Raw genomic sequence first — 133,217 nt, 5'->3', positions numbered from 1 at the left:
GGAGACAGGCACGTCTTGGGAAAGGACGTCAGATGACTGGACGTTGACATTGGTTGCTCGGTATCAATGTACACTCTTACATATAAAACACTCAGGAGAAACAAAAACAAAGCCAACAGACAACTTGCCTGTAATTAATGTAACCATCAATCCTACAGAAGAAACTATGATCATCTAATGAAAAGGAGGCAGTCCAAAGTTTTACCAATCAACAGCATCTGTCTTCAAAGTCTCAGGGTGAGGGCTGTCATGCTCTGGCTCAGTCATGACCCCATCTCAATAACTACCAGACTAGATTGATTACATTGCAAATGTAATCCCAGTATGCCCTCACTGGGAGAAGAGACCGGGAAAGAAGAGACATCTTGGGCTGGGGGTGGGGAGGGAAGGTGTAGCTCTCTATCTCTCTGTCTCTATCTATCTATCTATCTATCTATCTATCTATCTATCTATCTATCTATCTATCATCTATCCATCCATCCATCTGTATATCTATGATATGGCAAAAGGAAAATGTAAGTGGATACAGTGGTCTTCATTTTTACAGCTGGTTAAAGGCTATATAGTTGCTGTTTATGATTTCCCTCTTCCACTTTCCCTTCTATGTTCCTTTTGCTTATCGCCAGTTCCTGGGCGGATAGGAATTATTTACTCAATAGCGTGACCTGAACCTTCATTCCCAAAGTGTGTGGGCCTCGGTCATCTTGACCATCCAGGGCATTTGTACCATTAGACGTGGCGATCCTAGTGGAACTCCAGGTGACCCCTGGTTTCCAGACCACTTCTCCATGACCCTTGATTTCCACTGGGCAGTGATGATTCCTCGACTCGAGCTACAACTCTCTTTTTTCCAATTGCTCCAGATGCATGAGGATCCCCGCAGGGCTAGGTGGTAGTCGCAGTTTGCATTCCATGGAACTGTTATTATTTTTTTACTGATAGAAGCCGTAACCCCTTGGGTGCCAGCATTTAAATTACCAGAGCCCAGTCACAAGACTAAGAAGCAACGATTTTGCAAGTTCTCTTCCCACTGCCACCTTTGACTCTCAGATCTGTGTTCTGACTGTGGGAGAAAGCCGTTTTGGTTGTTGGGGCAGAGGAGATACAGCTTCTTGAAGAAGCCCAACCTGGAAAGGTCTCGGATCGTCTCCCACTGAAGCATGAGATGGTCCTCGTCAGGCTTTCTGATACTTTGAGGTAATGATCAAGGCAGAGTGAACTCGAGTGTCTACCCATTGCTTTTTATTTGTTGTAAAATACATTTCTTTTCTTCTTATTTTTTTAAATGAGTTTCTTGATGAGAACTTATGTTGAGTGGAATCTCCTGTTGGTGTGGCAAGTGTTCAGTAAATGTGTGACTGTTGAATTTAATAAGCAGAAATATAATAAGCCGAGAAAGCCCATCTGAATCTAGAATTTGATGCTGTCCCAGTAATTCCCTGCCTCTTTGTCAAAAGTGGAAGAAGCTCTGTGGCATTTGACTCGCTCCCTCACTCAACACCCATTCTAAACCCTCCAGCCTGCTTTCTGCCCATAGAGGCTGGAAGACCAAAGCCACATTTGCCCAACTTCCTTGATGTTTCAACTCAGCAAATGTGACAAGATGAGATGTGGAAATCCCACGGGACGCCAAAGGGAGAGCTGCTGCTTTTGTCACCACTGGAGGTGGCATCCAGTTACGACAGCTGGGCCACGGTTCTGGCTGTCAGGTGCTGGGCAGCAGGGGCTGTTGGCAGTGGTGGCTGGGAGAGAAGCCGTGTTTTGCCCTGGCCCCGTTGTGTTCCTGGCTTTGCTACAATCACAAACCTAACGCATAGCAGGAGCTCAAGTTCAGTTCAAGTGCCAGATCAGGTTTCTGGAGGTAAAATCCAAGGCGCTGACCCCACGCACAGAGCCTGTGTTCCTACCATCATGAGCACTGTACTCACGCCCCACTGGAGTGCTAAGCTGTCAACAACTGCCTACTGATGGGTGATATTGGAATCCCAGACTATTTCTCCTTTCAGACAAAGAGGTCAGCAACATAGATTGCTTAAAATTCTGGAAAAGCCCTCCAATCCCATGAAGAGTTACAGTCTTTTAAACCCAAAGGGGCAGTTCTACTCTGTTCTATAGGGTCGCCATGAGTCAGGACTGAGTCGATGGCAGTGAGTTTTTAAAAGTTGTTCTTCAGTCCTTGTAAAGTTGTAGCCACTACATCGCTGGTGCCAATGTATTGTGCAGGCCATCTGTCAGTTAGGCAGTCGTCACCTGAACCTAGCAACCTCCCCATGAGGTCAGAAGTGTAGGTCAAAGAAGAGATGAGAGTACAGTAGGAATAAGTTCCCAATGGAATCACCGTCTTCAATTTCTTCTTAAGCCTACGCCTACAGAGAAAACTTCAAGTCGATCAGTAGAGATGATGTAACTGGGGGATTTAATGTGTGGATCTTGGAGTCAGAAGACCTGCGTTCGAAGCACACTCTGTCCATTATTAGCTATACGGTGGTGGACTTTGCTTCTCATCTAAATGGGAATCATAGTGAGAGTAAGCGTATCCCAGGAATGTGATGAGGATTAAAGGAAGGATTACAGGTGCTTAGAATTGAGCTTGGCACGGCATTCCTGCCCAGTAAATGTTAGCTACTATGATTCTATGACTTAATGGCCTGGCGGATCAGATAACACCCCCACATCCCCTAGTTTATAATGGGCATCGGTTGCTTAGTTACCTAGTGCCCATTCTCAGGTTGTAATCATTAGTAACCAATCACAAACCAGGATCTGTTTCCCAAAGGAGAAGCGTTTGCTGCAGAGTTCAGGCTTGGCAGCAGAGCCCTGGAGGCCGTGCTATGCTCCGTCTTTGGGGAGCAGGCCAGAGCTCCAGCCAGCCCCAGACGACCACAGGGGCTTCCAGCCCGCGGAGCCACTGGATCAGAAGGCAGGTGTCTCTGATCGTGAGAAAACCGCCACTTGCTTCAGGCTGCATTCAAAGCTCCAACCTCTCAAACAACTACGGGAATGAGCTGAAACAGCACATCTAAATACGGCCTCCAGGCTCCAAAGGGAAATCCAAGCAGCACATCATCAGCTTGTATTGCCACCAATCCAGAGCTAAAATTCATTGCCATCAAGTGGACTCTCGCCCATCGTGACCCGAGGGGGTTCCCAAGGCTTTGTGGAAGCAGACCACTGGGACGGAAGTCAAACCGGGCGTAGTGAAGTGCTGGAGGCCTGTGCATTTTGCTCGCTTCTACAGTTTAACTGGGGGTTAATCCATTTGCTTTTGCAGTTTTCCTTTAGAAGTTAGTAATTGCTGTTGAAATGATTTAAGGACAAAGAAGTTAATTCGAATTGGTGTAAAATAGGTAAGGAATAAATTAAGAAGTTATTATAATTGTGTGCTTTCAATAGGATTTGTTTTTGTTTCCAAAGAATTAAAAATTAGAGTCAATAAATAGATTGTAACTATAAAGTAAATAACTCCTTTCCAAAAGCTTATCTCTGCAAAAGCGTGGCCAGAACATTCCTTCTAGGCAAGGATGGCCAGACTGCATCTCGCATACATTGGATATGTTGCCGGGAGACCAGCCCCTGGCGAAGGACAGCGTGTTTGGGAAACTAGAGGAAGACGTTGCACAAGACAGACTGACACAGTGGCTGATTGATGGGCTCACACATAACCACCGTGAGGCGGGCACAGTGTTTCATTCTGTTGTATGCAGGGTCTGAGCTGACGCGGTGGCACCTAAAAACAGCTGTGGGTCCAAAGCTGGGGTGTGGTTGACGAGTAGCCCGGCTGCAGCGGATGCTCTGGAGCCTGGGAAAGGGCAGGTGAGTTCCTCCACTGTGCTGTCAGCGAATGACAATGAGGACTGCGGACCCTCTTCTGACCCAGGGAGCCTGGGAGGGAGGTCCGTTAGCTGACGCCCTGGGATGAGGATCCTTTTCCCTAATGAACAGAAATTCTTCTTTCCCCCCCCCCTTTGTTTAGGGGGTGTTAACGGAAGCTACATCCTCTCTCCTCTGCTTTGTAGAATAAGCGAATAACACTGTCTTTCTCCTTGTCTCACACACTTGCTCCAGCAGCGAGCAGTCTTGGTGTTGGTGGTAACAGAATTTGTATTTTAGCCACATCACCAGTGCTTTGTCTGGCAAACTGAAGGCTGGGATGCCTTGGTTCATAGTCCATTATGTTCGCGGATCTGTGCAAAGCCCTTCTCGGATTATGATTCATTCCTTTCTCCTTTACTTATTTATATGTCTAATAATTGTCCATATATGCACACGTGACCTTTGGGTGTGCATCACTTCATTTTACATATTATAAATCACACAGTATATAAGTCATACTGTTTGGAGTTTCAGTCAATGTAAGATCAAATTAGGTTGCTGTATGTAAACCTGTTCATCACTCTAATGACTGCATGGGATTTCAGCTGCATCTGCCTGGCTCGGTGGCCTCAAACTTCCCAATACCCTGAACAGCATGTTAGAATCTGTGCAACACTTTCTCTGGGCTATAGTCATATATGTTCAGGAGCCCAGGGGGCACCGTGGTTACACATTGGGCTGCCATGAGTCAGAATCGATTTGATGGCAATGAGTTTTTGGTTGACATGTGTTCAAGAAACGGAATTCATGAGTCATACGGTACATGCATAACTATTTTTGCAAAATTATTCTAGATTGTCCTCTGTGGGCGGCCAGCGTCCACAACCCCATGGGCCCAAGGGGGCAGTTGTGTAATTGAGGGACAAATTCAAAAGTCATCAGACAAGATAAAGCAGGCCAGGGCTCACCTCTGCTGTGGCTTCAGGGATCATGTCCAAGCAGAGAAAGCACAATGTATTCTCATGAGCTAACGGAATCTCAGGCACGCAAGCCATGGTAAGCACGTGTGTAACAGGAAGGGGCTGTGCTAGGGGCACACATGTAACAGGAGGGGGATGAGCTAGGGGGATCAAACGACAGGAAGGAGAGGCTTACATGTGACAGGAAGGTAGACTCAAGATGGGTGGGCTCTAGAGTCAAGATGGCAACCTAACCTTGGTCATCCCTGAGTTGGTTTGACCTTAGGTGTCTTTGAGCTCTTCTCCAGGGGAACAATCTGAGATCCTTATCAGAGGGGAGTGGGTTTTTGATGGCAGACAACCTTTAAGCAGATTGCCTTCAAGCAGTTGACTTTCAAGGGTATAGTGAGAGATCACATGTTTGCAAACAGCACCTTAAATTTGGCATTATTTGGGGGGCACACTGAGGGGAATGAGACTTTTACTTATGAGAATGTGACTGGAAAACATCTCCAACTTATTAACTTGAAGGTCCCCCTCCACGGGAGCCCTGGCCTCCCAGATTCCTTAACGTTTGTCCGCAAACACTCTCTTCCTGGTTTTCAGTTTCCCACCGTTCTCCTCATTGACCCTGTAACACAGAAGAGCCCTCCCAAAGGGCTTCCATAAAATGTCATAGAAGCAGACTGTCTGAGATGTGGTTGGTGGGATGGAACCCCTGGCTAGCAGCCCGACCCTGACCCCACTGCACCCCCGACCTCCTCTGAAAAACGGTGCGATGCCACAGGCTTAATCTGCACGTATCTGATGACCAGTGATTTTTCTACTTTCCTCACCTATTCACTAGCCATTCACTTGTTCAACTAAGAATTGTTACGGGTCCCTGTTCCATGCCAAGCATTGTCCTGGGCACTAAAGGGTGGATCCCTTGTTCATATTTATCTTGACTTCACATCTTCGTGTCTCTTCTCTTCTATTTGTTGCATATCTTGAGATTAATCACTTGTCAGTTTCAGATAATGGAAATGTGTTCTCCCACTTGGGTCAATGGCTAACGTGGTGGCATTTTTCACTGACCGATACCTATAGTTTATTTTGTGTTTTTAGCTTTCTGTTGCGAATTGATTTAAAATTTACAGAGCAAATCAAATTTTCCATTGACCAAAACATATATTTCATTGCGTCTCATTGACTGGGACCTCCCCCCAATGCAAAATCCCTATTCCACTTCTTCCTTGCGGTCCCCGTTTCTGTTCCCTCTTCTTTCCTAAGCCGTCTGAGCTTTGTTCTTGGGCAAGCACTGCCCTTTTGAGGTTCGAGTGTTGATTATTCTAAGACGTACGCTGCTCACCTGTGTTACTGTGCTTCTTGCAGACTCGTCGGTCTATGGTTTGGCTGAAAAACTGATCCATGGAGTTGAGTTTAGTTTTAGACCAGAAAGATGACTAAGAGCCAGTGTCTATCTGACCAGTAAGCTTGTTTTGTTATTTTTGTCTTAATGATTTTGAGTTTTGTTCCACATTTTTCTCCCACTCTATCCTGAACCTTTTAATGTGATCCCTTTCAGAGCAGTTGGTCGTAGTAGGTGGGCACTGTGGTGGAGTGAAATGCCTTAATATGGCTTTTCCACCTAAGTCTCTGTATCTCCCACCAAGTGACTGCAAACAGGGTAAGTATAACACTGATGAGGGAATTGGCTGTTTTTCTTAGCCTTCCCTCCCCTCAGGCTATAAAGATGAGCCAGTTTTGAAGAGCAGGCGAGAATCGAGACAGCCGAGGACCGTGGAAGAGCAGGGTCAGGATCTTGGGGGCCTCACAGACTGTGGCATGGCGACCGAGGGGCAGCGCCGTGACTTTGGGGCCTTCTCCTGATCCGGCCCAAGATGATGGAACGGTTACATAGCGAGCATAGAGACTGGGCCTCCATTGCTCATGCTCAGAAGTTCGAGTTTCTGGCCAGGAAGGGGTGATATACCTAGGTGGGCATTACACCTGGATTGGCCCATCTGGGCCAGGTGAATTCATTTCAGCCAATGGGGTCAACCAGAATCGTCAGCCACGCCTCCCAGCAGAGGACCTGAAAAGCCAGAATCCAGAGCCTTGCGCGTCTTCTGCTTCTCAAGCTGATCCTCGGAGGCCGTGCAGTGGCGGGATCTCCTCTGGCCTCCGGACTCCACGTGAAAGGTAAAGTGCCCCGAGGTGCCTGTGTAAACCTGAGGCTCCTTTTATCTTTCATAAAACTCACTGGGATCACGAACCAGGCTTTGGTGAGCACTGAGGTATATGTCTCCCCCGGGATATCTAACAGCACTGTGGGACAGAGTGACAGGCAGACTGGCTTCCTGGTTCTTGGAAGCAAAAGCCAAGGGACTAGGTGGCTGAGAGGCTGAGAACTGAAGAGAGAGACTTGGCTGGCTGGAGGTGCATCCTCACTGGTTGCTGATCCTCTGGCAACCTATGGATATCCTTCATAAAACCCCTTCGTTTTGAAAATGCACAGAGGACATGCAAAGATATTTGTTGTCTGTAGGTTCTGTGTGGCCACTGCAACAAAGTATTGAACCCAGCATGGACGTCGAGTGGCATGGGAGGAATGGTAGGTGTCAGACTAGGTAAAGAAGGATGAGTGTGGAGGTCAGCCTGACACCTGCCTTGTGGCACCTGGGAAGCCAGAGGAGGTGAGCTGTGGCCCTGCCCGGTCCTTCAGCATTGGCACAGCCCAGTTCTAGGCTCAGGATCAGGGAGGCTGAGGGGTCCTTGGTCCATAAGTCTAATTGCTTCAAGACATCTTCACTTTTCTTCGCTCTTCTTTGCTCCAAATTAGGTGAGACCAATGGTTATCCCTTAGACGACCCCTCATGAGCTCTGAAGACCGCAGTCACTCCTCACTGTCTTTGAGAACTAGGTCATAGCAACTGACTTGGTCTTTTCTGATACCTGGGTTCTGGGCCCCTGAGCCCAGTGAGTCACTCCCTCAAGGTGTTGGTTATGGCTAAAAAGTTTTTGTAACTTTTCCCTTGTATACTTCACCCCATTCTTGGATATATTTGTAGCATAGGAGTAGCAGTAGCATTTTATGTCAACTTGCACTTGGGTAGGGGTAGTCTAACCTGCCAACCAGGTCACAGTCTGATGATGTCTCCTGGGAGGTGTGGCCTTTCTATAAGAGAGATGCTGGGGGTCCCTCCTTTCTCTTTCTGGTCGTTTCCCTTCCTGCTTGCTGGGACTCTGTGCCTGCCTCCCGGGGAAGCCCCATGTGGGCCTCCTGAGCCTGGGAGCTGTCAGCACCCTGACAGGTTTCCATGGACCATGGATCCACGCAACTCCACATCCACCGGCCTGGGAGCTCCCTGCATCCGGCCTCGTTCTTCTGCATCATTGGCCTGCAACTGCTTGAGTCTGCAGGGGGTCCTGACTTGCATCAGACTTGTGGACTTGAGTTGGACTGGGCTGAGATGCTTTCTCGATACAAATTACTTCTTGATATAAAGTTCCTTCTTATACATGTGTGAGTGTCACTGATTTTATTTCTCTAGACAAACCAGCCTATGACAATAGGGAAATACATGTGCTGACATATTCTCTGTCAAACCGATATATGTGGTTATAGTCCCATTCTTTCTCCCAGGATGCTCCAGGCATCCACGTGGTCAGTTATTGCAGAATCATGTGTATCACAGTATTTAGCTCGGTTGCCTGTAATTCTTGCATTCCTCCCAGCGTCTGTCCCTTCCCCCATCACTTTTTGCTGACCTCTTATTGTATTTGCCTTCCCCTTTACCCAAGTTGACAGATGTCTACACTCTAGCCAGCAACCTCCCCTGGTAACCATCAAGCAATGTTTATTTTAGTGTGGCATTTTCTGACTTTTAATAACAGTGGCCTCATAATATTACAAAGGGCTTCCAAAGGTTTATGGAAAAATCCAATGATCTTTTCATTCCATCTTCCACAGACATTGTGAAGCCCCATTTGGTTGATGGACTTCACAGTTAGGAGGTAAGTCATCATTGTTCTTTAGCATGGTGTAGTACATTGATGGTCATTTAGATTGTTTCTAGCTTTTTGCTGTTGTGAATAGTTCTATCATGAATATGGGTGGGAGTTACAGGGCTGTGGATAGAAGACTCATGCTCTGCCCACCCCCTGCCATGACCCCACTATTGTGACCCCAATTCTACCTTACAAATCGAGCTAGACCAGAGGATGTACACTGGTACAGAGAGGAACTGGAAACACAGGGAATCCAGGACAGATGATCCCATCAGGACCAGTGCTGAGAGCGGTGATACCGGGAGGGTGGTTAGAAAGGGGAGATCAATTACAAGGATCTACATATAACCTCCTCCCTGAGGGATGTACAACAGAAAAGTGGGTGAAGGGAGATGTCGGATAGTATAAGACATGACAACATAATAATAATTTATAAATTATCATGAGTTCATGAGGGAGTGGGGAGCCGGGAGGGAGGGGGAAATGAGGAGCTGATACCAAGGGCTGAAGTAGAAAGCAAATGTTTTGAGAATGATGATGCAACAAATGTGCTTGACACAATGGATGTATGTGTGGATTGTGATAAGAGTTGTCTGAGCCTCTAATAAAATGATTAAAAAAGAAAGAAATGTCGCTTCACCACGGCTATTGATGCTGGGGTGAGATGAGCTCTCTCTGTTTTGATTCATGTCTAATTGCTATTGATTACCTGAGTATCTTCTTTGGTGAAATATCTGTGCATGTCCTCTGTCCATTTTCAGTTGGGTTATTTGTCTTTTTGTGTTTGGGATTGTGACATTTTCTACAAATTTTTAGAGATTTGTCATTGGGGAAAAAAGTTCCTCGTCTGTGAGTTATCTTTTCCCCTCTTTTGGTGAGCCGTCTCTGTGCAGGAAAGTCTACTCTGGAGGAGGTTGCAGCATCTGGTGTGGCTTCTGCTGCTGCTGTGCTTGGATAGTGTCTTTATGCCATGCATCAGGGCCCCTATGTTTGTCCCTATTTTTGATGATCTCTGTAGTCTGACTCTCACTGCCATCAAGTCAATGCTAACTCCTAGCGACCCCTGTGGGTGTCGGAGACTGTACCTGTTTATGGGAGTGAAAGCCCACTTCTCCCTTGGAGCTGCTGCTGGTTTTGAACTGCCAATCGCTCAGATCACAGTCCACCACGTAATCATCACACCCACATGGCTCCATCTAGTTTGACTAGAGAGCCTTATTTTGATAACATCTTTTTTGGCCTGTAGTGTAAGCGATATCACCATGGCATCTTCTGGATTTTATTTTAGTTATTTAGAGAGCCCTAGAGGTGGAGTGGTTATGCATTGGGCCATGATCCAAAAGGTCCAAAGTTCAAAATGACAGGCCCTCCATGAGAGAAAGACTGAGCTCTTTATTCCCGTACACAGTTACAGTCTCGGAAACACACAGGGTCGGTTCTAACCCTGTCCTATAGGGTCACTATGAATTGGCATCAACTTGATCGATGGCAGGGAGTTTGAGTTTTTGAGAGCTTTCCCGTTCATCTTTCTAGCTTTGTTCCAACTAGAGTGGACAGTTTCAGATGGCGTAGAGCAGTCACCCGGCTTTATGTGTTCTCCAAGTGTGAGCTCCTGTCCCAGCACAGACTTTCCTTTTCCAAAGGTTGGCCATATGAGCCCTCAGCCTGTGTCTATTCTCGAACGGAGATGAGTCAGAGGTCTGCAGGGAGCTGCAGTCAGGAGTGGGCTGTGTGAAATCTGATGCTGGGCAGCTACCCATGTGACGGCTTTGCAGAAAGGTCCCCTTTGGGGCAGAGGTTGTGTGCAAGGACCAGAGCCAGGGGCTTGACAGCAGCAGACAGGTGCTTGTCCATAGCCAGAGTCCATTTCCCTACAGAGGCGAGGGCTTGCGGGGAGAGGATGACAGACCAACAGGTCCGAAATCCCCACCGGGCTGCAATACTCCCAGCAGGGCTCTCTGCTCTCCCACCTCCAAACTTGGACCCTCACTTCTAAAGATGTGTTTGGAAATGTGGATGAGGCTTAGCAGCCCTTAGAATCCAGGGCCACTCCAAGGAGACGGGGAGAGGCAATCTCCCTTGTAAAGGGGAGGCCGTGAGGAGCAGGGAGCCTACAGGAAAGAGAGGGGTAGCCGACCACTCACAAAGTATAAGGAAGTCAGACTTCCAGGAATCTATCTCCACAGAGCCCTCCCCAGTCTGAAAGTTTGAAACCACCAGCAAGGTCTGCAAAATCGCTCTAAGGGAAAAAGATGGGTTTCCTGCTCCTCTAAAGAGTTAGTTCTGGAAACCCACAGGGGCAGTTCTACCCTGTCCGGGAGGGCTGCCATGCGAGGAGTTGGCATCGACTCGACGACAGTGACCTGAGTAAAGTTGAGACTGTTTTTACTGCAAAAGCTTTTAACAGAGAGCTCGGCAGCATTTCCTGTGTACCAGAAAGGCGCGTCAGAAAGGACCAAACCACCACCAACGCGGCATGTAACAACACACAGGTGCGGAGTGGCTTCAAACTCGTCACTGCCCTCTATGGAGAACAGAAGTCAATCCTGCCCAGTTTTGTGCCATCCTCACCATTCTTAGTTTCTTTGAGCCCATTATTGCAGCCACGGGGTCAGTTCATCTCCTGGAGGGTCTCCCCCTCCCCCTGCCGTGCACTTTACCAAGCAGGATGCCCGCCCTCCTCCAGGGACTGCTCTCGCTTGATAGCAAGTCCAAAGAGTTGCAACTGCTCGGATGTGCCCAGGGACTCTTGGTCTCAGCACACACGAACAGCAGGCAGGAGGCAGGGTGTATCTGGAAAGAAAAGACCAGCACCTGGTGCAGCACATGGGGACGCACATGAACGACCTGTGTCCAGGGGCTTTTATCAGGTGTGGGGGACTTGGCAGTCTGAATCTCTGGGTTATGAAAGGACCAATCCCAGGGGCGGTCTTATTTCTCAGGTTTAATCATAAACCCGTTCCAGCTTCCCCCTTGGCTGGGTCTTGACTGGGCATGGACAGGGAAGTAGGCAAGCTCCGTTGGTCTTTGGCAAAAAGAGTCTTTGGTGTGATGTCCTAGAAGAGGTCACCCTTCCAGATGTCCTGGCACTCCCACTACTTCTGCCTCTGGGCCCCTTTCCCTCGCCCTGTCTGCGGGCTCTCTAGCTCCCCTCTCTCACGAGAACGTGAAGTGAAGTCTCCCTTTGAAGGAGCATTCTGGATGTGCTTCTTCCAAGACAAGTCTCTTTGTTCCCGGGCAGTGGGCAGTCCACGGCACTGTGAGGATATAAATCGCTAATCTTGGATTGTTTGTCAGACTTGGCCAGGCATAGCTTTGATAGGTTCATTGTCTATCTCACCTATGTCTACCGCGTATGCCAACTAAAACTTGGTTTTACAAAAGAAAAAAAAAAGAATTCAGTGTCTATAGATGTTCCAAGCATGTGCCTTGGGCCAGAATACACCACCAGGTACAAATCCTAGCTCTGTGCAATAGTATCTATAGGATCTTAAACAAGTTACTTATTTTCTCTCCTGAGATAATCCTTGTAAAGCATATTAGTAAGTATTCCCTAAACAAGGGCACCACAGAAAAACAAGGTGCCTGGCTGCTGGACCTGGCTGCCATTACAAGCCAGGCGAAAAGAAAACGCTCTGGCCTTCAGGGGATGTAGGATCGCCTGTGGGTACAGCATGAGCAATAAAAAGAGCAAACTTCCTATTTTACCCAAAGAACGTTGTGCAAACAGTATGCTTGCAAAGCTCAATGAAAAGAGGGATCATGTCCATGTAAGCAATGGAGTGGTGGGACTTAGGGCTAGGGGTAATTTTAATGGAAACACTCCCTGCCATTAAGTCAATGTGTTTGAATGATGGTTCTGGCAGAGAATCTTGAAAGTACCACAGACTGCCCAAAGGACAGATGGGTTTGTCTTGGAAGAGTACAGCCACAGTGTTCCTGAGAGGCAAGGGTGGCGAGATTTTGCCTTACATGCTTTGGACGTGTTGTCAGGAGAAGGACGTTATGTTTTGTAAAGTAGACGTGGCCCCACAGAGGAAGGCCCTCAAGGAGATGATGGATGGACATGGTGGCTGCAACAATGGGCTCAAGCCTAGGAACCACTGTGAGGATGGCGCAGGCCCTTCAGTTGTGTGTAGGGTCGCTATGGGTCTGGACTGGCTTGAAGGCACCTAACAAGAACAAAAGCATCTAATCAAAACTGCCCCTGATTATTCTGAGACTATCTCTTTACAGAAGTAGAAAGCCTCATCTTTTTCCAGCGGAGTGGCTGGTGGATTCGAACTGCTGATCTTGTGGTAAGCAGCCCAGCACATACCTCAGTGTACCACCACAGCTCCTCTTTAATGGAAAGAATGGGACATTTTAGTAATATTTTGACCCATGGGTCTAGCTTGGCTGAAGTGCAGGCACGCGGAGGGGGAAGGGCTTGGATAAGTGGTTGGGGCCGGGTTACAGGAGACCGTGGAGGCTGGCAGGAAGCTTGAATTCAATCCGGTAGCAGAGGAAATGCAATGCGGAGGGACAGGGCTGCATTTTACAAGGACTAAATTAGTAGTGGTTGTCAGAGCTCAGAGAGCAAGGAGGTATAGAGAGCACTTAGGAAGCAACTGCAGTTTTCTGAGCAGTGGTGGGCGAATGAGGGGAGGGCATTCTGCATGACAAGGGAGAGTTGTGACTATAATCAGCACAATTCAGTGAAGAAGAGGTCTAATGGCAGCCTCTTTTTCTACCTCCTTGGAGTCTTGGTGGCACAGTGGGTTATATTATGGTTTGCTAAGTGAAAGGCTGGCAGTTCAAAGCCATCAGATGTTCCTCGGGAGAAAGGTGAGGCTGTTTACTCCCAAAGAGTTACTGTCTCAGAAACCCACAGGGAGCCCTGTCATAGAGGGCCACTATGAGCCTGACGCAATGGTGGCGACTTGCTTTCCTTAGATTCTCTGGGTAGTACAACCTTGGTTGCTAATTGAAATCCTGTTGAGTTGAGTCTACCCAGAGGTGCCTTAGAAGAAATGCCTGGCAATCTACTTCCTCAAACTAACCATGGAAAAACCTTTGGAGCACAGTTCTACCCTGGCATGAATTGAGTAGCCAGGAGGTGGAGTTGACTGGAGAACAACTGGTTTGGGATTTGAAAATCGTCACTCAGGAGGGGCTGCTGAATAGTTAGCTCTCCCATCTCCTTTGTGACCAGCACTGAAGTACCCACTATTTGGGCCGGGCCGGACCATGCAGCCACCTCCCCTAGCTCTTCTGAAAGATAGCCTGCTGGACTGTGCGGCCCCTTCCCCCCACCTTCCAAGGCCAGAGCTCGACTGTGCAGTCCCTGCCTCCAGCATTGCAAGCAGCTTATCTCTCCGGGCCGGGTCTGTACAGCCCCTTCCCTCAGTGTTCTGGGATGATTTACTCACAGACCACACACATCCTGACTCCGCCCCTGCAGCTGCAGCACCAGAAGGCCCTCCTTCCCCTATCAGCACATACGTCCTTGGCTCAAGCCCTATATATGTCCCACCGACCTAACTCATTGGGTCTTGGAACCCGCCCCACTGGGGGCGGGGAGGGCTCAAGATGCTCCCTGTCCTTCTCTGCTCTCCCTTCCCTCCCGGGAGTTCTTTCCCTGCCTCAGTAAAACCTTTCTCAATGTCACATTCCTGGCTAAATTCTATCTCTGTTCCACATCTCCGTCTCCAACTTCTCATCTTGGTGCTGAAAGACCCAGAACCCAGAAGGGGCCTCTGTGCTGCCCGGGCCTTCCTCTGCCCAGTGCGCAGCCCGGTCCTCCGTTTCCAACCTCTCACCCACACACCAAAGTCAAACGTGCAGCCATTGAGTCAATGCTGACACCTGGACAGGGTAGACCTGACCCTGTGGGTTTTTGAGACTGCAACTCTGTACAAGAGTAGAAAGCTTCATTATGCCCCTCCCCAGTGGCTGATGGTTTGGAACGCCTAATCTCGGATAGCAGCCACCATGCCACCAGGGCTCCTAAGGGGACACAAGGAAACAGCACTGCAGTGGCCCAGGCCTGATGCGTCAATGACTGCCCTCCACTCAACAGTGGGCCATTTGTAGTGATTTGTCCTGCCAGAGGGAGTCCTTTGGGCCATTATTTAAAGGCGAGTATTTGCCAGTTGAAAGAAAAAGGCAGGGCTACATAAATAAACAAAGGGCTACAAATTTAAAAACGGCAGGGCTACATAAATAAACACAAATAAATAAAGGAGGGGGGAGCGGATGGAGGGGAAAATGAGGAACTGATACCATGGGCCCAAGTAGAAAGCAAATGTTTTGAGAATGATGAGGGCAACAAATGTACAAATGTGCTTGACACACAGTGGATGGATGGATGGATTGTGATGAGTTGTACGAGCCCCCAATAAAATGATTTTAAAAAATAAAACGAGGAGCTTCCATTGGCGCGAAAACAACTTGCTGGATAACCACGGGAGCTTAGAAAGCAACGTGTGCCATCCCTAGGGAACAGGTTTTTGAGGATTAAATCTACTCCACAGAACACCTGGCAGTTGTTGTCAATTGCTGATGAGCTGATTCTGACTCCGGGGACCCCATGTGTGCAGAGCGCACATGGTTCTCCAATCAGCTCGGAACTAACCTGGTAGGCAGGTGCTTAACAAAGGGTTGCTATTTTTTATTAATAAATTATCTTTAAGAGTCTGTCCCTGGGAAACACCCCGACAGGAGCGCACGTGTTTGGCAGCAATCAATCCCAAACCCAAATCAAACCCACTATCAGGACCGCATGTACTACATATATAGTATACTGTACATTGCCGGGCTGTGAATCTTTACTGGCGCCTGTAGCCCCAACTTAGGGCACGGATGGGCTGAGGGGTTTGAACCACCGACCTTGTGGTTAGCTGCGCAATGCCGACAAGCAACCACAGCCACAGCCACAGCCCCGCGCCCGCGTCTCTGACTCAAACCGGAGTCTCCAGAGTCCAAGTTCCCGGAAGCCCTTGGCCTCGGGGTGGCAATGGGGAGGAGACCGGGCTGGGCCAGGGCCGCGGGGCAGGTTCGGGTGCGCACGGTGCCCGCGCGCACTAGAGCGCCTTCCTGGCGCGGAGCGCACGGGGACCGGGCCACCGAGACCCGCCGGAGGAGTCGGAGCAGGGCGGGCCCGGGGCGGGGCGGGGCGGCCCGGGCGGGGCTGGGGCAGAGCAGTCGGCGGCGCCCGGGGCTGGGCTCCGCGCCGGGGCGCGCGCCCGCGGGGGCCATAAAAGGCTGGAGCGGGCGGGGAGGTGTGGCCGAGTCCGCTTGAGAGGAGCCCCGGCTGGCTCGGTCGCCGGTGTCTCCCGCAGCTGCGGCCTCTCCGCCATGGGCGCCGTCTGGTCCGCCCTGCTCTTCGGAGGCAGCCTGGCCGGGGCACTCCTCGCGTGGCTGCTGCGGGACGGCCCTCCCGGGGGCGAGCTGGGTGGCGGCGCGAGACCGAGCCTGCAACCTGCCCCGCGGGAGCAGGTCCCCAAACCAGGTACCCTCTCCTTCCCGCGTCTCGAGGGCCGCTCGCCCGCGGGGGTTGGGAACGGGGCGGCGGCGGTTCTGGAAGTGCCCCGAGCAGGGGGCTTACGAAGTGCACCTGCGCCTTCGGGAAGCCGGACGCCCGCCGCTTTCCCGGCTGGTGCGCACGTGCCGGGCGCCGGGCGGCCCGGCCGAGCCTTCGGAACCAGCGCCGCGGCCGGCCCCGCTCCTCCTCCGCGGGCGGCTGGCGCACTGCGGTCCGCTGCAGCGGCGCCGCCCCTGCCCGAGCCCGCCCGGAGCCGGCCGCGGCGGATCCTACGGGCCCCTTCCGCCGCGGGCTGGCCAGGGACACCCCCTGGCCCAGGCGCCGGCTCGCCGCGTCTGAAGAGCGGCTGGGAGGCCGGGCTGGGCGCTGTCGGGACGCTGCTTTCAGGAGGGCAAAGTTCAGGCTGGGCTCCGGCCCGGCCCCGCGGAAAGGCCGCCGCTGCAGCCCTGCGCAGCGCTTGGGGTCCCGTCGGGACTACGGATGGGCTCTCGCCGGTCGCCCCCTCCCACCCTCACCTACCCGAGCAGGGCAGCGAATCCCAGGAAAGGGAAGAAGGCGCCCGTTTTGGCACCTAGCGGAACCCTGACTCCCAAGAGCAGAACTAACACGGAGGTGCGAGCCTCGCTGCCGTTAGGCTTGTGTGCCAGGCACGGTGAGGCTCCTTAGCAACCCCCACCCCCGGGCTCTCCTGGCAAGCCACCGGTGCGGGACGCCAGCCTACCCGCCAGCTCGAGTGTTAGTGGGGGTGGCGTGCACCGGTATCGCCAGTGCGGCCGGGTTGGAACCGAGCCCAAAGCTGCAGCTGTTTGTCCTCCCTCAACGCTAGCCTCGGACTTCAGGTTGAAAAACGGGGAATTCATAGTATTCACGTCTCACTTCCAGCCCTACTGGTAAAACGAAACCAGTCTTTTTTAAAGAAAATCATTAGGGGCTCTTACAGCTCTTACCACAATCCATCCATCCATGTGTCAAACACATTTATCTGTACCTATGTTGCCACTATCCTTTTCAAAACATTCTCTTTCTGCTTGAACCTTTGATATCGGCTCGTTTTTCCCACCTTTCCCCTCCTTCCCATGAACCCTTGATAAATTGAAATTAGTTTCATATCTGACCCCCCCACCCCCCCCCAGCTGTCTCCTGTTTGTGTGGTTCTTCACTCGGGGCAGGCAGGGGTGGTGTGTTTATGTTGATCATTAAGATCGGTTTCCCCTCCGTCCCCCCACCTTCCCCTATTCATGTAGTTAGCACTACTTACAGTATTGATCCTTAGGGGTGTCTGTCTGTCCTGGATTCCATGTGTCCAGGCCTTAAAAAGAAACCACTTACCCTCCTAAAATAACACTGCCTGTGCTGCCGCTCAGCTGTGGAGATTTGGGGTTGCCAAGGAGCTATTTGGACTGTCAGAGGTGACCTAGTGTGTGCGCATGTGAGAACATTGGGAGAAAAATAAAAGCACCTACAATTGAGAGATGCTAAGAGCCTTACATTTGATGAAAGGGTTCCCGGGATTGCCAAGTTGAAACCAGCCTTCTTGCCCCACCCCAACTTTTGGCCTGTCCTTGGTGTCCCCCCTCGTAATTACAGCAAAAGAGTCGGAAGACCCTGGACCAGATGGATTGACCACACAGTGGCTGCCATGATGGGCTCAACCATGAGGGTTGGTGCGGATGGTGCAGGGACCGGGCAGCGCTTTGTTCTGTTGTGCACAGGGGTGTTAGTGGGAACCAGCGCTGTGACACCTGGCAACAGCATCATGGCGGCTGCTCATCACCTGCAGGAGTCTCCTCTGCTAGTTTGCAGGGTGGCCATGCAGCCCTTTGACCCACAGGCTGGTCAACACGTTTGAAGATGGGAGCCAAGCCAAGCGACTCTGGCTGTATGTATGCCTGCCAGACTGGCCTGGGCTGCTGGCATTGAGGATCATGGCTGGGTGACTCATCTGCAACTTACCACTTGATTTTTACACCTTTGTGCTGGTCCGCTGGCATGCCTCCGTGTGCCTTGCATTGTTGAGTAGGAGGTAACGGAGTGCTTGGTGTTAATGGATATTTTATGAGCTGCTGGGCGAAGGTCTTCAAAAAGGAAACCTGCTCTCTCAGACTTTCATTTCCTCGGATGACCTGAACTAATGCGATTCTGGCTTTTCTTTTGTCTCTCAGCGCATCTTCAAGGAAACAATGGCTGTTTGCTTTCAGAGACCACAGGCCTGGGTAAGCTGCATCCCCCACAGGAAGCGGCGTGGACGCTGCACAGCCCTCCAGGAGCAGACGGAGACGGTCCCTGTGGCAGTTTGAAAGGGCAGGTTTCTTCCGGACAGTCTCCTGACACAGCTTCTCTAGCTGCTTTGGGAGGTTCCAGCACTTGCTCAGAAGTTCCAAGACACGGAGACCTTGATCGTCCTGTACGAGGCTGGGGATTCCAAAAAGCACAGGAGACACCTTCCAAGGAGGCCCCATGCTTTGCGGAGAGTGCGCCTCCGAGCAACCTCCAGAGGGACAGACCCAAAGAAGTGAGCCCTGCCCACTCGGGCAGCTCAGAGCTGGCTGAGCAGCAGGAGGACTGGGAGATGGTGTCCAGGCATTCATCCTGGGGAGATGCTGGCTTGAACAGCGGCCTTGAGGCTCTGGTGTTAAGCGCAAGTCAGGGAGTGGACTGTGGCCAAAGTGCTCTGGGAGAAGCGAAAGGTCAGGAAGTGAAAACAGTGGCGTTGTTTCCTGAGGCTCAACAAGTTAGTGTCAGGTTCCAGGTCCACTATGTCACAGGCCCTGGGGAGCAGTTCATTGCAGTGACCGGAGACCACGAGCGGCTTGGGGGCTGGAGCACCTACATCCCTCTCCAGGGGAGCAAGGATGGGTTCTGGTCTCGTCCCATTGCCCTGCCGGCCGACACAGTGGTGCAGTGGAAGTTTGTGGTGGTCGAGAAGGGGGAGGTTACCCGCTGGGAAGAATGCAGCAATAGATTGCTAGAGACTGGCCATGAGGATAAAGTCGTTCAGGAGTGGTGGGGGCTTCACTGATCCTAGCTGCATGGTACCAGAGAAGCTGTTGCTGGCTGGGAGAGAGACTAAGGCTGCAGAGCACCCCAGTCACTGAAAATAAAGGAGGTGTGGCCCAGACTTAGTCGTCAGAGTGGTTTCACATTTGCTGGTGCCTTTTACTTATTAATATGCATGAATAAATGTTTATGCAGATCATGCTTCCAGTGAACATGGACGGTTTCCCCACATGGGCACTGATTTGTGCTGATCCACCCTGACTTTAGAGCTGGGTGGCGGGGCTTGGCTAAGCCTCAGGGTGCAGGTTGTGGTCCTGGAGCACAGAAAGGAACAATAGTGGAGAGTTCAAGCTTGAGCCTCTGAGTGAACTTTAAACCAAAGACCCAAAACATGCTTCACCCCAAGATCATCAGGTTCCTTCCTGTTGTACGGTTGGAGAAAACGCTGCCACAGATACTTTTCAAAATCCTCCGAACCTTGGATGGGTTGACAGTGGTGGCCACAGTGGGCTCAAGCACAGCAATGACTGTGGGGGTGGCACAGGACCAGGCAGTGTTTTGTTGTACATAGGGGGTCATGATGTGTCAGAACTGACATACCTAACAACACTATGTGGGACTCATAAGAAAATAGCTGGCTCCCAGTTGTGTGATTAGCACAGATAGGAAATGATGTTCTAGGACTTTAGGGGAGTACATTTTACTTGCCAGCATGGTTTTGAAAGTTGCAAGGGCCCTGTTTTTATGAAGCTAAGTTAGCTATGTACATGTTATTTTTGTAGACATATTATACATGACATGCAGTACATCTTTGTTTTTATGCTCTACAACTGGTGTAGAATCAAGAAACCTAACTAGGGTTAGTTGCTCCGGAGCATGCGATGGGACAAGGGACCGTGAACAGGGTCGGGGTGGGGCTGAGTGAGATGGCCTGAAGATACTTTGTGGAGGACTGGGAGGTAATAGTTACAGCCCCAACTTCAGGGACAGGCCCCCATCATCTTTAGAACAGCAAATAGTAAAGCCGGAACACTAACGGCTTCAGTAAGGGTTTGGCCTGCTTGCCTAACTAAGTACCACCTTCTATGTAAACGAAATATTTTCCTCCACTCATAAGAGGTACAGAGAAAAGTAAACCTTAGGAGGCAAAGAAAAAGATATGTGAAGAGTCTGTTCCTTCTTTTAGAGAAAAAGTTATATATATATTTGAAACTTTACCTTTGCTTGGGGAGAAGTTCAAGTTTGGAAAATGAATTCTTGTATGTCAAAGCAATTAAGTTTTATTGACACCTAACTCACATATTGTATAATTCAATAGTTCAATCATATCCAGAAGAATCAAGCAATCATTAACTGCAATAAATTTTAGAACAGCGTTTAAGAGTAACTCCTACTGGCAAGACCATTTAGTCCTAGAGACAGTCTTTGCCAAGGAAGCATAACCCCAACTGAAAATCGCATTTGTTGCTGTGTAGTTGATTTTAACTCATGACGGGTGCAAAGTGGAATTGTCCCATAGGGTTTCAAGACCGCGACCTTTTGGAAGTAGATTGCCAAGCCTGTCTTGCTGGGAGACTAGATAGGTCCGAACTGCGAACCGCACAGCTGTTGTTAGGTGCCATCGAGTTGTCCCTGACCCACAGCGACCGTATGCAGAAAACACTGCCATCCTCACCATCCCTGTGCCTGAGCCCATCGATGCAGCCACTGTCAATCTACCTCATTGAGGGCCTTCTTTTTCGTCACACTTCCCCTTTAGCAGGGACTGGCCTCTCCTTACAGAGCACTCTTGCCTTACTCCCCGTACAGGTTGGCTTGTCCTTAAAGCAGTCCACGGTGCTTTCACTATTCTTCTCCAGCACCATTCAGATGCGTCAGTTCCTCTTCACTTTGTTATTCAACGTCCCGCTTTCACATGCAGTGGAGGATACCATGGCTTGGGTCAGGTGCACCTTGGTCCTCAAAGTAATACCCTTGCTCTTCAATACTCTAAAGAGGTCTTGTGCACCAGATTTATCTAATGCAGTCCGTCATCATTTGACCTCTTGACTGCTGCTTCCATGAGGATTGATTGTGGATCCAAGCAAGGGAAAATCCTTGGCAATTCCCACCTTTTCTCCACTTAGGCTCCCTTTTGGTCCCATTGTGAGTTTGGTCTTCACATTGAGTTGTAATCCATACTGAAGGTTATAATCCTTGATCTTTCTCAGCAAGTGCAATTCCTCACTTTCAGCAAGCAAAGTTGTGTCATGCATGCTGCAGGTTATTAGTAGACCTGCCTTCAATTCTGATGTCACTCTTCATATAATCCCATTTTTTTCTTTTACATTTTATTAGGGGCTCAAACAACTCTTATCACAATGCATACATATACATACATCAATTGTATAAAGCACATCTGTACATTCGTTGCCTTGATCCTTTTTTTTTTTTTTTTACATTTTATTGGGGGCTCACACAACTCCCATCACAATCCACACATATGCATACATCAACTGTACAGAGCACATCCACACATTCCCTGCCCCGATCACCCCCAAAGCACCTGCTCTCCACTTAAGCCCCTTGCATCAGGTCTAATCCCATTTCTGATGACTGCTCAGCATACAGATTGAACAAGTATGGTGAGAGCATACTACCTGTCCCATGCCCTTCCTGGTTTTCAACCATATAGTATCCAACCTTTGCTGGATGACCTTCAGCACAATTTTACTTGTGTGTGATATCAGTGATATTCTGTAGAGTTGCCTTTCTCTAGAATGGGCAGAAATATGGGTCTCGTCCAGTTGGCCAGGTAGTTGTCTTCCAAAATCCCTGGCATCCACAGTGAGTGCCTCCAGTGCCTCAACTTCCTGAAACGTTCAGTGAGTACCCCGTCAATTCCCGGAGCTAATGGATTGAGTGCAGTTTGAATTTCACTATTGCTCGTATGCTGCCTCTTGAAATGGCGGACTGTCTACTAGTTCTTTTTGGTACCGTGACTCTGTATTCTTTCCATCTTCTCCTGATTCTTCCTATATCATTGAATATTTTGTCTATAGACACTTTCACATTTTCTAACTAGTAGTTGAACATTTAACTGTGTCACTCAAAGGCTTCTGAAATTGGGGTTGGAAAGTGCTTTAGAAACTTAAGAGTTTGGGGCTTATGACATGTTTTCTTCATTATTAAATTCTTATATTCAGCTTACATAGTTAATGCATTTTATGTTTGTTTACAAGGCATTTGCCACACGCACAAAATGTTAGCATAATGTAGCATACATGTGTTCCTAAACAGAATGCTTAAGACTGTATATACTCAAGTATAAGCTGAGGCACCTAATTTTACCACAAAAAACTTGGGGGGTTTTCAGCATAAAAAATGTGCTAAAAAAACTCAGCTTATACTCGAGTATATACAGCAATTCCTGTTACATAAAACTAAAGGTAAAATGATGTATAATAAAAGTATATTTAGGATTCTATTAGCCATTTTATCATTACTTGATGGAATAAAAAAACTGCAGTAATAATTTCAGTAAAGCCAATTAATTTCATATATACATGCAAAATTAAAGTTTATATTACTAAAGCATTGTTATTTAATGAAAACAATTAGTCAGTCCACTAGGTCAATGGACCACTCAAACGTCAACCTCTGTGATCCTAAGACCAAAAGAACTAGATGTTGCCGCTAACAGGGATCATATTAGAAAGTCCTGGGATAGAGTGGGAGAAAAGTGTTGAACAAAACTCGCAGTCATAAAACAAAGACCGGGAGCAACTGGTCACATGGAGACTGGTGGCATCCTTAAGATTATGGCTCTTCAGTCACTGTTCAGGTCTAGAAATGAATTCACCTCCTATGGACCTATTTTTAGCTATATAGTAGTCTATAAAGGAACAATAGACTAGGTTCCATAGCTCAATCATCAACCATACCAGTGAAGTTTCCCCACCCACAAGACTTTTGCGGCACCACATTCTGCTGACACATCTTTTCCTAGGATCTCAACAGCCATGTGTATAGGAAAAGTTATTTATCATGGTAATAGCAATCAAAATTGGGAGTGGTATTACGAATCTCCGGTAAAATAGACCTCAAGGTGAAATCCATCATGAGCCATAAGGGCATTGCATAATGATTAAAGGGGCAATTGGACAAGGAGACATAACCATCATATATATACTTAATGAAAGACCCCCAAAATACATTAAACTCTTACAGCTTAGGAAAGAAGTAGATAAGACCCCTTGTGATGTAGTGGTTACACATTGGGCTGTGATCCACAAGGTGTGCAGTTTGAATCACCAGTCACTCATGAGTAAGACACGGCTTTCTTCTCCCGCAGACTGTTATGGTGTGGGAAACCCACAAGGGCAGTCCTACCCTGTCGCATAGGGTTGCTATGAGTCAGCATCAACTTGGCAGGCAATGGGTACAACAGGAGACTTCAGTAAGGAAGGGCAGAATAATTGGAAAGAAATTCAATGAAAACAGAAGAATTAACGACATGATCAACTTGACCTCTGACGTGTACAGAACACTCCAACAACCATTCAACATACACTTTTTTTCCCCCAGTAAATGGGTTTCTCTCCAGAATGGACCATATATGTTAGGACACAAAGTAAACCTCAATAAACCCTACAGTATTTACAAACCATCTTCTCAGATTACAACCCTATAAAGTTAGAAATAATATAAAGATCAAAGGGGTAAAAATCAAAGACATGAACATTGAACAACATCCTGCTGGGTAATTGAAGAAATAAGTAATAAAAAATTTAAAATATCTGAAACAACAAGATTATAACCAAACATTTGGGACACAGCAAAAGTAGTATTTAGAGGACAATTGATAACCATAAATGCACGTATTAAAAAAGAAATTTTAAAATGAGGTGAAATGTAAATCTCCCCCAACTTAAGCTACGTGAAATGCTTTGAACCCAAATACGTGGGATCCAGCCTCTTTCCATGCCAACCACCATTTGCTTAATTATATCAGAGCCAGGAGATGCCTTAAGCCTGTCTTTGAATGTATAGGAAATATCCTTCTTGAGGTGATCAACATCTAATGACATGTTTCCCTTAAACCCTTGCAAATGTTTTCCTGTCACATCCCAATCATGCAGTGTTACATTATATAGGTAAGGAGTTACACAGAAATCAGGTACATTTCAATCACATTAGCATTGACAAGTCCAAAATATTGATCTTTCAGCAAAGAATTTTGATCTTACAGCAAAGCAACAGTTTGTAGTAATAGTCCAGTCACTACTGTATAAAATGTTCAGTTATGATAGAGTCCCAGCATGTCCCTCAGACAACATCAGCAATGGAAGAAATATCTCAGCAGTCAGCGATGGCCATTCTCAGGAATCTGCGAGGTCTTCTGACCTCTTGGATAACTTCAGTAAGCAGAAGAGAGTCAGGTCATACATCAGCCTTGTTGGCTGAAGAGAAATCCATCTGTCTCCTTTGCCTGTGAAAATATAAACAAATAGCCGCTCTCTTCGGGGTGTCATTAACCTGAAAAAGGAATTATGATGAAGCTTTCGTGGTTCCTTCGTGTCCTTCATGCCATTGTTCTCCAAACGTGGTTGCGTCCTTCTAAGGGGAGTCCATCAGCTTTATTCTTTAAGAACATAAATGGATAGGCCTTTCTCCAGGTGACAGATAAACCCGGATCCCAAACACGGTTTCCATCATCTTGGGATTTCTTACAATTATCCTCCTCTGTAGAAGTGAAAATGTGTTTATCTGCCCTAATTTTATCACAAGCTTTTAGTAAGGAGAGAATTTTTTAGTTAAAATGACCAAATGAATTTTGTCACACATAAGCTTCCTCTTCTCTCCCTTCTGTTTTAACAATGCAGACATTAAAGCATTGCTAGCAATCTCAGTGACCTTGCTAGGTCTTGAACCAGTAAAACTACTAGTTAGATAACCTTCATTGTTATGTAAATATCCGCTCCCAGCTCTCAGAGAATCAAGAGAGCTAACTAACTCATAATGATTTAAAAGACTGAAAAATTCTTCATAAATTTGTTCAGCTGTTCTTGAAGTAACTTAGCAAACAGACATTTTTTTCTCCAAGCTTACCAATAAGATTACAGGACCTTTACACTGGATGTTTTTACCTTCTTGCAATATTCTCTCTTGGCTAACTTCACTCATTCCTTCCAAGTTGGATTTAGGGGAAATTAATGGGCGGGTCTTTAGCCCTCCTGGATGCCCTAAGGCAATAACCCCATATCCAAAGTTTCAAAACCTTTTCCCTTCAATTTCTAATTCCATGTGGGGGTGCTGTTGTTTCCCCAAAACAGCACTACAAACGACCCCTTGATTTAAAGGGTGGTCAGATTTCTCAAGCATTCTTTCCTGATAGACATACATTTTTACTCTAGAAATGCAAGGAAGCAACAATTGGCTTAAGCGATCGTCCTTTTTAATAAACCATGGTATATCAGATTTTATCACTGCATTAATTTCTTCATAATCCTAATCAATAATTCCAGCAACAATCTGAACACCTTGAGAATTTCGGTTGGACTTTCCTAGTAAAGGTCCCATAGTTCTTTTAGGTTCTGGACCCCAATTACTGCTTATTGATTTCTGATTCAATTACAGCTTTTGGCTTTTCCTCACAACTCTGATCAACTCCAGTATCAATTTTCATTCCCTGAGTACTTAGGTTAAATCTTCCTGATAGAAATTGTATTACTCTTTCAATATGAGGTTCCTGCCTTTTAGAATCAGCAAACTGCTGCAAGGGCTTCTGAGCCATCTCTTGGTCAGTCAAGCCAACTGCAGTGAGAACAGAGGCTGGGTTTTTGCCTGTTTGGCTGGGTCTGGTCTCCTGCTGTGAGGCTGGGCGCTACCTGCCATTTCTGCCATTCAGATTCGCTTGCTGGTTGGGCAGAGGCCTTGCCTGCTGAGCTCTGTTAGGCGGGACTTGGATCCAGCTCCTTCCTCTGTTTTCCCATCGTTGGGAAGCCTTTGTTAATGGCAACCCTTCACTGTTGAACTTTGAGCGACACTGACTCACCCAATGAGTTCCCTTCCTACGGAAGGGAGCAAAGTTCAGGGTCTTTTAAACCCGAACTCAGTAGCCCTGGCCCATGCTGACACAGGCTGCAGGCTGCTCTCCCTCCACTGTCTTTGAAGATGACCTGTCTTTTCGCAACTAAAGCGCTTTCTTCTTGGTCTGATGTAATTTGCCAATGCAGCTGCCATGAGGTTGGCCTTGTATCCCTCTGTCTCCACATTCCTGCATATCCTGAGATAATCTAACAGCGTGCCCTTTTCCCTGTAGGGACGCAAGGCAGTTTTACAGTATTTGTTGGAGAAACCATAAGATAGTTACGCACTAAGTCTGTTACTGCCTGGACATTCTTTACACACTTGGAAATAGCATCTTCCAGTCGGGACACAAAGTCAACATAGGATTCATCATTCTGCTGTCTCATAGTCGTGTAACTCGGCTTTTTCTCTTCTGATGGAATTATCTTTTCCCAGGCTCTTAAGCAAACTTCAGGTATCTGTCCTATTGTCTGTTCAGTAAACTGCAGTTCAGACAACTGTGATCTAATTCTTATCCCCTAGCAATTGATAAATCCCTATATCTATGCCCTCTTCTAAATTTGTGCGCACTGGTGCAAGGGCTGCTTCCTTCTACAGCATTTGATATTGTAAGGATTCTGAAGAGTAAAGACAAATTTTCGCTAAAGCTCTCCTGTCTGTAGGGGTCCAGCAACAGACTGCTTGTAACAGAACAAATGAATACCTTATATTGATTTGGGAATTAATTTATAGAAATAAATGCACACACTCATTGCGCGCAAGTCAGTTCCAATTCATCGTGCCCCTGCAGGAAGGAGCTGAGCTGCGACCCTGACCGGAGCAGACCGCCACACCTTTCTCCTCTGAGCTGCAGGTGGGTCCAGTTCACAGCTGGAAGCTTTACCACCTGTGACCAAGGCTCCTTCTTACATATACTTCGACATCTAGCTTTTATTGTTTGTAAATTTACAGGGAGAGCATTCAAGAATAATTTAGTTCAAGAGTTTTCAGGACAGGATATCTTTTATTAACCTTTTACATAAAAAGAAAAAAAATTGTACACAGGGCACTAATTACAAGTAACACCACAATTAATTGGACATCATTCCTTTGGAAAGAACAGGCACGCAATGTATCATTTCAGTAACATTTTTTCTTGGTCTTTCACTTTCTGTATCCTCTTTTCTTGATTTCTGATCATTGAAGACATAGCTGAAAATGTGGATGAAACAAAGTTAGAATAGCACAACCTACCCCAGCTTTAAATTCTATGAAGTGCCTCTTAAAAGACTGGTTAGTTACTACCTGATAGATACATTATGAACTTGTTGACTGTGACACATTTTCGGATGGGTGGTATTGTGGGACAGGTCTAAGGGGAATCTTTACTCACTTGTTCTAAATGAGCACAGTGATGCTGGGTCTAGAACTGTTATTGTTGCGGGTGACACTGACTTCGATTCAGCTCACAGTATTCTCCAATGCCAGAGTGGAATTGCCTCAAAAGTGTTTCTTATCTGTAATCTTTATGGAAGCAGGTTGTCAGAGCTCTCTCTGGAGGAACTGCTGGTGGGTTTGAACCATTGACCTTTTGGTTAACAGCTCAGAGTCGAACTATTGTTCTATTAGGGATCTTTATAGAAGTAATATATAATAATTGCAAATAATACAACTAAGAAGTGTCGGACTTTCTCTTGTTCCATCAGTGGGCTGACCCTCATCAGAGATCCATAGTACAAATCAGTATGTGTGTGTGTTTGTGCTTGACATGAACATACACATGCACACACATATACATACCCTTTTCTACTTCATACAAATGGAAATATGTGGTATGCATGATTCCCCCCCTCCCTCTTAACCAAGTATCAAGATCCATCCAGTTCAACTCATGTTCTGATGTCACACCATTTCATTATATGAATGTATCCAAAATGTTAATGAATATATTTTAACTGCTTGTTTCCTTTGCTCTTCCTTATAAGCACTGTTGCTATCGATTTGTGTGTGTACAGCTATTTCTTATAGAATAAACGATTCAAGAATTTCTGGGTCAAAAGTTGTGTGTGTGTTTTAAATTTTGATAAATGCTTTCCAAATATATTTTAGTTCAGAAAGAAATGTTTCAGAATGTCTATTAAGACAGTCTATTCATGAAATGATATATATTTTTTGAAACAGTATTTTTTATGTTTTAAAATAAATACATGTCTTCCCCTTGGAATTCAATGTCAGTGTGAAGAAAACTGGGGTAATAAGAGACCGACTTGCTTTAAAACGCAAAACAAACCGACAGCACACGCGCTTGATGGTCATGGTCATGGGATCTCATGAGGATACAACAGAGCACTGGGAGATTGTTTAACTACAGTGGTATAATCTTTGTGTATTGAAAAATAGGGGCTTGGGAAGTCTGGAATTGCTTGGATCAAGTCCCAGGCCTGCTACTTATTCTCTGACTTCAAATTTAGGGATCTACTGTGCTGCTACCTTTGTTTCCTCATCTTCAAGTGACAAAGTAACAGTGCCCGCTGCCCAGTGTCGTTGTGAGGATCATATGAAGAAAATGTAAATCAAGCACTGAGCACAGGGCCTGGCACACAGTTGGGAAGCAAATGCCCAATAAATCCTGAAGATCATTATTACTAAGAAAGTGAAATATGTTTTTAATCAGGGTTGTTCTTAGGAAAAATATATCATTCATCCAGAAACTTATGATGTTTAAAGACAGAAATATGAAATCACAATAACATCTGTACTCCAAAATTAACTTCTCTCTGACAAAGTAAAGGTTAAGTCATTTCCTGGGCTCTTGGGTCTATGAAGACGTCCCAGCAGAGAAGCATAAAACACAATGGCCCTTCTCTACCTGTAGTACGTTGAACTTGTGTCCCCAAAGTTGTCTTACACTGGTAGATTGCCATAATTTCTTACTGAATACGGTGTTATATTTTGAAATGAGTTCTTCTTTTATTGCATGATTCAATGGGCAGGATGCTTTCGTACAACACTATGCTAATTTAAATCCTGTGTCAAACTGTGATCACTTTGTCTTCGGGCTATCGCCTGCTATTCTGATCCTGGCTTCCAGCAATGCAAATGCTTGTCAGACCAGACAGAGATGAGAAAAGCAAGCGCAGGTGAAAACCACCCAAAACATGTATTCAACTCAGGGTTGGCCAGCAGTGCTAATGCTTAAAGATGCATTTAGAACAGCAAAAGGTCAATTTTCTCCAATAACTCTATTTTTCTCTTAGAATTTTCTACTGCAGCATGGAGACTTCATAGTATCATCACCCTTATTAAAGGAACGAGGCAGAGGAGACCAGTCCTAGGTCACACAAGTAATGCAAGAGTTCCACAACCTACTGGCATCAGGTTAGTTCTGACTCACTGCCACCCTTTGTAGGGTTTCCGATGCTCTAAGTTAGTGGTTCTCAACCTGTGGGTCGCGACCCCTTTGGGGGTTTGAATGACCCTTTCACAGGGGTCGCCTGATTCATAACAGTGGCAAAATTATAGTTATGAAGTAGCAATAAAAATAATGTTTTGGTTGGGGGGTCACCACAACACGTCGTCGCGCATGAGGAAGGTTGAGAACCAGTGCTGTAAGTCTTTCTGGGGAGCAGACAGCCTCACCTGTCTCCCCTGGAGTGGCTGGTGGGTTGGAACTGCTGATCTGCAGGGGTAGCAGCCCGGTGCTTACTTGACAGTGTGTTTGTCACAATTAAGACTTAAGACCCTCATGTTTTGACTAATGTTTTGGAACTGCCAATTCAAACTCGTTTTCAGTGGACATAGAGAACACAAACCAAATCCCCTGCTGTTGAGGAGATTCCAACTCAGTGATCCATAGGACGGGAAGGCACTGCCCTGGGCTTGACCCCGTAGAACCAGATGGCACTGCCCCTGGGGTTTTCGAGACAGCAAATGTTTACAGGGGAAGAAGGCCTCATCATTTTTCCCTTGGAGTGGCTAGTGATTTTGAACTGCTAACCTTGTGGTTAGCAGCTAAATTGGTAACCACTGTACCACCGGAGCTCCATACAGTAGTTAGAAGGCATCGAGGCAAGGAAGAATGCTCCCAGAATGCACACTTTACCTTGGTTTTTCAGCTGTAAATCTTCTACCAGAGTTTGTAAACTTTCCAATCTGTTCTGGAGTTTTCGGCATGTTTTTCCTGTTGTTTCTATTGGCTGAGGCTGTGAAACTATTAGAAAATTGCTCAGATGTGATATTAGAAGGCTATTCAAAATTTTTTCCTATAAATCTTCTTAATAGAAGCTAAACAGTATTTCCTTTAAAATGAAGAGACGTGATACTATTTCAAAATTGTATCTAGTTGAAATATTGCAATAGCAATGCATCTGGATGTTTCAAACCAATCCAATGCACTTACCCACATAGCAGTGAATGGACGCCTCAGTGCCATCAGGTTGCGCTGGCTCACATAGACCCTCTACAGGGTTCCCAAGCCTACCAACCTGCATGGGAACAGACAGCCTTCGCTTTCTCTCTGGCGGAGGCTGGTGGTTTGAACTGTTGACCCTGTGGTTAGAAGTCTGACTCAGAAGCCACTGGGGCTCCTTACTGAATGGGAAAGTGAGACCAAGATTGCAAAAGTTTAATGAACATTCTGTATAATACCAACCACATGAAGCACCATTAACTTAGGGTTTGGGATGGCATGATTCAATGTGGACATTGGCAACTTTTCTAAATGTGTGGAATGTGTGTGAGACAGTGTCTGTTTGGTGCCGCCTAAATGAAGGAGATGTATGATGGGAGAGGGTATTATGGAAGTTGGCTGGCAGCAGTGAACCTGGAAGAAATGTTGCAGTTTGGATGGAAGAGGGGCTAACACCCAAGACATCAATCTTTGTGCGCTCCATGTTCCCAGTGTTGATGGGTATGTGTAGCCGTTTCATTTCGAGTGGTGCCCACCAGCAAATCAAGGTCTTGGATGCTTTACTCCAGCCCCATCCTTATTGTCAACAGCCCTTCCCCAGTCACATCTGTGTGTCCTCCAGCCTGGGAGGCTCATCTTCTGGTACCACCACCAAGCTATGTATTTAATTTAAAAATTTATAGAACAATCTTATCACCATCACAGTACACTCCATTACATTTAGTCCATTTGCAAATCTGCAATTCCATTCTTGGAAACATTTTTCAAACTCATCTGTTTGGTGGCTGACAGCACCTCCCTTGTTTTTTCTTCACCAATTCTACACCCTCCCATCACTGCCCTTTCAGCTCCCTCTGTATTTCCGGAAACAAAAAAAAGTCACACAGAGCAAGGTCAGATGAATCAGGTGCGTGGGGCAAGAGAGACATGATTTTTTTTGCATATGTTTTTTGACAAAAACTGGCACACTGAGATGGCTGCATGAGCAGGCTCATCGTTCTGCTGGCAAAACCAGTCCCCAGTACCACAAATCAGGCCTTTTTCGTTACACACTATATGCAGTGTTTTCAGAAAGCCTGACTAGCAGTCTGACCTGGCGGAATGGACTCCAAACGCACTATCCCCTTCACATCAAAAACAAAAGAGGAGCATCATCTTGATCTTTGATTTCACTTGATGAGGGTGAGGTGTTTTTTTGAGAGAGGTGATGATGGCATCTTCCACTGGCTTGACTGATGTTTGCTTTTGGGGTTGTCAGAAGAGCGCCATGTCTCATCACCAGTAATGACCTGGAGTAAAATCTGGGTCGCTTCAGAGCTACTCTTTCAAAGCACCGCATGTTTCACTTGACACTCATTCCTGGTCAGTCAGAACCTGAGGCACAAATTTCACAGCGACCCTTCTCATTCCCAAATCTTCTGTTAAAATTTCCTGAACCAAACTCCAAGATAGTCCAGAGAACTTCCCCATCTCTTCATGGTCCCCCGTTGGTCTTCGAGCATAAGTGAATGAACTTTGTTGACATTTTCTTCTGTTTGGGAAGTTGACGGATGTTTAGATGAAGTTTATCATCAATTGACATTTCACCTTTTTTTGAGACAAGAAAACCACTCATATGCTGGAGTTTTTCCAATAGTGTTGTACTTGTAAGCTGTTTTCAACATCACAACAGTTTCTGTGGTATTTTTCCTGAGCAGGAAACAAAATTTTACAGCTGCACACTGTTCTCTTAAATCAACTATCACAAACAATGAAGTTCGAGTGAAACTGCTTTTATGAAAAAATTCACTGTGATCAGAAAGAACCTTCCCAGGTGATGCCACTAGATAGACTAATTCAGAGCGAGTGGCTTAATACTCCCCTAGTGGGAAAAATTCTTATGATGAAAGTTCCACCAGGGGAGCTTTTTCTGTTTTGGTTTTTTTTTTGGGGGGGGGGGTTACCCCCTTGTATCTGACTAGGTACAATCCCCAGAAGCGCATCACCTATTCCTTCTTTGTCATCTGTTCTTAGTCTGGAAGGCCCACCCAAACCTGCTCATCTTGGGTGGCTCTACAGGGGAAATCACACCCAGTACCACAGCAACAGGCAAGCCACCACAGCACGACAAACTGATAGAAAAGTGACGGTAACCTATTCAATTATACTACAGAAACAAAACCATCAATTAGAGCATGCATGTATTAACCCCACCAGATTCATACCCCAATCAGGATTGATAGAGACCTGACTAGGGTTTCCCAGACTGTTAAAATCTTTACAGGAAAAGTCAGCCTCCTCTTTCTCCTGAGGAGTGGTCAGTGGGTTTGAACTCTGGCCTTCTGTTTGGCTGCTCAGTGCCTAACACCACCACCACCATCAGGGCTCCTTGTATATAAGATCCTATTAGCTCTGCGTTCAGAGAACCGGCAATTCTTCAGAGAGGGAAAGCAAAGAACCTATCATCTATAATATCATATGCTCACCTTTAACAGACTCGGGTGAATGAACAGGTTTGGTGGATCTGTACTGTGATGCAGAACCTATTGAATCTTCAACCGAACTAGTCAGGAGCGAGTGCACTGGAGACTTCTTGGGAGAAGAATGATATGATCGAGAAGCTGAGGTTTTCACAGATGGGCTTGCTAAAATTTTGTAAGAACAAAAGATAAGATGTGTAAATAATTTTAAAAGATACTTAAAATTTATATATAACATATATTAAATGGAGCTTTCAAAAATATACAATTTAATGACCAGTGGTCATCATGATATAATGGAAATCAAATCAATACTAGAATTATAACATAACTTAAGATTTAGTTAAAAATCCAAATTGTAACAGTCCCCTGTCTTATAGTATAAATTCCTTTCAAGGAAATTGAGCAAAGAACCAGGAAGCAAAACCAATTATAGAGGTATAAACATACACCTGTGTATATGTAACTATATTAATACATGAAACTAACAGTATGGCAATATATTGCGGTAGTGGGTGGACTTTGGGACTCAACGCAAGAACACTTTATTCTAATAATGTGGCACTGGGTGATGTCCACCTCCCCAACACAATCACTGAAGACAAACTGGGTGCATAAGCAAATGTGGTGAAGAAAGCAGATGGTGCCCAGCTACTAAAAGATATAGCATCTGGAGTCTTAAAAACTAGAAGCCAAACAAGCAGCTATCTAGCAGGGAATCAAGAAAGCCCACATAGAAGAAGCACACCAGCTTGTATGATCATGAGGTGTTCAAGGCAGCAGGCATCAGAAGTTGAAAAATAAACAATCTCATCGAGGTGAAGGAGAGGGGTAAAAGTAGAGACCCAGAGTCTATCCATGAATAATTGGACATTCCCACACAGAGGATTGCATGGGAGAGAAGATACATCCATAGGAGCAGTTTAGCAAATAACACCCCTCTAATTCTTTAATCCTTCCTCCTTGCACAATTAAGATCTCAGTCCTACCTCACAAATCCTGCTAGACCGGTGCACATACACCAGTACAGACGAGAGCTTTCAATATGCAGAATTCAGGATTGACAAACCCCCTCAGAAACAGTAATGGAGTAAGGATTCCAGGAGGGTAGGGAAGGGAAGGGGGAGGAAGGAAAGAAGCGGGGTGGGGGGGGGGGAAGAAGGGGGAATGGATAGCAATGATAGCAGAATAACCCCCTTGGAGGGGGACAAATACCAGGGTAGTAGGTGAAGGGATAGAATGGGCAGTGTGAGATATGTATAAATAATAACAATACCTAATATATAAAAGGTTTGTGAGGTGGTAGGGTGGGGGAGGGATGGAATAAAGAGGAGCTGATAACAAGGACTCAAGTAGAAAGATAAATGTTTTGAAATTGTTGATGCCAACATTTGTACATGTCCGCTTCATATAATGGATGTAAGGATTGTTATAACATATGTAAGGTCCTCCCAATAAAATGATTTATTAATTAAGAAAATATTCCTTTTAAGCTTATTCAGCAGGGATGTTCCAACTTGAGAGGGAGGCTAACAAGGTCAGTAAGATAAGCAGCCAGACATGAACCATCACCCCATTTGGATAGACAAGGACACAGGAAGCTTCAGGGGATGGCGATCTAATGGCCCCTGGAGAAACGCAGGTATAGATCCTTTCTTAATGATCATTGTAGAGCCTGCCTTCTTAGGGTACCAATCGCCTCTTTGGACATTGTAAAAACCAGACTCTCCTCCTGTAATCAGTGTAAAAAACCTGCTTCTTCATCCTGTAGATTAATTTGTGGGGTCAGGATTGAATTATGAAGCAGTTCAGAGGAGAAACCTATAAATGCTTGCAGGAATAAACTGAGGACTTCTCCAATCAGCCTGGTCTCTGATTTTGGCCATGGTGACAGGCTTTTCAACAACCATCACATTAAACTGGTGGGGAAAATGGATTTTTCCTGAGAAACTGTTCCCAGTGATGGGAGAGAGCGCTCTGGTAAATGGCGCAGGCTCTGCGTTGGGACTGAGGAAGGCTATCTTTCTGACAATGGAGCTGCCTTTGAGGTGAGGAACTGGAGCTTCCAATGAGCGCCAGGACCAGGTTGACGAAAGTCACCTGGGAGTGCTGGTGTCCGCAGCTCCCTGCGAGAAGCAGCATGATGCTCAGAACATAGGTGCTCTCGTTGGAAGCCCTCACATGGCTGTGCAATGTGTCACATACAATGACGACCCAACAGCAATAACCAGGCTTATGCAGAGACATGATGACATGTTAGAAAATGAGGAGGAAAAAACGGAGTTTGTAAAGATGCACAGGGCCCAGATCATGTTAGTTGTCAGGGAAGCTTTCTTTCTTCCTTTTTTGTTTTTTAACAAGAGGTGACAGGCACATAATGAATAACCTCAGTAAATATATAGTATATTAGATGATGTTTCGATTTTAAAAAAAGAAAGAAAAAATTAGGGGAGTGGGGGAGGGGAGTGGGAGAAAGGGGGAGCCCATCACAAGGTAGATATACAGCCCTCCCCCTCAGGTCAACAAGTAACAGAAATGTGGGTGAAGGGGGACAGGGACAGTGTAAGACACGAAATAACAATAATAATTTATAATTGATCAAGGATTCACGAGGGTGGGAGGGTAGGGGAGGGAGGGGAGGGGATAAAAAGAGGAGTTGATACTAAGGGCTCAAGTAGAAAGAAATTGTTTGGAAGTGTTGATGGCAACATATGTATAAGTGTGCTTAATACTACTGAATGATGGGTTGTTACAAGATTTGTAAGAGCCCCCTAATAAAATAATTAAGTAAAAAAGAAAATAAAAAATTAGGGGGGTGGGCTGGTAGTATGGGAAGGGGTTAATTTGAAAACAAGGTGGCCAGAGCAGGTCTCACTGAGCAAGTGACAGCTGAGCAGAGACTAACAGGAGGGTGGGGCTAGCAATGCAGATGGAGCAGTGCAGGTAGAGAGCCCGACTTGGAAATGCCGCATGGCAGGCTCCAGGGGAATGAATGAAGGCAGGCAGGGCGGGGCAGAAGGAAATGGAATCAGAGCACTGATGGGATGGACAATGCTCCTTTAAGGACTTTGTCTCTGGCGCTCATGGAAATGAAATGAGGGGCACCAGAGGGTTTCAAGCAGCCCCCATTTCCGTGCTTCCCCTGAGAACTCACCTACTTCTGTAAACGTGAAGCAGCTCGCAGGGTCCTCCATGTCCCCTGCCTGTAAGGTGGCTGGCTCTCTGGAAAGAGACGAGCGCTGAGGTCAGCATGCCGTTTCATTCAGACGCCTGGACAGAATCATGTTAATACAGGCCAAAGCGAGCGCTTAAAACAGAACCTCCAAACAGCAAATACAACTGTAGGCCTAAACTACAGGGGTTGTGTAAAACCTTTTGAGGGGAACCAAAGCTGTACTGCCTCAATGCATTTAGGACCAATGAAATTTGCAGAATGTAAACATCATAATAAGTAATCTTCATAAGAAAATTCATTTCTGACTAATAGCTTTAAGCATCCAGTTGGAATGCAGAATTTACAAAGTATGAATCTAGGAACATTAGGAATTGTCAAAATGGAATGTATAATGATTAATATCCTAGGCATTAGTGACCTGAAATGAGTGGCACTGGCCATATTAAGTTGAACAAAGATATAGTTTATTCTGCGGAGGTATAACAAATTCAATAGGAAAGGCGGGACATTCATTGCCAGAGGAACATTTCAAGATGTACCACAGTTGTCTGTGGAAGAAGAGCATCTATAAGCCTCCAGGGCAGGGCAGTGATACTGTTGTTGTATGGCCCTTGTAGCCAGAATCCCTCTGTGCCTGTGGCTAGAACCCCATTTTGGAGGACTTTCTCTGCTATGCTAATGGGCAGGAGTACGCTACACCTTTGTTTCCTTTGGGGTAAGGTTGGCTAAATGGCAGCCACAGCTCCACTTTTTGTGGCCTCCCCTTCTGTTTGAGCACTGATGGAAGCAAAGACATGCTTTGACTTTGGGGCACTTTTTGGTGTGGCTCCACACTCTGCGTGGCTCGCCTCTGCCTGACCTCTGTTCTTGAGTTGTAGTCTAACACATGTCCACAGCTCACCAGCTCTACAGGATGAGGAGGATCTTCCAGACCAGTGGGTGAACTTTAGGTTTGGGACCTAACAGCACCCCCAACCACGCAAACCATCTCCTCCCAGCTGTGAGTTCTCTTCAAAGCTGCAGCGAATGGCAGAAGCCAGGGGTGCGGGGACTATACCGAGGGGAGTGGTGGTCCGCGTCAGGGGAAGCTTAGCAGTGCAGCATCCTGCAAGAGCTTGACATTGGGGTTACCTGTAATCTCCATATCCTGGGACCAGGCTGGGATCAATTCTCCTAAAAGAAATTACGACCCCAGGTGCCGCCGAGTTCTATCTGACTCAGCGATTCCAGGTACAACAGAACAAACACTGCCTGGTTCTGTGAGTCCTCACACTATTGCTCTGTTTGAGCCCGTTAGTGCAGCCACTGTGGCAATCTGTCTTCTTGACAGTCTTCCTCTTTTTCACGGAGCCTCTGCTTACCAAGCATGAGGTCCTTTACGAGGGATTGGCCCCTCCTGATAACATGTTCAAAGTCTGTGAGATGAAGCCTGGCCGTCCTTGCCTCTAAGGAGCATTCTGGCTGTGCTTCTTCCAAGACGGAGTCATTTACTCTGCCGCCAGTGCACAGCACTTTCAATATTCTTCGGCAGCACCATGATTCAAATCGAGCAGTTCTTCTCTGACCTTCCTTTTTAATTTTACATGTAGATGAAGCAACTGAAAATACCAGGGCTTGGGTCAGGGCTACCAGAGTCCTCAAAGTGACATGTGTGCTTTTCAACACGTCACAGAGCTCTTGCACAGCAGATCTGCCCAGTACAATACTGCATTTGATCTCTTGACTGCTGCTTCCATGACCAGCGATTGTGAATCCAAACAAGATTTAATCTTTGACAAGTCAACAAGTCAGGTTAGTATAACTCTGATTCAAATTTACCCACCAACTGCTAAAGCTAGTGATGGAGAAACTGAAGAATTTTATCAATGCCTTCAGTCTGAAATTGATCAAACATGTAATCAAGATGCATTGGTAATTATTGGAACACAGAAGCTGGAAACAAACATGAAGGACAAGTAGTTGGAAAAGATAGTCTTGGCAAGAGAGATGAAGCTGGAAATTGCAAGACAAAATTTGCAAGACCTATTACTTCCTCAGTGTAAATACCTTTTTATCAATACATAACTACAACTATACATGTAGTCTTTGTCAGATAGAATTCGTAGGGATCGAATGGGCTATATCTGTGGGAAGAGAAGATGGAGAAGCTTGATACCATCAGATAAAACAAGTCCAGAGACTACTGTGACCATCAATTATTCACATGCAAGTTCAAAATGAAGCTGAAGAAATTAGAATAGGCCCGAAGAGCCAAACTAAAACTGTGAGTATGCCCCACTTTAATTTGAGACCATCTCAAGAAGAGATTTGATGCATTAAACACTAATGACAGAAGACCTGGCAAGTTGTGGCATGGTATTAAACACATCATACACGAAGAAGTAAAAGATCACTAAAAAGACAGAAAAGGAAAAAAAGAAGGCTGAAGTGGCTGTCAGAAGAGACGGAAACTTGCTCTTGAACATAGCGTAGCTAAAGCACATGGAAGAAATAATGGAGTTTTTCTAAAGGGTGAGTAGAAAATGTCCAAGGGCCACTGGAAAATTCAAAGTTGGATATTATAAGGAAATGTGCAAAGGCCTGAAGTTGGAAAGCCAAAATTAAAGAACATGCTCAGCATTATCTCAAGCTGAAGTAATTGAAAAACACAAACAAAATTCAAGACCTGAGTTGAAAAATCAAAGAATCCCATTGAACAAAAGAGGAAGAATTTTTAAAAATTAAATAAAAAAAAAGGAAGACAGAGTCATTCTACCAAAAAGAACTGGTCAACATTTTTAAAAACAATTTATTGGGGCTCATACAATTCTTATCACAGTTCATACATATACATACATCAATTGTATAAAGCACATCCATACATTCCCTGCCCCAATCATTCTCAAAGCATTTGCTCTCTACTTAAGCCCCTTGCATCAGGTCCTTGAACTGGTCAACATTTAACATTTCAAGAGGCCGCCCTGTACTGAGAACTAAAGGTGCTGAAGGAAGAAGCCCAGGGCTCACTAATGGCATGAGTGAAAATCATGACGGGAGGAATATCAATTGAGATATTTCCATTGATATTGAAGCACCAGAAGCACTCATTCATCTATGCCAAAAATTTGAATGACAGCTACCTGGTCAACTGACTGGAAGAGATCAGTAATTGTGCCCATTCCAAAAAAGGGAAACCTTTGTGAGATTTTTTAGCAAAGATAATTTTTAAAGTGGTGTTCCAGAGACACAGTGTGGGAATTGCACCTGATCTGATCCTTCCACGCCAAGGCAAAACACTAAGGGGGTGCAACAGAACAGCAAGGGAACGGAGCAGCAAGGTCCCCAGGGAATGCTGAGGCGTGGTGCCCCAACAGACTGGACTGGAAAACACTCCTAAAGGCCAACAAACAGTCCTTGAATTAACTACAAGCTTTTCTTTCTTGTTGTGTTTTATTTTTTGTCATTGGTTTGTTGTTGTTGTTGTTGTTTTGTTGTATATTGTTGCTTGGTTTTGCTCTGTCTTGTTTTTGTGCATGTTATCATCTCTGCAGGTCTGTCTAAATAAGATAGGCTGGATAAATAATCTGGAGGAGAAAACAACAGGACAGACAGTTCCGGGGGGACATGGGAGAGGGGGAGGTGGGGGAAAGGTAGTGATGTTAACAAACCCAGGGACAAGGGCACAACAAGTGACCCAAATTGGTGGTGAGAAGGATGTGGGAGGCCTGGCAGGGCATGATCAAGGGTAATGTAACCAAGAGAAATTGCTGAAACCTTGGTGGGAACTGAGCATGATAGTGGGACAGAAGGAAGGTCAAGAAAAATAGAGGAAAGATCTGGGAGGCAAAGGGCATTTATAGAGGTCTACATAAAGACATATGCATCTGCAAATATATTCATGTATGAGGATGGGGAAATAGATCTATGTGAATATATTTATAGGTTTAGTATTAAGGTACAGAAGGACATTGAACCTCCACTCAAGTACTCCCTCAATGGAAGAATACTTTCTTCTATTAAATTGACATTCTATGATGCTCACCTACTTGACACAATCACTGACAACAAAGCAGATGAATAGGCAAATGTGGTGTGAATGGCGATACTGAGAGGGTAGAGGGAGGGATCTACATGTGACCTCCTCTCTGGGGGACGGACAACAGAAAAGTGGGTGAAGGGAGAGACGTCAGACAGGGCAAGATATGACAAAATAATAATTTATAAATTATCAAGGGTTCATGAGGGAGGGGGCAGTGGGGAAGGAGGGGAAAAATGTGGAGCTGATGCCAGGACTTAAGTGGAGGGCAAATGTTTTGAGAATGATGAGGGCAATGAATGTGCAAATGTGCTTTACACAATTGATGTATGTAGGGATTGTGATAAGAGTTGTATGAGCCCCTAATAAGATGATTAAAAAAGAATTTTTTTAAATGGTTTCAATAGTACAACAGGCAGCTGCCAGAAATTCACGCTTGATTCAGAAGAGAACATGGTGTGAGGGATATTAACTTACATCAGAAGTGTCTTGGCATAAAACTGAAGAGTACCAGAAAGCTGTTTACTGGCATTTTACTGACTATGAAAAGGTACTCATCACAACAAAGTATGGATAACAGTGGGAATAATGGCAATTCTTGAACACGTTACATTTTATTGTGCTCACAGAATGCGTACATGGACCACAGGGCAGTGGTTCAATGATAACAATGGAATAATGCGGATTAAAGTGAGGAGAGGTGTACATTAGGGTTGTTTCATTTCCCTACACTCATTCAATCTGTGTGCTGAGCAAAGAACCTGAGAAACTGGACTATATGAAGAACAACTCGGTGTGAAGATGGGAAGAAGATTTATTGATAACCCGCGATTTGTTTATGACACAATCTTGTTTGCTGACCGTGAGAACTTGAAGCACTAAATGGTGACAATTGGGCTGCAGCCTTCAGTCTGGATTACAACTGAATGTAAACAAAGCCAAATCCTCACAACTGGACCCATGGATACCATGATGGTAAATGGAGAAAAGCACAAGTTAAAATTTTTATTTTGCCAAGGGCTCAAGTGGAAAGCAAATGTTTTGAGAATGATGATGGCAACAAATGTACAAATGTGCTTGACACAATGCATGCATGTATGGGTTGTGATAAGAGTTTTATGAGCCCCCAATAAAATGATTTTTAAAGTTTGTTTCATTTTGCTTGGTACCAGTTAATGTTAATAGAAGCAGTAGTCAAAAAATCGAACAATATATTGCATCAGGTAAAATTGCTGCACAAGGCCTCTTTAAAGTGGTGAAAAGAGTAAGGGTGCGGCTTTGCGGAATAAGAAGCTCCTGGTACAAGTCACGGTGTTTTCTGTGGTCTCATATGCTTGTGAAAGTTCCACAATGAATGAGGAAGACTGAAGAAGAATCGATACTCTTAAATTACGGTTTTGGCAAAGAATGTTTTAAGTACCGTGGACTGCCAAAAGAACACACAAATCTGTTTTGGAAATAGTACAGCAGAATGTTACTTAGAAGCAAAGATGGTGAGACTTTGTCCCACATGCTTTGGAAATGTAATTAGGAGAGACCAGTGCCTGGAAAAGGATATCATACTCGGTAAGGTGCAGGGTCACTGAAAAAGGGGAAGATCCTGAACGAGATGGATTGACAAAATGGGCTCAAACAGAACAGTCTTGAGGATGGTGTGAGTCTGGGTGGTGTTTGAGTCTGGGTGGTGTTCGGCTCCGTTGTACACAGAGTTGTTATGAGTTGAAACTGATTCCAGAAACCTAACAACTCCCGAACCCAAACCAAACTCGCTGCGACCTAGCCACTTATACCCCATCGCGAGCCTGCAGGACGGGTAGAACCGCCTGTGGGCTTCTGAGGCTGCAAGTCTGCAGGAGTAGAAAGCCTTGTCTTTGTCCCACAGAGGGGTTGGATGACTACAAACTGCTGACCTCGTGGGTTTGCGTGTGATGCAGAACCACTATGCCACCAGGGTTTCCTAGCAACTACAGTGGCTACAAAACCAAATCATGTTTTCATGGATTCAAAGAGTTGGACTCTTAATGACTCATTTAAATATGACGAAGTCAAAGGCCAAAAATAAAAGCAAATCTCTTCGTAGTGTCACTCAGCTATGAGATCTCTGTCAACGAGCTAGCAGAGCAAGTGGTTCTGTATGCTAGGTGCTGGTGTATGAGGATTCTATGACAGCACTTAACTGGGTGGCCTTCTAGTTCACAACTACCTTCATTGTAATGCTAAGATGCTATTTGTTCCTTGTTATTATTCAGGTACAATTCACACAACGGAAAATGAACCATTTTGAAAGCATACAATTCAGTGCCTATTTCATGAATGTTAGAGTTGGCTCTTGGTGCAGGGGCACTGGGGAGCCTTTGAAGGTTTGGGGCTGGAGAGTAGACGATAGTCGGAGGTGAGCTTGAAGCAGATTACTTTGAAACTGTGTGTAGGAGTGATTGACACGTGGAGATCATGAGAGTTACCCAAACACAAATACACACTAAACACTGTAGAGACCAAAATGATGATCTGTAGACAAGGAAAAAGATCTAAGGCAGTTCCAAGACATGTACAAAGTAAAAAAAAATGATTTGAGAACTATTCTAGGGTCCGAATTAATATCATTTGATGACTAGAGAAGTGAGACCGAGGAGAAAGAGAATCAAGGGTAATGGTAAAGATTAGGTGTTAGTGCTGGTGAAACGACAACGCCTCTTACCCACATGGGAGAGGTAGAGGGGAAGGTTTTGTGTAAACTCTCGTGGCCATCAAGTCCGTGCTAAAGCATGGTGACCCTCTAAAAGAACTGTCCCTGTGGGTTTCTGAGACTGGAAGCCTTTATGGGAGCAGACAGTTTCATCTTTCTCCCAGAGTGGCTGCTGGTTTCAAACTGCTAATTGGCTGGTTAGCACCCAAACTATGTCACTCTAAAACATGCATATGAGCCATTTAGAGGAGCCCTGGTGTCATACAAGTTGGGCTACCAACCACAAGGTCAGTAGTTTGAAACTCGTAGCCACTCCTCAGAAGAACGATAAGGCTTTCTACTCCTGTGAAGAGTTGTTAGTCTCAGAAACTCCTCTTCTGCCCTGTCCTTCCCAGCATTGACTGGCTGGCAGTGAGTTGTTGCTGTTTGGCTTTGAGACATTTTTTAAGTCTTTATCTGAAACTTTCTCTAGGGCATAATGTTGTTCAGTAAGCTGTAATGACAAAACAGCCTAAGAATAGTCAGTTCTCTACAAAACAGAAATGTGGCTTTCAGGATTTACTAGTAGTTTTTATTTTGCTCTGTGGGCTAAAATGCTATTTGCTCTTCCTCTTTTTTTAACGACGGAAGTAAAATTCACATAACACAGCTGTAGCCATTTTAAAGGGGAACAATTCCGTGGCATTTGTAGTATCCACAGTGCTCTGCAACCATCACCTCCAGTTCTAGTCACAAAGGAAAGACATTGCCTATCAAACAGTAAGAAGCCTTTGAATTAAGGAGGAACAATGGTGCAATGACTAGGGAGATGAGCCAGGGGCTGCTGAGACCCTTTCTTACCTGCTAAGAGCTTCACTTGATTTGCTGCCTTCAATGGAGTCCCTTAAGGAGTTGTTGCTTCTGTTGGCAGAGGGGTGGGAGAAATGAAAGATAACACAGTGGGATTTTCTTATCAATGGGCTGAAGGCTTGTGAAGAAAAGAATTTAATCTTATTGGGCAGAGTACTATCAACTGATAGCAAGTTAACAAGACAGTATTAATGATAAAACAAATGTGTTAGCTTCAACTTCCCTTTCAGACAGACATGGACTTAAGAGCGAGGATGGGGCTCTGGGTCTTCCTGCTGGAGAGAAGCTTGAGGAGAAACAGAAAAGCTGGATGGAGGAGGTCTGACTTAGAAAAGGAGGGGCAGAAAGCCGCACAATGCAAAGAATGTGATCAATGTCACGTAGAAATAGAACTGGAGCATGCTCCTCTGCATATATTCTCAACAACAACATGCTTCTTAGGAATCTGGCAGGGCCATTTCTCTGTGTATAAGCGCCATCTTGGGTGGAGATAAAAAGCCCAGGATGTTCTGACAGAGGCCGAGACCAGACGCACCAGAGATTATGGCACAGAGCGAAGAGAGCAGCCCTGAGACTATGGGACAGTGAGACACAGGAGAGTGACAGGCGAGCTGCCTGGTCCACGGAGGGGAAGGCTATGTGGCTGAGAGGCTGAGGAGCAGAGAGAAATGATCTTTGTTTAGGGTGTTATTTTAGGTTATGAATTTCATTTCTTTATACTCCAGCTGAGGAGAGGAGTTGCTGTGACAATGACTGATCCTGGCTTCTGGTAACCCGTTGACTTCCCTAGTAAATGCCTTCCCTTCTCAGTATTGCCTGCGGGTCCTGTGCGGTCCCTGAATGAATTCTGGAAGCCAGCATAGAGGTAGAACCGCGTGGGAAGCATGGTGGGGGGGGGGGGGAGGAACAGGTACAGAAGAATGGAGCATGGAGGCATGTCTAACTTTGCCTGTGATAACGAGGCCATAGGAGGTCAGACATGGCCTCTGATCCCATTTATTGCAGAAGCCGATATGCTCACCCATTCTCCTGCCACCTGTCCAAACAGAAGTCCCAAATGACCTGACCACATGCAAATTCAGAATCTCTGATTATTCTTACCTAAGGCATATCTCTGTTCTCAGGCTTGATTCGGTAATGCAATCTCTTACTCTATCATTTCTGTATGATACACAAATATGACGCTCAGTTAATGATATGAAGAACAACTTCCAGATTTCAGGTCTATTTAGAATAGCATCACTCATGTGTATTTAAGTATTTGACAAGCTCCAGCAGATTTTAGATCCCCAACCAAATTTTTCAAAGTGCTACGTCTGCATTGGCCTCAGAAACGCTTTCCTTCATGAGCTTAGATGTTGCTGACAAGCTCTCTCTAAAAAAAAGAATTCTTCCCCCAATAGTTTTACTGAGACAGAGTTCACACACCATACACTTCAATAGTTCAGTCATATTTTAAAAACATTGTATATATATCACCACAATTTAGTTCCAGAACATCCTGCCCACTCCTGAATTTGTTATGTGCTCTGCATTTCCCTTCAACCTGCTTATCATCACAATACCCTGATAAGCCATTACACCAGTTCTATACATCTATAATATTTTGGCATAGGGGCTAATATATACTGACTAAACATCTTAAGGAAATGAAGATTGTTTAAATATAAATATTATTTCAGAAAGTATCATTTTTAGATATTTGACATAATCGAAAGAACAGTATAACAGATTATAACACTAAAAATATAACACATATCATGTTAAAATGCTTTCATACATAGTCATCTGAATAATACCCCAAACCAAACTCACTGTCATCGAATCAATTCTAGCTCATGGTGAGCCTATAGGGCAGAGTAGAACTGTCCCTGTAGGTTTCAGAAACCATATCCATTCAAAGAAGACCTTGTAGTTAGCAGTCCAACGGTAATCACTTCCGTACTAGTGCTCCTTAACTGAATACATTTTTTAGCTTCCCACATGCTTGTATGGGAAAAGGCTGGTGAACCAGCCGACTCTTTTTGTGATCTGCTCTTTTATTAATTTTATATCAATGACTACCATGAATATATAGAGAATCAAAGTCTTTTCTATTGGGATATGAAAAAAATAGAAAATTTTGTAGTTTCTAGGGATCTAGATTTAAATTCAGTGTCACATATGGAATGATAAAGGAAACATCAAAAGAAAATAGAAAGAATACATAGGCATTGTACCAAAAAGAACCATTTTAAGAGCTGGCACAGGAGCAAGAACCAATGCTACTGAAGAGAGAAGTCCAAGCTGCACTGAAAGTATTAGCCAATAACAAAGGCCCAGAAATTGATAGAACACGAATGAAGTGTTCTAACATGCTGATTAAATACTAGAAGCACTCACTTGTCCATGCCAGGAACTTTGGAAGAAAACTACTTGACCACTTGACAGGAAGGAATCCATATTTGTACCCATTCCAAAGAAAGTTGACCCAATAGAATTCTCAAGTGATACAACATCAGTGATGTCGCATGCAAGTAAAACTTTGCTGAAGATCAGTCAACAATGTTTGTAGCAGTACATTGACAAGGAGCTGCCAGAGGTTCAGGGCAGATTCAGAAGACGATGTGGAAAAAGGGATATCATTGCTGATGTCAGATGGATCTTGGCTCAAAGCAGAGAATACCAGAAAGATGTTTACTTCTGACATTTTGCCCGACATCATAGCGAGGCTGCCACGGTGGTAGCTGCTCTCGAGCTTCGTGATGCTGCCCAAGGATGACAAGAAGAAGAAGGATTCCGGGAAGTCTGCCAAGAAGGACAAAGACACAGTGAACAAATCTGGGGGCAAGGCCAAGAAGAAGAAGTGGTCCAAAGCAAAGTTCGGGACAAGCTCAGTAACCTGGTCTTGTCTGACAAAGCCACATATGACAAGCTCTGTAAAGAAATTCCCCAATATAAGCTTATCACCCCAGCTGTTGTCTCACAGACTGAAGATCCCAGTTCCCTGGCCAGGGCAGCCCTCCAGGCGCTGCTGAGTAAAGGGCTTATCAGCTGGTTTCAAAGCACAGAGCTCAAGTCATTGACACCAGGAACACCAAGGGTGGAGACGCCCCAGCGGCCAGTGAAGATGCATGAGCAGGTCCAACCAACTGCACATTTTGAACAATATAATTTTATTAGCTAAAAAAAAGATGTTTACTTCTGTTTGACTATGCAAAGGCATTCAACAATGTGGACCATAACAAATTATGGGTAGCCTTGAGAAAAATGGGAATTCCAGAACACTTCCTTTTGCTCATGCGAAACCTGGATCCAGAGGCAGTTGTGTGACCAGAACAAGGGAATACTACATAGTTTAAAATCAGGAAAGGTGTGTGTCAGGGTTATTATATCCTTTCGCTTATTAAATTCATATGTGGACCAAATAATCAGAGAAGTTGGATTATATGAAGAATGCGGCATTAGGATTAGGAAAAAGCTTATTAACAATCTGAAATATGCAGAAGGCACAACCTTGCTTGCTGAAAGTGAGGAGGACTTGAAGTACTTGCTGATGAAGATCAAGGACTGCAGCCTGCAGTATGGATGACAATGCAAAGTAAACAAAATCCTCACAACTGGACCAAAAGCTAACATCATGATAAACAGAGAAAAATTGGAGTTGTCAAGAATTTCATCTTGCTTGAATCCACAATGAACACTCATGAAAGTAGTCAAGAGATCAAAGGTCGCATTGTACTGGGCAAATACGCTGCACAGACCTCCTTAAAGTATTGAAAAGCAAGAATGCTACTTTGAGGGCTAAGGTGCACTTGACACAATACATGTGTGTTAGTCTGGGTAGACTAGAGAAACAAGCCCATAGAAACTCATATGTGTATAAGAGAGAGTTTCATATAAAGGATAACTTTACATTAAGAAAGCATCCCAACCCAGTCCAGTCCAAGCCCATAAGTCTGATATGAGTTCATATGTCCAATATCAGATTTACGAAACACATGCAATGGCACTGAATGCAGGATGATCACAGGCCAGAGGGTATGAAGTCTTTGGATCCAGTGGCGTTGTAAGCATCTCCGTGCTGGCAGGGGTCTCCATGTGGCTTCTCCAGCTTTCAGGGCTGCATCAGGATAGGTCCATGTGGCTTCTCCTCCAAGATGTCTTGCAGGGAGTCAGCCTTGTCAGTAGAGAGTCTCCAAGGGAGTCAGCAGAGTACGAGATCATGTCTCCTGCCTCCAAGAAGGAATACAGGATTTCCCAGAATTCTCAGGAGAAGGCTATGCCCAAGCAGAGGCCTCATTGTCTATGATCCGATTGACAGAACAGACTCCACCCCTTCACTCATAATCCTCTCATATTGACACCAGATTATGTAGCTACCACATCATGTATATTCAATCACCTCATACGCTTGTGAAATTTGGGTATTGAATTAGGAAGAACCAATGCATTTGCATTGCAGTGCTGGCGAAGAATATTGAACCACACCATGGGCAGCCAAAAGAACAAACAAGTCTGTCTTGGAAGAAGTATAGACAGGATGTTCCCGAGAGGCAAGGATGGCAAGACTTGGTCTCAAGTAATTGGACATATTATCAGGAGAGACCAGTCCCTGGAGAAGGGCATCATGTTTGGTAAAGTGGAGGGGCAGCAAAAAAGAGGAAGGGCCTCTCAACAGGATGGATTGACACAGTGCTTGCACAGTGCGCTCAGACGTCAGAAGGACTCTGAGGATGGTGCAGGACCAAGCATTGCTTTTGTTCTGTTGTACACAGGGTTGCTATGAGTTGGAACCGATTAACAACAGATTTAGAACTACAATTATAGCAGCTGCAGGCAAGTAAGTCAGCCTTTGGAAACAACTTATTATTTGTAAAATGGAATAAATAAAAACTAAAAAAATACTGCCTTCCCTGACTTAAAGGGTGTGAGAGTAAAATAAGATAGTTGATATGAAGTTGGTGAGGATTATGATTTACCATATAGATACAACTTGGGGTATCGCCTTGTACGGACTACACATGAATAGAAAGATTACACTCATTCTTTCCATGGTTTATGTTTACTGAGCTCCTCCATTCTCATACTGTTTTCCTTAGCAGCATCAGTACTTTTCAAACTGATTTACACCTTAACCTCCATGAGAGGAACACGTGGAAATCCAAATGGCGGCAGCCCATTCACGAGACCATTCACTGCACATTCTGAAGGACGCGTCAGTATGGCACGCACACAGCTACTTACAGGCCGCCTAGAGATGGCGCTCTCCCGTCCTCCTCGCACTTGCTCAGAGGCACAGCGGGTTCATCGTTGATCACGCTTCTCAACTCTTGCAACAGCTGCTTCAGGTCTCTTGTCGGGTCTTCTTTGAGGGCGTTAGATTTTAGAGAGTGCTAAATTAACATAATTTGGAAAACAAAGACACTTTATTTCCCCAGATTTCATACGCTATTCCTAGTACAAAATGAATCTTTAATCCAAGTAATTAGAAATTGTGGCAGAGCAAAAACAGGAAAACAAAAACTGCCTGTATCTTCCTCACCACAAATAATCTATAGTAACCAATCAATCATCAATATACCCCCTGCAAAGCCACTGCCCTCAAATCCACTCAGACTCAGGGTGACCTACAGCACAGACTAGAATGGTTCCATAGGGTTCTCACAGCATGTGAGTCCTTGCAGGAGACTGCCCAGTTTTTCCCCGTAGAGCAGCTGCTGGATCGAACCACCAATATTTTGCTTAACCAATTGTCCCACAATATAATACTAAATCTAATTTATATATGCTTAAGTGAGTACAGATATCCATGCACATACAGGAGGTCAAAGCATATATATCTCTTTAAACTCTTAAAAAAGTAACAATGCAATATGAATATCCTGGCCATGTCATTACACATTTTCTAATACACACAAGTAAAATGATTTCAGTACTATCTTTAAAGACAAGTGAATTTTACAAAACTCCACAGAGTTTTAGAAGAAACTATAGAGGTTTTCCACATTTCAGTGATGAAGAAAGAGGCATCCAACTTTTTACAACTCTTGTATTTGACACCTGAGAAAAATACAAAAATAGGATTTTCAAACTGATACCAAGTGTTCTCTCAATGAGCAATAAGAAGTAGGTTCTCAACAGGCACAGCCAGGGGGCAGGTCACCTCACAGGCAGAAGTGGGCTTGTGAGCAGGGGCACTCAGATGGAGGACCTTCATGGGACAGTCACTCAGCGTCCTCAGTCAGAGCCTGAGATATCCGTCCCCACTGTGGGCCTACATGGACCACAGACAGGAGATGCCGAGGTGAACACTGCAACACTTTCCCCTTTGGGTTTTCTCTAGAGTCCATGCTGACCAAGAGCTGCTGATAACTGATAATACTTTCTTCCCCTCCCAAGTCTCATCGATAAACCACATATAAAATCCTGCTGAAGATACTAGCAGATGATCCAATTTTGCCAAATACTTTTATTGTTTTTGTTGGTATCCTTGGTTTGATAGCCATAATAGCCAATACGAAATAAAATTTTATAAAGTTTTAACCATAACTTTATGGTACTGCAATGTTCAGTCACTCTAATTTTAGAAATTTCAACACAGCACCTAGGCCCTGTTATCTTTTACCACTTTGGCATTTAAGATAAGTGAGCAATATAATCTCCTACAAACAGATACATCAGTCTTTTTTTGTTATCAGTTCTTGGTAACTGGTGATCTACAAAGCAGATAAGGTAGAAAATCACTCCTGTCTACCATTCATCTAGTAATTACACATAACCAGCCTTCTGATATTATTGTATTATGAATTCAGCCTTAGTTTTTCAACTTTTGAAATAACAATTGCTCCTCCAACGAAAATGCAAGCTCTTCATAATTTTCTTTTAAAAAATCATTTTATTGGGAACTCTTATCACAATTCATACATCCATCCATTGTGTCAAGCACATTTCTACATTTGTTGTCATCATCATTTTCAAAGCATTTTTTTCTACTTGAGCCCTTTATGTCAGCTCCTCCTTTTTTCTCCTCTCTGCCCCATCCTCCCTCGTGAACGCTTGATAAATTATAATTATTATTTTCATATCTTACGTCATCCTCTGTCTCCCTTCACCCACATTTCTGTGTTCATCCCCCTGGGAGGGGGTTCTATGTTAATCAATCCTTATTGGTCCTGAGGAGATTTATCTGTCCTGGATTCTGTGTGTTGAAGGCTCCGATCTGTAGCAATGCACATGCTCTGGTTTAGTCAGATTTCTAAGGTAGACTTGATGTCATGATAGTGGGGGGTGGGGGTGGGGAGGAAGCATCAAAGAACTAGAGGAAAGTTGTATGTTTCATCGGTGCTATACTCCACCCTGACTGGCTCCTCTCTTCCTTGTGACCCTTCTGTAAGGGGATGTCCAATTGTCTACAGATGGGCTTTGGGTCTCCACTCTGTGCCTGTTCCTCCCCCGCCCCCCCCCCCCATTCAAATTGGTATGATTTTGTTCTGGGTCTTTGGGTCTTAGATGCCTGACACCTGATCCCATCAACACCTCATAATCACACAGACTGGTATGCTTCTTCCATGTGGACTTTGTTGCTTCTCAGCTAGATGGCCACTTGTTTATCTTCAAACCTTTAAGACTCCCGACACTATATCTTTTGATAGCTGGGCACCATCAGCTTTCTTCACCACATTTGCTTATGTGCCTGCTTTGTTTTCAGCGATTGTGTTGGGAAGGTGAGCATCATGGAATGCTGGATTATTAGAACAAAGTGTTCTTATGGTGAGGGAGTACTTGAGTTGAGGTCCAATGTCCATCTGCTACCTTAATACTTAACATAGATCTATTTCCCTGTCGTTATATATAAATATATTTACATATGAACATGCCTATATTTAGACCTCTATAAATGTCCTTTGCTTCCTAGTTCTTTCTTTGATTTCCTTTTGCTTTCCTCTTTTCCCACTATCATGTTCAACCTTCATCCGGGTTCAGTAATTCCTCACTGTTATTGCCTTTGATTATGCTCCACTAGGCCTCTTACACCATTCTCTCCATTGATTTTAGTTCACTGTTGTTCCCTTGTCCCTGGGTTGGTTGACACGGCCCCTTCCCAGTTCCTTTCTTCCATCTCTGTTTCTCCTGTGTTATCTTCACTCCCCTTCCCTCTTCATTTCTCCGGTGTGCTCTAATCATACGTGCCCCTCTCCCTAAGCTGCAGCTTCAGTGCTGTCCTCTGAAGTGTATTCTTCTGGTGCAGGGGGAGGGGGATCCACATAGCTGATATTAGGGTTGGCTCCCCATAGTCATTTTTAAATTAAATCATTTTATTGGGGGACATGTACAATGATTATCCTCTCAGTTACACTGCCCTTGATCGAGCCCTACCAGGCCTCTTACACCCTCCTGGCCACTGATTTTGGATCACTTGTTGTTCCCTTTTCCCTGGGTTTGTTAACACTACTACCTTTCCGCACCACCCCGTCTCCCATGTCTCCCTGGAACTGTTGGTCCCATTGTTTTCTCCTCCAGATTGTTTATCCAGCCTATCTTAACTAGATTGACCTGCAAAGATAATAACATGCACAAAAAAACAAGATAGAGCAAAACAAAGTAACAAAAGAAAACAAAACAGAAAACCAGTAACAAAATAAGAGAAAAGCCTGTAAATAGATCAAGATCTGTTTGCTGACCTTTAGGAGTGTTTTCTGGTCGAGTCTGATGGGGTGCCACACCCTGGCCCCAAAGTCTATTTTTGGTATTCCCTCGATACTTCCTTGCTCTGCTCCCCTGCTGTTCTGTTACATGAATCTAGGGTCCGCCCATCACGTCACATGTATACCTTTAGTCCCTTCCCTTCCTATCATGTGCACATCCCTAGCTCACTGGCTACTATATGTATCCCTGCATTTGGTCTGGCCCCTGCCAAACTACCTGGACCTCACCTCAGGAATGTTTGTATACAGTAGCTTTTTCCCTATGTCTCCTTTGCAGTTTTTTTTTTAAGCTTACCTCAGCAGACCCATGTTGTACTTAACCTCCTTTTGTGCTTGGCTCACTTTGCTTAGCATGATTTCCTCCAGTTCTTCCCATGTAGTGATGTACTTCATTCATTCATCACTGATTTTTAGTGATGCATAGCACTCCATTGTATGGATGTATGTACCACAGATTTTTAATCTACTTATCAGTTGATGGGAATTTGGGTTGTTTCCAACTCCTTGCGATTGTGAACTGTGCCGCGATGAACATGGGCGCAGAGATGTCTGGCTGTGGTTCGTTTCTTGCCTATTCTGGGTATATGTCCAGTAGGGGGATTGCTGGGTCATATGGTAGCTCAATTTTCATCTGCTTTAGATATTGCCAAATCAATTTCCATAGTGGCTATACATACCTACAGGTCCACCAGCAGTGAATGAGAGTTCCTATCTCACCACAGCCCCTCCAACACTTGTTGATTTCTGATTTTTTGAATTGGGCTACCTTTGAGGGTGTTAGGTGGTAGGTATCTCATTGTTGTTTTAATTTGCATTTCTCTTATGGTTTGTTATTGGGAACATTTTCTCATATTTATTGGGCATTTGGATTGCTGCCCTTGTGAAACTTGTGTTCAGGTCCTTTGCCCGCCTCCTCCGTGGGCAATGTTTTTTTCTTTTTGGAAGCGAGCAGAGTATTGTAGATTTTAGTGATAAGACCTTTGTCTCATATGTCATTGCTAAAGAGGTTTACTCAGTATGTGGGCTCTCTTATTACTCTCGGTGAATTCTTTCGATGTGCACAGGTGTTTTATCTTCAGTATATCCCACTTGTCAATTTGTGCCTCCTCTGTATTTGGGTCTTTCCCTATTTCTGATAGTCTATGTTTTCCCTGCACCAAAGTTCTCAGGTTTGTCCCAATTCCCTCATTGGTGGCCCTATAAGTTTGGGGTTTTACCTCTAGGTCTGTGATCCACCTTGATTTTATTCTTGTGCATGGAGTGAGGTGAAGGTCTTGCTTCTTTTTTCTGCAGGTAGAATCAATTTTTTCCTAGCACCACTTATTGAAGAGGTATCTGCTTCCCATTTGTTATATTTTGGGCCCTTATCAAAGATCAGTTGTCTATATGCTAATGATTTATTTCTGGGTTTTCAGTTATTTTCCATTGGTCTGAGTATCTGTCATTACACCAATATCATGCAGTTTTGACCACTGTGGCTGTATTATAGGTGCTAAAGTCAGGTAAAGCAAACCCTCCTACTGTGTCCTTCTTCTTGAGAAGTTCTCTGTATAAAGCATTGAAAATAACCCATAATTTATTACAATATTACTGTTCATTACAGAAATATCAGTGTGGAGGGGTCCTGAAGTTGGGCATGATGATGAATTCCCTTTGGCATCCCTGTACTATGCTTATCTGGCCTATGTTTGCTTATTACAAATCAAAGGTGGCCATCTATTTGGTAATGGCACTCTAATGGCTTAAGTTTTTGAAAGACAAACTTACTAAGTTGAATCTGCCTCTATGCAATGTCCATTCCTGGTCAGAGTTCACCTCCATACAGCATGCACGACAAGTCTAACATGATTATCCTTTATAAATGGCTACTTACCATTCCAATCTCTGCTCCCACTCTACTCCCCTACACACAACACAAGCTAAGCATTCTCAATTTGTCTACTTTTTTAATCTAAGCATTCTCAATTTGCCCACTTTTTCCTATGGCACAGACTCATGTCCTTCAGACCTCTGGCTGTCCTTTTAAAAAGAAGACTCTGGATAATCAATGATTCTTTCAAACTGGAATACCTAAAGTGAAATATAAAATATTCTGGGACATTTCTGACCACAGCAGATCTGGATACTATTCTTGTAATTTTTATTATTCTTATTCTCTTTTTTACTCTTTGATTTCCAATGGTTTGAATGTATTAAAAAGAGTTACAAATAAAATGATTAAAGAAAATGAAAGTTATACAATCACCACCACAATCAATTTTCTTCATTTTTATCCTCATTAATATCCCATTTCCCACCATTTCAAAACCCTAAGAAACTACTCTTCTAGTTACTGTCTCTATCGAGTTACCTATCCTGGATTTCACACAAGGAAACAATGAAGTCTCCCTACCCTTGCCAGTGACTACAACAGCCAAATAAACCACCGGAAGCATCAATTTAAAAAAGCAGAATATGAGAGTGATGAGGCCAAACAATGTACAGATGTGCTTTACACAATTGATGTATGTGTGGATTGTGATAAGAGTTGTATGAGTCCCTAATAATTTTTTTAAAGCATAATAAAAGCTAGAACAAACTGAAAATTGGTCAAAAGGGAAAACAAATGGGATGTACCAGACACAGAACTGCAGGCTAGTTAGATTACCTATCAGCTGAGGCTGCTTGTGCTTTTTCCACAAGGATTTGCTGAGCCTCAATGTTCATGTCCAGTGCCTTGTTTTGTTAGGCATTTAGTACCAAGTTCAAGATTACATTTATACAAGGATCTACATGTGACCTCCTCCCTGGGGGATGGACAACAGAAACATGGGTAAAGGGAGACGTTGGACAGGGCAAGATATGACAAAATAATAATTTATAAATTATCAAGGCTTCATGAGGGAAGAGGGAACGGAGAGGGAGGGGAAAAATGAGATGCTGATGCCAGGGGTTCAGGTGGAGAGCAAATGTCTTGAGAATCATGAGGGAAATGAATGTACAAATGTGCTTTACACAATTGATGTATGTATGGATTGTGATAAGAGTTGTATGAGCCCTTAATAAAATGATTTTAAAAAGCCAATTAAAATAAAGGATTACATTTATTTTAAAAATTACATTTATCCCTCAGCTTTCTCTTTACAGATCTCACTTATCATTCAGATTGTTAGGATAATTAATACATTATCTAATGCTTATCATCCAGTTTCACCTCCCAAACAACTCAGTAAGAGAGAGATTATTATCTCCATTTTAGAGATGATAAAATGGAGACAAATAAAGCTTAAGATAATTTGCTCAAAATTATGTGTGTGTGAGACAGGAAAACGGGAATAGAAATGCGATCTTATTAAGAAATGATCACACCCAAGAGCTGAACAGAAAATTTCAAAGAACAGCTCCAAAGGACAGAGTATCCTTTCATTCTCATGAAATTTGCAAAGATCTAGAGTTAGAAAATCCCAAATGAACACATTTCAGCATATCTCAATCTGAAAGAACTAAAGAAAAAAGTCAAGTTTTGAGTTGCAATACTGAAAGATTCTGCTGGCAAAATACCGAATGACACAGAAAGCATCAAAATAAGATGGGAAGAACACGGTCACTGTCCTAAAAAGAACTAGTCAACATTCAACCATGTCAAGCGGCAACCGATGGTCCAGAACTACAGTAGAACCCCGGGACTCCACCCCCTCAGTGCTCGACATGACTGAACTCTGATGCACAATGTCCAGAACATTAAGCATCGGAGCTTGACCATCACGTCGGAATCTGACCCGACGCATGTGGTTTTGTAAACAAAAGCAGTTCCTGTGTCAGTCACCCAGCAGTCAGCTGGCATTGTTAGCACGCGCTGTTTACACCTTTTGCAGCTGTGTTCCCAGTGCTTTGCTATAATTTTCTTAGTTTTTGTGACTTTTTGTACTGTTTTTAGATTAAAAAAAATGGGTCCTAAGAAAGAGTTTTTTGAAAAGAATCATGATAAGGAACTGGTTAACCGTGTTATCGATATTATTGATGATAATTTAGTAAACCCTTTTAGAGAACACTTAAGGAAACGCCAACAGCAGACCACATCAGACAGATTTTTTTTTAGAAAACCAGTCTAATCCTAGTGAAAAAAGACAAAGAAGGGGGAAAAAAAAACCTCCTGGAAAGCAGCTATCAGTTGACTTCATGGAAGGGGATTTCCCTTCCAAACAGTGGCCCTCCCTCCATCCCTCCTCTCCACATCCGTGCCACAGATTCAGATCCTCATCAATCTCAAGAGATGGGCCCTACTGTAGTTGTTAAAAACTTTGTTAAATGTTGTGTTTCTTATTTAAATTGTATTATTTAACTCTGAACTTATTTACCTTGAAACTTCTGTGTAATGTTTTGTATTAAAAAGGCAAGAACGGATTAATCTGTTTTCAGTTATTTCTTATGGGAAAAATGGATTCAGAAGTCAACTGCATTGCATCTTGACACCCCTTCCAGAACGGATAGCGTGGAGGTCCAGGGCTCTACAGTAGGGGTAATGAATATGTATATGTACATATACATATTCATGTTGGTGATTGAGCTTGTGCCAATTTATTTTCTCATTTATAACACAAAGTAGATAATCAACCTCTGAAGCTCTACAATTGTATTATCTTTAATCACAAAGAAAGAAAGAAATAATGATTAGTTCAGGCTGAGTATCTGTGTACTTCAGTAATTATTACAATTATGCTATAAAAAAATCATGTCAGCAGTATAGGGTAGAGAGTCAGTACCAATATAAATGGTTAAAACCACAAGGTATCTGATTAATTCTTTTTCCCCCTTTTACATTTTATTGTAACTTGTGTGAAACTTTAAAGAGCAGATTAGTTTTCCATTCAACAATTTATACACATTGTTTCTTGACATTGGTTGCAATCCTCTCAATGTATAATGGCGCCCTTCCCACATCCTCTCTGAATTCCCTGTTTCCAATCTCCTTTACTTCCTGTCCTTGCCTGCCTTCTGAGCTGTTTGGGGGCTTAGTGGTTAAGTCTTGGCTCAACTGTTTTGGTTGTTTGAACTCTTTTTAAGTCACTTAATTTCTCCAAATTATGAATATGAATATGAATTAAAAGGCAAAATGAAGGAGCAATGTAAGACAATGCATAGTTCTACTTCCAAACATGAAACCTGGCATGTATTTCTGCTCTAGCTGAAACCTCACAGTGGTAACATTAAAGAACTAATAAAGTTAAAGAAGAAAGATGAAAGGACATTAATGAACAATGATAACAACGTTTTGAAAGATGGAAGCAAATGGTTAACTCATTACTGACTTAGCAGAACTCAGAAAGCTGAGACTCAAAGTAACTCCAAAGAAGGTAGCTAGCAAGAAGCAAGCTTCTCTGCATTGGAGTATTCCAGAAAGGCTCAGAAACAGGAGGCCTCGTATACTCCTGAAGGCCAGGATATCCCTTCTTTACCCCCCTTTTTACACTTTAACTTGTGTGAAACAGGGGAGAAAATGCTTGTAACACATGCAATTTTTAAAAAGCTGACCTCCCTAGTAAAAAAAGCATCTGTACTGACTTATCATACATACTTGTGTATAAGCCGGGTTTTTAAAATCATTTTATTGGGGGCTTGAACAATTCTTATCACAATCCACACATACATCCAATGTTTCAAGCACATCTGTACATCTGCTGCCATCATCATTCTCAAAACATTTTCTTTCTACTTGAGCCCTTGATATCACCGCATTTTCCCCCTCCCTCCCTGCTTCCTGCTTCCTCATCAACTCTTGATAATTTACAAATTATTATTTTGCCATATCTTACACTGTCCAACGTTTCCCTTCACCTACTTTTCTGTTGTCTGTCCCCTAGGGAGGAGGTTATATGTAGACCCTGGTTATCAGATCCCCCTTTCTACCCTACCTTCCCTCCACTCTCCAGGTATTGCCACTCTCATCACTGGTCCTGAAACACTGGACTCCCTGTGTTTCCAGTTCCTATTTGTACCAATGCACATCTTCTGGTCTAGCCAGATTTGTAAGGTAGAACTGGGATCATGATAGTGGGGGGGAGGAAGCATTTAAGAACTAGAGGAAAGTTGTATATTTCATCGTTGCTACATCACACCCTGACTGGCTCGTCTCCTCCCCAAGACCCTTCTGCTAGGGGGTGTCCAGCTGCCTACAGATGGGCCTTGGGTCTCCACTCTGCACTCACCCTAATTTACAATGATATGATTTTTTGTTCTTTGATGCCTGATACCTGGATCCCTTTGACACCTTGTGGTCACACAGGCTGGTGTGCTTCTACCATGTGGGCTTTGTTCCTTTTGAGCTATATGGCTTCTTGTTTATCTTCAAGCCTTTAAGACCCCAGATGCTGTATCTTCTGATAGCTGGGCAACATCAGCTTTCTTCACCACATTTGCTTATGCACTCATTTGCCTTCAGTGATCATATCGGGGAGGTGGGTACCCACTGATAAGATTTTTTGTTCTTTGATGCCTGATACCTGGTCCCTTCTATACCTCGTGGTCACACAGGCTGGTGTGCTTCTTCATGTGGGCTTTGTTGCTTCTCAGATAGATGGCCACTTGTTTACCTGCAAGTCTTTAAGACCCCAGACACTACATCTTTTGATAGCCAGGTACCATCAGCTTTCTTCATCACATTTGCTTATGCACACATTTGTCTTCAGAGATAGTGTTAGAAAGGTGTTTTTTTAAAAATCATTTTATTAGGGGCTCATACAACTCTTATCACAATCCATACGTACATCAATTGTGTAAAGCACGTCTGTACATTCATTGCCCTCATCATTCTCAAAACATTTGCTCTCAACTTATGCCCCTGGCATCAGTTCCTCATTTTCCCCCTCCCTCCCTGCTCCCTCCTCCCTCATGACAGGAAGGTGTTAAACTGAGTTTTTCAGCACATTTTTAATGCAGTTTTTGTGGTAAAATTGTGTGCCTCAACTGATATTTAGATCAGCTTGTACTTGAGTATATACAGGAAGTATTCACTAAAAACTTAGTAGGGGATTTTAAAAGTAATGAAGAGAAGCAAAAATAACTGATTCAAACTCAAGATATGAATATTTAAGAGCAGAAAAAAATTCCACACAGTAAACTTTTCTTCTTTTTTTTTTAGAAATAAACAACTTTTGAGTAACTCCTGTGTGCAAGTTGGTGTTCTCCTCCATAATGGCACGGACATATTGATTAGAAAGAGATGACCACCAGCAAAACAATTTTACACTTAATTTCATAAGCATTAAACTAGTCTATGTGTGGTGAGAGCAGTCCATTTCAGCTCTCTGTCTGATTTCCATAAATGTCATGTAATTGGTATGAGAGAATTACTCCCAAGCTACTGTTGATCATGTCAGATATCAGACTGATTAATGGAATAAGGCTTATTACGTCCTTAGAGCTGGGACATTGGTTGATTATTGGATTAACAGCTCCATAAATATCTATCTTCAGAAGTGCTAAAGGCGTATTTGAAATAACATGAATATTTTCCCTAAGATTTACAAGTATGAAAATTCTAAAAATGTTTGAAAGTTGCTAGTATTTTAACTAAAGGCAAAAAGATGATTTATGATTAATAACATTTTATGTTGTAATGTCACACAGAGTTCATGAAAAATAATATACAACAATTTATTTTCATCTTGATAGAGTATTAAATTTTAGCCATCTCAATGTTCCTTTTGTAATTCTGATGTTGGGACGGTCAAAAATCCCAAAGAATTGACTATAGGGCTAGTAAAAAATTTACTTTAATAATTATAACTATTGCTGACATTACTCACACTGAATAGACACCTGCTTGTTTTCCCCAGATAAAACAACAAATAGTAATGAAAGGCTTTCCATTCATCTGACCTATGTTGGATATATAGGGAAATATATAAATATGTAGTGAAATGTGTAAATCTAAAATCTACTCTTTGAAAGTGTATTACTTTTTAGTGAAATTCTCCCCAATTTAAAAGTACTCACGTGTTGCAGATGTCATTATTTATACATAACAGCACTGCCTCTATGGATTGTAAGACTTGTGACTTACATGCGACAGGAAGCTGCCTGAAGACTGGGAAGATGGGACGTTAGAGTGGGAACGGACAGCAGAGGATGAGTGCAGGAGACGTGGTTTTAAAGAAGAGTTTGAAGTGTAGCCAGGGCCCTGAAGTTCCTAGAAAACAATATAGATTGTTTGAGCAAAATCATTGCGGACTTGTAAGTATAAAGCACTGTGATATTTAAAAAAAAATGTATTACTTTCGATATAAATTGTTGACTTAGATATTGAACTTACAGTTATAAACCAGAGTATTGAGCAAGATGATTCCAGATGTTTAAGTTTCTCTGGGGACCAAGAATGCACTCCCACATGTGATTGGTTGAAGTATTTCAGAGGTGAAGATATGCCTGGGATGCTCTCACAGTGGTTTCTAACTGTGACAAAAGACTCCATGACGTCTGTCCAAAAACCATGGCAAATGATGGAGAAAGACTCTTTACAACTATGGAGTACTCTTGCCCATGAAAGTATGTATTATTGAGGCTTTAAAGTATGTATGCAACTTTAAAATGTGTGTCTGAAAAGCAGGCATATATTTGCGTGGGAAATGGGTTGTTATGTGTCATTCAGGCAACCCCGACTTGGAACAGCCCTGTGGATAGCAGAAAATACTGCCCGGGCCATGTCCTTCTCCCGAGCGTTACGTCGTCAGCCCACCGCTGCAGCCGCTGTGTCAGTCCGTCTCATGGAGGGTCTCCTCTGTTTCACTGACCTTCGACTTTGCCAAGTGTGATGCCCTTCTCCAAGGACGGTTCCTTCCTAATCCATGTCCAAGTACGCCATCTTACCTAGGATGCATCTGCTTGTACTTCTTCCAAGACTGACCCATTCGTTTTTCCGGCAGTTGACAGCATTTTAAGATTCTTCACCAATGCCGTAGTTCTCATACATCAATTAGTCACAGGCCGGCTTTCACATGCATATGAAGTGGCTGTATACACCATGGCTCGGGTCAGGCCCACCCTAGTCCCCAAAGTGACATCTTTACTTTTCAATGCTTTGAAGAGGTCACTGTCATGTGTCCTGTGATGTCCAGCTGACAGCAGCAGTGCTCTCGCAGTGGGGCATGTACTCCTCAGTGGGGAATGTACTCGTTTTTGTTGTTGTTGCAACTGGCACGCTCCCTTCAGGGAGCAGTTTCTGAAGCACATTGCACATCGGCTCATACCCAGTAGGCATTCCATCAATATCTGTTTAATGTGCGTAGCTTTCACCATTATTTCAAGGCTACATTATATTCTTTAATGTATTGACATATTTTACTTTGTAAAACAAATTGTAAATCGTGTTGAATATTTTGGTGTTTTTTTATTGTATTTTATGAACGGTACCGGGTACACATGTTTCAGAATAGGGATTTGTGGGTCCAGGTGAATGACATTTCTTTGAAATTCTTAGACGTAGACTTAGTAACAAAGAGAATGAGGGTGCTCATGTTTCTGGCTGTCCTCTTTTTTTTTCTAGTTCCAAAACTGCAGGTTTGGGGGAGAGCTTCATATTCTTAAATGTCTTCTCAAGCTTTGCATTCTCCCTGTAGCAAAGACCAGAGAGCACCACTAACTACCGGGACAGCGGCTGAGAAGCAAAACCGGCATTGCCATCAAGTCAGTTCTGACTCATCAATATCCTATAGATTTTCCGAGACTGTACATCTTTACAGGTACAGAAAGCCTCATCTTTCTCGGGAGGAGCAGCTTGTAGTTTAGAACTGATGACCATGCTGTTAGCCATCCAGCATATAACCTAGAGCCCTTGAAAATGGCATGATAGACACTGCCACATTTTTAAAAGACGTTTTTATGTTCTACACAACACTTCTTGAGTACTATAGCGATTTACATAAATTAGCATTCAAATTCCTATGGCTCCTCATGTACTTTGGACATGCTATGGGGGGGTGAGGGGGAGGACCAGTCCCCGGCCTGGCAAAGCAGAGGGTGAGTGACAAAGAGAAAGACCCTCCAGGACATGGCATGGTGTGGTGGCTGCAATGACGGGCCTCAACACAGAAGTGGTGTGTGGATGACAGGACTGGTAGGGCTTCCCTCTGTCCTAAGTGGGGTCACCATGAACTGGAATCAACCTCCTAGTTGCCTTCCTTCATAGTGCCTGGAGTCTTAAAAGCTTGCAAGTAGGCACCCAAGGTACAGTAACTGGCCTCTTTTTACCCGGAGCAACAGAAAAAAAAGGAAAGTCAGGAAGAGGAGGAAGAAATGTGTGGCTAACTCCCTCCATGAATAGCTGCCTCTTTGCCATGAGACCAGAACTGGATGGTGACCTACTTTCATTACTGTTTCTTTTTTTTTTTTTTAACAATTTATTAGGGGCTCATACAACTCTTATCACAGTTCATACATTTACATACATCAATTGTATAAAGCACATCTGTACAGTCTTTGCCCTAATCATTTTTTCCCCTCTTTTCTTTTTTTAACATTTTATTAGGGACTCATACAACTCTTATCACAATCCATACATATACATACATCAATTGTATAAAGCACATCCATACATTCCCTGCCCCAATCATTCTCAAAACATTTGCTCTCCACTTTTTCATTACTGTTTCAATCAAAGATTCCACTGCAGAATTCTGGTCAAAAGGGGAGAAAATATGGAATGCACTTTAGAATTCTCATTGAATGATGTCTAATGCAGGAAAAGCACAGACGTGTGGGTGGAAAGTCCTTTGGCTCCAGTGGTGGTGGAAGCATCTCTAGGGCTTTGGTTGCCATTAGCATTGCTACACGTGGCGTGTCATCAGGAATGTGAAACAGACAGAGTGTGTCCCACCTCCAGGAAGGAAGACAAGAGTTCCCAGAATCCTCAGGAGAAAGCCATGCCCACACGGAGGCATGACTGACTATGACCTGATTGACAGGCTAGACTCCACCCCTTCCCTCAAATTGACAAATTGTGTGACTGCCACAAAGTCCTTTGCAGCAAATTTGCCCAATGAAAATTATTTGTAAAAATATTTTATTGGCATATATGTCACATATCATACAATTTAATTCAATCATATACTGGATTTTCAAATCTGGAGCTAGAGGCACAAGTCTCCCTTGTTCAAAGAACCAACAAGCTTTCCGGCTCCTTAGAGATATAGAAGGGGTATTTCACTCACTCCCCAATCTAACAAATGACCAGATGATCTTAGCATGTTCTCTTCATCATGCCCTGAGGACTGTAAGCCCTCACGAGGTGGGGCAGGGGCCAGAAATGAGAGGAGGGACAGGCTCTTCTCCCAGTCCCCTTACCACACACATCTCGAGGGACTCCTGTCACCCCTCCATCGCTTCCCCTTCAAGAGGCATAACTAGTGTCTAACAGAAGCAGCTTTTTATAAAGCACATGCTTTGATCTGTCACACAGATTGTCTCACTCTTTCTTTGGGTGTTTGCATTCGTGAGAACCCTCTGTGTGAACACTCTTCCCTCGGTGTCCCCAAGGCAGGCATTCGTACACTTCACTCTCTCATTGTCCACTAAAGATACAGCAGAGTGTTTTGATATGAAGAAAGGCAGGTGACATATGGAACAATGTTTGTAAAAAATGTATAATAGTATCAGACAGTATTGAGACTACATGGAATATGCATGTAAGGGTCATAAAGAAAATGTCAACGTATATCAAAGAGAGGCACTATTTTTACTTAACTTATTTTTTAAAATCAACAACAACTTTTTAATGTGAACTGGATGAAGGTTCACAGAGCAGATCGTCAGGTTTACATTCAACAGCTCACAGGCATGGTTTCATTCATTGCAAAACCTTCTAAGTACCATCACACATCCCAATTCATGTTTCCTGTTTCCAATCCTCCTTCCCTAAGCCTTCTGGATTTTGTCCTTGGTTAAACGCTAATCTTTTCTGTCTAAAATGGCTGAGCATTCTAAGGGGCGGGTTATTGTTCGATTGACTTATTCTTTACAAAAAGGGGCCCACTTACTTTGACATCCAAAGTGTGTTGAAGTTTTAGACGCACAGACTCTTGCTCCTGGCGCTGTATTATGTCTTGACATTCTGCAAACTGCAAAGATGCCTACAATCAAGCAACCACATGTGGCTTATCATAGACTCTGTATGCACCGTATTTTATCATCCTATGAATGCTGAGCTGCTGTCTCTTCAAGGAAACTTCTCCCACTCTTGGCTCGCTGGATTGCAAGGATCTATTTATGTCTTACTCAGGACACTGCCAGTCACGCCTTTCTTGATCCTTTATGGCTCCTGCACATCGCTAGCACTTAATATGGCAGAGGGCACTCAAAGGAAGGAAGGAAGGAAGATGAGAAAACATGTTTAAAAAATTTAAGTTAGTATCAAAATCTAGATGACACACAAGTAAATAGTCACAAATGGAGTTCATTTAGGGAGTCACTATAACATGTCTGAAGAAGCAAACCAGCATGGGTGAGATCACAGATGGATTTGTGCAGCCAGGAAGACGGTGCTCTATTCTCGAATCACAAAGACTGGTGGTGTAGTTAGCTGTTTAGGCTTCCAGAATCTGTGAAGCAGACATTATGTCTCTTTCATAAATGCCTATGACAAATACAGTCCCTGACCGTCTTGTTCTGGAAACGGAGTTCTCTACCTGTGCTTTCGGGGCTCCCCAAAGTGCCAAGCATCAGCATTGTCTTCTGATCTTATTAACATTCCTAGGAGATTGTATTCCACCCAGCGCTCAAGCCTTTGTAAGTCAGGCACTCATGGAGGCTTAGCCCGGTCACTACGGATGTCAAGAACGTCTGCCGTCTTATTCCGGACTGTTCCTGTCATCCTGGGTAGAAGAGTGACCTGTGGCTCCAAAAGCGATGTCCAAGGCCTAACCTCCAAGACTTGAGGTATAATGAAGTCATAGATCTGGAGATGAGGTCATCCTGTGTTAACTAGATGAGTCCTAGGTCCAATGATGTGTGTCTTTATGAGAAAACGACAGGGAGAAGGTGACGTAAGGAGGAAAACCGCGACTGAAGCGATGTCTCCACACGTCAAGACGTAATGCCCCAGAGGTCGCCAGCAGCCCCCAGAGACGAGGACGGAGATGTGGAATAAAGTCACCTTTAGAGCCTCCAAGAGAAATCAACCCAGCCAAAACCTGGATTCCACACTTTGGTGAGAGACTCGTTTTCTGTTGCTATATCCCATCTAATTTGTAGTAATTTGTCACTTTGGCAACCCAAAGAAATCAATATGCTTGTACCCTGCTACGTTGAAAAGTAGAATTTTTCAAAATGTACTTATTATGACTATGCCTTTCAGGCTCAGAAGAGTTTCTCTAGAAGACATATTCTTCCTTTGTGCCAAGTGGTTAGGCTACAATATAAATAAATGGACAGACTTGGTCTCTCTTGCCATGGGATGTCCTTTCTGAACAATTCTTTTTAGTTAATGTTTAGCGGACAGCCACTTTACATATTTAGTGACTAACTGACTACCTTATCAAGAGCCACTTCCATGTTAGCGACCTTTTCTTTCAAACGGCGCTCCTGAGATCGCAGGACGTCCAGTTCTCCCGCCATCTTGTTTTTTTCTGTCGCAACGGTATTCAGTTCCTGGCTTAGCTTATTCTTCTCTTCTTTTAGGAAATGCTTCTCCTAGATTTACAGAGAGAGAAATACCAGAAATAATCTGCTCCTGCAGCTGCTGACGGGTGAAGACATACAATTTTTGTTTAAACAACTATCAATTGTAATCCATATGCCACACAATTGCTTTTGAGGTGGAGTTTAGAACTGCGTGAATATGTACTCCGTTTCGTTGCTGCTACTCGTGTTACTTTTCTAGGTTTCATAAGTATTTGATGAGCTCTACAAACACATAATAACCGTGTTGTTATGAAAGAGCTAACCCTATTGTGGACTGGGACGCAGAAATCACACACACATTCTATAAGGGGGACTGACACAGCAGCTGCATAGATGGCTCAAACATAAGAACATCTGTGAGGAGGGCACAGGACCAGGCAGTGTTTTGTTCTGTTGTACTCAGGGTTGCTATTAGCACCAACTTGATAACACCCGACAGCAACAATCACGCACGAGGAGCCCGGGTGGCACAGTGGGTGAGTGGTCGGTTCCTAATCACAAGGTCAGTGGTTCAGAGCCACTAGCCACTGCAAAGGAGAATGGTGTGGCAGTCTGCTTCTGTCAAGATCTGCAGCCTTGGTGGCACACTTCCACACACGTGAAATGGTTAAGACATACATGTACCCTGTATTAAGGATGGCACGTTCTATTGAGCAGATATAAAGTTGGGTCATGGAGATGTGTATTGGTGGGATAGAGTCGGGAGTTACTGTAAAGAAATGGAAGGAGCGTTTGCTGTCACAGCAGGTATGGACGGATGTGGCTCAGTCTGCGAAGTAAACTGAGGTCGCCGCCAGATGTTGGAGACAGGTGTGCTTACGTGTTTGTGTCTATTCCTTCTGCCGTGTAGAAGTCCTGGTGACATAGTGTGTTAGGAGTGGGGTTGAAAATTGCAAGGTCAGCAGTTTGCACCCAGCAGCCACTTGGAGGACGAAAGTTGAGGCTTTGTGCTCCCCCTGGAGGAAGAAGGATGAGGCTCCCTGGCCGCATACAGATTTAAAGCTTCAGCAACCGCAGGGCACTTCTACTCTGTCCTATGCATGGGTGTCTTGAGTCAGAACACTCTATGGCTGTAGGGTTGGCTTGGTTTGGTTAGTCTGTATTGCCATTGTCATGCACTGAAAAATGCAGATCAATTGCCCTTTTTGGATTAAATTAGGCAGAGAACACCTCAGAAATAAAGAGGGCTTAATTCGACGAGCTTCCTCCTTTGTGTTTGGAGGATATATCATCATGCTCTGAAGATCTTCCTTAGGTGGGACAGGCATCTCTGAGGACCGCAGACAGTGATTTCTAGTCCTAACAGAGAAGATAAGCACTGCTTTCGGCTCCAAACAGATGATAGACTAAGAAAAGGAAGGGAGGAAAACATGGGAAAGGAAATCTATATGGTGTCAAGTGTACAAAAGAGCTTCAAAGAGGTCATAGAAAAATAAAATTTAAAGACAAGGGAGTTTACATGCCATACTTATTGTATTCTGTATTCTCTAACCATTCAGCATTTGACAGTGCTATTGCTTGTATTGGGCCCCCAGGGTGGTCAAGAGTTGGGATCGACTGAAGATTACCTTTAACAGCTTGGCTAAATTTCTCAGTGTGGTGCACTTAGCCTATCACCTTGGCAGGTTTTGCTGCACGGTGCCATGATTTTTAGGAACATTCAGCTCACAATATAGAAATTGACTACACTTTGCTTATAAACATTCCCCAACTCTAGCAAGAATGTCCTTTTATCCATTTCCTGCACTTAAAATACTGTCTCTCTCTCTTTCAAGACCCTGCTCAACGACCCCCTCAGGAACTTTCCCCATTCCATCAGTCAGCAAGGCGTCCTGGTAGCACTGTTGGGTAAGAGTTGGGCTACCAATCACAAGGTCAACAGTTCAAACACACCAGCAACGCCAAGGGAGAAAGTTGAGGCTGTCTGTCCCTGCAAAGATTTACAGCCTCAGATCCTCTATAGGGTCACCATAAGTTGAACTGGGCCCAACGGCAGGGCTTTGGGTACTGTGAGTCTGCTCTCTGTTACTCTAGTTTGCAATATACGGCATGAACAGGCTGGTTTCCTCCTGCAAGGAAGAGAGGAACTCACCTTATTTGCATTTGTCATCGCCTCTTCTAAAAACTGTATCTTGCTCTGAAGGGCATCTATCTGACCTCTTTTGGCTGTAATTTGCTTTTGCATCCCCATTGCCACTTTCATAGCTGGGGGAAGAAAAACCAAGGAAACAAATTGTGCCTCAGTTTGAAAATTTCTACAAATTGGAATCAACTCAATGGCAGTGGTTTTAGCTTTCTGCAAACTAATGCTAAAATTTGTGAGAATAACCAACCATGTAAGATCCAAAGGGTACCATTTACCCACAGATGTAATTCAGATGTAAATAAGGAAGAATGAATGGAAACCGGAAACACTGGGAGGAAGTGGGACAAGCAATGGTACCCTGAGGGACTGCCATGGATGAGCTGAAAGAACACAAGTACGGGTTGCTGAAAGCAAAACTGATGATCTGCTCGAGAAACCATCACCAAGTCACAGTGACAAGTTAAAAGAACAACACAAAACTTTGTGAGATGGCGACTAGCAAGATTTTCCAAGGCACCTACCTGGGAAGCTGGCTGATGTTTCCTGGTTTCCTTGCTGCTGGAATTCATTTCGCTGACTGTGAATAGTTGCTGCATTTCCAATGCTAACTCATGCGCTCACCAAGCCTGTACTTGGGGACTGTATGTACTCACTTGTCAGTCATTGACAAGGTTAAGTTTCGAAGGTCAAGTTGTTGTGTGAAGCTGGTGGTGTGCAAGAGTCAGGGGTTCTGCCTCACCCTCTGTGCTGGTGTCCACCCCACACCCTGGTCGCCCACCATCCACCTGGTTCCTCTGGTCCATCTCGGGGTGCGTGTGGTGGCAGGCCCCTTTCCCTCTCACCCCTTCCCTTTTACCTCAGAGTCCATGGGTGTGGGGGTATTGCCTGCCACCTCCCAGCATCCATCCAGGGCTGGGACCACACTCATCCACTGATCTGGGTGGACACCCTGCTTGTCCTCCATCTGCCCTGATTCCATAGCCCCATACAGCCTCCTTCCCTCTTTCCCCTGTCCTTTCTCCCTTAAAGACCTCCTTGGACACCTGTGTCCTCGCCTGGCTTCCCCCAGCATGCCTGAAACCTCAATGATATCCTGAAGGCAGTCTGTCGCTGTGCCTCAGGTAATCCATCCATCACTCAGGCCCAGCATATCATTCAGTGGCCTGCAATGCTAAAACTCAGTGAGACTAACCAACCATTTAAGAGCAAAGAGGCGCCGGTTCTATGTGCAGTCCCTCATTGTGCATGGACAAATAGGGTGGTCACAAATGTGAAACGCCAAACAACAAGCTCATCAGTGAGGAGTAGGTGGGAGTCATATAAGAAATCGTGTACAGGGTACTTTTACTCAAATGAATTTTCCAGGAATCTGTATTTTACACATCACACTAGAACTGACTCGTAATAATCGTAAGATTCCAGTGAGATCACAAACCATTTCATTTTCATTCTCATGGCTACTGCCTTATGAATAGAACTCACTGCTGCCTCCTTAGCCAAATTGCCAGCACAAAGAGTTTATGTGATTATTTTTATAAAATTAGTGATATGTTGAGAATACTCTGGACATGTGGTAGCACTGACTACCTAAGACATGGCAGGGCAGGTCACTGAAAAGATATATGAAATTCATTCTACAGAAAAATTGAAAGGCAGACGACCTTATGTTGTTTGGTACAGTGAACTGAGGAGAGGGCTTTGAAAATGCAACTGCCTTAAGTCAAGTCAACTGTTCTTAGAGGTAACAACAACAACAACACGTTCCATTCTGTATAAAAACAAACCATCTGAGAGAGTGAACGGTCAGTGTCTCACTGGGAGATATATAAAGTTCTGCTATCGAAACTGTCAGAGTCAGGGTTAAGTACAGGTACCGTTGACAAATTCCTTTAGCTGACCAGAAGTCTGACATTATTTGTTGACCACTTTGAAGACAAAGAAAGACTGCAGTTGACCATAATGATGATTTTCTTAAGTAAATTTTCTACCATTAAAAATATTGAGAAACATAGTTCAGCTTTGGGCTTTGATCACAAAGTCAGCAGTTGGAAACCAACTGCCGCTTGGCAGGAGAAAACTGAGGCTTTCTACTCCTGTCTCTTCAAGGGAGTGCATGGGGTTCTGACTACATCAGAAAAATACCAAGAAACATAAAAATGCATACTTTAATTGAACAAACTAATTCTGATGGTCAGATAACATAGTCACACTAACACTGGTATGAGTAATAGAAGACAACAAAACACCTTGTTAGCTCTCTATTCACATGAAGAGTAAGGTAAAGAGTGAACTGGTCTAGGGACACTTCATCCAAGCAGTTCAATTCTGAGTTTCTTCCTTTATTATCAGAGAAGAGGAATAAAGTAATTGCCAATTCAGCCCACATAGTTTGTGTAGGGAATCTCCTTAAGGGGTTGAACGAAGATTTTCAGTCATTCGTATTTCGATCAGCACTTGTAGATACTGTGGTGTGGGATCCAGAGGGGGTCCTAAGGGATGACTGTGAAACTGAAGGGAAGAAATGAAGAGACAGACAAAAAACCTGGGTGCTCACTTCCAGCCATGGAATTAGTGACCAGGTCCGAGCAGGAGAGACAAAATGCATTCTTAACATCAATTTACATAGTCTCCCTCTTAATTCCAGGCAACCACCTATATAACAAAGTGGGTTGTGCCCTAGCCCTAGAGTACATTGGGGGAATAACCTAACAGCAGTGCGGGGGGCAGTAAGAAGGAGTGACTGTCCCCTGAGCAGGGAGAGCAATAACAACGTGTCTGCTCCTATGGAAAAAGCTACTGGCCGTCAGCCATATGCTTTGTAAGAGGAAACTTTAAGGTAGCATTATTAGGGGAGGATATTGTGGGCAATAATCTTAACTATGAGAATGTGATTGGGACTCATCTCTAACTCACAAGTGTGAAGGTCTCCCTCCACCTACAACCCTGGCCTCGCAGGCTTTTTAAAATGTGAGAATAAAGAATTTCTCTGCGTACACTCCCTTCCCGTTTCTGTTTCCCACACTGCAGTCTGTTAGAAATGAGCTAACCAGCCACAGGAAATTGAAGATTCAGATTCTTTCATGATTAAGTTAATCACATGGCAGTCTCCTCAAAAAATTCTCGGTGCTATTGCTTCAGCACACTGCTAATTACCATCTCTTGCTGTCTATTTCTCATCGTCTGGCTCTGTGGAGCAGATGGCAGACAAGGGGGCATATCATGTTTCAGTAAAGCCAGGAAAAGGCATAAGGGGGTGGTCTCCTGAAACATACCGTGACCATCAGATCCTTCCATCGACTTGAGCGTATTTCTCGTTTGTTCGAGTTCAGACTGAGCAGATTTTAATTGGATTTTTAGCTTGTTTGTAGTAGTTTCCATTTCTTCACTTTTGTTTCGAAAATTCCTTTTTAAGACTTCATAGTCCTCTGAACAATGATAATCAAGGTAAATGGTTACTTTTTCTACCTCATTGTAATAACATACATTTTACTTATAATTAATGAACACAGAATTTCAGAGCTGGAAGTGTATTTAGTTAACATTTAAAAAAATCATTTTATTAGGGGCTCAAATAACTCATCACAATCCATACATACATCAATTTTATAAAGCACATTTATACATTTCATTGCCCTCATCATTCTCAAAACATTTGCTCTCCTCTTAAGCCCTTGGTTAGTTAACATCTTACCATTGTGTGGCAGTTACATAATCTGTCAACTTGAGGAAGGGGTAGAGTCTAGCCTGTCCATCAGTTCATAGGCAATGAAGCCTGTGTGTGTGCATGGCCTTCTCCTGAGGATTCTAGGAACTCCTGTCTTCCTCCCTGGAGGTGGGACGCACATTCTCCTTTTGAGACATTTCTGTTGGCTAGCTCCACTGATGGAGCCTACACCTTGGAGCTGGAGGAGCCACATGGAGACCCATGCCAGCGCTAAGACGCTTCCACCACCACTGGATTCACAAGACTTTCCCCCCACTGGCCTGTGATCTTCCTGCATGCAGTGTCATTGCATGTGTTGCAAGAGTCTGAAGAGGAATTTATAGACTAGTATCAGACATATGAGCTAATATAGGACTTAAGGACTTGATCTGGACTGGGATATTTTCTTAATATAAAGCTCTTTTTATATAAAGCTCTTTTAAATAAAACTCTATTATACACTTATGCATGTCTATGAATTTATTTCTCTACTCAACCCGGACTAACACAGAAATGAGATGTCCACACACATTTCCAAAATGCTCCTGAGAAGCAAGGAAGGTGACACTTTGTCTCACCTCTTTAGGTGATAACAGCCCCTGGAAAAGGACACCATGTGTGGCAATGTAGAGGGTCGGCAAAAAGGAGGAAGACCCTCAGCACGGTGGACTGACACAGGGGCTGCAATCACAGGCACCTGAGAACAATGGTGAGGAGGCCCAGGACCAGGCAGCGCTTCATTCTGTCGCACACAGGGCCGCCATGAGCTGGAGTCGACTCGATGACTCGATGACACCTAACGATACCACACATCTCCAGGGACTAGGCTGACCTTTCTACTGTCTGCTTGGGTGAATCTGCTTCCTTTATCCACCGACTGTTCATTGCTTTATTCCTAGCCAATGCAGTCGGTCCACACCTGGGTGTCTATTAGAAGTATTACATCTATGTTTCCAGACTTAGCCACGTAGCGAATCTTCATGAACTTCTTGACTAGCCCGATGCCTCACACTACAGTCCTCTCTTTGGAGGCGGCCTGATGGTCCTTATTTGTTACACGTGAAGAGAAACCTATGTTCTCTTAAGCAGTAGTCCTAAGTCCACATCAGACTTCAGTGATACAACCACTGTGTCTAAAGGGATTTTGAAAGGAAGCAACATACCTGTAAGGTTGTTCAACTCACTCCGACTAGTTTTCACCTCACTTAGTAACTGGTCTCTCTCCTGTTTGATGTCTTTCACGGCCCGGAGCCGCTCCGAGCCTGCGTTCACCAGCTTCACCTTCTCCAGCTCCAGGTCACTCACTCTGGCCTCAAGCTCCCGTATCTTGGCATCTTTTTTATCTTTTAAAATCTAGATATATGGATGAACACAAATGAGAAAAAAGGGAAACAAGAGAATGTGCCTACATGTAGCTAAAACTGCTATTCTACTAATACCCTATTTATATTAATATCTTCACTATTTCCCAGGATTCTGGATTTGTATTCTGTGTTAAACCATGAACAGGAAGGAAAACAAAGAATATTTTACCTTTCTTTTAAGCTTAACCGTCAATCCCTAGTAATACTTAGCACAACTCTATTATTCCTATCTGTGTATCCTTTCATTCAAAAAAATTGTTTTTAATTGACCACCTACTTTGTTTGTGTCAAGGTACTGCTTTACACTCTGAAGATACGGTAACAGGGCGGGGACCAGGGTGAGACAAGGGAGATGGCTGGGTGGAGGATGTCCATTAGTTTTGCTCCCCTCTCCCTAGTGCTGCCCTATACAAAAAATAAACAAGGCCCTTGCCTCCACAGAGCTCATATTCTAGTGAGTAGATAGGCCACAAACACATACCTATTTACGATGGACCCTGGAAGTGGCAGAGTGGGTTCAAAACCACCAGTTGCTCGTGGGGGAAAGATGAGGCTCTCTATTTCTGTCAAGAGTTAGTCTCAGAAACCCACAGGGGTGGTTCTACTCTGCCTGCAGGGTTGCTATGAGTCAGAAATGACTTTGACAGTAAGTTTGAGGTTTGGGGGTTTGTAATCATCAGTGATCTCTCACTGGCATCGAGTAGATTCCAACACATAAACTAAAAAAAAAGACTCCCAAAACCAACTCACTGTCAATTCTGACTCATGGAGACCTTAGTGGGCGGGTGGAACTGGCACTGTGGGTTTCTGAGATGGTGACTCCTTGCAGGAGTTGAAAGCCCCGTCTTTCTCCCTCAGGGCTGCATAGTAGTTTTGACCTGCTGGCTTTGCAGCTAGCCCACCTTATAGCCACTGTGCCGCCGCCAGGCGCTCCCTCCCACAGAGTGACCCTATGCAAAGGAAGGTGGAGGGCAGAGTGGGCATGCAGATGGGGGTGTGGGAGGGGTTTGCTAATGGAGATAGAGATAAACTGGTGTGCAGAAAAAACCATATCAGGATTGAGACTGCTGTCTTTAGGAAGGCCTGCTTGTGGGGAATGGAGGGGGGGGAAATGAGGAGTTGGTATCAAGGGCTCAAGAAGGAAGAAAATGTTTTGAAAATGAGGGCAACAAATGTACAAATGTGCATGACACAATAGATGGATGGATGGATTATGATAAGAGCTATACAAGCCCCCAATAAAATGATTAAAACAAAAAAATCCACCAATCTGGCTAACTCCTTAAACAAAAAAAATTTCCTGTCAGGTTAAAAAAAAACAATAAGGGGAGGGAGGGGGGAAAAAAAAGAGGACCTGATGCAGAGGGCTTAAGCGGAGAGCAAATGCTTTGAGAGTGATTAGGGCAAAGAATGTACGGATGTGCTTTATACAATTGATGTATGTGTATGTGTGGATTGTGATAAGAGTTGTATGAGCCCCTAATAAAATGTAAAAAAAGAAAAGAAAAAAAAAGAAAATGATTAGGGCAAAGAATGTATGGATGTGCTTTATACAATTGATGTATGTATATGCATGGATTGTGATAAAGAGTTGTATGGGCCCCTAATAAAATGTTTTAAAAAAATCAATAAAATATTTGTGTGGCAAAAAAAAAAAGAAAAAGAAAAAGAAAGGCCTGCTTGCAAGGTTGGTCCTCAGCTGGAGTCTCGGCACTTGGATTCCAGGAGGGTTTCAACCAGCCAGACAAGGGTGGTTCACTGTGCCAAGACTATTTGTGTAACAATTATGATTTATGCTGAACACCTGCTTTCCTCCTGGGCAACTGGAATTTGGATACATGCCAGGCAGAGTGCCTACATGACCAGCCCTCAACAGAAATGCTGGGCACCGAGTTTCTAATGAGGTTCCCTGGTTGGTGATTCCTGGGAGGAGAACCTGGGAGTCCTGTTTCTGACTTCCTCTTGACTCCATCCCCGGTGCCTCTTCTCTTTGCTAGGTCCCCTGCATCTATCTGTTTGCTGTAATAAACCACCGCTATGAGTCTAATTTACCCTCTGAATCCTGAGAGTCTTCCTAGAGAACCATTGAGCCCAGTTTGGTCTTGGGGATCCTGTCACAGTCGGTCTGGCGAGGTCAAGTTCCAGCAGAAACTTCCAGGGGGCCCACGAGCGCGCCCTGTGACTAGCTGGGGGAGATTTCCAGCTCGGGGGGGCGGGGGGAAGTGTCTGTGGCACAGCAGGGCTATCTGTTGTAGCCCAGCGGTTCTCACCCTGGGGGTCGAATGACCCGTTCACAGGGGTCGCCCGATTCACAACAGTAGCAAAATGACAGTGATGAAGTAGCAACGAAAACAATGTTATGGTTGGGGGTCACCACAGCACGAGGAACTGTGTGAACGTGTTTACTGGTCTAGCTGGGGCGCACTGAGCTTGGGGTCAATAGTGGAAGACAAAGGCAAAGCGGGAAGCATGTGCCGCAGTAAAGTGACCTTAGAGGCAATGCAGCAACATGCGGTTTCATTCTGAGATAAGAGGCTACTAAGATAATAAAGACAGTTTTCAGCGTGGGGGTGATTTGACATGATGTTTAAAAACAACAGTTTTAGATGTGTGGGAAATTAAAAGTGGTGGCAGCAGAGTTAAGAGTGGAAGCAGGGAGATCAGCAGAAGACAATTATAAGGGCAAGTGAGCGAGGTGGCAAGTTAGACTAGCGTGGCTAGACCCGGGGTCTGATCCTTTGAATGGAGTAGGAAATATGAGCACAGACTTCTAATTCTTTGCTTCTAACAAACTGCCCCAAATTCCTAGCTGGGTGTGCTCTACAAACTCTGAGCAGACCCCTCACTTTCTCACCGAGGCTTTCCTCCTTGACTTCTTCCCGATGTTCTCTGTCAAGGGTGCCAACATTCCCTAGTCCCTCGGACCCCAAAGATCAAATCTCTCGGCCTGCTTGGTCTTTCCTTCCAATGCTTTATGACCAGTTATTCACCAACTGCATCCCAAGTTTGGATTATTTTCATCACTGGTTTGTATCTGTGTTGTTGAGGTTCCTATGGTGACCCTTTTCTGCCCAGGGCCTAGGCCTGGGTGATCCGCTATGGTAGCCACTAGCTAAATGGGACATTTAAAACCAAAACACAAACCCTTTTTATAGTGAATTAAGTGAAGCCTTACATTGCAGATCATAGTTGTACATTTAGCAATTCCTACGCAACCGGATTCAAGTTACCATGCCATTTCCTTCAATATACCCTTATCCCACTTCCTTTTTGTTTCCTGTTTCCATTCTTCCTTCGTTCCTCTTCCTCTTTGATCTTAAATGGCTGATTATTCTACCACAGAGGGGAGTGCAGATCCAGACCTGAAGGGTAAGGGCCACAGTCTTTGGCATGGCACCAGTCTCTATCTGGCCAGTAAAGAACCTGATCTCTTTCACAAGTTTGAGTTCTGTCCCACATTTTTCTCTCACTCGACCCAGGACCTTCTGATGTGCTCCTTTTTCAGAGCAGTTGGTAGCAGCTGCCGGGTACCATCTAGATATTCTGGTCTCAGGGCTGTGGAGCCTGAGGTTTGTATGGTCCATTAGTCCAATGGATGGGTTCCAACCACATGTGACTATTGAGAAATGTCTAATTTAAGTTGGGAGGCATGATGAGTATTAAAAACACACCAGATTTCAGAGACTTCATATAAAAAAAGAATGCTGAACAAGTCAGTGACTTGTTATATTGATTACATTATAAAATATCACCATATTATAGATAGAGTTAAAAATATCATTGAAATTAATTTCACCTGCTTCCTTTTAGGTCTTTTGATGTGGTTAGTAGAAAATTTTAAATTATGCATGTGACTCAAATTGTATTTAAGCTGGCAGAGCTGGTCTACATCCTTCCAAGCAAATGTCTTTTGAAGAGAAGTTTACTTTTCTTGGTCATCAGATTATCCTTCTCTCTCTTTTTTTTTATTTTAACAATTTATTAGGGGCTCATACAATTCTTATCACAATTCATACATATACATACATCAATTTTATAAAGCACATCTGTACAGTCTTTGCCCCAATCATTTTTTTCTCTTTTCTTTTTTTACATTTTATTAGGGACTCATACAACTCTTATCACCATCCATACATATACATACATCAATTGTATAAAGCACATCCATACATTCCCTGCCCCAATCATTCTCAAGGCATTTGCTCTCCACTTAAGCCCCTTGCATCAGGTCCTCTTTTTTTTCCCCCTCCCTCCCCTTTCCCCCCTCCCTCATGTGCCCTTGGTAATTTATACCTCGTTATTTTGTCATATCTTGCCCTATCCGGAGTCTCCCTTCCCCCCTTCTCTGCTGTCCCTCTCCCAGGGAAGAGGTCACATGTGTATCCTTGTAATCAGTTCCCCCTTTCCAACCTACTCACCCTCCACTCTCCCAGCATCGTCCCTCACACCCTTGGTCCTGAAGGTATCATCCACCCTGGATTCCCTGTACCTCCAACCCTCATATGTACCAGTGTACAGCCTCTGTCCTATCCAGCCCTGCAAGGTAGAATTCGGATCATGGTAGTTGGGGGGAGGAAGCATCCAGGATCTGGGAGAAAGCTGTGTTCTTCATCTGTACTACCTCACACCCTAATTAACCCATCTCCTCTCCTAAACGCCTCTATGAGGGGATCTCCATTGGCCGACACTTGGGCCTTGGGTCTCCACTCTGCACTTCCCCCTTCATTTAATATGGTATATATATATATATATATACACACATATATACACATATATACACATACATACACACACTTATATCGTGGTTTTTTTTGCACGATGCCTTATACCTGGTCCCTTGGCACCTCGTGATCGCACTGGCCGGTGTGCTTCTTCCATGTGGGCTTTTTTGCTTTTGAGCTTGATGGCCGCTTGTTTACCTTCAAGCCTTTAAGACCCCAGACACTATCTCTTTTGATAGCCGGGCACCATCAGCTTTCTTCACCACATTTGCTTATGCACCCATTTGTCTTCAGCGATCCTATCATGGAGGTGTGCAGTCAATGATATGATTTTTTGTTCTTTGATGTATCCTTCTCTTAATAAAGGACTATTGGCCTTAAATATAAAACCTGTTAACTGTCTGGTAAGCATTGAACTGTTAACCTAACACTAAATCCACTAGCCACTAACCTAAATCCACTAGCCACTCCTTGAGAGAAAAAGCAAGGTAGCTATGCCCGTAAAGAGTCACAGCCTTGAAAACCCTACATAGGATCACTACGAGTCACAATCCACTCCATGGTATTAAAGGGTCTGAAAATTAAAATTTTTTGATCTAACATGCGTGCATGACAGCAGTTCAAATGCAGCCATGCTGTTTGAGATGTGAGCCCATGTATGAGGAGCTGTTTGCAAGAGAACCAGGTTTGTCTCACTGCCCACCTCTGGCAATCACCCACTGGAGGCAATTGTCACAGTAAATCTAACTGGATTCACGGCCCTAGACAAGGGGAGGGTTTTCCTTGGAATAGAACAACTGCATGTGACCTGGGCCTGTGCTGCTCCCGTTCCACCTCCTGGGACCAGCTGGCGGACATTCAGTTCTTCCCGCCGTGAGAGTAAGACTCCTCAGAGGGGCCATGATTGCCAGGAGGAAGCTCACACCTTCTCTGAGGTGGGCATGAGCCTAGAGAGTGTGGGAGACCATGGTATTAACTACCTTCTACTGCTAAGGTCCCTTCCTTTTCTTCCTCACGGGATTGTGGAGGGAAGAGCAGAGGGCATTTTAATCCATACAAGGAGATCTCAAAAAGTGCGTGAAAAACGTCCTGGATCTTTTAATTCCGTTTTTTTTCCATGAATTTTTGAAGGCCCCTCATGTTCTTGGCATTTGCATGAAGTTCTTCTCACCCAGAAAATCTTGCCCAGAAAGCTGGTGGCATAAAGCTTAGGAAATCAATTTTTTAAAAAACTCACTCATTTGTTTTGGATTTGTCAAATATTTAGTGAGCCCCTGCTGGGCACAAAGACGAGTGGGTGCCCTACTTGGAGAAGCCTGCAGCCGCATCGGGAAAGGAGACATTGCACCCACATGTGCACACTAAAGGACAGAATATGAGCAGGCTAGCACAGCCACAAAGGAAGCGTGCAGAAGGTCAGAATGGCACGGAACGGGGAAAGGAAACTTCCTAAAACTCTTCTACCAGCCAGGAGCTAGACTAAGTCCTTCATAGGTACCTTCTCACTGAAGCCTCACAGGACCCCAGTGAGGCTGGTGAAGCTTTTTGTTCTGTTTGCTTGTTTAACTTCGTTTTACAGACACAGAAGCCAATATTCAGCTAACCGATTAATAATTTATAGCAATTAAGTGGTAAGAGATGAAGGTCAAACCATCTGTCTGAAGTGGGAGAAAATACATCAAACCGTGAGATCAGACTGCTAACCCCAAGGTCAGCAGTTCAAAATCACCAGCTGCCCCTCGAGAGAAACGAGGCTTTTTACTCCCCCCATAAAGAGCTACAGTCTCAGAAACCCACAGAGGCCGTCCTAAAGGACTCAGTGTCCATGAACCTGGGTTTATGGTGAGATCAGGAAAGACTTCCTGGAGAAGCTGGATTCTCTGAATTTTTTTTCTTCTCTCCTGTTTGGTCTGAAAACCACCCCCCACCCTTTTTTTGGACAAGCACTCCCCTTTGAAAGCTGATAAAAGTTTGAACTATTTCTTACAAAACCACAAAAATGCAGATAGACACAAATAATTTAAAATCATTTCAGAGGGCCTATAAACCCCAATAGGCCCCTTTTACAGTGAATTATATCATACCTACTCATAGTGGGGAAAAAATTCACAAGCAGACAGCAGCACCTCTACAGACCTTGAATTCCTGTAGTTCCAGCCTCCGATCGTTAATCTCTTTCTCAAGTTGTGCTTTCTCCACTTGCATGGCCCCGGCAGTGCGTCCATGCTGGCCGACCAACTGCGTCATATTTTCAATCTGTTGTCGCAAAATCTCGATCACCTTGTCCTTTTCTGCCATCTGCAGTTTGAGGGCCTCACACTCTGTCTGCACGTTTCTAAGGTGATCGCCTTCGTTCTTCAAATGCTGCAGCTCCTGCAGCTTCAGGTCGACCCGGGAGCGGAGCTTCGTGATCTCTGCGTTGGTGGCCTCGATGGCTCGCTCCTTCTCCTGCAGGGAAGCCGTCAGGTCTGACACGGTCCTCTCGGAACTCTCCAGGGTCATTTTCTTGGCCGTCAGCTCTTCTACGACTTTGCGAAGCATCTCTTTGGTGGACTCCAGCTGAGCCGTCAAGGAGGACACTTTCTCGAGGCTTTCGTTCTTCCCCTGAATCGCTGCCATCTGAAAAAGGGAATTGCACGGGTGTGGGGCATAGGGTCAGGCGGCTTTAGGAAACAGAGTGTTAAAGTTGAAATATGACGTTTGGGGCTGGAACATGTCCAGTTAGATGAACGATCACATTACTGTGCACACGTTCATTCGACCAAACTAGAGAGGACTGAAGGAGCCCTGCTGACACAGTGGGTTAAGCGTTGGGCTGTTTCTAGGAGGTCAGAGGTTTGAGCCCAGGAGAAAGACGAGGCTGGCTATTCTAGTTAAAGATATGCAATATCCCAAACCCTAAAGAACAGTTCTGTTCTCCCCTATAATGCTATAAATGAGTAGGAAGGCTCATCGTCCTCTTGGGGCAGCAGGCGGCCTCACACTGCCAACACTGCGGTTAGCAGCCCAGTGTGTACCCCTACACCACAGCGCATAGTGGTTACACATTGGGCTGCCATCCAGAAGGTTGGCGGTTGGAACTCCCCGGTGGCTGGGCTTTCTACTCCCATAAGCAGTGACAGTCTCGGAAACGCAAAGGGGGCAGTTCTACCTGTTTCTACAGGATCACCATGAGCCCGTATCAACTCGATGTGATGAGTGTGGGGTTTTGGCCTTTCTGCAGCAGCGCTGAGCAATTGGTTGGTTACCAATGTGTAGGTGACAGTGAGAAGATCGCTGCATGGCAGTGTGCCCTTCAAGAACCCATCAGTGAGATGAAAAGCGTAACACTGTAGCTTAGCACGTAGTCACAGTAAACAGCAGGCCTTAGAGACTGCTCACAGACCAATCTGTATGCTTACAACAATTCCCTGTGCTAAGGCATGAAGCACACTCCCCTCCCCCCGAGGCCATTCCTGAGGTGGACCGGCAGAGCTCTGCACACCCGGCTGACCTGCCGCTCCATCTGGCCCTGGCACTCGCTCTTCATGGCCTTGAGCAGCGCTTCGAGGCGCTGCACCTCCATGTTCCTGTCGTCGAGCTCGCGGCGCAGGTGGTCAATGGTGATGCTGTTGCCAGTGTCGCGGTCCCACAGACGTTTATTCTGCTCCTTCTCCAGGCTCAGCTCCTTCTCCCTTTTATGTACATCTGCCTGGGGGAAGGAGAAGAGAATGCGTCTCTTTTCTCCCCACGAGTACTAGAGAACGGAAGTAATCAACGGATGTATTCCTGTGACTTGTTCATGTGACTTGGGAATCTGATTCCTTTTTTCTGGTCCAGACAAGTAAGAGTAAGTATTGCTCAGAAAATTATACTAACATTTTTCTTACTTTTAATTTTTAGAATTACTAATGAGTCACTAGGTACTAGACTCAAATAATATGGGTTGAATTTCTCACAGAGATGTCATGCTTCACATCAAGTGTCTTGTTAAAAAAATTCTTGGCATTTTAAAGGAATGATGATAGAAATTAGACACATTGTTTCACAAATGGCAGAAGGGTGTCTGGTATTGGGATAGGATTTCCACATAACGAAAAAGGCACAAGCCCAAACAACTGGAAGCAACTTTTCATGAAAAGGGTAGAGAAGGGCCACAGAGGGAATTTCACTAAGAGGAGAGGACCCTTCTGGAAGGCATGTGGGTTGGATGTGGACTGTGACTTAGAGATGGAGAAATTAGGGAGAGAGACATGTCGTGCCAATGGTTTGCCAGGAACACCGGGTATACGTAGAGAGGCAGCTGGGGCCAGATCAGGGACATTCTTAAAAGGTTGGGAGATTGTACTCTTTTATTTGAAGAGTAACACACATACTGTAACTTACAAAGATGAGCATGGCAGCCCTTTGCCAGATGAACCAGAGGCGGGAGAAGCTGGTGTTAAACTATTAGTCAGTCGATGACTGCCATGCTGCAGAGAAGAGGTAGTGAGGGGCAGTGGTGGCAAGAATGAGAGGGAAGTGATGAGGATCATTTAAATAGTTAATCTCTACGATTTTCAACTTGTTGCTGCTGTTGTCATTAAGTGGCTTTGAGTCCTCTCCCACCCTGTGTACAACAGAACAAAACACACCTGGTCCCGTGCCATCCTCCCATTGGTTAGGTTTGAGCCCATTGTTGAAGTCACTGTGTCAACTCATCTTGTCTAGGATCTTCCTCTTTTCCCTTTTTCACTTACATGGGGAAATTGCAGTGTGTCAAGGAAACAAGTGGAGGATTAGCCCAAGGTTGAGAGCATCACAGTTACCTCATGCTCCTCAAGCCCTGTGGTCCTGTGGAGGGTGTTAGCAGCAGAAAGTCTATACAGTATAAGAGGGTTGGATGTGAAAGGGAAATGCATTCTACCTGACCAATATTGCCACACAAAGGGGACCAAACGTCTCCTTTCCTCAATGTCTCAGCCTGCAGTGCCTCCATCAAGGAGCCCTGGTAAGGTAATGGTTAAGTGCTTGGATCAGGCAGGATTCTGTTTGCACAGGGTCACTATGATTTGGGACCAAGCTGATGGCACCTGATGGCAATAGCTTTTTAGCTACTCACTGTTCTGTTTAAAACAAGGTAAAGTATATAAATATTATACTTTACCATGAAAAGCTTGAACAGTATCTTGGATATCCTATTCTGTACATATGTATGTGTGCGAATGTAATTTTTAGAAATGAAACTGGTTTTGTGAAATGCTTCGGTGAAGAATGTCTCAGAATTAATCCCAACCATTTGGATTGGGATTAATCCCAATTACCCTTTGGAAAGGAATCCTACCAGAAGCTTTTGGAGTTGATCATCCAGATTCCCAGATTCCTGGCTGATCTGGTCCCGTTCTGTCCGCGCTTCAGTTAGCTCTGAGTTGGCAAGAACTAGCTGCTTCTCCAGCTCCTCTATCTAGGAGGGAAGCACAATCAGCGTCCAAATAGGCCAGTGACTGCATAAAATAGTCTTTGGAAAGCAATGGTATTATTTGGGGCAGAGGTGGGGGGCAAAAGTTTACAAGGTTATTGTACAGGTTTTTTTGGGGGGTCAGATTTGGTGTCAAAAGTAGTAATACAATTATTTTCTTACTTTTAAAAAGAAATCCATTCACATAACCCTTCCCCTAGGCAGTCAAATGTCTCACAAGTGGACATCATCAAATACTAGTTTTGGCTTGTTATGACAGATGTCATGCAAGTGGAAAGTATACTGTCCAGTCATTTCTGTATTGGACAATGTGATATTAGATAGCCCATACCAGTGAGACACAGCTAAAATCATAAACCATAGACCATAAGGTTATAAGATTCTGAGAAATCATTTGTAAATGAGTGATACTGACTTCCTCATGCCTCAAGTCCCTCAACAAATATTGAGAAAACAGGATTGGATTTATTTCATCAAACTGGCTAATGCTGATAAGTTAAATCTTAGATCCATCCAGAATTTAGCCAGAGAATGACTATTGCAATTATGATATGAAGTTCTATATGTATTATAAATTATGTAAAATAGTCAATTTATTTAAAAATGAAGAGTGAGCATAATATATATGCACATACATATATGTATCATTAGATTATTTACATTTTCTAATCTTCAGGTTTATATACACACACACACACACACACACACACGCTGTGAGGGGTTCTCAGAAAGTGGTAGGAAATTCCATGATCTTATTCCATTTTCCATGAATGTTTGGAAGTCCATACATATATGTATGTGTTTGTATATACATAGACATACACATATATGTAATATCCCTTTGATACATAAGCATGAATATATAGATGTTATATTTCTCTCTCAACACATTCATAAATTTCAAAAAGTTTTATATCTGTCTACACAGTAACTTACAAGGATTTGGATATCAATTTTCATATTTTATTAGGTACATTATGAAATTGACTTTGTACTATGTTATATATAAAAAAGCATTTCATAGCAATTGGATACATATAAAATATTAGGTGATATCGCCTCTTATAGTCCTGTTTAAAATGTACTTTAATTCTGTGCTCCTGTTGAAGTATCTAAGGGAAAAATCAACTTTTATGCACAAACAGCTTCCAAAGAAAAATACATGAGTATTATCTGGTGTTGCAGTGGTTATATGTTGGGCTGCAAGCCACATGGTCAGCAGTTCAAAACCACCAGCAGCTTCAAGGGAGAAAGACTGGGCTTTCTAGTTTCGTAAACAGTTACAGTCTCAGCACCCCACACAGGGGCTCGCTGTGAGTCAGCACTGACTTGATGGCAGTGAGTTTGCTTTTCTGTTTTTATCAGGTAAGACTAACATACATTAGGAGTTCCTAGGGGTGGGGGAGACCTTTCATTAGCACAGAGTCATCAATTCGCCTGGCGAGGACCGAGTGGGCAAATGAGAACAGAGGCAGTGTCATTAGACAAGGAGCCAACCACCTTAGGTTCTGGTTTAGGTTCTGTCATATTTTTCACCTGTAACCTGAAAAGAATGTTCTAGATGATCTGTCAAGTTCTTCTCAATGGTTTCTAATACTAATTCACACAAAAAGAGCAATAGTAAACATATTCTTTATTTTCTACTCCTTGGAAACAATATATCGTATAATAAAAACAGGCTGTATTTTGAACTATAAATTTAACAGAGCACATTCAATTTGAAAGTTAATAATTTGACTAAAGCAAATATTTTCTACTTCTAACATGACAAAATTTTTTAAAGTTTTATTTGCATTCACTTCACATCTCATACAATTGAATTGTTCATATTAAGAAGAGCTGTGTAATCATCACCACAATCAATTTCAGACATTTTCTTCTCGTTCCAAAAGCTCCCTGTTTCCCCTTAACCTCCCCAGCTAGGCCGTAATTATTAATCCAGTTACTGCCTCTATAGATTTACCTATCATGGATTTCATATACAGAAAACTATACAAAACACAAACAGGAAGCACACACACAAATAAAAACCAACAGCAAATGACCAGACAGAGAAAAAACCTCAATCGAAAAGAAAGCAGAAAGTATGAAAGCCAAAAGAACCTTAATATGAGTCAAACGGGACATCCACTTACATGTCATCAACTTTACATGCTCTCTGAGCAAGACACAATGATTTCCCTCTTCCAGTCTCTACTACCCAAGAGGCTGGAGAAGGGCATCCACCCAGAGCCCCATGGACGAAGAACCCCGGAGCCATGTTGGTAAGACTGGAGCCTTTGAAACCCGAGGGAGGGCCTGCAATTCTGCTCTGATCCACCTGGGAGGCACCCATGTCAGCACGGACTCAACGGCACCCAGTTCTGTTTTTATGCCTATTTTCATTTGAAAATATTCTAGATGACCATTTCATGACTTTACATTTTATGGCCAACCAATGAGACAAAAAAACCCAACAAAAACCAAAAAGACGAACAAGAAAGAAAAAGGGCAAGTCTTATCTTTCCGTTTACTAGGTGTGCGAAGTTCCTCCAGTCCCCTGCAGGAACCTTTGTTTTGTAGCTGTCAGTACTGACTCAACTGCTATAGCTCTGCTTTTACCTTTCACTTTTTAAGAGTACAAATATGCATATTAGTTATTAATCAATCAAAAAGGATAAATGGAGAGTGAAAGGGAAAACCATTGATGTAGCAGCTGAGCTGATACAAACAGCCGTAACAGCACTGTAAAGGACAACTTTTCACAGTGTCTGGACTCAACCGTGACACCTGACACATCGAGTAAAGGCTCTGTTTCTTTTGTGAATCTTTGTAAATGGCAGCACTGGTTTTCCCTTTCACCGTCTATGAATCAAAGTTTTGGTTTGGATCACTGGACAAATGAGGCCTGGGATCACAGTCAAATCTGACAGTGAGTTGTGGAGCCATGGCTAATCACGCCAAACTACATGGCTTGTTTTAAATGTTTGGGTCTGTGTTGAACAAGCACACGTAGGAAATAAAGGATGCTGCCGGTCCGCACGGAGGTGCACTGGCAGAATGGTGAGGCGGTTTGCACGGGGCTCCCCGCACACCTTAGAGCTCCCGCCAGTGCTACTAAATCTCCTTTCTCTCTTTCTCTTTTTTTGAGTATGAAACCATTCCCCAAGTAGGAAAAGCAAACTTAGAATCAAGGTCATGAGACATTTTGTTGTGAAAAAGCAAAAGTGAAGAGTAAAAGCCAAAGCTACTGAGCCAATAGTGACAGCTTCTACCGGTCCAAATTCGTAAAGGGGGATTCTGGAGGATCTCCTGAAATGGAAAGAGAAGAACAGAAAAAGCATTATGCGAAAACGCTTTTGTAAGTTGCAAAAGCTACAGCTAAAACGTTCTTGCAAACAGCTCTATCAGAAACCCACGTGGGCAGCTCTACCCTGTCCCACAGGATCCCTGGGAGTCGGTGTCAACTCTATGGCAGTGAGTGTTAGTGAGTTATAGGACCAGCCATGAAGAACAACCCCTCCTCTAACTACTCTTTGTTTCGACTAGCCTCAAAAGGAACTCAGTCTAAAAAGGCTACATTTTTATAAATGCTATTTGCTAGCCACACAATTATTAACAGTTAAGAGTTAGAGAGGCAGAAGGCCCCAGAAGTACAGCGTGGTAGAGAGAAACCTGATACTCCTCGCAGATCTGCTAAAGATTGCAACTTAACAGGCAGTTTGAGAAAATGTCTGCCAACTGACTATGTAAACGTAATTAATAGGGTTCTACTTTTAAACATGCTTTTAGAAATTTATGTGAAGTGGGCAAAAATGTTTTTCTAAGAATAAACTGAACATAGAACTTAAATAAAAAATTGCATCTTTAAAATTTACCATAATTGGACAAAATACATCTTCCTACTCTAGTTTAGAGGCTGCTTTTATAGTAAAAATTATTATTTTGATTACTTATCTTCAAGTAAACTATTATATACATTAAACGTGTATATTAAAGCTTCTGTGAGTAGAACAGCAACATCTACACTCACCTTGTCTTCATACATCCTTTTGGCCTCTCTTAATTCAGAGCGTAGCTGAGACACAGTCGACTCCAGGTCACTGAGCTGACGCATATACATTGAATTTTGGTTTCTTGCTTGCTCTCTAAGCAGGGTATAGAAGGGCAATACAAGCAAACAGCAAACTAAGTGTGATATCTCAGGGCACTCTACTTTTCAGAAACTACCCTTAGTTATTAATATGGGATTATGAGACCCATGTGGTGTCAGGTGCTCCTCGCTTTTACCGCCCCTCCACTTTGCCAGACATGATGTCTTTCCCAGGGCTGCTCTCTCCGGACAACACGTCCAAGTATGGATGATGACGCCTGGCCATCTTTGCTTGTAAGGAGCACTCTGGCCACAATTAGTATTTTTCAGTTCAAAAGGAAAGATTTTCCTAATTTTATTTTGTTGAGAGCATACATAGTTAAATACGGTTTCTACGCTGACAATTTCGTCATTGCTGCAGCAGTGCAACCATTTGCGCTTTCTCCCATTAACAGACTCACTGCCCCATGAAGGGTCTATCAAATCTTTCAAGCATGCACTGTAAATTTGATCTCATGTAGACTGGTGTTAAAATAGCATAATCCTCAGGCAGGTGGGCTAACTTTAAGATGACTTCAGGATGTATTTTTGAATGAAGAAAAAGATTTTAATATCATTCCAGGTAACTGAGCATACTTTTTTTATACAACACCTAACTTGACAAATGGTACTTTCACCAATACTTTTAATACTGCTACATTAAAATCAATTAGACCCCTTTACTTGAAATAGACTTTAAACAATTGGAAGGTGTTGGTCCACCAAGTAACACATTACGCATTACTTCTAAATGTTGACATATGACATTATTTAAAAAGTTTACGTGTTAATGTCACCATGTAGTGCAACTGAAGGGAAGCTGGCAGCAGGAAAGTGTTCTCCGTAACCCTAATTTCCACATAGTAACTTACATCTTGTCACAGCAGTGAGCACTGCCAGTTGTTCGTTAGAGGTAACAGGCAGTTTGAGAACATGTCTGCCAACTGACTATGTTTAAATAGCCATCACCTGTCTGCTACTCATTCTTTCAACAAAAATGGTCTGTGAGTCAAGTGGGTAGGCCAGCTCACAGCTCAATCCCACGTGCTTTCCGCAACTAAACCACCATAATTCTATCTGCAGTAAAAGCACATTAAATATTCCTCCCAATTTTGTCACACAGGCTACGAAAATTATGTGTGTACTTGTGTTAGTCTGGGTAGACTAGAGAAACAAATCCAGAGACACTCATATGTGCGTAAGAGAGACCTTTATATCAAAAAGCAATTATTATACATTAAGAAAATATCCCAGCCCAGATCTAGTCTATTAGTCCGATATTAGCCCATATGTACGGTTATCAGTCTGTAAATTCCTCTTCAGACTCACGCAACACATGCAATGACACCAAATGCAGGAAGATCACAGGCCAGTGGGTAGGAAGTCTTGTGGGTTCAGTGGCGATGGAAGCATCTTAGGGCTGGCAGGGGTCTCCATGTGGCTCCTCCAGTTCCAAGGCTCTGGCTGCCATCGGCATAGCTTCATGTGGCTTGTCTCAGGAATTCGAGGCAGAGACTATCTCTCACCTCCAGGGAGGAATACAGGAGTTCCCAGAATCCTCAGGAGAAGGCCATACCCATAGAGGCCTCCTTGGCTATGGCCTGATTGACAGGCTAGACGCCACCCCTTTGCAAGTAGACAGGAGATTTTGTAACTGCCAAAGTACTGTAGGATGAAGACTCAATACAATGAATAATTTTTACCTCTTCAACTACATTCTTAAGATTCTAATTACTCCTGTTGATTTCATTGAGCACCAAATACTTTGTAATTTTAATAGTGTTTAATTTCCATAAATCTATTTAGCTTTCCTTGTTCTTTTTATTGACTTGTACCTTCATTCTATTATAGTCAGATTGGATGCTTTCAGGTTTCAATCTTTTAAAAGTTACTGAAACATATGAGGGAGTACCTGCAAAAAACCCCAAAACAAACAGAAAAAAGTTCTGCTGGGCAGAGCTTTCACAGTACACAACATTCCCGCTAGGTGAGCATTGAGTAACTCACTCCGAGTTAGTGCACCCAGTAGAGTTGCCTGGGAAGGTTCTCTCTGGTCAGAGTTAATTTTTTCATAAAAGTAGTTTTGCTCAAACCTTGTTTTTTTTGTGACGGCAAATTTAAGAGAACAGTGTGCAGCTGTGAAATTTTGTTTCCTTCTTGGGAAAAATGCCACATAAATAGTTGTGATGTTGAACACAGCTTATAAGGACAGTGCTATTGAAAAAACTCAAGTGTAGGAGTGGTTTTCTACTTTCAAAAAAAGGTGAAATGTCGACTGATGACAAACCTGTTCTGGACATCCATCAACTTCCCGAATGGACGAAAATGTCAACAAAGTTCATGCCATTGTGCCTGGAGACTGACGATGGGCCATTAAAGAAAGAGATGGGAAGCGATCTGGACTGTCCTGGAGCTCAGTTCAGCCAATTCTAACGGAAGACTTGGGAGTGAGAAGGCTTGCTGTGAAATGTGTGCCTTGGGTTCTGACTGACCAGGAAAAAGTGTCGAGTAGAAATAGGCTGTTTTGAAAGACCAGTTCTGAAGCAACCTGAGTTGTTTCCCACCATTACTTGTGACGAGACATGGTGCTATTCTTTTTTTGTTTTTTAAATAATTTTATTGGGGCTCGTACAATCCACACATCCATTTGAACACCTGTTGCCATCATCATTCTCAAAACATTTGCTTTCTACTTGAGCTCTTGGTATCCATCAGCTCATTTTTCCCCTTCCCTCCCCTGTACCTCTCCCTCATGAACCCTTGATAATTTATAAATTATTATTTTGTCATGTCTTATACTGTCCCAAGTCTCCCTTCACCCACTTTTCTGTTGTCCGTCCCCCAGGGACAGGGTTACATGAAGATCCTTGTAATTGGTTCCCCCTTTCTACCCCACCTTCCTTCCACCCTCCCAGTATCACCACTCTCACCACTGGTTCTGAGGGGTTCATCTGTCCCTGATTCCCTATTTCCAGTTCCTATCTGTACCAGTGTACATCCTCTGGTCTAGCTGGATTTGTAAGGTGGAATTGGGATCATGATAGTGGGGAGTGGGGGAGGAAGAATTTAAGAACTAGAGGGAAGTTGTGTTTCATCATTGCTACATTGCACCCTGACCGCTTCGTCTCCTCCCTGTGACCCTTCTGTAAGGGGCTGTCTAGGTGCCTACAGATGGGCTTCGGGTCCTCACTCTGCACTCCCCCTCATTCAAAGTGATATGATTTTTTGTTCTTTGATGCCTAGTACCTGATCCCATCGACACTTCTTCATCACACAGTCTGGTGTGCTTCTTCCAAGTGGGTTTTGTTGCTTCTGAGCTAGATGGCTGCTTGTTTACCTTTAAGCCTCTAAGACCCCACAGACGCTATAGCTTTCGATAGCCGGTCAGACACGGTGCTATTCTTATGACTCTGAAAGCAAACATCAACCAAGCAAGTAGAAGAAGCCATTGTCACCTCACCCCAAAAAAAGCACATCAAGTGAAATCAAAGATCAAGACGATGCTCATTTGTTTTGTTTTTGATGTGAGGAGGATAGTGCATTTGGAGTTCATTTCACCAGGTCAGACTATTAATCAAACTTTCTATTTAAAGGTTCTGAAAACATTGCATAACAATGTGCAACAAAAAAAGTCTAATTTATGGCAGATGGGGCACTGGTTTTGCCACCACAATGACGCACCTGCTCCCGCAGCCATTTCAGTATGCCAGTTTTTGTCAAAAACCCAGCATGCCTCTCTTGCCCCATGTACCTTATTCATGTGACCTCCATGCAACTTTCGTTTCTGCAAATAAAGAGGCACATGAAAGGACAGCGATTTGACAACATGGAAGAGATGAACAAAAAAAATAGGGAGGTGCTGTTAGTCATCCAAACAGATGAGTTTGAAAAATGTTTCCAAGAATGCAATCACATATTTGACAAATGTATTAAGTGTAATGAAGAGTACTTTGAAAATGATAAGGTTGTTTTGTTAAAAAATATATACATAGCTTTGAAAAAATTCCAGGTTTGGGGGCGGTAATGCCCCCTTGTATGTGCAATGTAGTAGAGTGTGTACTGTGTTACTGGTGAGTGGGGTGCTCTATGTCTGTTAAGTCCAAATTATTAATATTATGTAGGTCTTCCATTTCTTTATTCCCTTTTAAAATGGTGTCATTCAACATTAAAAGCTGGTACATTTAATGTCCTTCTCTGTTTCACAATACATTTTCACTTAAAACTATTGTCATATATTAACATTGTCACTCCTGTTTACTTTGTATTACTTGTTATCTCAAGTATCTCCACCCCACTTTATGCACCTGTGCTTAAGGTGTGCCCCTTATCATAGACGTGTCATATTTGTTGTCCAGGGTACCACCGTTTCTTCACTAGAATATCTAATTCACTTATATTCACTGCAATGATTTATCAGCAGAGAAGAATTTACTTCAAACATTTTATTAAACATCCCCCCACCCCCTCTCCTGGTGAGATTGATGGCTTCTTTGTTTTCTATCTTCAAAGCTGAGTTCTCTTGAGGGATATCTTTCTTATTATTATTATTTTGTGGGATAAATTTTATTACCAAATCAATTATATTCCTTTTAACACCTGAAAGTTCTCTCCATTTTATTTTTATGTTATTGTGCATAACAATTGTGTAGCACAGATCCCCCATCTCATTGTAAATTTGTTTTATTCTATGTATCCAGGTGGTTGTTTAGGGTCATCATTTTGGATTGTTGGGCTGGGATCATGTTTTCTTTCAAGAGAGCTCCCTTTGAAATTTCTTGCAGGACTAGCCTGGTGGTTACAAATTCCCTGGGAAAATCCTAATTTCTCCCTTATTTTTGAATGATAATTTTGCTGGGTAAATTATTTCTGGTTGATAGCTATTTTCTTTGTATTTAATGCCCCATTGCTTTCTTGCTTTCTTGCCTGGTGAGATATCAGCACTTAATCTTATTAATACTCCTTTGTAAGTGACATTTCCCTTGTCTTGTGTTGCTCTCAAAAGTTTTTCTTTGTCTTTGTACCTGGTAAATTCAAATATGGCATGTCTTAGGGTGCTTCTCTTAGGGTTTGTCCTATATGGACTTTGGTGAGCAACTTGGATGATAAACTCATCTTCCAGATTTGGGAAATTTTTTATGATTATTTCCTCAAAAAGATTTTCTGGACTTCATTTCTTTTCTTCTCTCTCTGGAATTCCTATTGTGCATATATTATTTCTCTTCAGGCTGTCCCAGAGAGCCCTTATGCCCTGTTCATTTTTTCCACTTGCTCTTCAAACTGAGTAATCTCTGATTCTTTGGCTTCTAGTTCACTGATTCTTTCTTCCATGGTTTCCATTCTATTTCTGTATTCTTCTAGGGAGCTGTTTATTTCTGTTATTATGTTATTAAGCTTCAGAATGGCTAGTTGCTCTTTATATAAGGTTTCTATCTCCTTATTAAATTTCTTGTTTTGTTCTTCTATAGTTTTTCTGAATTCTTCTAAATAATTTCCCATGTTTTCCTTTATCCCATCAAGAAAACTTAATATTAGTTTCTGGATGTCTTTGTTGAGAATCTCATCGCAATAACTGCCTGAAATAGTAGGTTTATCTTTCATTGGTGAGTAAACGGAAACATCCACTGCCTTGAAGATTCACAAACTTCCATATCTTTCATAATTCTTCCCCAAAGTTTCTTTTCATCTTTCTGTTCATCAGTGCTAAGTGATGTGAATATGTTCAGAGAGACCACTTCCCTGCTGGTACTGCTGGCTGAGGCTCCAAACCGAAAAGAGCCGACTTATGACTTCCCTTGATTTTTGCTGTACACACACACACACACACACACACTCCCAAAAGGCACAGATGTGGGAAAACTGGATGACACCAGAGTGCCTCTGGTTTGAGGCATTCCATCCACATCTTTTACTATCTGAGGGCTATTGCTGAAACCGCTGCTGTCCTCTGGCCACACCCCGGGTGCCAAGATGTTCGTTCCAGCACCTGTCTCCAAAGTGGGACTGGCCTTGAAAGAAGAATCTACAAACGGCCACGGACACGGTTAACGTGCAAAGCAGTCTTCACTAACTGCCCAAGACAAAATATCTGGCCATACTTCTTCCAACACAGATCGGTTTGTCCTTTCAGCAGTGTGTGTTACTTTCAATATTCTTCTCCAACACCGCAATTCAAATGCACCGATTCTTCTACGGGCTTCCTTACTCAATGCCCAATCCAGATGGAAGAACACGCTCAGCATATCTGAAACTGAAAGAACTCAAGGAAACATTCTAGCCCTGAATTGCAATTTTGAAAGATTCTATAGGCAAAATATTGAATGGTGCAGGAAACATCAAGAGAAGATGGCAGTGGTAGGCACGTGCATCTAGATCTTCTGGTGTCAGGGTAGTGGAGGCTGCGGTTCCTGTGACCCATTAGTCCTTTGAACTGATTGTTCCCTTTGACTTGGATTTTCCTCACTCTTCAGATAGCATTCTTTATAAGTTAATGTATTTTCTATTCACATGTTAGAACAATTATCCTTGCTTATGAAACCGATTAGTAAATCATTTTAGAAATATCTTAGAAAGGAAAACTAAATGAAATACTAGCTATAAAACACAGGTCACACCACTATGACACATACTGAATGATTTCCAGTTGACTCTGGATACTATTGGCCTGGCTTCGAGCACTGCTAGCTTTCTCAGTAAGTCCTGTTATTTCAGCTTCGTGTTCATTCATTAACTGCTCAATCCTATTAAAAAAAAAGGGACAGTTGTCATCTGATACAAAAGATTTGACCTGCTTACAAACTATTCCAAAAAAATTAGTTCTCTTTAAGACTTTAAAATTCAGCATTTTACTATTGCCTTTGAATTTTACCTTCTTATGAAAAGTACCTAAGGTCCAGACTCTCTTATTTAAGTCCTCACATAGGATATGACATCGTTAGGGAGAGCTAGAGAAGCACCTTGTAAACTAAACATACTAGCAGGGCAAAGATAAGTGTACAAATAGAAAGAAAAAAAAGCCAAACCCACTGCCATTGAGTCAGTTCTAACTCACAGCACCCTATGTCGGGTTTCTGAGCGACTACAGCTTCAAGGAAGGCAGTCTCACTATTCTCCCAAGGAGCAGCTGGTGGGTTTGAATCAGTGATCCTGTTGTTAGCAACCCAATACCTACTCCACAGCCCCACCAGAGCGCCTTAAATTTACAAACAATCACAAAGAATTATAAACATTTTATCATTAGCTCAGGTTTTTACTAACAAATGAAGTTGCCATTATTATCTATGAATCAACCTTTTGTGTTTCTGGTAATTTTAGATTTTAAAAAAGTCCATGAGAGACTATTTGGGGACATTATTTTAACAGTGCTTTTTATACAATGAGAGACCTATGGTTCAGTTTTCATATTTTTCATGCCTCAGTCAGAAACCTACCGATCTTGATGCTGCTGAAGTAGTAGTTCTATTTTGTTCTGTGATTCCAATTTTAATGCTTCAAGCTGATCCTCCACCTGTTAAAAAAAGGTCATTGATTTAGGGATTGGTAATGTCCAGAAAATGTAAGAGATTTCGCAATTCTAAATGCTTTAGAAAGCTGGAAGTTGAAGAAATATTGAAATCAGATACATTACACCACTGTATTGCATTAGATCTTTTACTTTGGGCCTTACTCTCCCGAAGGTAACCAGGTAAATCTAGCTAGTTATCTTTATTTATTAACAGAGCTTTTTATACAATTAAAATAGATCTTAATATAAAATTAGTGTTCTCACCACTTACTGGAAATATCCTCCCTTTAAGATAAGAAATCTCTGTGTCTAATTCTCTTAGGATTTTACTAATAGCTGAGCCCAAGTTTCGGATGTGGAGAGTAGACATGCTTTCATGATCATATACTTTCTTGCCTGAGGCTTCTTCAAAGTCAACTAGGATCGATCGGATTTCTTGTAGCACACCCTCATGACTAAGCATCATCTTCCTTAGCTGTTCGATCTGGGTGCTGCTATCTTTGAGCATGTTCTCCTTGATACTTTTGGCAGCCTCGAGTTCATGAACTGTATTTTGAAGCTGATTTCTTAAATCCTCCTGGGACTGACTCTCTCTTCGTCTATGAAAGAAGGGAAAGAAAAGAATGATTAGCATTTACATTCACAGGTGGACTTTTATACTACAAAAAGTAAACTTGAAAAATATTTTCTGTGGCAAATCCCAACCTGATGTCAGCCATGGCATCTCTCTCCATTTGCATCTCTTGAAGTTTTGTTTGCAAATCAATGACTGATTGTCTCAAGTAAAACTTTTGCTTCTCATGCAGGTCACTGCTCTAAGGAGAAAAAAAAGTCATGCAAATTAGTCTTTACTGGAGTGATTTTCAAAGGTTTTATGTACTATTTATGTAGTATTCAGTTACTTTTATGGGCACTTCTTTCCCCTGGTGTTCCTGTAGGTCAGGGCCTAATTCAGAATTCCTGCCCTCCAACCAAACTCACTGCCAGTGAGTCGGTGCCAACTCACAGCAACCCTACAGAAGAGGGTAGAGCTGCCCTTGTGGATTTCTGAGACTGTAACTCTTTAGGGAAGTGGAAAGTCCTGCCTTTCTCCTGTAGAGAGCCTGGTGGTTTCAAACTGCTGACCTTGTGGTTAGCAGCCCAGTGTGCAACCACTACATTACCAGGGATACTCATTTCTCCCCTAGATGGCTGGAATACCCCTTACTTAGTTTTCCTGTCTCAAGAGTTGGTTACTTTTGATTCATTCTGTACTTTATAACTAGAGCATTCTTTATAAAATAAATCAAACTTGATCGAGATGGAAGTTAGGAGGAAATTTTATTCTTAAAACAAAAACAAAACCGGTGAAAATCAGTATATAGAAAAATCATAGCGAGAAGGTAGGGGTAGAGAGGGAGAATCGATCACAATGATCAACATATAACCCCTTTCCAGGGGGACAGACAACAGAAACGTGGGTGAAGGGAGATGGTAGTTGGTGTAAGACATGAAAAAAAAGTATAAATTATCAAGGGTTCATGAGGGAGGGAGGGTGGAGGAGGGGGGAAATGAGTTGATACAAAGGGCTCAAGTAGAAAGAAAATGTTTTGAAAATTATGATGACAACATATGTACAAAGGTGCTTGACACACGGATGTACGTATGGATTGTGATAAGAGCTGTAAGAGCCCCAATAAAATGATTGAAAAAAAAAAAAGAAAATCAACCTCCACCTCTCAGTTCACTTATAATACTGGCAGCAGGTAATCCCCAAACCCAAATCAGAATGTTCTACCATCAAAGAAATCATAACGATATTGAAAATCAGGTACTGAAAAGCATTGATGTTCCACCAATTCATCCTAAAACAAAGCCACTAAGCTCTGCCATCAACAATGAGCTTGCTGTCAGCTCTTTATTGATGTATGCTTGAATATAAACAGAAAGTCCAAGATTACTGGACTTGATGAAGATTTGAAGACCAAGATTAAGCAAACTAGCAAACACCCAGAAAGAAATGCTTTTGAGAATATGTTCTGCAGGAAAAGCCAAGTTGAGAATACAGCCATAAAGCAAAGAAGAGATCTGAGAGCAAGAGAGTGTTCTGAGAAGTTGAAAACGTAGCTGTAGAACTAAAACCTTTAATTCAACAGAATGTTAGAAAGCAAGCACACCCCCTACAGCAGAAAAAGTAGATTAACAGTTTTGAATGAAAAGTTGAGAGATACAGAGACTCCATATAGGAAGTAATCCCAGGAGCTTCAGAAAGGAAGAACTGAGCAAAGAGGGCGAGCGAATCAAAGGACAAGCACAGTTGAATTCTCAGAGCCGAGAGGAACAGTCGCTGCACAAACATCTTCCTAGCGTAGGGAAGTGCAAGGGGGGAAGGTAAATTTAGAATTAATCACATTATTGTGGAATTTCAAAAAGACAAGACCCTAACGTTTTCAGAGTAAGATCAATTAAATAGAGAGCATCTACAAAGTAGACAGACATCTACTTCTCAGTAGCAATATTGATTGCTAAAAGCTAGGGCACAAAAGATCTCCAAAGGCATCGATTGAGAGAATGACTTTCAACCTTACCTGGCCAAATTATCAATCAAATAGGAATGTACACTCAATCCAAGGATTCATTAAACATTGCTCCCATATACTCTTTCTTAATAAGTTATTCGGGGACATGCTTCGACATAATGAGAAAGGCAAGAAAGAGGAAGAGAGAAAACAGTGACTCCTGCACACGGGAGAGCCAGTGAGGAAAGCCCAAGAACAGTTAGACAACAGACTAAGCGGAAACTAATCTAAACTAAGCAAAAGAATAGAAGACTCCTGGGTCAAAGGGGCATTTGACAGAAAATATGCATGATCTCGCTCTCTTTTCCCCCCCTTACTAAGTATATGATAAAAGCAAATAATATGAGAAAAGGAAAGGCAATTAAGAACAACAGGAAAAACAAAGAGCTATACAAGAAAGAATGTAAGGTAATGCAGTTGACAATGCTCATTAGGTGATTTGAAATAAGTCCCTTCTTAGCATCTCCTCTAGCAGACCAGGTAAATGGCTGTAAGGATCTGCACTTTAGATAATGCGGAAATGCAAACAAATTTAAGAAATATATATGAAGTACTCTTTGATGGACTTGGGGATAAAATGATTGTCAGGGGCAAGGAATAGCATCAGAAATGAACCACATTTCTGCCTTGCACAATTTGTCAAGGTAGCACTGTATACAGTTAACAATATATATTTGAGGGACAAGATCATGTATACAGTTGGAAATGCTGGATTTTTGAAGTCTGAGAAACATTTCCAATACAAATGATAAGTAGATACCTGGGTACAATAACTAGTGTGGCAATTCAGAGAAGCAGCTACGTGAGAAAAATAAAGTGAGCATTTTTTAGCATATATGTGCCAACAGAAGTCATGAGAATTGCTGTGATTGCCTATGCAGGCTACACTGGAAGGAAACCAAAGGAGGAGATCAAGGAAAATTAGGAGAAGGTGCTCCAGTGAAATGTAGGAGAAGAGAGCATGCTTCATGAGGAACAAACATGCGTGTCAAATGTTGCTGAAAAGGAATGCAAAGCAGTAAGGATTCAGCACCACTGCTTACCTCTCTACCACTTAAAAATAATAATCATTTTATTGGAGGCTTGTACAACTCATCACAATCCATCCATCCATCCATCTGTCCATCAAGCACATTTGTGCATTTGTTGTCCTCATCATTCCCCACTCCTCTCTCATGAACCCTTGATAATTCATAAATTATTATTATTTTGTCATATCTTACACTGTCCAAGGTCTCCCTTTACCCATTTTTCTGTTGTCCGTCTCCCAGGGAGGAGGTTATATGTAGATCCTTGTAATGGGTTCCTTCTTTCTATCCCACCTTCCCTTCACCCTCCAGGTATTGCCACTCTCACCACTGGTCCTGAAGGGATCTGTCCTGGATCCCCTGGGTTTCTAGTTCCTATCTGTTCCAGTGTACATCCTCTGGTATAGCCGGATTGTAAGGTAGAATTGGGATCATGATAGTGGAGGGAGGGGAGAGGAAGCATTGAAGAATTAGAGGAAAGTTGTGTGTTTCATTATTGCTATACTGCACCCTGACTGGCTCGTCTCCTCCCTATGACCCTTCTGTAAGGGGATGTCCACTTGCCTACAGATGGGTTTTGGGTCCTCACTCCGTACTCCCCCTCATTCACAATGTTATGATTTTTTGTTCTTTGATGCCTGATACCTGATCCCTTCGACACCTCATGATCACACAAGCTGGTGTGCTTCTTCTATGTGGGCTTTGTTGCTGTTCAGCTAGATGGCCGCTTGTTTACCTTCAAGCCTTCAAGACCCCAGACGCTACATCTTTTGATGGCTAGGCACCATCAGTTTTTTTGTTGTTGTTGCCACATTTACCTATGCACCCATTTGTCATCAGCGATTGTGTCAGGAAGGTGAGCATCACGGAATGCCAGTTTAAAAGGACAAAGTGTTCTTGCATTGAGGGAGTACTTGAGTGTAGGCCCAATGGCCATCTGCTACCTTAATACAAACCTTTAAATATATTCACATAGATCTATTTCCCCATCCTCATATATATATTTACATATGTACATGTCTGTACTTAGACCACTATAAATGCCCTTTGCCTCCTAGTTCTGTCCTCTAGTTGCTTTTACTTTCCTCTGGTCCCACTATCATGCTCAGCCTTCATTTGGGTTTCAGTAATTCCTCTCGGTTATATTACCCTTGATCAAGCCCCACTAGGCCTCTTATACCCTCCTTGCCACTGATTCTGGATCACTTGTTGTTTCCTTATCCCTGGGTTTGTTAACACCACTTCCTTTGCCCCACTTCCCCCTCTCCCATGTCCCCCCAGGACCATCGGTCCCACTGTTTTCTCCTCGATTGTTATCCAACCTAACTTATCTAGCTAGACCTGCAGAGATAGTAATATGCACAAAAAAACAAGACAGAGCAAAACAGATCAACAAAAGAAAATGACAACAACAAAAAACCAATGACACACAAAAAAGAAAAGCCTGTAAATAGTTCAAGGTCTGTTTGTTGACTTTTAGGAGTGTTTTCTGGATGAGTCTGATGGGATGCCATGCCCTGGCCCCAAAGTCTATTTTTGGTACTCCCTCCGGACTTCCTGGCTTTGTTCCCCTTATTGTTCTGTTGTACGCCCTTAGTGTTTTGCCTCAGTGTGGTGAGGTGAGTTAGTTTATGGTGCCAACCTGGCTGATAAACACATGTGGAGTTAACTGAAGGGCAGAAAGATAAATGGCTTGGTGAGCCTCGCCTTTCTAGTTCTCGGGTTTCTTGTTATATGATGGTTGGACCAGGGTATAGCTGCCTTAGCCAGTTTCCTGCTTCAGCTGGCAAGGCTCACTTCCTATAAGACATCCCTGAGGAGAAGCCACATGGACCTACCCCGATGCAGCCCTGGGTGCTGGAGCAGCCGTGAGGAGACCCTGCCAGTGCTGAGATGCTTACACGTTCACTGATTCAGCTTTCCTCCTGCAGTCGGCATCAATGTGTGTGTTTTGTGAGATGGGCTTTGTGGATTGGTGTCAGACATATGGGTTAATGTTGGACTTGTAGGTTTGGGCAGCACTGGGTTGTGATGTTTTCTTGATGTGCACTTACCCTGTATATAAAACTCTGTCTTATACATATGAATTTCTGTGGATTTGTTTCTCTAATGTACCCAGACTAACACATGGGGTCAGATGGGGTGCAATTCCCACACTGAGTCTCCAGTATTATCCCCTTAAGTCTAAGGGTTCAGTGAGGAATGTTGTGTCTCACAGTGGAGCTAGCCATACGGTCCTCTCTGTGCATTGGCTGCTCTGAGTAGGGATATCATCAAGGCTTGGTGGGCCAGGACATGCTCCGCTCTCTCTTCTTCCCACTTTATTTGTTCCCGTGTACTCTTATCAGTCATGTCCCTCTCCCTGAGCTATAGCATCAGTGCTGTCCTCTGAAGTAAATTCTTCTGGGGGAAGAGGGGGCTCTCCACCTCGTTGAGACTGGGGCCAGCCCCTCAGACCTCTCTACTGGTTCCCTGCTTCATATCAGTATGTTGCATTCACATCTTGCATTCTACCAATTCTGTTGCATAGATCACACTGTCACCATTCGTTCTTATTTTAAATACCCCATCCATAAAATCATAAATGTATACATAGATGAGACCAGGTCTTATTTATCCTTATATAATCAGACCTAGTAAACGTCTGTTACATCAAAGGTCTATGCTAAAAATTGTGGTTAGGTGATGTTGAGTTAGTCACCCTGTGTATAACAGAATAAAACACTGCCCAGTGCTGAGCCAGCTTCACAACTGTTATGGTTTAGTCCACCCACTGTTGCAAGGGTCAATCCATCCTGTTGAGGGATTTCCTTTTTGGGGGATTTGTTGCTGTTGAGTGTTCTTGACTTGGCTCTAACTCATAGTGATCTATCCAGCGATGTACATCAGGACAGGACACTGCCTGGTCATGTGCCATTCTCACAGTGCTGTTATATTTCAGCCCACTGCTGTACCCACTGGGTCAATCCATTTGGTTGAAGGTCTTACTCTTTTTTTCACTGACCCTTTACTTTACTAAGCATGATATCCTTTTTTCCAAGAATTGGTCTCTGTTGATAACATGTACAAAGTAAGGCAGTTAAAGTCTTGCCATCTTCACTTTTAAGGAGCATTCTGGCTATACATCCTCCAAGACAGATTTGTTTGTTCTTCTGGCAGTCCATGGTACTTTCAAATATTATTTAGCAATACCATAATGAAAATGTAGGTTAAATTATGAATTATAACATCTGGAGGCTTTATTAAAATAACACTAGGAAACCAAGGCTTTATTAATTATTACTAACAGTAGGAAATAGGTATATGAGGGGGTACCAAAAAATAGAAAAAAGCTCCTCTGGGCAGAGCTTTCGTATTGGTACACCCAGTGGCATCACCTGGGAAGGTTCTCAGGTCACAGTGAATTTTTTCATAAAAGCAGTTTGCTTAAACTTTGTTTTTTGTGATGGTCGATTTCAGAGAACAATGTGTAACTGTGAAATTTTGTTTCCTGCTCGGGAAAAATGCCACAGAAACTGTTGTGATGTTAAACACAGCTTACAAGGACAGCGCTATGGGAAAAACTCAAGTGTAGGAGTGGTTTTCTTATGTCAAAAAAGGTGAAATGTTGATTGATGACAAACCTCGTTCCAGACAACTGTCAACTCCCCGAATGGATAAAAATGTTAACAAAATTCATGCACCTGTACTGGAAGACCAACCACAGACCATTGAAGAGATGGGGAAGTTATCTGGACTATCCTGGAGCTCAGTTCAGTGAATTTTAATGTCGCGTTCTGACTGACCAGAAAAAAGAGTGTCGAGTGGAAACATGCTGTGCTTTGAAAGAACAACTCTGAAGTGACCCAGACTTTTTTCCAAGGTCATTGCTGGTCATGAGACATGATGATATTCTCAATCAAGCCATTGGAAGATGCCAATGTCACCTCCCCCAAATAAAGCTCATTAAATGAAATCAAAGATCAAGACAATGCTCATTTGGTTTTTTGATATGAGGGGACAGTGCATTTGGACTTCGTTCCACCAGGTCAAACTGTTTATCAAGCATTCTATTGAGAGGTTCTGAAAGACTGAGTAATAGTCTGTGACAAAAAAGGCCTGATTGGTGACAGATGGGCGACTGGTTTTGCCAGTGTGACAATGCACCTGCTCACGCAGCCATCTCAGTGTGCCAGTGTCTGGCAAAAAACAGTATGCCTCTCTTGCCCCACATTGACTCACCTGACCTCTTTCCATTACACATTTTTGTTTCTGGTTAGACTTTTTTTGAATGAAGAGGGACATGAAAGGACAGTGATTTGTCCAGGTAGACGAGGTGAAGAATAAAATGAGGGAGGTGCTGTCAGCCATCTAACAGATAGATTTGAAAAATATTTCCAAGGATGGAATCGTAATCTTGACAAATGTATTAAGTGTAATGGAGAGTACTTTAAAGGTGATACGGTTGTTGTGTAAAAAAAAAATTTAAATACTTAGCTTTGGGAAAAAAATAATTCAGGGGTTTTTCTTGGGTACCCCTTTATGTAGACTTAATATCAATTCTATTTTTAATAATACAATAGAAGAATTAGGTCTGATTTAATAAATTTAATATATATTATATATAAATTATATATTAAATATACACATATTTAAATATAATGTACATTTTAATATATACCCTCCCCCCACTCAGGAAGTTACTCCAAGGTAATGTGCTTCACCTTTTTCCCTCCCCAAAAGACCATATGCTGGTGTTTTAGAAAACAAAAATGCAACTTACTTCATTTAATTTTCTCTGCAAATCTTTGACTTGTTGTGAATATTCTTCTAAAACACGTTCGATGTGTTCCTTTCCAGGGAATGAGATGATTTTTCTATGAGAATCAAGTTCTACTTCATATTTAGGGAAAAAAGGAATTTGTGTCAAAGTCCCAGTTGAAGATGTGTTTTCAATTATTGTACCTCGAATAGATGACATAAAAAATGGACTTGAACCTAAATGTTAAAAGAATTCCATAATTCACTCATTAACTTGTCCATAAAATGCTTTTATTAAAAACAGTATATTAGAGGCTCCCGTATTAGATGCATAAAAACTCAGAGTCCCAGGAGGAAAGAGCGAAGTGAAAGGACAGGTGGTCAGAGCTGTGCGAAAGAGTAGGATGGAGGGGAAGACTATGGGGCTAGGGAGGTTAGCCAAAGTGGATGTGAGCGGAATGGGTTTTGAATTAGACACAAGTGAGAATCTCGCAGGCTGGCGGAGGGAGACAACATGGCAATGCTTCCTCTTACTCTGCCTCCAATCATCTGCTGGCAGTAGCACTCTCACCTTTGTGGCCTACGCTCCCCCTGTGGCTCTAGCTCCCAGGGTTGTAGCTCAAAGGATGGTAGCAGATGCCTGCAGGTGCTCATCTCTAGGCTGTCTCAGGCTTCTCAGCTTTCTTAATACCTATGTAACCAATTCTCTGCATTAAATTCTACCTGCCGATTGAACCTAGAGTTGTTTCTGTCTGCCCCACCTTTTCCCTTGTGAAGTGATTATTTTTTTAAAATCATCTTATTGGGGGCTCATACAATTCTTATCACAATCCATCCATCCATCCATTGTGTCAAGCACATTTGTACATTTGTTGCCATCATCACTCTCAAAACATTTGCTTTCTGCTTGAGCCCTTGGTATCAGCTCCCCACTTTCCCCCCTCCCTCCTCACTCCCTGTGAAGTAATTCTTCAGAGGTGACGAGGGCCTGAACTAGGGTCGGAGTAACAGGGATGGAGAGAGAAAAATTGATCCAGGGTACATTTCTGATAGAAGTTTAGGTACTGGCTGGACGTGAAGGGTAGGAAGGGAAGTCAAAATGGCTTAGCTGACTGGGTGGACCAAGAAGAAACAGGAAGAGAAGGCATTAGGGAAACATGAAACATGTTAAAGCTGAAGTACCTCAAAAGTGAAACAATTTTTTAAACTAAAATGGATAACCTAAAACATAAGCTAAAAAATAGATAAGCTGTTTTTAAAAAAAGATTAAGACTAAGACCATGGGCTCATTGTGCATTGTACAATTAAAAATAAAACATCTTGAAAGGCAATAGCTTGCCTGAATAATATAAGGACCACTTAATTCTAATATTTTCACCATTTTGTTTTAAATAGACTACATACCTCCGTTGGATGCGATACCACTACTTGAAAAAAGATCTTCATTATGTGTTTCACAAGGTTTTTGTTCCATATTAAATATTGCTACCTCTTCTTTGAGATCTTGAAAATGAGAATGCGTCCCGGTATAGTTCTTTTACTTCTTATCTATGGAAGACAGGGATTTATAATCTTGATTAATCATTAATACATTTTTTAAATTAATAAAAGAAAAGGAACTGATTTGACTAACATTCAAAATTTCATAATAATCTTTCCATAGGGAAATATTTACATAGAAATGTTTTATTAAACAAAATTTAAAAGTTAATAGAATCTTATTGTCAGAATTGGTGATATTATTGGTCAAGTAACTTAGAAAAGACAACCAGGAAATGGAAATCTATTATTCTCATTACTATGGTAATGAGTGCTCAGATTTGGGGCTGAGGCCTTCCACTCCCCTAAAGAGTCACAGTCTTGGGCACACTGGGCAGAGCTATCAGGTTGCTTTACAGCTGGAATCGACCTGAGAGTAGTGAGTTCATTTTGGGGGAAAATTCTCTCTCATAGGCTACACTGTCACATAATGAAAGGCAATATCATCTTTGCAATAATCATTAACCAGCAAATAAAAAACCATTAGTAAAGGTTGAAAACCTTCTTTGTTATCAAATAATACTCATAATTTTACATTAAGATGGAGTAATCATATGAATTTGAAGAACAATGGAGATAGTCTGACATCAAATCTCCCCTCTCCACTTCCCCCTATCGGGCAGACTAGAATCGCTCCCTAGGGCTTACAAGGTGAATCTTTCCAAAGTCCCATCTTTCTTCCACAGAGTTCTGGGGGGTTCGAGGAGCTACGCCACCAGGTCTCCTTCAAGGTCCCAAACAGCCACAAAATCAATTAGAACCATTAGAAGCACATAGGCCCCATATCTTCTGTGTTACTAGAAGACAGAGAAAGCTATTTGTAAATAGAGGGAAATGTTTCCCCGAAAAAAGTTCCCACAGTCTAAGGACCACTGCTCAAGTCGGTGGCTGTGCAAAACGGGAGGGTAGAGAGGAAGCGTAGACAAGCCCTGGTACTACACAGAGGTTAGAGTGTGAGAGTCTAAAAGGTAATAATTTATCAATTATCAAGGGTTCATGAGTGGGGGAGGAAGAGGGAGAGAGAAAATGGAGGAGTTTATACCAAGGGCTCAAGCAGAAAGAAAATGTTTTGAAAATGATGATGGCAACAAAGGTACAAATGTGCTCAGCACAATGTATGTATGTATGGGTTGTGATAAGAGCTATATAAGCTCCCAATAAAATGATTTAAAATACAAAATGAAAGGAGTGTGATAAGTCTACAGGCCTGGGTATGAAAGTGTGTGGGGCCACAAGGAGCAGTGCATCAAGGGGAGAATCCGATGTGGAGAGAAGAGGTGTCCCCCTAGACACATGGCAGTATATGGAAATGGACCAACACCAACAAACAAAATATATATCAAGCCCCCAATACCCTGAACTATAATAAAAATAACTGCCCAGAAGAGGGCGCACTCAAACAGAAAACTATTTACAAATTACCAGGTTAGCTAGAAGCCAGCCACATTTGCTATAAACTACTACTGCTAAAGGCCAGAAAATGTGAATTAATCGTGTTTTGAAAAAATGCCCCATCCCCTGCTACGTTAGCCTCGCTCCACTCTGCCTCTACCCAAGACAAACATGAAGACAAATAAAACTGGAATGAAATGGAGGAAAAAGACACACAACAGATCACCTTCATTGAAGCCTAAATGACAAAACCCACAAGAATAGATTGCAGTGCTTCCATTTCTTGGTCAAAGTGAAATCTGTTCTTTTTTAAAAAAAGAAAGGAGGAAGAAGGTTAGCACTGTTCTGAAAAGGACTGCGAGGGAAGAGTTAAGGATTGAAATGTAAAGGTGAGACTACAACAAGGATAGGGCAATGTCCTTGGAGAGGAATGTATCATTACACGTTGGGACACAGTAGGAAGAATGTCACTAAAAATAAGAAGGCAAGAGAAAAGGGGCAAAGTAGAAGGCCACTCCTTGTTAGAAGGGTACTTTGGAGCAGCTAAAGAACATCACTAAAAATGGACAAAAAAAGGCATCCTAAGCCTTCTCATCACCATTCATAGAAGAAACTGCACAGCGAAGGTACTTTCAAGCTAGGAACCTCAGTGGCTAAAAGTAAAATATTAAAGAAGAAAAATGGATTTGAAGGTGTATTGTATTAAGTATCAAAACAAATGTACCGTATATACTTGTGTATAAGTTGAGTTTTTCAGCACATTTTTACACACTTTTGTGGTAAAATTAGGTGCCTCGGCTGATATTTAGTTTGGCTTATACTCATGTATATATAGTAACTGCTAAAAGTAACCTTTCTAAATGCAAAAAAAAAAAAAAGAAAGAAAACTTTACAGAGATAAAGTAAGAAGGACACATCAAATAAGCACAATTCAAGGGGGCTTCAAAAAGTTCACAGAAAATGGACTGAGAAGATAATGGAATGTTTCCATGAACTTTTTGAAGGCCCTTCATACGAGAATGTAACACAATTCAAATCAATCAAATCTAACAGTCATGTTGCTAAGCAGGAATAGCCTTATCCCTATATATCAGGATTTTGCCTATCCAAAGGAAAATATTTTCAAATTGGCTTATTAAATGTAACTCAACTGCAATGCCTGAAGAGCTAAAAATAAAAGAATGGACAAAGGTTTAGCAGGCAAATGAAAACAATAAGGAAGCCAGGATCAAAATCCTGATCTCAAACAAAGTAGATTTCAAACAAAAAATATATAGTTATATAAAATTATACATAATATAAAAGGTACTTTATATGAAAAGCCACATTCCCACAAAACCCAAGATATGGCAGCTCTATGTTTCAAATAACACAGCAACTACTTGCATTTCACAACAATTGCAGGACATGCAACTAGCACTAGAAATGTGCTCATCTCCCCTAAAAACAAACTCACTGCCCTCAGGACAAGAACTGGTGTCCATGGCTGTGCTTGGAGGCAATCTTTACAGATGCAGATTGCCAGGTTTTTCTTCTGCAGAGCCCGAGGGTGGTTTCGCACTGCCAATCGTTTAGTTAGTAGCCAAACACAAGCCATTTGCACCGCTCACATACCTTAGAAACAGTGGTAATGAAAGACTTTACTGGACCACCTGCAGTATGAACCATCACCCATCAGCCAGTTGGTTGTATTAGGGTGGCTTGCAGGCTGCTGCAAGGACTCCTGATGGCCGGTGAGTGGTTAATCACTCAGTGGCTAATCACCAGTTCGGCGGTTAGAGCCCACCAGCTGCTCCCCAGGACAGAGAATGCTGTCTGCTTCTGCTGGTTCTGACTACCCACGGCACAAGTTAACACTGCTGGGGCCTGCGTCAGCTTTACAATTGTTGTTAATTTGGAGCCCATTGTTGCAGCCAGTGTCAATTCATCTTGTTGACGGTCTTCCTCCTTTTTGCTGATCTTCAACTTTATCAAGCCAGATGTTCTTCTCCAGGGCCTGGTCTCTCCTGATAACATGTTCAAAGCACAAGAGATGAAGTGTTGTCATCCTTGCTTCCAAGGAACATTTTGGCTGTACTTCGCCCAGGACTGATTTGTTTGTTCTTTTGGCAATCCATGATACTGTCAATATTCTTTGCCAGTAATATAATTCAAATACCGTATATACGCGAGTATAAGCCAACCCAAGTATCAGCTAAGGCACCTAATTTTACCACAAAAACTGCATTACAAATGTGCTGAGAAACTCAGCTTATACATAGGTATATATGATACATAAATTCTTCAGACTTCCTTATTCAGTGTCCCACTTTCGCATGCATACGAGGAAACTGAAAATACCATGGGTTGGGTCAGGCTGTAGACAATGAAAACCCTTTGTTGTCAATCTGAGCAGTAGCTCTACAGTGGCTGCAACAAGGGGCTCAAACATAGGAGTAACTGTGAAGATGGCGCAGGACCAGGCAGTGTTTCCTTCTGCTGTATAGAAGGTGACTATGGGTTGGAACCGCCAACAACAGCTCTTACAGATTCACTGAGTCAGACTGACTTCATAGCAATGGGGCTTTTCCACACCATCAGGGTCACCCATGGTGGACAGGCTTCAGCAGCTCTTCCCGACTCCGAGAGACGAGGAAGAACGTCCTAGAGATCTGCTGATGGAAATTAGCCACTGAAAACCTCCTAAGAAAACCTGTAAGGAAGTGTTGTTTGGCTTACTTGCTTTGGATACACCGTGAGGAGAGATTAGGCACAAGAGGAAGACATCGTGTTTGGTGAAGTAGACGGCTAGCAAGGCCAAGGGAGACCCTGAGTGTGACAGATGGACACAACTGCAATGATAGGCTCAGCATGCTGTGATTGTGAGAATGACAGAACAGGGCAACTTTTGTTTGGCTGTTCATAAGACCATGAGCCAGACTTGACTCCACAGCCTCCCTCTCTCTCTCTGTCCCTCCCTCCTCCTCTTTCTTTCTTGCTGGCCTGCCTATCTAACCTATCAATATACCTCTCTACTTACCTATTTACCAACTTACCTCAGTGGCAACAGGCCAAATGGACAAAGAATGGGTAAAGACAAAAAGATTGAGATGAAAAACTCACCAAGATAGAACTTTTGGATGAGAAGTACTACTCTTTGTTAACAGAGGACACCCATTCCTTTCTAGTGCGCATGAAACATTCACAAAGATCAGTCATATTCTAGGGCACAAATTAAAAAATTCAGTAGGTTCCATAAAGTAGAAATGTTATAAGCAACCCCATCTAGTCATAATGAAATCAAACTAGCCATTAAAGGTGAATTCCCAAAACAAAAGACTTTCACTTGGAAATGAACAGCTCTGCTATTAAACAACTCTCATGTGACAAAGGTTTCTCTCGGACAAAGTCAAGAACTTCTGGAAAACAACAATGAAAACACGTTATGTCAGAATCTGTGGAATACCTGGAAAACAATAGAAAGAGAAAAATAAGTCAATTGAAGTTCCAGTAGATGCGAGAAAAAAGTAAAAGAAAATGACAGAAAAAAGTAAACCAAAAGAAAGCACTTGATAGGAATTACTACAGATAAAAGCTAAAATTAATAACGTAGAAAGGAGAAAAATACATCTAACTAATAAAATCCTAATTCTTTTAAAAAATAGATATAGGTAGGGCTATCAAAATAATGGGAAGAAAATGGATACTAAGCATTCAGTGTTAAGCATCTGAAGAAAAAGAAAGTTGTTAGCTACACTGAAGTTTTGCAGACTAGAACTCATTTGTATTTCACTCACAGTTTTTTTCTTTTGATTATAAAGGTGCCAATCTGTCAGAAAGCAACCAAATTCGACCTTAATGTTTCACGCTATCCTTTGTAGGAAATAAGCAGTAGGTACAGAAACATTCCATAAAGAATGATAACAGATGGAATGTTAGTCAAGATTGCTAGGCAATTTTAATGTTCCAAATAGAAGAGGTGGCGATTTGAAAAAGACGCTCAATTAAGCAAGCTTCAGCATGACTATCTGTTGTATAATTTTGACTTACAAATGAAAAATGCGCCTTCAGGATTCTTCAGGAGGATGAAAGACACGAAGGACATTCAGATGACTGGGAAATGTTAATATCATAAATCACAAGTAGATCAATGTATGAAGGTAGAATGAAGCAATGAATCGGACAGGTAGGATCAAGCCATGGCATTAGGGAATCATACAGTAATCTACTCTGCCTGATCCCCCAGATCTTCCTTATTAAGCAGGAAACAAGCTAAGAGCCAGGTAAGCAGAACTGGAATCAGGCACTGGGGAATGGAGAAAAGAAGACAGGAAGGTCTGATTTAGGAATATTCTGATATGAAAACTACATTGCTGACTTTGGTATAAGATTATGGATGTGATAAGTTCATTAATTCATATCCAATGAATGGCAATAGGCTAGTGAGGAGAAAGCCTTTCAGAAGGAAATCTGTTTCCTTAGAAAATTAGTTTATAGGTAAACCTATAGAGATTTAAAGTATGTAGATATAAAGAAATATAAAAATATAGAGACCATAACAGGATTAATGGTTTCTTTGGGGATATAGATGGCAGGGGAGACTGGGGAGAAATGGGAGTTAATAACAAGGTGTACAAGAAAGAAGAAAATGTTCTAAAATTGGCTGTGGTAATGATTGTACAACGTTTTAAAATATGAATTCTACTGGAGGCCCTTAAAGCTCTTATAATAATCCTTACATCAATTGTATCAAGCCCATTTGTACATATGTTGCCACCATCATTTTCAAAACATTCTCTTTTCTAGTTGAGCCCTTGGTATCAGCTCCTGTTTTTTCCCTCCTTCCCCTATCCTCCCACCTTCATGAACCCTTGATAAATTATAAATTATTACTTTCATATCTTACACCATTAGCTGTCTCCCTTCACCCACATTTCTGTTGTTCATCCCCCTGTTAGGGGAAGGGGGTGTTGTATGTTGATCATACAACATATGTTGGTTCCTTTCTTCCTCCACCTTCCCCCTACCTCCTGGTATTGCTTTTCCCCTTACTGTTCCGGAGGGGGCTATCTGTCCTGGATTCCGAATGTCCAGAGCTTTCATCTGTACAGTGTACATGCTCCGGTCTAACTGGATTTATAAGGTAGAAGTGGGGTCATGATAGTGTGGGGGAGGAAGCATTAAAGAACTAGAGAAATGTTGTGCTTTGTCGGTGCTTGTACAACTATTGATATGACAACTATTGAATAGTATGATATGCAAATTATATGTCAATAAAACTGTTTTAAAAAGAAAAGTAGCAGTTTAAAGACAACAGCATAGGTTTTTTAAATGTTTTTATTTACATTAAGAATCTTAAAACAACTCTTTATTTGTAAAGATACTTAGTATTTCTATTTACCAATGTTGCTAGTAATTGTATGTACCTTAAAGTAAAACACTCATTAAACAAGAAACAAAAAAGTGTTTACAATTCAAACTTTGACTAGTTGAGACAGATCATATGCTCAATTTGGTCAAATCATTCAACTTCTTTTTACCTTTGTGGCACTATAAGATTTAAATATTGCTGTTTTCTGGCATAAAGCTTATTAGATTATTAAGGACTTGTGAGGAACAGTGCTACTTTTTCCCTCAGTAAAACATAAAATTGCTGAGTTGGCCATCTGAACAAGAACCTATGTGTTTGTGCTTGCCTTAAATCTCTGAGGAAAGTACAAGGATGAATGAGCTCCTGTCCTTATTCTGGCATGCCTGCGATTTATTATGAACAACTTCTGCCTGATTTAAAATTATAAGCAGGTTCCTATTGAAAGGAGCCTTGAATTTCTGACAAGAACTTAAGAACTAGGTAAATACTCTGTGCTTCTTATTTGAATAGAGAGCTGCAGACACGGAAGAATACAGTAAGAGGGCCCTTGGAGGAAAACAGTTGGGCTTTGTGGTTCTCCGCTGCTGTGGAGTCATCTAACTCATGGTGGTGTGGTCTGCTGTTGCAGGCAGACTGACAGGTGGGTGGTGCCTTGGGGGGGCTCAAACCAAGGATCTAGGGGTTAGTTGTTAAGCACTTAACCACATGTTCTTCCCAGGGACTTTGTTGTGATGTAGTTAAGCTATGAAGACCCCTGGGGACATAGTGGGTTAGGGTGAGGGTTATGTCAGCAGTTTGGGACCATCAGCTGCTCTGAGAGAAGCCAGCATCCGGCTCCCTCTTCCAGTGAAGGGTTACAGTCTTGGAAACCCCGTCCTATGGGGTGACTGCAAGTTGAAATAGACTCAATGGCAGTGACTCTTTTGTTGTTGCTAAAGTCGCTCCCCACTCAAGGCGACCCAAGTGCTGTGGAGTGAAAGTGCTCCATGGGTTTTCTTGGCTGTCATCTCAGAGGCAGTTCCCCAGGCTTCTCTTCTGAGGTTAAGTGAAAGGGTCTTTCTGTTCCTCTTGGGTTCTCACCCCTCTTTAGATTGCAAAAGGGCCTGGCAGGTCAGTGTCTGTACCTTTCCTAATATGAACAGTTCCCACTCTGATTTTTTTCATTGTCACTCATGGACTTAATGACCATGGTAGTACGAATGACTGAGCTTTTCTGTCTAATAAGTTGAGTTACAATCCATGCCCTATTTTAATTAAGTGCAATGATTTATAATGTATATTATTTAGATTCCTAGTTTCATCAATTAGTGACGCAAGCCTTTAGGACACGGAACCATCATGCCTTGCACAGAGAGCTGAGCAGGGGGTTTTATAGGACTGATCCATACGCTTCTATGATCGGTCTGCAGGTAGTAAGTTTTCTTAGGGGATCCTGAGATAGCCCAGCCTGAATCCAAAAATAAAAGATCGAGGTAGGAACCGTTTTAGAAGCGCACTGAGAAGAATCAATGTTGACCAACACACGACTGCCTGCGTTATTATTAATTGCCTACTAACTTACTTCACTCTTAGTGTTTGTTTCCCCAGTCTCGTTTTCCCTCAGATGTTGACATTGACTGGGAGGGTTCAAATCCTAGCTCTGTGATTTACTGAGCTAGGCGACCTGGGGAACAAGATTTAACTTCTGCTAAGTCTGAAAATGGAGATAAAAAGGATCTACTTCAAAAGAATAAGGGTTAATGAAAATAACACATGTGTCGGCCTTAAACCCGCCTCAATCTACATGTAAAGTCCTACATCCCACTCACCCAGTGCAATCGGATCAACTGCCATCTGGCTCACAGCACAGCGACCCTGCAGAACAAAGTACAACTGCTTCCTAGGGTTTGCAAAGCTGTTAATCTTTTTAAAAAAGTTTTATTGGCATGTACTTCACAGATTACGTAATTGTTCCACCCTATCAAGAAGATCCATGCAACCATCACCACAATCAGTTTCAGAACATTTTTCTCCTGCTCATTGTTGTTAGCTTCCCGTTTCCCCCAACCTCCCCTAGGCAATTATCAGTCCAGTTACTATCTCTATAGCTCCACCTAGCCTGGATTTCATATACAGAAAATCAGACAACCACAAACTATTAGGACCATTAATGAGGGAATTGGGACAAACCTGAGAACTTTGGCAGAGGGAATACATAGGCTATTGGAAATAGGGAAAGATACAAACATAGAGGAGTCACAAATTGACAAGTGGGATATACTGAAGATAAAACACCTGTGCACATTGAAAGAACTCACCAAGAAAGTAATAAGAAAGCCCACGTACTGGGAAAACCTCTTTAGCAATGACACATCAGACAAAGGCCTTATTGCTAAAATCTACAATACTTTGCAAGCTTACTAAAAGAAAAAAACTAATTGTCCACGGAAGAGGTGGGCAAAGGACCGAACAGAAATCTCAGAAGGGAAGAAATCCAAATGGCCAATAAACATATCAGAAAATGCTCCTGATCATTAACCATAAGAAAAATGCAAATTAAAACAACTGTGAGATACCATAGTTGTATCTTTGAGATACCTCAAAGATAGCCCAATTCAAAAAATCAGAAAGTAGCAAGTGTTGGAGGAGCTGTGGTGAGATAGGAACTCTCGTCCACTGCTGGTAGGCCTGTAGGTTTGTACAGCCATTATGGAAATCAATTTGGCGATATCTAAAACAGATAGAAATTGACCCAGCAATCCTCCTACTGGGCATATACCCAGAAGAGGCAAGAAACAAAAGGCCAGACATCTGTGCTCTAATGTTCACCGCGACACAGTTCACAATCTCAAGGAGTTGGAAACAACCCAAATTTCCATCAACAGATGAATGGATCAAAAAACTGGTACATACATATAACAGAGTACTAAGCATCCCTAAAAGCAGCGATGAGCACATGAGCACATTGCCACATGGAAGACCTGGAGGAAATTATCCTAAGTGAAGTAAGCCAAGCACAAAAGGACAAGTACACTATGAGTCCACTGGGAGAAGCTTAAAAATGGGGGACAGGGGAAAAGCTACTGTATTACATACATTCCTGGGATGAGGTCCAGGTACTATGGCAGGGGCCAAACCCAATCCAGGGATACATACGGCAGCCAACTAAAGAGGAGGAGGAAAGAGAAAAAAAGAGAGAGACATGGGTAGGTGGGGAGTAGGGCACTAACCCACCAAGGGGAAAGTATTGTTTATATCTCCACAGGAGAGGGAAAGAGAGACCAGGCTTCAATCAAGACTTGAATAAAACATACAGGCATGTACCAGGGAACCAAAAGAGAGCTCTGTGGGGCCAGCCCCAATACCAACTATGTGGACACGTCCCTCCCACCAGAAGAATGCACTTCAGAGGACAGCACTGAAGCTACAGCTTGGGGAGAGGGGCACATCTGATTAGAGCACAGAGGCAAAATGAAGAGGGATGGAGAATGAGGGGAACACATCCTGGCCCACCAAGCCCCAAGGACGATATTCCTGCTCAGAGCAGACAATGCAGAGAGGACTATAGGACTGGCCCCACCACGTGACATGACGTCCCTCACTGAACCATAGCGCTAAGGGGACAACACTGGAGAGGCAATGCGGGAATTGTGCCCAATCTGACCCCACCACACTGGGGCGAAACACTAAGGGCATGCGACAGAGCAGCAAGGGGAACACAGAGATGAAATTCCCGGGGAATACCAAAAATAGACTTTGGAGACAAGGTGGAGTACCCCATCAGACTCAACTGGAAAACACTCCTAAAGTAAAATAAAAACCCCGGGAACTATTTATAGGCTTTTCCTCTTTTGTCATTGGCTTTCTTTTTGATGTTTTTATTTTGTTTTATTTTCTTGGTTTTGTCTTCCTTGTTTTGTTTGGCTCATGTCTATCTAGATATTTGGAGAAGAAAACAACGGAACCAATGGTTTCAGGGGGGATACAGGAGTAGGAGAGGTGGGAGAAAGGAAGGGCACATGGGCAACCAACCCTGGGACAAGGGAACAACAAAATCAATGGAGAGAAGGGCATAGGATGCCTAGTGGGGCTTAATCAAGGGTGAGATAACAGTGAGGAATTACTACCCAAATGAAGGCCAAACATGATGGTGGGAGAAGAGGAAATTAAAGGAAATAGAAGACAGAAGCAGAAAGCAAAGGATATTTATAGAGGTCTAAATAGAAGCATGTACATATGTAAGTATATTTATATATTGCGAGAGGGAAATAGGTCTATGTACTTATAGCTATATGTTAAGACTTAAGGTGGCAGATGGATATTCGGCCTCAACTCAAGTACTGCCTAACACAAGAACACTTTGTTCTAATAATCCAGCATTCTGTGATACTCACCTTCCCGACAAGATCGCTGAAGACAAAGCAAATGTGAAGAAAGCAGATGGTGCCCGGGTATCAAAAGATATAGAGTCTAGGGTCTTAAAGACTTAAGATAAACAAGTGGCCATCGAGTTGAGGAGCAACAAAGCCCACATGGAAGAAGCACACCAGCCTGTGTGATCATGAGGTGCCAATGGATAAGGTATCAGGCATCTAAGTAAGACCCAGAACAAAATCAGACCAATGTGAATGGGTGGGGTGGTGGAGGGAGAGGAGCAGAGACTCAAAGCCCATCTCTAGACAACTGGACATCCCCTCACAGAAGGGTCACAAGGAAGAGATGAGCCAGTCACAGTACAGTATAGCATCTTTGAAACACAACTTTCCTCTACGTCTTTAATGCTTCCTCTCCCTCTCTATCATGATCTCAATTCTACCTCACAAATTGAATTAGACCAGAACATGCACACTGCTACAGATAAGAGCCCACAACACAGGGAATCCAGGATAGATAAACCCCTCAGTTCCAACAGTGAGAATAGAGATACCAGGAGGATAAGGGAAAAATGGGGGGAGAAAGCTGGAATCGATCACAAAGTTCAACATATAACCCCCTATAGGGGGATGAAAAATAGAAAAGTGGATAAAGGATGATGTAAGATATGAAAATAATAATTTATAACTTATCAAGGGTTCATGAGGGAGGGGGAAAATGAGGAGCTGATACCAGGGCTCAAGTAGATTTAAAAATGATGGTGCATATGTACAAATGTGCTTGGCGCAGTGGATGAATGTATGGATTGTGATAAGAAATCTGAGTCCCCAGTAAAAGTATTTAATAAAAAAAATGATAGCAACATCTGTACAAGGTTGCTTGATATAATTGAGTTATAGATTGTTATTTTTTAACGTTTTATTAGGGGCTCATACAACTCTTTTTTTCATACAACTCTTATCATAATCCATACATACATCCATTGTGTAAAGCACATCTGTACATTCATTGCCCTCATCATTTTCAAAGCATCTGTTCTCCTCTTAAGCCCTTGGCATCAGGTCCTCTTTTTTTTCCCCTCCCTCCCCGCTCCTCAATCCTCCCTCATGAGCCCTTGATAATTTATAAATTATTGTTTTGTCATATCTTGCCCTGTCCGACATCTCCCTTCACCCCCTTTTCCGTTGTCCGTCCCCCAGGGAGGAGGTCACATGTAGATCCTTGTAACTGGTTCCCTGGATTGTTATAATATATGTAAGAACCCCCAATAAAATGATTTTAAAAACAAGAAAAAAAGAAAATCACACAAAACACAGGAAGAAATAAAAACAAAAAACCCAAACTGCAACGATGACTAAAATACCTGAACATTTTCAATAAAAAGCAGAAAATATTAAAAACTGAAACAACTTTAAAATGAATCAAAAAGGTATCAATGAGTCATATGATAAGGTACTACATTTTAGCCAAAATACATCTGCCACAGTCAAGTTTACAGTGCTCTCTGTCTGAGAGCAATGCTGTTCACACCCGTCGACCAGGGTCAGAGGGGATTCACCAGTTTTAATCCATGTTGGGACACCGCAAATGGATTTGGGGCTTTCAATGTCATCTTAGCCTTCTGCAAACCAGGTGTTGATAATTTAAGCTCTGATACCAGTCCTTTCTTTAGATCTGAATCTTTTTATTTACAATCCTTGGATCATACAGGCAGGTATGCTTCTATCATGTAGACTTAGTTGACCCCTCACCTAGATGGCTACTTGTTTTAAGACAAGGGCCTATAAATTTTTATGAGGAAAGATAGCTTCATCTATCTGGATTTGAGCTGAGCTGCTTGTGTTTAGCAGCCCAACGCAGAACCCAGTAGGCCAGCAGGGCTCCATAGTATCACATACTAAGGACTATTAACAATAACAATACCGTAAAGATAATTTAAACAATGGATTCTTTTATTTCCCATTGTAACTGAAATAAGATAGGTATTTATCTGGAAAGAAGATAGGCATTGATATGTTTCATATAAGCCTACTAAAAAAGAAACAAGTAGACTTAATCTGCAATGAGTAAACACAGGTCCTATTTATAATGTAATATAGAATTAAGATATTTAAGATCATACTTCAAATAGGGTGACAGTAGAACAGAATTCTGCATGGAACTCAGGCTCAGGAAATTGAATTCTGACATTGGTTAGCAGTGAGACCATGACAAACTTCATATCTCTAAGCTTCAATTTCCTTCCTATTAAATGAGTACAGTTGCATTTTAAAGGTTTTTTTTTTAGTGGAGGTTTTCTTTAAATTTTCTCTGCTCATGAAATAATTCTATGGAATACAGAAGCCTCCATTGATCACAGTTTGAAATCAAAGAGATAAAGCCATGTCTTGTTTATATTTTACATAAATCAGCCTAGGCATTCATCTTGTTCAAGTTATCAGATACTCTAAAATAAATTAGTGCCCCAGTGTATCAATTTGGTATGCTCACAATTCTCAAATATAAGTTGAAATAAGATGAGAGATACCTTAATTTCTGGATTGTGTTATTTTCACTTATTCTATTAATACCTGTGAGAGTGGGAGAGAAGAAAACAAAACATTTTAAGACTGCTTGCAAAAAAAGCATTTAATTATTTGAAGTTTATTTTTATAAAGTTTAATCCATACGTTAATTCTCAACCTGATTATGCCTAAAACACACACACACATAATGGCAAAAGCCAACAACAACAAAACTCTTCTTTGGGGGCTTATCTTTTATATAAAACATACTTTAAAATAAGTCAGTGGCACTGATCTAGTATATGTATTTAGAGGACATGTTCAGTGAGTTGCATACTCCACTTTGGTCCAATGCTCACTTTGCTAGTATAGATCTTACTGGCATTATTAAAGATAACTTAGTAAATAAACCTACAGATACCTGTATCTATATTCTCAGACCTCACTTCTGAACAGCTCAATCTGACTTCAATAAACTAGCCGGATACTTTCTGGCAGTATAAATGCAGTTTCCTACTAGGACTGGCTTTTGGCCCAGCAGTGGCTCCTGTGGTTGGCTAGAGAAGTTATCCAGTAGAGGGACCTTAGTCTGATGAGCTACATGGGTCTATACATTTTAAGCATGGAGGTAGGATGGTAAGAATTCAGGATTTTAGAACATCTCACAGGAATCTAAGAAAGGAGTTAACACATTGAACAATGAATTAATATATTCTATGTGCGTACTTCTCATAAGCGGTGGAATCAACTTGATGGCAATAAGATATGTGCATAATTAGGACTGATGAATAAAATTTAACAAGAGGCCAGTCAATTCTATTTCTGGGTAGCAATGGACTAACATCTAGAGTGCCTTAGGAAAATTATCTGTATCTATTCCCGTACCTATCCATCCTTATAAATATTTATATGGATTTCCTTGAAAGGCACTGAATATATAGACAAAAGAGCAATGTTGAAGAGATGACAACTGCTATTGATTTTCCACTCCTGGTAAGAGTATTGGATAAGACAATCTAAAATGTGCTCCAACTTGGACACTCTATGCTTTCCTATAGAAAACATTCAGCCAAAACATGACCCCCAAAATCGTGATTTCTCAAAGGTGATTTTAGTCAACAGCAAAGCTGCATGGGTACTATCTTACTGCTTCCAGCTAGTCTCAAACGCCTTGGTTTAACAGCACTATGAAAAATCACAGTGGTGATGCGCTGGGCTAACTGCAAAGGCAGCAGTTCAAATCACCGACTGCTCCGTGGGAGCAAGTCGGGCCTTTCTACTCCCGTAAAGAATGACAGTCTTGGAAACCCACAGGGGCGGTTCTACCTTGTCCTAGAGTGTCACTGTGAGTCAGGAGCAACGTGACAGTGAGTTTGCGTTAGTGTATGAAAAGGTGTTTCTGGTCTAGACTAGACTTTTACCCAACGTCCCAGTAAGCAAAGGATCCCCAGAACATCTTCACAAGGCTGCTCTCCCCACTGTGAATTAACTTTAAAATCACTGTTGCTTTCATGAACTGTTTTATTTACATTATCATACCATTCAGTAGTTCAAACATATTAAAACGTTGTACAATAACCGCCACAATCAACTTTAGAACATTTTCTTCTTTCTTGTACTCATGGTGATTAGCTCCCCATTCCCCACAACCCTCCTGCCATACTGCCAAGAAACCATGAATCCAGTAACTGTCTCGATAAATTTACCTATCCTGGATTTCATAGACAGAAAAACATACAAAACCAACAGAAAACAACAATAACAAAATAGAGGAAAACCTCAATTGAAAAGAAAGACAATGTTAAAAACTAGAGGACATTTAAAACGAGTTTAAAAGGACATCAAATAGGTGTTAAATCTTAACCACACCTACAGTACTTCAGTTTCTAATGCTGTCTGCAAAGTTACTCACAGCCCTGGTCTGTGGGCAGTAGGGGTTCACCAGAGACTTAATCTACACACACACACCTTCACACGCACCTGCCTTTTTCAAACACTGAAATAACTTCAAAAAGGGATCAAAAGGGAGCTAAAATGCTAAAGTATTACATTTTAGCCTAACTACGCCTGTCATAATCGACTTTACAATGCTCGCTATCTGAGAACATGGCTGTTCACTGTTTTGGTTTTCACGCTCCTGAGGTCTTTATTGTTTTTCTGGCTATAGCTGATAAACCAGTGAGTAGAGGGCAGAGGAATGCTTACTTAACCACAAAAACAACAGTATTATGCCCACGGCGTAGCAAAGAGAAAGCACAACAAGAAGAAATAGCAAGATATGTCTAAAAACAAGCACTGAGGAAAAAAACTAATTTACAATATTGCATCTCTATAGACAGGCAAGATACACATGGGTTAGAAAACTTAATATTACTGAAATGTCAATTCTCCCCACAATTCCTCAACAAGCTCTTTTGTTGATATGGACAAAGTGGTTCTAAAATTATATGGAAGGCAAAAGAATTCAATGACCAAAACAGTTCTGAGATGGACAAGGTCATAGATGTCACCTTATCTGCTCTCAAGGCTTACTACTCTAAAGCGACAATAATCAAGATAGTGTGGTACTAAAGTGGAACCAATGTAATCAGCAATCAGCGGAGGAAGGAGAAAAAAGAGACCAGAGACAGAGCCACACAAACATGGCCAACTGGTTCTTGACAAAGGTGGAAAGGCAATTCAGTGGAGACAGAAAACATTTTCAATAACTGGTGCTGGAACAAGCTGAGAGCCATATGCAAAACAAAAAAAAACCTTCACACAAAACTCAACTAATTAAGAATCAACTCAGATGGATTACACACCTGATGTGTAAAACTATAAAACTTGTCCCAGAAAAAAGTCTGTGTAGCTGTGCTTTGGACCCTGAGTTTTTAGATATGGTACCAAAAATATGATCCATGAAAATGTTTCCATTTTTTTGAGAACTAACCTAGTGTCTTCATCTCAAGAAGGCCAACCCAGTGGCCACTGAGTCGCTTTTGACTCATGGCAACAGCACGTGCTCCAGAGTAGATCTGTGCCCCACGGGGTTTCCAATGGCCAGCGCTGCTTGCTCCGAACAGATTGCCACCTCTGGGCAGATAAACCCACCAGCCTTTCAGCACTAGTGGAGCACTAACCCTTTGTGCTGCCCAAACACGCCAGCATGTTGGCCTGATGCTGCATTTAGCCAGATTTTAACACCACTACCCTTCCCCACATGGAAATACTTACATATTCCATCTTGCAGCTTGGCCTGAAGCCCAGCCCCCAGGAGTCTATAACACTAATACATACGTATGTGATTGATATTTAATATCTACTTAGCTAAGGACCAAGTCTAAATCACTTTTTACCTTTAGTCTCTCAAGGCAGGGCAGTAAATATTAACAGGACCAAAGATGATTGTTTAAAATGTTGCTTTAAAATGAAAAATAAGGATCTGATTCCAAGAGCCCAAGAGGAAAGTAAATGTTTTGAGAATGATGAGGGCAACGAATGTACAAGTGTGCTTTACACAATTGACCTATGTATGGATTGTGATAAGAGTTGTATGAGCCCCAATAATATGATTTTTTAAAATGTTGCTTTAAATGCTAGACAACCCTTTTCGTATGTGCCTAATCTCCCTCCCCTTTTTAAAAATCATTTTATCGGGAACTCGTACTCTCTTATCACAATCCATACGTCCATCCATTGTGTCAAGCCCATTTGTACATTTGTTGCCATCATCATTTGCAAAACATTTGCTTTCTACTTGAGCCCTTGGTCTCAGCTCCTCATTTTTCCCCTCTCCGTGCACCTCCCCACCAATGAACCCTTGATGATTTATAAATTATTATTTTTGTCATGTCTTATACTTTCCAACATCTTCCTTCACCCATTTTTCTGTTGTCCATCTCCCAGGGAGGGGGTTATATGTAGATCCTTGTAGTCGGTTTCCCCTTTCTAACCCACCTTGCCTCTACCCTCCCAGTATCGCCAATCTCACCACTGGTCCTGAAGGATTCATCCGTCCTGTTTCCAGTTCCTATCTGTACCAGTGTACATTCTCTGGTCTAACCGGATTTGTAAGGTAGAATTGGGATCATGATAGTTGGGAGGGGGGGCATTTAAGAACCAGAGGAAAGTTGTGTTTCATTGTTGCTGCACTGCACCCTGACTGGCTCGTCTCCTCTCCACAACGCTTCTGTAAGGGGATGTCCACTTGCCTACAGATGGGGTTTGGGTCCCCACTCCACACTCCCCCTCAGTCACAGTGGTACAATTCTTTGTTCTTTGATGCCTGATACCTGATCCCTTCAATAACTCATGATCACACAGGCTGGTATGCTTCTTCCATGTGGCTTTGTTGCTTCTCAACTAGATGGCCGCTTGTTTACCTTCAAGCCTTTAAGGCCCCAGACGCCATATCTTTTGAGAGCGGGGCACAATCAGCTGTCTTCACATTTGCTTATGCACCCATTTGTCTTCAGCGATTGTGTCTGGAAGGTGAACATCATGGATTGCCAGTTTAATAAAACAAAGTGCTCTTGCATTGAGGGAGTACTTGAGTGGAGGCCCAATGTCCATCTGCTACCTTAATACTAAACTTATAAATATATGCACATAGATCTATTTCCCCATCAACATATACTTACATATGTACATGCCTGTATTTAGACCTCTATAAATGCCCTTTGCCTCCAGTTCTTTCTTCTGTTTCCTTTTTTCTTTCCTCTGGTCCCACTATCATGCTCAGCCTTCATTTGGGTTTCAGTAATTTCTCTTGGTTACATTGCCCTTGATCAAGCCCCATTAGGCCTCTTACACCCTCCTTGCCACTGATTTTGGATAACTTGTTCTCTTGACCCTGGGTTTGTTAACACCACTTCCTTTCCCAAACCTCCCCCTCTCCCATGTCCCCCTAGAATTGTCGGTCCCATTGTTTTCTCCTCCAGATTGTTCATTCAGCCCATCTCTAGACAGACCAGCGGAGATTATAACATGCCCCAAAATAAGACAGAGCAAAACAAAGCAACAAAAGAAAAGAAAACAACAACAAAAAAGAAAAGCCTGTAGTTAGTTCAAGGAGTGTTTTTTGGCCTTTAGGAGTGTTTTCCAGTTGAGTCTGATGGGGTGCCATGTCCTGGCTCCAAATCTATTTCTGGTACGCCCTCTGCACTTCTGTGCTTTGCTCCCCTTGCTGTTTTGTTGCATGCCCTTAGTGTTTTGCCTTGGTGTGGTGGGGAATTTTCCCTTCTTCTTAGCAAATTCCTTGTTCAAATCCTCTCCTCAGGATTTACAGGATCCTGGAAAACTTACAGTGCTTTCCACTACCACACCCACTACTGTTCTAGATGATGAAAACAAAATTTTACCTGTGAGCATAAACATGGGTATAATCTGAGGCCATTTACTTTGGTGACAGTAGTTCACATGAGGGTCTATTTAACAAGCGGTAGAGTCTTGGAGTACCCTAACATACTAGACATTAAGTCTATATTGTAAAAGCTTTGTAGTAGAGATTTTGAATTCGGTCCAAATTTGTTGTCAACCCCTGTCCTTGATATGTTTTGGTATAAAATCTCTAGGGTATAAAGGTCAACACAGGGTTATGTTATTAAAGCAATATGTTAAGAGTGGTACACAAGTAGTCCAGACTTGACGCAGAGAAATGGCCCTGCCTGGCTGGTGCTCTGGGATACATCGGAAAGGCCCTAGACTGGACCTTTTTTTTTGGAACTAGGGCTGAGAGGCAGCAAGAACTGGTTGCCAGTCAATCCCACTCCAAGAAACAGCTAATATCGCTCCTATTTACCCTTGACCTTGAGGTAGCCTGTGTGGGGACTTCGGCAGTCACTACATGTGCTGGATGGATGTTGACGGAGTGGAAAACAGGGGTATTTAAACAGAAGGGTTTCAGGGTCAAAGGGGCCTTGCAGAGCCCTTGTGGATGAGAGGCAGGTGACAATTCCAAGGCTAGACATTCCTCACTGTCTTCCCCCCAGCCCTAGAAGTGGGGGAGCAACAAGTATTAGCTTCAATGTTGGGGTGGCCTCCACACCTTATAGCTAATACTTTTGCACCGGGCCCCTTACAGTCTTTGAGGTCTCCGTTTTACAACCGGTCTCCAGAGCCCCCCTGGTCCCTGACTGGCCCCCAGAAAACAGACCACGGAGGGAAAGAATACACTAGGCACCCACTGAGTGGAAACGAACCCGAAACGCGGGAAGATCCAGAATTGAACCCGCGTTGCTCTGGGTCCTTAAGGAGCGACACCCCCCACCCCGCCCCACCACACACACGGCGCGCCCCATCCGCTACCTGTGAACAACCACCTCATCCTAAGAGACGGGCCGCATCCCCGCGGGGGCGCCGGCGGGCGCGGCGACGGCGTGCGGGGACGGGGGGGTGGCGCCCCACTCTCCGCCCCCACCCCCGCACCCCGGCCTCGCGGCGGAGGCGCTCGGGCCGCGGGCGCTCCGCGGGCGCCCGGCAGCCGACCGTTGGGGCGGAGCGCGGGGCGGTGACGAGGGGGCGGGGCTGCTCGGCCGTCGCCCGGCGAGGGCTCCGCCCACCCCTGACTCCGCCCACCGGACGCGGTCGCCCGGGCAACCCTGCGCCGCTCCAGCTCCCTCCAGCTCACAGCCCGGGCGCGGGGACCCGGGGACTGTGTGCCCGCAGTCGGGCCTCAGTGCCACCCAGAAACGTCCCCGATGCTGGCCCCCACTCGTCCTCCTTCTCAATCCGAATACACCATTCTAAAGCTGCACCCCCAAATGGTCTTTCCAAATGCACGCCCACAAACACAAAACTGGTCGTTGCTCTGCTCCCTAGGCGTCAAGCCCCTTCTTACAGTTACACGTCTCCACACCTTCACCCGCCTCATCCCTCTGCCCCACGCGCTTCCCGGGGGGCCCTCTACGGACTTCCGCGTCACGTTTCTCCCGCCATCGTATTATAGATCTGTGTTTGCTTACCCGGTTGCCTTCGGAATGTTCTTCCGGCGGACTCAGATGTGTTCTCAGGATAGTTGACCCTCTGGGCTCCCAATTACTCCCTATGTTTATCTCGAGTCAAGTTATGATGCACGCACAGCTCCGCAGGGCTGCCGACACAGGCGCTTTATATGGAAGGAATGGAGGAATTCGTGTGATAGATGCGAATGATAACGCCTGTGGCTTTAATTCTATTAACAGTCACACTGCACGACTGACACATCTGACGAAAAAATTTATGTAAAATGAATGGGAAGTATTGATACACTAAAATTATGTAACTTATTTACATATATTACATACACTGTATAACATATTACATATATACACACTATGGAATTGGAATGGAGTACCAATGAAGTTTATTTTATTTAATCATAAACAATATCACTTTTGCTTGGATCCACAATCAACACCCATGGAAGCAACGATCAAGAAATCCAAAGATGTAGTCCGTTGGGCAAATCTGCTGCATAAGTGTTAAAGAGCAAAGACGTCGCATTGAGAACTAAGGTATGCCTGACCCCAAACACATTTTTTCCTATCACTTCCTATGTATGAAAGCAACATCATGAAAAAAGAAGCCTGAAGAATCGATGTCTTTAAATTACAGTGTTGGCAAAAAATATATATATGGAAAGTCAGAACAAACAGACCAATCCCATTGGAATGCTCCTTAGGAGCAGAGTTGGCAAGATTTAGTCTCATGCACCTTGGACATATTATCACAAGAGACCCATCCCCGAGGAGGACATCTTGCTTAGTAGAAGGTCAGTGACAAAGAGGAAGTTCAAACATGGAGAGATGGTGAGGATGACGTTGTTTTAGTCTGTTGTATCTAGGGTCACTACGGAATTGGAATCAACTCAATGCCACCTAACGACAACACAAGTTATTTCAGGGTTTTGGCTTGACAAGATCTAAGATTACCTCTAGAATTAAGAATTTTAAAAGGGACTAAATAGAAAGGTTCAATAGTTTGTTCTGGGGTCAGACAGCACTTTTTCATTAGTTTTATTTAATATAGCATAAGTGTTCCTATGATTAAAATGTTTTAATTAAAAATGTTTTAGTTATCTAAACATAACTAAACTAAAAAATGTTTAATTATGAATTCCATTGGTGTTTTATGTTTATATTGGCACTCTGGACCCCAGAAAAGTTCTTTTTCTTTCTTTCTTTCTTTCTTTCTTTCTTTCTTTCTTTCTTTCTTTCTTTCTTTCTTTCAAGTCTTTATTTGAAAGAAAATATTCCATTTATAACAGTAAAAAGACTGTTCAAACTCACATTGATGTGATACTATGTGTTAGTCCAGATTGACTAAAGAAACAAATCCAGAGACATATGTATGTAAGAGAGTACTTTATTTCAAAGTACAATTGTACATTAAGCAAACATCCTCTTTTCTTTTTTTTTCTCCTCTTTTCTTTTTTTACATTTTATTAGGGACTCATACAACTCTTATCACCATCCATACATATACATACATCAATTGTATAAAGCACATCCATACATTCCCTGCCCCAATCATTCTCAAGGCATTTGCTCTCCACTTAAACCCCTTGCATCAGGTCCTCTTTTTTTTTTCCCTCCCTCCCCTTTCCCCCCTACCTCATGTGCCCTTGGTAATTTATACATCATTATTTTGTCATATCTTGCCCTATCCGGAGTCTCCCTTCCCCCCTTCTCTGCTGTCCCTCTCCCAGGGAAGAGGTCACATGTGGATCCTTATAATCAGTTCCCCCTTTCCAACCCACTCACCCAAATGATTAGGGCAAAGACTGTACAGATGTGCTTTATACAATTGATGTATGTATATGTATGAACTGTGATAAGAATTGTATGAGCCCCAATAAATTGTTTAAAAAAAAAGAAAACATCCTAGTTCAGTCCCAATCAAGTCCATAAGTCTGATACTACCTCATATGTTGATACTAGTCCTTAAATTCCCCTTTAGACACACACAACACATGCAATGATGCTGAATGCAGGAAGATCACAGGCCAGTGGGTGAAAAGTCTTGTGGATCCAGTGGTAATGGAAGCATCTCAGCACTGGCGTGGGTCTCCCTGTGGCTCTTCTAGCTCCATGGGTCTGGCTTCATCAGGGTAGCTGCCATGTGACTTGTCATCAGGAATATGAAGCAGAGAGAGTGTGTCACACCTCCAGGGAGGAAGACAGGCGTTCCCAGAATCCTTAGGAGAAGGCCATGCCCACATGCATCATTGGTTATGACCTGATTGACAGGCTAGACTCCACCCCTTCACAAGTTGACAGGAGATTATGTAACTGCCACATACTGCTACTAAGGCTCCAGTTCGTGCATTCACAGGTTTATAACCAATAAAAGGTGTTTAAATATGTCTCTGCTAACAGTGGGTGACTGCAGACAAGCTCTCTCAGACATATACGTGTTTTAGTCTTATTAGGGTAACTTCAACCAGCATGTCCAATCAAAACAGTAGCTCCCAAGGAGGTCTGCTAGTCTAATTGAAGACAGGTCAGCTCAGAAGGTTATAGCACCTGAGTTGGGCAGAGGGTGGGTGGGGCTTAGTCTTGATTGATTTTCTTGAAGGACACAGGCTCATCGCAGGAAAAAGCCCAGCAGAGTTGTACGGATGACTTTTTTTTCAATCACCATGCACCTGCTCATTCTTTCAAAGTTGCAAGGGAACCTTTTCCCTATCCACCCTATAGCTCTGATCTTATTCCTTGGGATGTCTTTTCACTCCCCAACTTGAACGAATATTTTAAAGGAACAAGATTCAAGTCCCTCAGGGAAAGCTGCCGTGTGCATGTGGTGGGAGTCAAAGAGCACAGATTTCCCAAGTGTTGAAAACATCACTTTCTGGCATGCATAGACTGAGAGAGGATATGTCAAGAAACAATAGCTTCAGATTTACTTATTTTTGTTTCATAAAGATATCTAGGATTTTGTGGCAAGATTTTTGACTTCCCTTCATATACGATGTTATACACACCTGACTTGATCATCAAATTATTTACATTTTAAAGTGTACAGTTTTACTTAGAAACAGTATCATTTTCCTTTTTTTTCAATTGTAGTAAACATATGTAACAAGCACTTGCTAACTCAACCAGCTTTACATGTAAACTTTAATGATACCAATCACGTTCATGATGTTGTGCAACTACTATACTACCACTGTCCTTTTCCAAATTCCAGCAACATTAACAGAAGCTCAGTGCCTTCTAAACAGCGGCTCCTCTTTTCTCCACTCCTCACACCCTTGAGAACCATGGCTATTTTGGTAAAAGTTCTATTATAATTCAATGGCTTAAATATATTAAAATATATTAAAAAGAGTTGTGCAGATATCATCATAATCGATTTTAGAACATTTTCTTCATTTTTATACTCATTTTTATTCGTTACCAATTTCCCCCAACCTTCCCTGCATTAACCCTAGGACAGCGGTTCTCAACCTGTGGGTCGCGACTCCTTTGGGAGTCAAACGACACTTTCACAGGGGTCGTCCGACAGTTATGAAGTAGCAATGGAAATAATGCTGTGGTTGGGGGTCACCATAACATGAGGAACTGTATGAAAGGGTCGGGGCGTTAGGAAGGGTGACAACCTCTGTCTAGGACATTATTATTCTAGTTACTGTCTCTATAGATTTATCTTCCCTGGATTTCATATCATCAAACTTTTAAAAACTCCAACAACAATAACAAAATAAAGCACAAAAAACCCCAATCCAAAAGAAAGCAGAGCATATGAAAACTAGAGCAACTTAAAAATGGATTAAAAGAGAAAACAGATGATAAGATGTTAAATTTGGACCTAACTGTACCTGATGCACTCTCTCTGGGGCAAAGCTGTTCACATCCTGCTCAATAGTCTAAGGGGATTCAAGGGAGGCGTAATCCATGTGGGGACGCTGTTAATGAATTCTGGACTTTCACTGAGATCCATAGCCTTCTGAAAACTGGGTGCTCAGAATTTAAATTCTCATGTAATCCCTTCCTCTGATCTTGGATTTTATTATTTACAATCCTTGGATTACACAAACTGATGTGCTTTATCTGTGTGGGCTTGACTGCCCCCACACTTAGATGGCTGCTTGTTTTAAGACAAGTTTTTAAGACCCCAGACACTTCTTTCTGATAGTGGGGCACCATCCACTTTCTTCACCATCCTTTTCTATAGCACCTATATCTTCAGTGACCCCTTCATGACAGTGATTATAAAGCAGGGAACCATGGATAAATTTCTTCATATAAGAATTTGCGGTTTATATAAGAGGACTCATACAATATCTGTTCTTTTGCGACTGAGTTCTTTCACTCATCATAATGTTTTCAAGGTTCACCAATGTTTGGGCATACGTTAAGATTCTGTTTCATGGTTGGGTAATATCCCATCCAGTGTCCTGATGGCATAATGGGTTATGTATGGGGCTGCTAACCTCGATGTCAGTAGTTCAAACCCACTAACCACTCAACAGGAGAAATATGCTCCTCTAAAGATTTATGGTTTGCCTCAGAAAACCAAAGGGGCCATTCTACTCTGTCCTAAAGGGTTGCTATGTGTCTGAATCGATGGCCATGAGAGCTTATGGAATTTATAACCTTGTAGAGAATGATGAGCAATGCACAAATCAACAAGCTCACATATGCCAGATGGAATCCAGTTAGGGAGATGGGGTAATAAAGCTGGCGAATGCGGTGCCATTTCACAGTGTATGAGACTTCACTTATAACGTGGACTGCTCAGAGGGACACTATCCTCACAATTGTTTTGATGTTTGTGCCTATCATTGCAACCACTGTCTTAATCCAGCTTGTCAAGGCTCTTCTTTTCCGATTACCTTCTACTTTACTAAGCATGATGTCCTTTTCCAGGGCCTGGACATTCCTGATAAACAAGCATGTGAGAGGACATTTCCTCATCCTTGCTTCTAAGGGGCACTCTGGCTGTACTTCTCCCAAGACAGATTTTTTTTGCCTGTTCTTTTGGTAGCCTGTGGGACTTTCAATATTCTTTGCTAGCACCATAATTCAATGCATTGATTCTTCTTTGGTCTTCTTATTAAATGTCCAACTTTCGTATACAAATGATGCAAATGAAAATACCCTGGCTTGAGTCAGGTGCACCTTAGTCCTCAAAGTAACATCATTGCTCTTCAACATTTAAAGGGGTCTCCTGCAGCAGATTTACCCCCAGGCAATGTGTCGCTTGATCTCCTGACTGCTGCTTCCATGAGTATTGATTGTGGATCCAAGCAAGATGAAATCCTTGACAACGTCAATCTTTTCTCAGTGGGTTGAACTGTCTTGGCTGTGAGTTGCTGTGATGCTGGAAGCGATGTCACTGATATTTCAAATAGCAGCAAGGTCATTCAAAATTCACAGATATCAGTAGAGTTTCCAGAGTAATTATCCATCAAAAATCTTATAAGTTGTCTGAGAAGCTAAGCTTCCCAGGTCAGAAGGCACTCTGAAAAAATATGACTGAAGAAAAATTGCTTCACAAAGTAAAATCGACATGGGTGGAGTAAAGCCTTCTAGACCTTTATTTGTTGACGGGGAATGACTCAAAATGAGAAGAAAAAACTACAAACAGTTATTCATAATTGGAACTTGGCAGATACAGAGTATGAATCTAGGAAAATTAGAAGTCGCTAAACTGAAGTGGACCGAATAAAGAACCACCTAGGCACTACTGAGTGTGTTAGACTGGGTTGACCAGCCAAACAAATCCAGAGACACTCATAGTGTGTAAGAGAGAGCTTTATATCAAAGAACAATTGTATAATAAGAGAATATTCCAGCCCAGTCCAGTTCAAGCCCTTAAGTTCGATATTAGCCCCAAAGTCATTTATTAGCCCATGAATTCCTCTTCAGAGTCACGCAGCACCTACAATAATGCTGAATGTGGGAAGATCACCGGCCGGTAGGTGGAAAGTCCCGTGGGTCAAATAGCAGTGGATTCATCTCCAGGGCTCTGGCTGCCATCAATGTGGCTTGTCAGCAGGAAGGTCAAGCAGAGAGAGTGCATCCTGCCTCCAGAGAGGAAGTCCCAGAATCCTTACAAGAAGGCCAAGTCCACAAAGAGGGATCACCAGGCTGTGACCTGATTGACAGGCTAGACTCCACCCCTTCATTCTTATTTATCAAGCTGACATGGAATTGTGTAACTACCACACTGAGCCGAAACGGACTGGTCTATTTTGAATCACACAATTGTATGGTAAATTCAAGACAACTGGTGTCATTTTCATCAGCAAAAAAGGGACATATCAAGATCTACAGTGCTGTCTGTGATTGAATTATAGCAAGAAATCCAATCAATACAATTATTTTTTCAAATGTATGCACCAACCCCCAAAGCTAATAAGGCAGACATTGAAGAATTCTACAATCTTTAGTCTGAAACACATCAAACATGCATTCAAGATGCATTGATAATTATTGGTGACTGGAATGCAAAAGTTGGAAGCAAAAAGGCAGCGACAGTAGGAAAATAGGGCCTTGGTGATAGAGATCGCTTGATGGAATTTTGCAAGACCAACACCTTCATTGCAAATACCTTTTTTTATCAACACAAAAGGCAACTATACACATGAACTTCTCCAGATGGAATACGCAGAAATTAAATTGACTACATCAGTCTGGGAAGAGGGTGGGAGAAAGACGAAGCTTTCTACTCCCATAAAGAGTTAGCCACTCGGAAAAGGCGCTGGTGCGCGCTCTGCCACGGTTCAGAGTGCAACCCCTCTGGTCTGGCACGCCCTGCCGACCTGAGCCTCAGGATGCTGTGTGTGGAGATGAAACAAGGGCGGAGCCTGCGGGAGGATCCTGTACCCGCGTGGGGGCGGGGGCGCAGCGGTGTGATGGGAGAAGCTTACACCGCCGCTGCGTTTCGTGCATGGTTTGCAGGGAAGTTTTAGACAGTCCGACAGTGGCAGTTCATGATGCACAGATCTACTTCAATCCTGCTCTGGGAAGAAGTGTGGGCCACAAGGCTATGATTAGGGTCAGGCGCTGGCAGTCTCCACAGGGACCATGGTGAGAGGCTGGGCCTCAAACCCGAGAGTGTGCAGCCTCACAGTCCTAGCAGAAATCTGCATTTGCTCAGAAGTGCGGGGGTGCTGGGAAGTCTTCCGGAGGGGGGGCTGTTTGCTGGGATGATCACTGGTGCAGGGAAGTCCTGGCAAAAAAACGGTTTCCGATGCGCCAAGTGTGGGAAGCATCTTGACTCCACAACTTTGAGACGAAAGGTGAAATTTATTGTAAAGGATGCTATGCAAAGAACTTGGGGCCCAAAGGATTTGGTTCATGCACTGTAAGGGTGTAACCCCTAATACCGGGCATCACACACTGAGCCTCTTCATGATGTGGGCACAGATAATCTCTCATACTCTCTTAACACTAAACTACTGTGAAATGCTGCTGGCATTGAAATACTAGAGTATGTTATTCTACTTGGACAGCCTGGCTAACATTGTGTCCTTTTGCTTTATTCACTAGCATTTTGAAAAACTATTTCCAGTTTGCTTTTTAAGAGAGGCTGAGAGGTTTAATTTTTTTTATCCACCACAGCTGGTGTATATTAGACCTAGGCCTGCCCTTTTC

General features: G+C 43.1%; 2 protein-coding genes and 2 pseudogenes across 3 annotated transcripts; 3 read left to right on the top strand and 1 right to left on the bottom strand.

Moving 5' to 3' along the window:
- The first annotated feature begins 16,016 nt into the window (after positions 1-16,016).
- Positions 16,017-19,408, top strand: STBD1 (starch binding domain 1). The gene is made up of 2 exons (XM_075544173.1): positions 16,017-16,257; positions 18,453-19,408. The coding sequence occupies exons 1-2, from the start codon at positions 16,104-16,106 to the stop codon at positions 19,307-19,309; spliced, it is 1,011 nt and encodes a 336-aa protein (XP_075400288.1). The 5' UTR covers positions 16,017-16,103; the 3' UTR covers positions 19,310-19,408.
- A 7,871-nt stretch (positions 19,409-27,279) lies between these two features.
- CCDC158 (coiled-coil domain containing 158) lies at positions 27,280-105,839 on the bottom strand. 2 transcript variants are annotated; one of them, XM_075544172.1, is made up of 22 exons: positions 105,703-105,839; positions 104,920-105,063; positions 103,538-103,752; positions 95,895-96,004; positions 95,461-95,788; positions 95,116-95,192; positions 94,315-94,425; positions 87,590-87,704; positions 83,443-83,562; positions 81,634-81,831; positions 80,277-80,759; positions 73,219-73,408; positions 71,625-71,777; positions 68,359-68,471; positions 66,117-66,275; positions 64,625-64,717; positions 60,658-60,783; positions 49,156-49,304; positions 36,359-36,426; positions 33,211-33,369; positions 30,440-30,547; positions 27,280-27,549 (listed from the first exon to the last, which is right to left on the bottom strand). In XM_075544172.1, the coding sequence occupies exons 2-22, from the start codon at positions 104,987-104,989 to the stop codon at positions 27,473-27,475; spliced, it is 3,222 nt and encodes a 1,073-aa protein (XP_075400287.1). In that variant the 5' UTR covers positions 104,990-105,063; positions 105,703-105,839; the 3' UTR covers positions 27,280-27,472. The 2 variants fall into 2 exon arrangements, with proteins under 2 accessions (XP_075400287.1, XP_075400286.1); XM_075544171.1 differs by lacking the exons at positions 103,538-103,752; positions 104,920-105,063; positions 105,703-105,839 and having other exon boundaries at positions 27,281-27,549; positions 64,625-64,705; positions 95,895-95,997.
- On the top strand, positions 46,674-47,046 carry LOC142443605 (small ribosomal subunit protein eS25 pseudogene; annotated as a pseudogene).
- Positions 105,840-132,510: 26,671 nt separating the features above from the next.
- On the top strand, positions 132,511-132,939 carry LOC142442394 (cysteine and glycine-rich protein 2 pseudogene; annotated as a pseudogene).
- Positions 132,940-133,217: the final 278 nt, after the last annotated feature.

Source organism: Tenrec ecaudatus, chromosome 3 (assembly GCF_050624435.1).
Source record: "Tenrec ecaudatus isolate mTenEca1 chromosome 3, mTenEca1.hap1, whole genome shotgun sequence".
In the NCBI taxonomy this organism is placed as follows: domain Eukaryota; kingdom Metazoa; phylum Chordata; class Mammalia; order Afrosoricida; family Tenrecidae; genus Tenrec; species Tenrec ecaudatus.
Note: the sequence above shows the minus strand (reverse complement) of the source record. Positions and strands in the feature narration are given on the sequence as shown.

Excerpts from the sequence above, each read along its gene's own strand:
- CCDC158 (XM_075544172.1), bottom strand. The coding sequence starts at position 104,989 with ATGGAACAAAAACCTTGTGAAACACATAATGAAGATCTTTTTTCAAGT. Across the intron at positions 49,305-60,657 it reads CAGGCAGCTTCCTGTCGCAT|CACTCTCTAAAATCTAACGC; the intron begins GTAAGTCACAAG and ends ATGTTAATTTAG. Across the intron at positions 33,370-36,358 it reads CTTCACGTTTACAGAAGTAG|CAAGCCCATCTGTGAAAACC; the intron begins GTGAGTTCTCAG and ends ACAAAATTTTAG.
- STBD1 (XM_075544173.1), top strand. The coding sequence starts at position 16,104 with ATGGGCGCCGTCTGGTCCGCCCTGCTCTTCGGAGGCAGCCTGGCCGGG. Across the intron at positions 16,258-18,452 it reads GGAGCAGGTCCCCAAACCAG|CGCATCTTCAAGGAAACAAT; the intron begins GTACCCTCTCCT and ends TTTGTCTCTCAG.